We start from the raw sequence: 144,179 nt of genomic DNA, 5'->3' as shown, positions 1-144,179 counted from the left end.
ATTACATTTCAGGGTTCTGTGTGTCAGTTCGATGCCACCAACTGTGTACCTTTCAAAATCCCTCCAGAAAAACTAAAACTCAGTAAAAATCGTTCAAATACTTCAAAGCAAGCATGTATGTTTGGTCTGTACACCTTTGACAGAAATCCTTGTTATGGATGCTTTGCTACCCATGTACAAAGCAACAAAGGGGGCAAGAAACATTTTTTTAAAGCATGCAGTTTATCCAGAATGAGTGGATAATACATGCAAGCAAAATTGGCTAATCTGTATGTTAGGCTCACCGACACGATTTTCATTCAGAGCATTTTATAAGAGAACATACAGCTAAGTAAGGAAACTACTGCTTAGAAATTTAAGCAAAGGGTGTTTAAAAAAAAAAAAAAAAAAAAAACAGAGTGCAGGCAAAAATGTTCATTCTATTCCTTTGATCAACTGAGACAAAGAAGGAAGAAATGTGAGCATGCATTGTTTTCAGAGCTCGGCTGGTTGTTAAATACATTCTGCTCTCTGAAATGTAAAAAAAAAATTATATATATGTATATAGTCCTCCCTCACTTTCCTCATTGGAGCCTTGTATCCTTTATCGGCACACAAAGGACACAATTCTGCATTCTGTCAGCAGCTTGTTTGTTCGCAAACATCCTGTCATTCGAACTGATAAGTGACTGACAAAAGAAGGAATTTTCTCAGTGAGCAGACAGATTTGCAAGATTGTTCTGTTCAAAAACATAAAAAAAAAAAAAACTGGCAAAGGGCCAAGCAATACCACAGAGTGAAGGTGAATAGAAAATAGAGGAGAAGAATTAATGAGGTGTCATGTGAGAAGCTAATGTCTTGCTTAAAGTCACTCCAAGCAATTTTATGCACTAGCAGCTCTAACTGTGTGAGGTGAATGAAAAGAACCAATAAGGCAACAGTTTAATGCTAGCAAACTGCACACAGGTCAGTGTTTACTAGAGTCAACGGTCTCTTTATAGTCAAGCGCTCTGAGTGGAGAGGGAAAAAAGTTACAATATTGCAAAGGTCCCAGCAGAAATTTTAATTTGCCGTTTGCTCTTTGCTACGGAGCCCCTTAAGCCTCATTGGGTCCAATTACAGAAGCTTGTGGGAGGGTACTGAATATCAGAAGGGTAAATGTGACTAAAAGATAAAGAATTAGGGAGGAGGAAGAGAACGTGCGGCACATTTGTACTGTTGATTAATCAGGGTGTCCCAATCCTCTAAGTGGACACTGGCTTTAATGACCCACAGGCAGCTGTGGAGAAGTTATTGCTGGAGAGTGATTATTAAAGCTCAAATACAGCCAGAGTCACCTCAGTGTAATGAGGAAGCCCATTACAAGAACCCATTGGGTCTGTGCTGCCATACTTTGCTTTAACCCCTGATGTGTACATATGAAAATAGTCCGTCCATTGAAGTGTAGAAGAGCTGAGTCACCGAAATAAAAGTGAATTCAGTTGTTTCTTTAAGCTGGGGACTGATGTCGATTATGCAGGGTGTCACAGCCAAAGTTCTGCTTTCAATCTACAAAGCCAGACTTATATATTCACTTTGTTTTCCTAACAACGCCAACTAGGATATGAAACTACCAGTGGGGTAGAATTTACTGAAATGTATCCTTTAATTCATTTTAAAAAAAACAAACCAGTCATGGAGATTAAAAAGTCATTGCTGTTAAACAGATTCTGCATGTCACCCATAATTAAAATCCTAATTTCAATTGGCAGAGACTGACCCAAGAGTGTCTTTTCATCATTTACAAAGAAAAGCAAAAATGTGCTTCTCAGTTCTTCAGACAGCAGCTTATTTGGGGTAAAAATGGGATTACTGTGTTTCTATTCCAGCTTGAGAGGAGGTGGTTTGCAGTGAGCTGAAAACCTTTACTACCCCCGTGGCGTTCACTTCCTCAAAGAACTGCAGGGTAAAATTTTAAAATGTGTCTGTGTGAAGTGTTGATGTGTACATGTAACACAAGATAACTAGCCGGCCTTTTTCTCATGCCTCAAGGCTTCGCTTAAAGACTCACTGTGCATGTGTGTGAATTCCTCAACGTTCAACTTTGATGTCAAAATTTGCTTTTTTAATGCCAACATGCTGAGTTTGAAAGTTGTTTCTTGTCTTAAATATCATTAAATACACTAAGATGATGTACTCACTGAGTAAGGAAGGAGTTACTTGCTGAATGTTCTATTTTTATGTAGTTAGTTTCAGATAAAATGTGTTTTTATCTCAGTGGGGAAACATCCACACATCAAATTATTTTTAGAGTTTGCTATCCTTTTCTCCCTTTGATGTATTGACTGTAGAAGCAATGCAAACATCCAGTATCACCAAATTTCATCTTTCCAGCTCCACTCCTAGGCTCAAAGATCACGTCAGGATGTCCAGTATCCTTCGTGGTTGAGTAAATACAGAGTTGAAGGCTTTAAGATTGTGCTGTCATCAGTGTTTCCTGCCTAATCTGCTTTGTTAATCAGATTCAACGACAGCAGACAGAGTTCAGCAAAGTGAAATGTTGGAAAAGTTTAAGCTAAATGTGCATTACACTGAGCTCTTAAAGCTCCCTCAGCTCCTGACATTTAAAATACAAGGATAATCACAATGCTCCTTTATTGGGTCAGATGTATTCTTTATCTACCCACTTAAACTTAGATGGTGTTTCACAAAGGGCTTTAAGATTACAAATGAGCTGTAGTCTAGTTGGAAAGAACACACTCCTGCTCTGCTGTAAAGGCCTTTAAATGGTAAAGTGTATAATGAAGATAATGTTCCAAATTTGGTTTACTCCACAGATTCTTTTTAAACCTTAGAAGCATTCAAATGTCCTGTAATACGTCTAGAGCAAGGATTGATGACCTGGTCGATTCTTGTGGCCTATATTTGGCATTTTTCCCAATTATAGGTATCTTTAAATTATTGACCAATTATTGGTTCATTTAATGCGCTACTTCAGGTCTGATGCTGCTACTTCTCTCTCTGTAGTCACTCTGGACTGCAAAAACCGAACAAGAAACAAGTTGCTGCCACAAACCAGTAAAGTAGCTTTTCACAGTGGCTACGACTATGCTAACAGCTTGTGGCTAAGTTAGAAAGCGGCCACAGATTACAGTGAAACAGAGTCTGGAAAACCATAATTAATAATGCTCTAAGATTTGGACCATAGTGGGCACTAAAAGTAACAGAAGAGTGAAAAATTAAGAACAAAGAGGAAACACCAGACCTATCTGCAGGAGACAAATTGCTCAATCCCAGTCAAGAGCATCTTAACTTAATTACTCCTATTTCTATTTTACATATTCAGTTGTAGTTACCCTTAATGAAAAAGTCTAGTTGTGAATGACAGGTTCTTTGCTGTCACATGCCGTTAAAACATTACATTTAATGCATATTGGTTCCAAATGTCAATTATCCACCTTTCTTTATTCTTAATAAATGCAATCTGCCCCGAAAACCCAAATCGATTGATAAGTAAAGAAGGCAATATTGTGCTGTACATGAATTCTGATCATTCTTTGAATCTGTACATGAAGACACCTGGACCACAAGTCATATCATACAATAATTACACATTCAAATACCACCATACTTTATTCTCAGAATTAAAACGTACAAAGAGAAATGGAGGAACTTCCAGAGAGAATAATGCCTCCTAGTGGATCAGTAATTAAATATTAAAGACCTCAATTTGCTGAGAATTTGTAAACGCGTGTGATTTGTGAGCTTCTTTTTCCATTTTTCTGTTATCTGTTAATGTGTGACTAACTCAACTCCACCTTCCAAAATTCCCTTTTCGTAAAAGAAATCACAGCATATTCATTTCTTGAATAGAACAGCCACACACAAAAAAGACTGCTCTAATTAATATCACTTGTGCACTAAAGAACTATAGCATGTCTGTACAGGATGTTAACTCTTCACCTGATGTATTTGGCTTCTGTGTAGTGACCGCCAAAAGATAAATTTCATAGTCCTCGTTTCCTTCCTTGTGCTCAGTTTATTACTCAGTCACACAAATAATGCTTTTCAACCTTTCTGCTCTTGCTGAATATCTGACCAATGAAGCCTGACTTGCAGTCATAATTCTCACATGCTTCTCTGCCCTTGGGTCTATTCTTGGTTGGTACACTATTAATACCGTTAGTCATGAAATTTATATAATGGCTACATTAGGTCACCGTTGTTTCATTTCCCGGCAAAGATCTACAGTTTTGCTTTAAATGTATGAAATCTTAACACGATCACTGTTGATGTGTGCTATAGTAGAATGTTACTGTTTTAACGACACGCTGAACTAATGAAACGGAGCCGTTAACAGCTCAGGACACATTCATAATGGCCTGGACATATTTGAAAGGCACCAAGGGAGCTAACAATGCTGAATTCAGCATTGCTCCATGGAGGCGGTGGAGCCTGCCAGTCATTCAGTGTTATGCAGTCAAACATTATGCAAAAATCTCCAACACACGCTTGCCCACAGTACAGATGTGATCTCGCCAGCTGTGTGAATTTACTGGTCAAAAAATACATTGTTTTGTACTTTCAGTCTCACTCAGGGTATTTGTGTCGATATAAGCGCAAAATATTTCGTAAAGCACTCCATCCAGCACACTGATGTGATTACGACTCAGATAGGACAAATCTTTGTCTGAACGTAGCTCGTCTTTGTCGCAAAAACATAGGTGGTGGTTCACACATGTGGACTGTCCTGTAGGTATTTCATTAATTTATTGCACTAATAATTACACCAATGATAATTTACTAGCTCAGTTACTTACATTACTGGTTTAACCCAAAACCCATTGGTGGGTTTTGAAGGTCTGTGTCAAAAAAATAAAACAAATGAATCACCATTTGTCACAGCTACAAACTGTAAAAACTGAAGCATCAGATCGCCCATCTTTGAAATAACTGAATCGAAATTTTTCATCAAAACTGCATTATTCAACATGTCTCGTAAAAATTCACGCAACAACCATTACTTAAGACCAGATTTTGTTGAAAATAATAATTTGCAATTCGTAGTGCAACTACTAAGCCATGTGTGACTCAATTGCCATCCAGAGACTTTTTGACTGAACGGCAGGCCATGTTTACACAGAGCAGACAAGAGGCAAATAAGGATGTACTAAATTATCTCTAGTATGTACAGTCATTTTTTCCCCAGTCGAGCAGGTGCTGGTACTTGGATTGCAGTAAAAAGATGATCTTTCTTAATGACACTGACACTGACAAAAGCAGGGACTGAATTATCGAGCCTCAATAAAATAGGATATTCTCATTCCTATATTAACTCTTCCCGTTTGTCGTTAAATTGGACAAGACAAGGTGTAGGCGTTTTTTGGCAATATATATTTCACTCGACTATTTCAAAGAGTAAAATTGATATTGATTAAAGCTTTTCTACAATAGAATATTCTCTACAGATACAAGGTGGTTCTTCTGCTTGCCTTCCGCATCACCTTCATATCACATGATGTTGTAGTCAGCCCTCTACCTGTCTTAACAGCTAGCCTACTTACTCTCCAAGTGCCATGGATGGCTGATGGTATGGCTCATGGAGCCTGGGGACATGTAGATCTGCTCTACACTCCACAGCAATACTATGGGCAGCTCATCCAGGTTAAAGCATAAGTGTTTCAGTAGAAACACCCTGGAGCATTCAGGCTGTGTCAGACCTTCTTCTGTGGACCTGATGCTGGTTGCTGCTGTTGTGCGTTTGCTGAAGTTCCATCTCTACAGATGTTAACACACCGAGCACATGCAGCATTTCTCCAGAATGTCTCATGGGATAGAGCGTATGTGTGTGATAAATCAGTTACTCTCAAATCTTTATCCTGACTGCAACAAGGATGGGACGGTCTTTCTTTGGACTTATGCGGATAAGAATCTATCTGAGAGACAAGATACTCCCAAGGTGTAAGCTTAGATTATCTGGCAGGAGTTCTTTAGAAATCTGTGCTGGTGTGCATCAGTCTTCCAAGCACCATAAAATAAAGATCTTTTTTCCCCATGCTTTCTTCCTGAGGCTGTTAACCTCTTAAGCTCTGCCAACCACCAGAGGCTCCGTCTTCACAACTCACGCTCAGCAGCCAAATGTTCAAACCTGCAAATTATTTGAAATTCTAAACGAGAGCTCAGTAGTCCCACAGATACATGTACTGTTCTACATAAAACAGACAGGAAATAGTGGAGGGACATCAATATTTCAACCTGATGCCATAAATGCACGTGGTATGTTGGGTTGAAACAAGCAGATACAGAACATACTGCATGCCACAGAAAATCAATAGTCATCAACAATCTTTACATTACTAGTACTTTGTATCTGAGTTTTTTTTTTTGTTTTTTTTTTTAAAAACATGGTTCAGATTTCTATCAGTCACAGCTCTTGCCTCAAATCCAGAATCTATGAAAGCGTATATTTTATTTTTTATTTCAAAAATCACTACTGGACGAGCTTAACTAGATTAAGTTAGTTACCAACTTCACTTCTAATTACACGATGGCCTCTATTTCACTAAAAGACCATTTATAGTGTCTGTGTAATGCAGACCTCAAGTGTCCATTTGTGGAAGTTGTTTCGTGAATCAGGATTGGCTTTCAAACTAGTTGTGTTGCCACAAATTCTGCTCGTGAGTGAGTTCACAAGTCTTTCACTTTGAAGAATTTTGTGAGGTGTGTATTATTCTGTACAGTGAAGGTTAAGCATGCTACAAATAGTAAAAAGCCACATTTGAGTGTCAATAAACTGCATTTTTGCACCTTTTGCAAAACACAGCCAAATGAATTAAATGCTTTACTTGACTGCAAAATCTTAAAAACACAAAAATGTTGGTACAACACCAAGAGCAACAAATTCCAAACTGGATTTAGTTGAAAATGTGCAAGGTGATACTACGTCAGCCTTTTCCCCCTCCTGACAGTAAACAAACATATACAAGCTGTTACATGCAGGCACATTGAGCAGATATATTCCATCTTCACAATGTGGAGAAAACATGAAAACAGACAACGTGCGGGATTATTTCAACTTGAAAAACCACTTCAACACAAACTGCATCCACTGAATCATATCACAATAAAATGTATCATCAAGTTACCTGCTGTGAGAGGTGCCTAAAGTACCTCAAACCTCGAGTGTATCGGCACTTCTTGCCATATAATCAGTGCAACAATGACAACTGAAGCTTTCTGATATCCGCCTGCTTATTCTGATTATATGGTGTGCTGATGTTATGTTTCTACAAATGATACCACACCAAGCACATGCAGCATTTCTTTAGAATTCCTCCAAGCATGAATCAAACAGTAAAGCTATTATTCTCTGTGACATTTCACCCACTCGCCATCAATCAGGCCGCTTTCTCATAAGTTTGGTTGCTTGACGGAGGAATTTCCATCTTCCTGACATCAGTTTCATCACCATATCTCCGGCTCCCTTCTAATCTTGAGTTATTTCAACATTCAGTGCACAGCCACTCATCGCTTCCAATTGAAAAAAAAAAGGAGATCTAATTGGCCACTTTGTTCTTCTCTTCTCTGAAATAAAACAAGTGTGTGAACACAGCTCTGCAGAGCAATGTGACAGCATGATGTAAGACAGATTAAGTGAGAAAAAAAAATTACAAATGCAGGTAGATTTTTTTTTTTTTTATTTGTGATGTTTTACTTACAGACATTCCATCAAAACCAGTGGAAGGCTGAATGAAAGTTTTCCTACATTTCATGTTTTTTGATGTTACATATTTTAATTCAACAATATTTTCTCATGTATGTTCCTTCATCAAGCCCTGCCCTGCATCAAGGCTATTCTACTCCAGTGTGATGTTTTTTTTGTATTTATTTATTTTTGATCAGTCAAAGCCGTTTTATCTGATGTGTATCACCCGCGCATCAATATCAGCAGCTCTTTTTCTACATGACAGCCAACAAACATGACCGTGAAGAAAAGGTGTGTGTGAGCGTCAACACTTGGCATGCACATGTATATGCAGATGGCTTGATTTGCTTTGTCATGTTCAGAATATCAGCTTATGTTTCCTCTATAATACCAGAGTTTATATGATTGAGATGTTCACCTTGTGATTAAATACAAGCAAAACTCATTGAGCCGGTTTCATGTGCAGGACTTAAATAAAACCAGGACTAAACTATCCATCCATCAATTCTCTATACACCGCTTTATCCTCACTAGGGTCGTGGGGAGGACTTAACTAATCTGGTTTAAATTGATCCACATTAATCCAGTTGCTTTCTGAGCTGTTATTTAATTTCAGATAAACTAATTCCAGACTACAGAGTCTCAGACTAAGGTAATCAAGGACAACTCAGATCATGTTTTGGAAGCCGAATCAGATTGACAAAGTGCTCATGGTGCAAAGGTGAGGATGCTCTGAAAACCTGGGGTGGAATGTTCCAATATAAGTTTTAGTGTGTGTGTGTCTCACGGGGATTCGTGAAACTGTCACGTAAGTTTTAGTTTCGGTTTCGTGCGCACCAACACGATTTCGTCATGTTTTTCGTGCCGCTCACCACGAAATGTTTTTCGCTGTGGTAATCACATCTGAAAGTGGTTTATACTGGCGGATTCATGACGATCTAAGCTGTCCATCGGCGTATACTGCTTGTGTGATCGCGTTTGCGGCCGCCGGCCATTCTTGAAATTCCTATGCAAATTGGTAAGTGTACCACCGGCTTATGGTTAGGTTATGGTTAGGTTATGGTTAGGGTTATGTTTAGGGACGATGTCATGCAAAATATAGCGTTGGATTCGCCACGGTTTTACATTAAAAATATAATATACACATTCTTTTGAAATACGTTCTGAGTGGCACGAAAAGTCCGCCGTTTAAAATACATTGGTGCGCATTTCGTGGTGAGCGGCACGAAAAACATGACGAAATCGTGTTGGTGCGCACGAAACCGAAACTAAAACTTACGTGACAGTTTCACGAATCTTCGTGAGATCGGGCTGGCGTGTGGAGCTGAAATTTGACACCTGATCTACGGTTAGGAGAAAGAAAAAAGAAAGCTTTCAAAGAACTTCAGTGAAAGCAAGACAACACTTAAAAGGAAACCATTTCAAAGTACCCCATAATTGAAAAGAAACATGACTCAACCACAGAAATCCCCCCAAAAAGGAATGCTTAGACTGCAATTTTGAATGAACTCAAATGAAACGGTAACCAACAAGACCCGAGCGTCTCAAGAAAGGTGGGGGACCTGCTGTTAGACCACAGACAGATGACCTAGAACAGTGGTTGTCAACCCTGTTCCTCAGGACCCCATGTCCTGCATGTTTTAGATGCTTCCCTGCTCTAACACACCTGATTCAAATGATCAGCTCGTCATCAAGCCTCTGCAGAAGCCTGATGACGAGCTGATCATTTGAGTCAGGTGTGTTGGAAGAGGGAAACATCTAAAACATGCAGGACATGGGGTCCTGAGGAACAGGGTTGACAACCACTGACCTAGAAGACTTGTTAACTGGGGTGCTTGAAAGCCAGCAAGTATCCCAGATGATGATGATCTGGACAGTTCAGGTGGGGGAACACTCCAACACTCATTTTCTTTAGTGTATATACTGTTACACTATGAAAATCCTTCATGTTGAGTTGTCAAAGAGCCATCTTTATCTCTTCTCTTCATCTTCGCCATTTTCAAACCATGATACATTACGCAGACAACACAAAAAGTACGACAAAGCAAAATAGCACACGAGGTATAGGGGTCCTCTTCACTGAGTCACATTAAAACGTCTGAATCAAGCAAAACATTTCACATGTGTTGTGTTCGTACATATGAAAATGGTCACAATCTGCATCACCAATATCATTCTCACTTCTGCCTCTGAGCAATCTTCTTTTTGATCTTGGTGGTGGTCTTTCAGCATCATTGATGTAGTCAAGGTAATCCATTTTCACCATGCATTGTGAGGCATACAGCGTTTACTCTGAAGCTAAACCTGCCTCTGGCCAGGTTTTATTCAAGTCTTGATTTCGGCTTGGATTAGCTCTAGTATCCTTTCAAGAAAGGAGAGTATATAACCCAAGACTAGGACAAATCTGAGACTATTTTAATCCATATTTGAGAAAGAAATTTCAGTAAGTCCTGGTTTACAATGTGATTTAGTCTAGAACTAGCGCTTAAGCCCTATATGGGAAACCGGGCCATTATGTTTAGTGTGATTATCGGTGGTATCAGCGCCTCTGCTGTCAGAGGAAAAACAGACTGACTGCAGGAAACTAAATGATTAAATAGGGAGAAACCAGCAAGTGGTACGGCAAGCAGGGGGTATGTATGCCGACAAACACAAAGTAGAGCAAGACCATCACTAAAGAACACTTCACAGTAATTTGGATTTTACATATGAATAATTCATCGTTTTAGGTTTGTTTCATCAAATAGAAAAAGCTCAGCAATATAACAGGAGGATTACTAGCGGTGCCTGAGGAAACGCTCACACTTCGCAAATCTGTTTATCCTAAACATGCTGTGAAAAAACCATGTGAGATGCTTTGAAAAAAAAAAACAGTATGTGGGTCTTCTGTTATGTCAACCTGCTTACAGGATTAAGAACTTACTTTGACAGTTAAAGAAAACACAAAAAACAAACACTAAATCACAGAGTGCCATTCAGCTAGAAACCCTAAACATCAAACTTAACACAAACGAGGAAAAAAAAGAAAAAACTTTTACTTATCTCAATATTGCAAAAGAAAGAATAATGCTTTCTCAGTTTTAGATAATGACACCATTTTTATATGAATTTATTGCCCTCAACTAGAAAAAAAGAAGCTTGAAATTTGATGCCAACTTGATTAAAATGCGGTGGACACTTGAACCTGGATTTATATAATGGTTTTAAAAAGGAATTGTCTACTTTCTGTTTAGTTACAGGTCTTATGCTTGAGTTCACATACACAGAGAGACAAATTCCTGATAAACAGCTTTGCATTTCTGTGCTATTCTGAAACTTAATACTCAGAGGGCAAATTATAAAATTTGTTGCAGGGCTTTGTGATTTAGAGGAGCATTCAGCATTGGTGGAGATAAAATGCAGAGTGTACGCTTTGAGAAACGCTGAACAAGACTGAACTTGGTTGTTTCTATAAGCTGATAAACGGAAGTGATTTGAACACAGAGTGTTTGGTCGGCTGCATAAAACCACCACCTGTTTCCTGGGGTTTGCATCTGTGGCGTTTCATTCTCATTTACAAAAAAATAAAAAAATCAGTTTTTGGCATCATTTTTTTTGAACACCTCAAATAATCAAAAGTATGAGTGTCCAGAAAATGAGATGCAATACAGGTGTAAATTTATTTCTCTCTCCTCTCTTTTTGATCCACAAGTAATCAGATTAAGCAAGTATTCCACAAATTAACATATAGCATATATAAATATGTACTATTCTGTGCCCCAGTGTTGCTCTTTTGCAGGCATTTATCATTTATATATCAGATTTGTGCTAACTGGTGACTGTAAATGCACAGAAATAGGCACTCACAGTGGAATAGAATTCAGCTGGTGATTCATATTCATCTATATATTAAATTACTTTAAAATGAGTAGGTGTTGATTTTTGGTTGGGATATAACCTCAAAGCAAAAAGCCATGTTATGTACAATGGGAGTAGGACGCAGAGCAGAGATCAAGGTGTGTTAAATTAAACGCAAAAAGTGCACATAGACATCTGAAGCAAGCAATCATTCTGATGTGCAATGGTTCAGCCTTACAACTGGTAGTTAACTGCTCACAAATTTCCTGGAAAACATTTGTGCATCAGCTGGTAAAGTGAACTTTGGGAGTTTAGAAGGAATTATAATGTGGAAAAACAGTAAAGATAAAGAGACTGCTCTGAGTGGAGAAGCTCCTCTTGCTTATAATGATGTGTGGACAAAATGTGGATCTAACTGCTTTTGTAAAACACAATCAAAGTCACACCGAGTTTCCCATGAGGCTCCATTTACAGAGAAATAATAGTTTCATTTAATCTCCATTTTTCTTGTATTTCTGGCTACAAAAACTTTCCAACAATGACCATTACCAACTGTGGGCCCCACTCAGTTTAGACTGTTTCCCTGCTTTCCCCCACAGTGAGGACTAAAATGATACCAGCAAAGGCAGAGAATAGCAGCAGCAGATTCACATTCTTCATATATAATGGACAAACAAACAGGGAAAACAGCAGCAGCAGCAAAAACCTCCCACACTCAGTGCAACAGTCCAGAAGGAAATGTGTGCAAATTCAATGCAGATGTAAATCAATACCCAATCATTGTGCACATGCTAAACAGCAAGCACAGCAATCAGCACTGCTACTAACGTGACTATTTATGCTGCAAATACAGCAACATGAGCTGAACTAAGCACCAAACAAATCGCAAAAACAAACAGGAAATTGCAGTATCATAATTCAACCAGCAAAAAACACTGATAAGAGCCAAATCACATCAACTTTCACAAGCAGCTGTTACTCACAGTAGTTTTGAAGTGGAGTGACGTTCTCAGGTGTCTAAGAAGGGGAATCGATTCAGAAACGGTAACCAGGCTGCCCAAAATAATGCAGAAAGGCTCCTTTGATTTGGTATAGTGTGGTGTGAAGCAGCTCATACGTGAATGTAAACATTTCCTAAAGCAACATCCGACTGTAGACAGGTTAATTTGTTGATTAAACACGACAAGAGCCACGAAGGCCCGTTTTGCGCCACATGTACCAGAAACTGTGCGAGCAGTGCGCACGCAGCAGGCGTCTCACTAATCACTTAAACTGGCCCCAGGTGTGCTCAAAGGTGCGTTGGATTACGTCACAGGGAGCACCGGCTATTGGTCGTTATCAGCCCAGACAACAGCTGTTGTTAGTCTTATGTGAACGTGCACATCTGTGAAGTGGCCTTAAGCTCATCCATCCAATAAATTTATCAGAGTTTCTTATTGAAGGCTATTATTGGTCACATTTTGAACTGCTTTGCAATATTTCCTAATTAAAATATCAATTAAAATATAGTTTGGTCTGCATTTTATTCCCAAAACCAAATCTTAACAGCAATGTTGGCACTCAGTTTGTTCGTATGTGATTCTGCAAAAACATTTATGCAAATATATAGTAAAATATGAAGAAAATTGTACTGATACAATGGATTTGCTATGGTTTTGTACCAGATAAGACATCTTATTAAAAAGTTGACACCCTTAAAATTTTACATAGTATCAAATATTACCATGAAATATTTGTGTAAAAATCTTTTTTGGGTTTCAAAAGATGTGACTGAATTAGACAGACACAAACAAATACAAATGATATTTTTTGTTCATTGTTTACAAGAAGAACTAGCTCAACTAAATTCTATCAAAACAACCCAACACGCATCATTTCTTATTTTTGGAACCAATAAATTTTAGGTTTTTAAATGGCTGTTTTAAAAGGATTTGTTCAGTATTATGGCTGTGATGGTACTAAAAGATATTGCACTTGAATTGCACCTAAGAGTGAGTCTTAATAGGCTGGCTACCACCAGCCTGAATCTCAAGTGAGATACAGGCTGGGTACCTGCTATTCATTTTCTTGTAGGGGTGGAGCAGTTTAAAATTTTCCACAGCCGTTGATTGGGCGCTGCATATGTCAGTCAGTCTGGGGCAGTTGAAGCTCACAGCCAATCGTGTCACTGCTAGCCGCTGACGTAAATGCAGAGCGACGGCAGCACCACGAAAAAGAATCATTGCTGTGTTTGCTCATGTGTTTGCTTCTTTCGCCATGTCGCCGGACGATTCTTGCCGTTTATGTAAAGTAAACATGAGGGAAAGTGGACCCCGTGTTTATGCACACTCCACAGATATGTTTGTGTCAAAAACAACGCCGACCATATCAGATAGGTTAGCGATGATGGACCTGATAGTCACCCCGGAGCCGGAGCAGTCAAACAGATGCTGCCAGCGCTGCACCTCCACACTCGGTCGGCTTGAAAAAGACTTTCCTTTATTCAGGCAATGGGAAGAGAACGTCCGGTTAAGCAGCGTATCGAAAAGACAACGTGAACCCACCCCGTCCAAGACACCGAGGACTTTGAAAAAGACCTGCCCAAACCCACCGAGTCCACTAGCTTGTTCCTTCGGAAACACGACAACAAAGGTAACGCTTCTTCTCAAACAACCCATCATGCATTGCGCGTAGTCGCTTAGTGTGCGTCATCGTCTAACTGTCCCTCCCCGTCCTGTGATTGGATCCCTGACTCAGGGACAAATTCAACCCCAGGTCGCCAGACTGCCTAGTAAACGAAATGACAATGAGTGCACAGGCAGTCTGGGTATTCCCAGACTAGAGTCTTAATGCAATATACATACAAATGTATGGGGTGTCTGAAAACTTTATCCCACCATATATATATATATATATATATATATATATATATATATATATATATATATATATATATATATATATATATATATATATATATAACTTCTCCACCAACAGCTCTTTCCCAGCATCTTAACCCACATTTTTTTTGTTCCAGCAGTGGAATTTCATGGGCTATATGTGCAAAATGTCTGTAATTTCTGCAACCAACAATCTGATTTTCAGGCCTCTTCATGGAGCAATTAGCCTCCTGTGCAGAGATGATAAAGTATTCAATGTCTGCAGTTCTGCCAAGCTTTTCTCATTGTTTTAAAAACTGTTCCTGTCAATTTTTATGTGCACAAAGGAGTGCAACAGTGTGGGTGAAGAAAAACAGTCATCTGGGACTCATAAAGCAAGAAGCACATGGCATATTTACTCAAATGAGCAATTCCATTATAAGTAGGGCAATGTAATGCAAAATAAGTGATGAGCTTTCAAGCCTGTTGCATTTAAAGCACCATCATTTGTTTTGTGATATGTGTGATTAAGCATTTCCAAGTTTACCATGACTTAAACTAAGTTTGGATACAAGAAAGCAGCTTAAAGATCAATACAACCGGGACAGATATTCTCACTTTAAATGTAAAATTCTTGAAGTGTAATGAGATCTCTGGCAACAAATAACATTTTTGAAATTGAATATTCCAGGTGTACTCTGGAGCTCAGACTTCAGCCAGGTGGAGTCAATCACCTCTCCACGAGCCATCCAGACACAGATGCTTTACGAAATCCATTTCCCAAAACATGCGGTCACCACAGGGCATCACACCATCATAAACATGTGGCAAATTAGTACTGAACTCAAACTGATGTATCGAGGCTAAGAAAGAAACCTAGAACTTCCTAGACAGCCTAGCGGGCGGCACATGGTGATCTCATAAACCATCCGCATGCGTGACAACTGTCAGAGATGAAGAGCTCTATGGCCATGAGATAATCTGTCAATAGAAAAGTATCTCTTCTCTACTGTTTTTAAATCTTAATTTGTTTGACACTAGATGTTCTCTTTAGGTTCTTTGCAGTAAAGGTGTATGTTCACTCCTATTATATTTGTAGAATAAACTGTACATTTTACAGACCATTTGGTGTATTGTACTGCACTGCGTATCAGATTCTACTTGTTCCTATTTCAGGATACTGAAACCCTGACTGAAGCAGATGGTGCATGATGAACCGTACAGTCTCTCTTACACTCACCTGAGTCTGGGCTTCTATTTAAAGCCACCAGTGAGCACAGATGTCCACACAAGAACTCACAAATGCACGCCCATATTTTCACAATAATGCAAATATGCATGCATATATGCATCTATGTATGCCATGCCTGTTTAGGTGCAAACACATTCAAAGTAAACAGAGGAGTGTGCAACCATAGCATGTAGATGGTTAGCATCAAGAGAATATTGAAAATAATGTGACTCCTGTTTGATCAAGAGCGCCCAGCCAAGTTTGGGTACCTTCAGGTTTTGCTCAAATCTGTGCAATAATTCTTATTATAATAATCAATGTAAGACGTGTTGCGTTTAGATATTAACATCACTTATAAATGAATGCAATGGAAGTTAAGTTCATTGATTTGATAAAAAGCTTTACTATTATGAAAACTTACAAAGGCTGCTGTACAAAGCTGATCTAACTGTAAGTCCATGATTTATGCAGATTCACTGAACGTTCAAGGAGAAAAGCAAAAAGAATAACGAAACTGCAATTTGCAAAGTGCAAAACACTTCAACTGAGAGCTCATGATAATATGAGCCCTGTGCAACCTTGTTCAGTTTACAGTCACACTCTGCTGCTTACCTGTTATAGCTACTGTTTTTTGAAAGAGGTGTAATTACTCCTGGGCTTTGATTCATTTGAAATGTTTGGGTTGTTTTTTTCCCCCTACTGATTCACAAGATATATATTTATACTGCACAGAAGTCATACGGAGGTGGTCAAGCGGGATATAGAGATGCAAGACCTTCAAATCAAAGCATTCTGTGTTCTCTGTGTAATTAGATTTAGGCAGACATCCACCTGGAGGCAAGTTAGAGATCGTGGTTTGGGTTTAATGTTTTTAAAGTAAACATGTGCTGTTTCAGGCTTTAAGTCACTTTTCACCCTTTCAGCATTTATCCTTGAGCAAAATCTTTCCCAAACCAAAACCTAGTCAGAGAAAACAAGGTTGAGCTTTACATTGTGTCCTTAGTTTATGATCAGACGACAGTGTCTTTGCATTGTGTTGTTGTCTCATGTGATATATATTCAGTACGTTGTGTGAATTAATGTTTTATAGGTGAAAGTACACCAAACAAGCTAGTTCCCTTCTAGTCAGTTAATGAGGACATGAACAAATAAACATCTCATTTTTTCGTCGCCCCAATGGGGTTGATAGCCACCTTGTGTCCCTCCACCATACATGTCAGTTTGTAATGCTAATTTGAACTTTAAATTGCAGCGATAGAGGTGCAAGACGCGCAGATTGCTACTGGAGTGATTCTGTGAGATGTTAACCCTTTCCATCCTAGACGTCTCTGCAGCAGGGCTGGGCTGTTTCAGTCATAAACATGCAACCAGAGTCAATTTGCATGCATGGCACATTCAATGACGAGGGTCAATATATAATTGCAGGACTTTTTGTAACATAGTTGACAGGTGTCATAGTTGACACATTTTTGCTGTTTTCAGGCCTAAAATCATCATGGCCGCCTATAACCAAACACCACAGGACATTTTTAGAGAAAGATTCTTCTAAAATATTACATATACAAAAAAGTAAAACTGAAATGGAAAGTTATTTATAAAGATATTGTAGATAACCTGTTGACATGCAATAAGTCCACATTTGACTCACACACTACTTTATATTAAATAGCTAAGAAAGCCTTGGAGTCTTGCCAGTCTTTTCTTCAGGAGAAAATTACATCATGTGGAGCAGGTCATGTGATTTGGATTCAGCTTAGTTGAAAGTGATTTCTCAGACACAGATACATTTTGTTGTTTTTCAAATATTTATTTGATATATTCCCCAAAAAAGAAATATCTGTCATGTCAGTTATTCTCTTGTTTTTCCACTGTGAAGCACTTTGGTCACCCTTTAGAGAGTTGTAAAGGGCTACAGAAATAAACTTTGAAACTTTGATGATTATCTCAACTTAATTAAAAGAACACAATCCAAATTTTTTTGAATAAGCTCATTTTATTATTGTTTAGCTAATCAAAAGGTGTTTGTTGTTGTTGTTGTTAAATTTGGATTTTTAGTGATTATTTCCATCATAAATAATTATGGAATTTGTCAAGACACGATCATAATAAAAATAAAAAACACTAGATTTTTTTTTTTTACTTTTAATAAAAATGTCCACAGAGCCCAGCATGCTTCATTTTTAGCCTTACAGTTGTGCAGCTGCTCCAAACTAAATTACAGAAAGTGCTTTTAGTTGAAAATTCCCCCCAAAATAGCTTAGGGATTAGGGCTTTAAGGCAGCAGTCCCTCATACAAACAAAACAGGTAAACAGAAATTACTAACAGACATTACATATACAGCAAGATCAGAAAAAACACAATTTAAACAGATCTGATTCTAAGTTTACAGGGGAATAATATGGGCATACTGTTAAATAAACCTGTTTTGAAGTTGCAGTTCCACCACGTTAACAACATTGTATGCATATTTTAAGACTTGCTGGGCTCTTGTTTCTGCCCTAAGTTTGCATACATCACCTTTAACTACTTTGCTTTTGTTTCTGGAGTAAAGTAGACCTTCTTTTCTTTTCAAGTTAATACAGTAAAGAGGTTATATGTTTCAGTGGCAATGATGCATTTAAAGAACAGTAACAATCCTGGAATGTGTCCAGCTCCTGCTTAGAGGAAACGCACCAAATTTTCTTAAAATGTATCTGAGTTGCAGAGCTCAGGTTAAACCCACAAGATTGCTCATGGTCATTAGTAGATTTGGAAGCAAATAACTAAGCCAGACTACATTCCAGCTGAGATGCATGAGACGCTGAGATGATCTGAAAGTAAATTTAAATAGAAAAACATTCCTAATTGGTCTTCACAGTTTCAAACAGCATCAGAAAACCTATTTTTCCAGCTGCGTCTTTTATGGATTCCTGTCTGCTCCTCTAAATGTGTCCGAGCCATCTCTTTTGCTTTTTATCGACTTGTTAAACACTTTGTGGAAGTTGTTTTGAAAAGATGGTGCACAAATAACCAACCCTGACATTGCATTCATCATGAATCTAACTTCCTAGTTTTCAATGATGCCCAGTGGTAACTGATGTAAAAATAAAAAAAATAATGACCATCTGGTGTCTGAACTGAACTGGAAAAATAACATGAAATATAATTCCAAATACTCTTCACTCTAGGCGCCATCTCCAAAGGTTGTGAGCGTGTGCTTGACCTTCAGCTTAAAATACAAGAGTGTTATTTGTTGCTGATTCTCCTGATGGACCGTTTCTCTAACCACCCGGCTCTCGAGCCACCTGTGTCCTGTTTAAACCATCATTGTTAGAGGGGCACCAGATGTCCTGGAAGAGGAATAACACAAAGACACTGTTCACTGAAGGGAAGAATCAGACACAGACTGTTTATTTTGACTACACATTATAATGATTGCAATTATAAGATGTCCTTCTACATCTTCTCCATTATCTTTAAACAAATCTCTTAATCCATTTCTGCTAAATGTTTGCTTTAGTTATCTAATAAATCTCCCATGACCTGGACCAGACATGCTGTTAAACAACTTTAAGGGTGTTTTGACATTACAAACAGTGTGTTTGACTCCTATAATCTCCCCTTGGTGGATCAGATGTTGCTACTGATCCTCACCTATCAATGTGGTTAAATATTGCCAAACCCTGGGGAACAAGAGTAAAGGTGGAGGCAGTAGCTTTTAAAATGGGCCACTTTCACAGTTATGTGCCTGGACTTTATCAACAACACATTATATTTCTGCACAAAATACAATTACATCCTATAACATGTTCAAACCTCTGAATATGTTCATGTTTGACATGTTGCTGCACTGCTATCTTGCTTTTTTCCTCCTCCAGCTTCAGAAAGTTTCTGTTTGCTGCAGCTGCCTTTTAAGTTTATCTCAGGCCAAGAAGCTCAGAGCATGTTCTTGTTTAGCAGAATGCTACGCTAACCTTCCCTGCATGTCAGCACTGACATAGATAGGCAATTATAATGAAACACAAGCAGATTAAGAAGCTTTGTGATATTTTTCATGCTTCTTTAAAGCACCATATAGCGTAGCAACGCTATTGGAAACACATGCAGCTATAAATGAGAAATCATTTTCTTCATGCAACCATGGATGAGGGAATTTTTGCTATTCTTGCTGAGACTGAATAGAAGTTGGAAATTAACCTAAGCCACAGATTAAAATGTAGCAAAAATAGGATGAAAAGGAAGAGTTCAGTTACAAGCTCCCTGAATGTTTGAGGATGGAAACACAAAGGGAAGTGGATGCTTTTAATCCTCTTCACCTGCTACAAAGAAAGTGGATTAAATATCTGCGTAATTTGTGGGCAATAGACTGCCTCGTTCCAATAAACAACCCAAGCTGTGATGGTTTATTGCTAAAGCAGTATTTCTAAAAATCTTTGTTGCAAGTTCACTTGACATATTATTAGTATCAGCAGTTGTTGCATTCTGCCTCTAATTTAATCAGGTGGCTGTTTTGTTTTGCTGCAGACACAAGAGGTTTTGTGTTGTGAGTTGAAGCTTATCATATTGTTAGCATTAGCCCGCCCTGCTGTTAACTCCTGACTCGATACTGCAACTCTCAGATTCTTAGGTGCAAACGTGTAACACTACATTTCTATATTTTTTCGAACAATACATCAACAGGTTTGTGAACTAATAATGAAGCTGGTTCAAGAAAAATCGAGGACATATTCTTGGACTAGTTTGGACCGGATAGAAACTGGGACAGTCCTTTTATGTCACTCTCATGATCATTCAGTTCATCTTGCAGTCATATTGGACATACTGTCAGGCCGTTTCTTCACAGATGCTATACACATCTCCACAAGTTTGAATATTTATAATGCTTTTTCTTAAGATGCCTTTGAGTGTCCCTGTTTGCATTCTCTGTATTCCCTTAGATATTTATTGGCCTTATAATTCAGTTCAAAGGACTTCCTTTTATCACATTGTACACTGCATTTTAGTGTTTTATGCTCCAATGTATTTTATTCTTTATTGAATTTTTAGGCTTTGATCTATACTCTATTAGTTACTTATATGTATTTGCCTGGTTCCCACTGTGTTTCACACCTGCTTGCATTTGTTGCCTGTGAGACTTGATGAGCTTTGTACTTTCTTATCCCAGTGTGATTAACCACAGCCAGAAAGAAAGATATCATAACATTTTTTAAATCATTCCCCTTTGGCTTGCACCCAAGTGGTATCGTCTTGAGAGATGTAGATTCATATTCTAACTATCTACAACAATAACTGCTGTGATATGAGATTAAATTGGTAAACTTACTTCAGAATCAAATACATGTGTGGCTAAAAATGTTGATTCTTAAAGCTGCTAGGCAGAAATAAAAACCTTGCAAATCACATTTAAAAAAGAATGTGGTGCCACAGCCTCTGTCCAAGGTGCTGATTCTGGTGCTAGTGGCAGCTGATGGTCAGGAGGTCGTCTGGAATGATCACTGCTTCCTTGCCCTGTTTATCTGGATTTTCAGTAGCAGAAATGCCAAAAGTCTTGTTTCTCCACATATTAAATATTTTTGGTAAGTACAGTTACTAAATCCAATGTATAGTGGACTTTAACAGTCTCTCCATCCAACTTCTTATTGTGTTTAAATTCATCATTAATGTACATTGACTGAACTGAATTGAATTGAATTGAATTGTAAATATTTTTGGGTATATACGGTATTTCTGAGCCACTGGCAATGGAATTTTGCTCCGAAATGTGCATTTGCCCATGTTTATATTTCTGAATTACAATAAAAGCCTTTATATCTAAATGCCTGGAGGTAGTTTGAGTTAGTTACCTCTTACAATTCTGACTCACATTTCTATATCAATTCCAAACATAAACCTGTTTCTTTGCCTTTCAAAACAGCCTATATGGGTCTTCCCTGATTTAGAACCTCCATAGCAATAACATCATTTGTATGCCTTTTATGATACAAAAAATATTTAGGATTCATGATTTTTAAGCTGCCACCACTGTGGTTAAGATTAGAACAGGTATGGAGGGAAAACAAACCTTATCCAGGACCACAAAGGTTCTTCTTAGGGAAAATCATTTATAGTCATAGGCATTTGAACAAATGCTGTCAGAACACTGTGACTGTAATAATCTGTAACACTCTGTTCCACTGTCACACATGTGAACACCTGAAAGCTGTCCAGTACAATCCTCATTACACGATTATCTACAGGCGCTGTGCTGCTCCACAGGAGAGATTGACTGAACCCGACTGAAGAGAATATTTTATTATATAACGAACTGTTTGGTTTCCATTTGATTCCACTGTATCAGATGCAAAAAGCGTCACCAGAAAAATAAAGAAAACATCATCCTGAACCTCATCTACACTACAAAGATGTTTTAAGCTGCATCTCCTGTACTCTGTAATTCTTCCATGCTTTTGTGTTTGTAATAGTGACAATTAGCAATTAAAAAACAAAAACAAAACAACCTGAAGCTCTCTAGCAGGGAAGTTTATTTTAAATGGTCTATACAAGACGAGTTTGAAACATGCCATTCTTGGTTATGAGAACAAAAATACACCCATTTGTCAGTGACAGATCTTTCTTCTCAAAGGATGTTGTGGGAAACTTAAACAGGATGTTTACACGGGATGTGAACAAAGTTTGACAGATCTCATGTTGTGCTGTTTCCACAAACAAAGACTCTATTTAGATGTCATGAAACCACAGTTATAAAAATAATACTGTCTTTTTAAATATTTCAGAAGACGATCCTTATATTTAAAGATTTCTGTGCTGCTGGTCTCCTCAGATATTGAGTTAAGGTGACCAAAGAGGTCGACTGCAGAACTGCAGGCACATAATGTGTTAAAAACACAGGGCCATTGTGGTCACTGCAGCTTCAATAAACCGATGATTTCACATTGACATTCGGACTGGAAGTGTCAAATGCATGAATCATTCAAGTCAGAGAAAGCATGGTGTAATGTTATGATGTGTGCCTGTGTGGGTTAGAGTGTAGATTTAAATGTGTGGGAGAGTTTATCTCTAATTTGAGTGTGAATGCGCATTTATTTATATACAATATCTAGCAAATTACATGCATTGGTGTGTGCATTTTCACGGGTCTGTGTGCATGTCCCAATGTATATGTTGCAAAGCATCAGAGAAAACAGAAGAGGATAGAGCTTGTGCATGCATTTTGTATGACTCTCTTTCTCGCTGTCTCCCTCTTTCTGTCCCTCTGTCTCTGTGTGTGTGTGGTTCAGCCAACCAGGGCAGACTGTGCGACCAGCGACAGTGAGCTTTAACATGTGCTGACAGCTAATCAATAGCAGATAGTGTTTTTTGGCTTTTAGGGAGGACTATTTATAACAGACTGCACCATCACTCTCCAAACCAAATCAGATATTTCCATGGGATGGACCAAGTGCTGCACACTCATGCTTCACAGAAACGTGTGTGTGTATGTGTGTGTGTGTGTGTGTGTATACTCACTGCTTGTGTGTGTCTGACACGATTAAACATACATATCGAATAGTGTAATGTTGTTTGTCCATATTATTTATATTCATTTAATGCATTCTTTTTGGATGATGACCAAAGAGGTAACCAGTCTGGTGACGACATGCAGTGTAGGAATTTGCTATTTTTCTTATATCTAGCTACACATTTTACATTTGTTTCATTCCTGAGATTTCAAAGCACTGCCACCCACTTCAGGCAGTTCAGTAGCTGTACACCATCCAAGAAAACTCTGCTCTGTCCCAGCTTAAATTTAGATATGATGATAAGAAATTATGATAAAGCAAAGTCTGTAAAATTCATCATCCCACATCTACTCTGCTGCTTCATAATTTAGTTTTTTTCCATTTATGGAGTCTGCCAGGGTGCAGAGCACATGTTGAATTGCTCCTATTCCTCTGTAGATGTATGTGTGTGCGAGTGGTTGTGCCAGTGTGTGTGTGTGTGTGTGTGTGTGTGTGTGTGTGTGTGTGTGTGTGTGTGTGTGTGTGTGTGTGTGTGTGTGTGTGTGTGTGTGTGTGTGTGTGTGTGTGTGTGTGTGTGTAATAATGCTATGTTGATCTAAGAAGACAATCTGTTGATTGAGAGAGAGTGTGCTGGAGTGAGAAAGAGAAACTTCCTCTTTGCCTCATCTCTCTCCTTCTCTTTGACACACTTTTTGGCCCGATCTGTCCTGTCACTCCTCTTCCCCCCCTTGCTTCTCCGTCCTCTTCCTCCTCTCGACTTCTCACCCCCTCGCTTTTACCCCCTTTAAGTCCTTTCCACTCTGTTAATTTCCCACCCGCAGTCCTTGCCTTGCTCCCTCTTCGGCTGCACCGACAAGTGTTGTGGCAGCTGTCATGTCACCTCGTTTCACTAAACAAGTGACTCTCCATAATTACCAGGTGGACCAAGTCATAAATCTTACATGTGGTGACACAACTGCTTATGAGGAGCGATGTTTGTTCGCAGCACCAGCCTGCAAATCACTGAGCCGTCCAAAGAAGCAGTCCATTTGTTGATCAATAGGCCAGCCAGTCATTCAGGTTTCGGGACGAATGATGGAAAATGTTTGATTCCCCGCTCGGCCAGGCAGTTGGCTCCACAATTCGGACATCTGCCAGTCAGCCGGCAATTTAAACCCCCACTGTAATGCAGCAACTGTTGTCAGATTCAGTCAATTAGCCAGTAAACAGATAATCTCATTCCAAAAATCACACAGAAAATATGAAGCACACGCCAGCACTGCGTGTACACTGGGCTGCCAGCCATTCAGTCCAGAAGTGGAACAGCAATTTTTCTTAATCAATCAGACAAACCAACCTGCCATTATGGAGCAGCTCGAGAATCATTAATTAAAATCACAGTGAAATGATAAATTACTTTCGCTTCCCTGCTGCTGGTTAATGCGCTACATCACATCACATACGTAAACAGGGAGTTTCACACAATACAAACTGAGCAGGTTTTGTTGTAGTGGTCATGTGATAACCTCCTGGCAGTCATATAAAGCCTGAAATTAAAAAAACCATCAGTGGCAATAGCAGCGTTGTGTCAATCTTGACGTTCATGACAACAAATGATTCATGCATTTCAAAATATTCTCTGTACATCTGCCATCCTGAATTCAGCAAGGTGCTACTAAAACATGTTTTTCCTTAAGCAGCCAGCTGGTCCACACATTACACAAGAAATTTGTTACCCAGACATTCAGTCACCCAGTAGCAGCCAGTCAGTCAACAGGCCGGCCAAACGTCATCCAGCCATCCAGTCATCATCCCTGTTGCCTGAACATTAAATTGGGTCAGTATTAACAAGACCCATGCTGCTGCTGCGGGAGCTTCAGCCCCTGAAGCTGACTCTCTGTGACAGGACCTACGTTACATAAGGAAGCAGAGGAGACTGTGCAGCCAGCGAGGCATCTCTGATGGATTTGTTTGTTTTCAGAATGTCTGTGGTTTAAGATGCCTCCGCAGTTTAGGCTGCTCACCAGCACATATAAAAGGGCACACACAAACAGAACATGCATGGAGGGGAATGCTATCCTGTTATGTCAAGGGGAATATTAGGCAGCTTGCTTTGTAAAATTATAAATGCAGCACAATAGCTCCTACAGAATACAGAGGTTTATTGTGAAATTAAATTATTAGAAGAAATGCGACCAGTGTATGCCACTTAAAACTGGAACAGCTCACTGAGCAGATTGAGATGGAATCCTCTACAGGCATTCATGATCCCCAGAAGATGATGCCCAATTTTAACAGCTACTGTATGAACTCCTATTACGTTTGCTGCAGATATGCATGGTGCCCTGAGGATGAACCCCTGTAAAATTGGTGACCATAAAAACTTTTCTAAGTTAGATTGGCATATAATTTTATACGGTACTTACATTGCCCTCAAAGAATTCATTTTCATGATTTTGGTGATTCACCGAGCACCACCACAATGATAAAATTTGACGTTTTGAGTGAAATATAGCAATACCTACTGGAAAAATGGCTTTGCTATTCTCTGGCAAACAAAACTATCAATTGGAGGTGAAAATCACACAGACAGATTAATAAAAATAACCAGACTAATCACCATAAATAATAAAAATAGCAACAGGATGATCCATCAATTTTAAATCTAGTACCACCAGCAGGCCATAATATGTCCGATTCTTTGTTTATTGTATGACTAAAGAGCTAAAACTGTCATCATCCTCAAAAAAGGTAAGATTTGCTTACATTTATTTGTCCTTTTCTTACTTTCTTATCTCTATATCTGGATTTAATAAGTCAGCTTTACTAGAGCTTATTGGGTTTTCTACTACTAAGAAAGGGCATCAGAGTGAACAAACAGATTATTTATTTTTAAAATTTGTTTCTTCGATTTACGTACTTGTGTAAATGTGGCTGAATTAAATAACTAGCTGCAGAATAATGAATTTGATTGTATTCTGTGGATGTTGTATGTGTAGTAAAGAGCAGATTATGTAGCATATTGACAGTAAATGTCTGAACACATAATAACAGGGAAGTAAAACTTAACAAAAGCAACTGCAATCATCCAGTAAGTTTACAGTGGAATTGCGGGCTGACATGATTTCAAACTAGAACCTTTGAAGTGACATTTGCACATCTACTTGTATGTGTACAGGTGCAAAAGCTGGATCGAGGTTGAACTGCCACCTCGGTGTTTACTACCACTGTCAAGATTTTCACGTTAAATTCATGTCAGGCAGACACAAAGTGTAAGTTTTTAAATCTCTTGTGTGCACGATACTCAACGCCTGTGTTAAATTTTTAATTCCATAAGCAATCCTACAGAGAATTACTGCATACATGAAGTCATTAATAAGCCATATTCTGAATGTCCAGGTTTTCTTCACATCCTACAGTATATATTGAGCAGCTTTCCTTTTCTCCAAATAGAAAATAACTTCATACAGGAATACAGGATGTCAAATCATAATAAAACCCGATTGTGACATCTTTCCTGCTGCTCTATTTTTAGTTTCCCTTTTTTGTTTTTTACTGCTCGATCAGTCAGTCTACAAATAAGCTCATCTTTGTCATCACTGTACCTGTGTTTCAGAGGTCATCTAAATATAGCGGTTTGATTTGTTCTACCTGCACAGGGTTCTGAACTTACTGCTGAACCAGCACCTGAAAACTACCCCTGTCATTATTCCTTCTCAGCAGCACCTGTAATAGTGTCTGCCAGCTACTACAAAAGCACACGGCGGAGATGCAGCAGTCCAATCTAATCCCATCACAGCAGTCCCAAACAAATGATGCCTGTATCCAGCATACCTACAAGAATGGGCAATTTTTTACACTGTATAGAACTGATGCTGTCACAGCATGTTTGGTGTCGCTGCTGCAGTCGTTTGGACAACAGGATGGAGAGGCAATAAGGATGGAGAATAAGAAAAATAAAACATACAAAAAGACAAACACTATTTTAAAAAATGGGAATGAATTCAAACACTGGTCGAGATTTTTCAAAAATGGCCGTACAGTGGCTGTAAAAGGCCGAGACCTGAGAGAGGAAAATCAAACCCGTCCTAAATATAGCTCCTCTGATGGGTGGTGATGATGATGCCTGTGCTGCTGTGGCAGAGCCTCAGGCCTCTCCGCCTCCATGAACTCTCTCACTGGTTCTGAGACCTCTTCCATGAAAAAGGGTGGGGGGGAGTCTAAGCACACACACATCTGGACACACAGAGATACACGAATCTGCTCAAACATCTGCACTGTATCCAAAACATGTTTATTACTATATATGTGTTTTTGCTTATGTTAATTTCAAATATTGTTTTTTTTTCCCATTGTATTAATCATAAATCACAGAAGATGTAAGAATTATTTTAGATAGACACTGGACATTATTAAGAGCAACATTTTACATATCCTCCTGAGACCCAGGCCATCGTTTGATCATATCGTTTGACTCATTTAAGCTACCCTATTAAATCTCAATGTGTTTAATAGAGGACATCCTGACCTTTCTAACGATATCTCAAGTGATTGGGTGGGATGAGGGGAATGTTGTTTTCATGCTGAGACAAAATGGAGACAGCAGCAGCAAAATGTGGCCAAAAGGAAAAGAGAGAAGTTCAGTCAAAAATTGTTAAGATGTTTTTGTTTTTTACTGATGACAATCATATATTTTCTTGTTTATTTAGTTCAGTTAAACCTTTTGTCAGGAAAAATAATAGTCTCTTTATGAACGTCAGCTGTAATGGACATGAGAACCATTTACTGGGGTTAGCCAATAGCTAACTCACTGGCTAGTTCTTTGTTTACATCTAAATTCCTGCCCAAAAACACATTTCCTTGTGGGGTAATAAACGCATTGAATGCAACATAAATAATGTCAGAAACAAATATTTGTTTACTACTAAGTTTTATTCAACCTCTTAATTTTTTTTACACTATTGTTATTTAGTTTCTTAAAGTTTCATTCATAACATTCTTGTTTTCTTGTTGGCTTATTTTGATTTCAAAGTGTTGCTGGATTTTTTTTAATGGTAAAATTGTTCTGTTTTCTCTAAAATAAAAAATATCTTTATAAATTCGAAATTGTGAGTTGTTGTCTGAGCTCCAAAAAGGCAGGAAATCACAAAAAAAAAAAGGTTGAAAAATACTTTTTTCCCGTTTGGTTCTCAGGAGGATGAAGCTGCAGCATAATCACTGATTTAATTATGCTGAAGTTTCAAAAACATAATTGCATTTAATAATGGAATCCCACATTTCTGAACTACTCAGGAGGATTTGGTTGGGATGGATGGTCAGCATGCAAACTAATCATCTCATGTACAAAGGTCAGCTTGTGATCTGGGGTAAACATTAATGTACACATTGTGCCTCAAGTGACTGGACTATATCTACATTAAAATAGACCACTATATTCTTCAGACTTTAGCCACATATTGTGCTTAAATATGAAAAATAATATCATCAAATGACGTAGTTCTTACAGGTGGATACTGCAGTGCAATATCTGAGTGAATATATTACCAATACAGTCAGTGTCAACATATAGGAAACTTCATAAATACTTCATTTACTGTCATCTTATCCATTTCCTTCACATTTTTCTGTTGGGAATATATTGAGGAAAAACACAAAATCTAACACACATGGTTTCCAAAAGTGCACACCTCCTGAATGTCATCAGCATGTCTTGTTGATCTAACCACATCATGCTGATTAGTCAATGCAGCTCCTCTCGGGACACAGGTTGGAAACAGAGAGGGAAACAAAGACGAACTGAGCAGCGGGCACAAACTTTCATGGCTCAAGGAACACAGTGAAGGAACTCAAACCGACAACACAAGTGACGGCAGAAGGACGGGGAACGAACCAGGATAAATGAGGAAAACGATCGATACATAACAGCAAAGGAATGAATAACTGAACAAATCCATGAAGAAAAGTCAAACTGCATCTACATTTTACAAACTTCTCCATATTATCAAATATTTAATGATTCATAACTCTCTCCATATTAGTCTAAATTGTTAGCATATATAAGAAATATATAATATTATCCTGTTTATGCATGCCTTTGCTGTAAATTTTTGCTTATCACAATTGTCATTTTTTTGTATATATCAAAATATATATGTAGAGGAAAATTGGCTGTAATTAAAAAAATAAACATAAAGCTAAAAGAAAGTTGTGCTTTTTTCTGAGGTTAAGAGCAGCACAATGAATGTGTTGTGTACTCGCATGGTTTAATCAATACATCACTGGAAAACTCTCTGCATGTCTTACAGATGGATGCTGGCAGCTCACTCTCCAACAAGAACAAATCTGCACAGCGTGGAGCAAGGACAGTCAACAATCTACTCATCAGGCTATTTCACAGATGATTTCCTCTGATCAGGCTGAAGTTGTATTAATCGATGACACCGCATGCAGCAGATCTCAGCCACAACAACTTGTCATTACACGTACATCTCTGCAACAAAGAAACAACAGCAGACGTGTTGGTGTGACACATCTGATTCTAATTATCCTGTAATACATTATCCTCATTACCAACTTCTCCGTTTCCCACGTCTCTATAAATAAACGCCAGTACATTACCACGTATTTCTCTCTTCTAATTACATATATATTTATATTTTATTGATTGTGGCATATGCACACAGCTCTAGAGTTGTTGTTTTTAAACCGCGGGATTCACGATATGCCAAAATAGCAAACTGAGCTTCTGACAACAAACCTTCTTGTTCAAATGGCCTCTGACCTGATACTGGTGGACATTTCTAATCCTCTGCTGATCTCCATCACACCAGTGGGGCATAAAACAAATTCACTTTTACTTTGGAAAATTTTACTGGTCTGCTAAAGTGCAGGAATGCTGAAGAATCCTGTGGGATCCTGTGGCAATTTACTCTCAAAAATTGAAACTTACCTGTCAACCGGACATTGCAATGCTAGTTAATTATGTCATAAAGTCCTAGAAATTATGAGTGCTATAGACGTAGCACTGTGCTACGCAACTAAAACATTTATTCCCAGCAAATGATAAAATGAAATGTTCAAAAATGATCATCAACAGCTATGAAAGCCGCTATGACTCTCTGTAATGACCATATGTATTACACTGAAGTCTTCATTCACCGATTTGGCACCTATACGGATGCTACAGTGTGGATTATTTCAGTCTTGTAGGAAATACAAAGAAATGCTATCTGCCAAGGAAAACCACTGATAATACTAACTTTGTGTACATGACATTCACAGACAAATCTTCATGGATTATCAAACCACAAGTAAGAACAGACTGACTAAGGTCTTCCACTAAACAACCAAACCTGCATTTTCCCCCTCTAGATACACAGTGGTGAAAGACTTTTTCAGATTTTGTATTAAAGTAAAAGTAGCTATACCACAGTTTAGAAATCCTCGGTTTGATCTGAAACTTTCCTATTTGATTATAATTTATTTGTTGATAATATTGTGTATTCCTCAATGAAACCTGCAAAGCAGCTAGTTTATCTATCATATTTTGGGTGACAATATTACTAAACTGCACTCAGATCCTGCCAGATTTTGCAGTGTTCCTGCAATTTAGCAGACTGTTTCATGTGCCGTCTTTATTCCGTAGCCTTTAGATGAAGGCAAAAACATCAAGAACAAGAACTCAAACTGAGAAAGCAACATGCATCTGATATTGTTCTGACCTGCTGCATCACTCAGCTTCACTGCTATTTTTCTTATTTGGGATTTGGAGAGATTAAGTTTTGTCAAGCGGCTAAAATAAAAAATATATAACACACATTGCAGCTTTTATGGGACACTAGGAGATAAGACAGGCTGAAAGATTTAAGTAATAAGCATATCTCAAAGAGGGGAAAGAGAAAAATCTCTCAGTAGGACTACTCTGGTGAGAACCCACTGGGCTGTTTCCCCTGAACGGTTTCGATGTGTTTCGGTGGATGACTGCCAAGCTGAAAGATAACCGCTGTTGAACCAAACAAACTCCCGCTCATGTGTGACAGGAGAGGCTGAGTGGAAACAAACAACGCATCGAGTGCAGAGTTCTGACTTAAAAATAACTCACTTGGACTTATTTTTTCTGTTCCGCCCACTTAAAAAAAGGCAAACCCAGCTATTTAAGCAGAGTAATAAATCCGTTATTGAACCATGCTCAAAGGAAGGAGGCGTAATATGAAAGAAAAAAGAAAAAAAAAGGAGAAATACCATGAGTTATTTTAAACTCAAGTGGTCTCCATCTGCAAACACTTCTATTTAATTAACTGCTGTGTATTCCTCCTCAAAAATGACCAAATGCTCTCACATAGCAGTGTGTGTTACATTGTGACTTCCTCCTTTCCACCAAATGAATGTCAACACACATTTCTGTCAGATGTTTCAAAAAGAAACAGAGGGAAAAAATTAGATCCAGTGCAGCATTTCCGTTCTGTGCTGTTGTGGATAGCAGCGAGCTTATGACGGCCCATCACTTGAGGCAGGGCTGATCAGCCAATCAGATTACAACCTGAGTGATCCTGTTACGGTGTATGCATCTGCTCATGTGCATGAGCAGCTGTGGTGTAACCCTGTGTGCACTGTGCGTTGACCTTGAAGTCTTCCTATGCTGGCACTCAGGATGTGACTCCACAAATAACCAGCGCCAAACATTGATTACCGCTAGCACACAACGCCGCACAGTGCAGTGTAGAAAAAGGACAGGGACAGAGGTATTGGCTGCACAGTTAACAGTTATTTCCCCGTCTCTGTCTGACTGACTGTCTTTCCCTCTGTGGCCATGCGCTTTGCTGCACTTTCCATTACTCGCAGGCATAGCAAATACAATATCGGTTGGTCAGTCAGTCGTGCACCATCAGCAGCTCAGTCTAAAGGTATTTCAAAGCCACTCTCGGACCTGTGAATTTAAACAAAAGATGACAGAAAAGCTTCTTTTCAGTTAGCTGCCCTTTTCTGCCTTTAAGATGGAGAGTAGCATATGCAGATAAACACTTTTGCAGTTCGACTAATTTCATTACTGTCTGGAATCTGGACCTGCTCCCTTTTTGTGCTGATGTGAGGCCAAGATAGATGAATAGGGAGCAACCAGCCAAACTTTTAACTTAATAATTTTCTCTCACTACTAACCTGCAATCCTGAGATTTAAAGTTAAGCTCTTGTTGGCAGTCATTCCAAGGTCCCCTGTAATGTTTACAGACGCGTCCTCCCTAATTTTAGGAAGGCAGGCAAGGCGGTAATGGAAAGTGACACTATCTAGCCAGCACTCTTACTTGCTGGAGGGCATTTCAAAGCTGCGGCAGTGGCAGTAGCCACCCAGATGAATGTCCCCGCCACCAAAACGCCTGATTATTTCCACATGTGCACAAGGAGCAGCATGATTACCAGCATACTCAAGTGTTCTTTTTGTTTTCAGCAGCAGGGGATATGGTGGCTGCAGGCAGTGTTAGCACTTAAGAGAAGGAGCTTGATGCTATGTTAGCACTAGTAGTAGTGGTGTCACAACGGGTCTGGAAGCACTGAAAGGTCACAGCTCTCTGATCATCGAGGTCTGCGGGGAATTCCACACATCAATCTGCGAAATAATGAGTCTCTGCCACCGTCCTCCAGTCGAACCTCCTCTGTTGGTGCAGAAATTTTAATATTACTGATTTGAAAATTAATGTTCATGTATGCAGCCATCTGTTTTCCCTGGATGTCAGACGTCAGAGCTGAGAATGATGCCACACTTCCTGTTCAGCAAGTGGGAAATCCAAGATGGGCGTCTTTGTTTAACACAAGTAACCAATATGCATAGAGGTGTAGAAACCTGGTCTTTGTGTGGCACAGAAATACACCCACGACAACTCAGATCTGTTACCTTTTCTTTACAGATGGGCATTTATATCTGAACTCGATTAAGTTGTCACACATTCCTATTTCAATTCAGGTTACAGTGGAGGTTGAAGCCGACTGATATCCAACAACAAGCTGGAGGTCAAGAACAGGACCAAGACATTAAAAAAGACATTTCAGCTGATGGGAAAATAAAAATTTCTATTCAGCTCAGCTTGATATTTAGCACTGTGAGGGGGGAAAAACACTGTGTACCTAATGGAAACTAAATGGAATACAGTCAAAGCAAAGGAAAAACAAACGTCATTATGATGTGGTATTTTCTTTGGAGGTCAAATTCTATCTTCTCTTTCCTGCTCCTTGAAAACCATTTACTGTGTGGGTTTTTTTTCTGTTTGGTGTTAGCTGATGGACCGTAACAATGTCTTGGACAGTAATGGAAATAAGTTCAGGATTTTAGAGCAAATGTGTATGTGTTTTATACACTTAAATAAACACACAAAACACAATCAAAACCAAACTCCACACTTTGGAGATCACTTTTTGTTTAACTGTCAGTTTCCTCTCTATTTTCAGTAGGGTGAACAGAGTATAGTAAGACTGCGGTCAAGAGGAGCTCCACTGTAGACAAATACAGTTAAAATTGAAGTTATGATCATGCATTTGGAAAGCTTAATGCATGTGATTGCAGAGAGTCAATAGCGTGGTTCTGTCAGGTTAAATGACATCAATATACATTCGATTTAGCTTAAGTTAAACATATATTTAGCCAAGAGCTATTTGTCATACTATCGCCCCATGAAGGGCCTTAAAAACACACAAGGGTCAGAGAAAAGACAGATTTATTCAGTGAAAGGAAACAGAAGTAAGAGAAGAGGAAGAGCTGATAGTGTGAAATGAAAGCCCCAACGGCTATGATAGAAACAGACAGAAATGCAGAGTTGGTTGTCCCAAACTGTTGTCATTTTCAAAACAGGAGAGCTTTCCACCATGAGATATGCCATTAGGTTGTGGTTCTCAGCAGAGACAGAATGGAGAGACAGATTGTCTGCCCCGGCGTGCTGGAAAGCCCTCAAGAAAGGACTGAAACAAACAAAAAAAAGTTTCAAGTTGTGGAACATTTTACCCCCATAGCGGTAATCCTGCCCTGTCCTCATGCTCAACTTAACAGCTACCCTGAGGTAAACTCTACCAAATGACCAGCCTTTTTCTTTCTTTTTTTTGTTTATTTAAAGAATGCACTAAAAACATAATTTTTTAAAAACTAAAATGTCTGTTTCTGCTATGACTCTGGTGACTCTCGTTGTTGCTGTAGCTATATAAAAATTCTCTGATTTGTGATGATGAAGCCAGAAGAAACAAAAATCTGTTGTTTGCTAGTAGGAAACTGCTTTAACCTGTAAATGGAGACAGGCTGCTGTGTCAGTCAGACATTTTACACTAACCTTGCTATCTGCACTCAAAAGATAATCGGCACAGAAGTGCACAACACAGCTGCCGTTGAAAAATCGCAAAACTCTTTGAGAACAAAGCAGGAAGCTCAGCAGGCAGCCTGCTACTTTTCTTTACTCGTGTTTAAACGTAAGAAACAATGAGACAAAGATGGTAAAGTTTTGCAAAAAGCCGGCATCCATCCAAAATAAGACATCTTTTATTGATATTCATGCTAATGTGCTCATACAGCTGAGGGGAAGAAGCAGAGGCAATGTAGTGGAAACTGTCATACATAGGGGATTGCTGATTTAAAGCATTAATACCAACCCTGTGATGGTAACTGCTGAAAGAAATGACACACATGTGACCCTCTGGTAAGCTGGAATGAGCAGATAATTGAGGTGTCACATCACAGCCACTCTGTTCCCCGGGGCAAGACATGAGAAATGCCAGAAAAATACTAAAAGGACAATGCAACCAAACGGTTCCATGTTCCATAGCAAGAACAGTGTTTTATTCCTGTGTCTATCTTCAAATAGTGTATCAGTTTGGTTTTACAATATCACCTAATGAACAGAGCAAGATAACCACGCCTTGAAAAACTCCCAGTGTAAATCAAAAGTACTGAGATAGCCAGCAAAGAAAGAAGAACACAGTTTATAATGTGGAAGCCCCGCTGTTATCACCAGTATTCTATTTTAAAGCAAGGTCCCCTTGGGGATAAGACAAGAATAGGAGCAACTACAATAGATAAGGTAAAAAACCCTAACCAGATCAGACGGGGGAGACTTGTATGCTTTTAAAATGTATGAGGGAGGACCAGGATTCACTGTATGTCGAAATGCAAAGAAGGAAAGCTTGTGGAGAGAGAGATTGTGAAAACAAATTCAAACATATGTAGAAAACAGGACGGAACATTTGAGAGGAAATGAGAAGGTAAACACCTCAACGCTTTCAAGGACTAAGGAAAGTGTGAAACTCACCATATGGAGCTTAGAATATTGTAGCAACAGCGTGCCAACAAAGTGCAGTCAATTTAAACAAAAAAAAACCATACACACACCTATTTCCGAGTACTTAACAGGTATTTTGTTGCGTACCTCTTTCAGAACATGCAGCAGTTCTTCTGAAAACGGCAGAATTGCCTCGAGCATGTGGTTCCAGACCGACGGTTCATATCAAGGCTCTGTGGGGGTCATGCCATCATCTTCTGCTGCTGAAGATGGTCCTTTGGGACTCTGGCTGTTTGTTCATGGTCATTTTTGGTCTGTAGAATGAATCGAGCGCAGACCTGACATTTCCCTGATGGTATTGCGTTGTCATGTTGAGCCTTCAACACCTCCCCCTTTCAAAATACCACCTGCATCTCTCAATTGGCTCAGCATCAGGGCTCACACTCCATCATCGCCTTTTTCTTCTTCTCACCTACTGTAAATCATCTCACCTTCTGCCCCCCTACCTTTTTTCCCTATTGTACAGCGCTGTATGTTCAGTTAGAGACAACAGCTGGGACGTCAAGTTTCTTGGAGCTTTTGAGGATTTCGAGCAGTGAAATGCTCATATTTGATACAAAAAGTAAGACATTATTTTCTATATCATGCTGTTAAAGCTTTCTCTGTGTGCTCTTGAAAGTGAAACCAATAATAGGCAACAGCGGGGGGAAACACACCAGAGCAACAGCTATTAAGTTGCTGCATCATATATATCACAATCGACAACACCTCTGCAGATGCTGTGATGTGGCAAAACAAACAAACAAACTTAAAGATGCAGCTGTTTTAGATAATGTTGTCATGGAAATAAGAATTCATAGATCGGACCGAATAGGAAAGTTAATCTGTTGCCATGGAGAGTCACTTCAAATGACCTTCCTATAAAAAGTATGTTTATTCATTTAAGTTTTCTCAGAAGCTTCTCATGCACCGGCTTTAGATCCTTGCAGCAAATCTGTATGAAAATAATTTTGATGCAGTTCTGTCAGTCTTAGATGCTGTGTTTCTTCAACCTTATGTTATAAGTCATTTGTTTTCAGAATATATATTGAATTGCTGGCTTAAGAAACTCTTAATTGGCAAGTAATGTGCTCCCACATGTTTCACTTTCCTTAGGTGAAATGCTAGATTCTTGGGACAAATTCAGGGCAAGATTGTAATGTCATAGTACAAACCCTGGTGTTTCTCAGTCCTTTTAGTGTTTTTCCTTTAATGCAAAGCAATTTGTGCTGCAACAACTCATCTCAAGCTGCCTCCCTATGAGCAGTGAGGACAGTCCGAATGTTGATTCTATCTGTTCAAACTGTTTTATCTGAATATTCGCAAGAAAAAGGTATAGTTAAAAAAGAATGAAAAATAAATACTGTATCTCCCATTTCACCTTGTGAGAGAAAAAAAACTCAAAAGCAACACTGCCATATATCAATACATAACAAAGCAAATAATACAGCAAAATGACAAAAAAAAACAAACATCTAAAATACATGGCTTGTTTGTGAAAGTTTGTTTCAACAGATGAAGAGGAGCATCCAAACTGAGTCAAACCAAGAGTCAGAAAAGTTTCGATAATTTTTTTAAAAAATGCAAAATGAAAGTCTGAAAGGCTGGTGGGAAGGTAAGCACGCAGACAGCAGAAAATAAAACAAGTATCAAAATGACATGAAACAAGAGCAAATGTGTGAGAGCATGCGAGATGAACTTAAAAGCAAGAAAGGCAAGACAGTCAGATAAATGAGTGGGGCTGATTGGAGAATTTGGAACAGGGGAAGTAGGTGTGGCGAACAGGTGACTCGGAGCAGAATGAAAATCCAAGGACGTCTGATGGATAAATGGAGTGATACAGAGGACACAAGTGAAACTTCACAGTGGGTTTCGCTGTGGTACTTTATTGTGTGAAATAGACTTGCAAACTGAGGTTTTCACTGATGCATTCTGTAGCATGTGGTCACCCAAGTCTGGCTTGTCGAATCCCCTTGATCCACCGCTATATCTAGCTTTTCCGCTGATTCCGAAGGCTGGTATCTTCCACATGCATATGTTTCTTATTCTAGGCTCTGGTACTGCTCAAGCACTCTGTCTTAAAGAGAGATTCTCCTGGAAACCCCCACGACTGCCTTCATACATTACACTAAATGGCCACGTGTTCTTTGGAGATGACAGCTTGCAAAAAAAGCCAGCCAGTGGGCTCATCATCTAGATAAAGTGTTGCTGAGCTGCATGCTAATGAACCTAGAAAAGCAATTTATCTATGTGAGTTTTGTTTCAGAACTTCAGATGTTGCTCTGACATCAGACCATTAGCACGCTGGAGCACTTAAAAGTACCCTGTAAAGAAAAATCCATCTATCCATTCATCTAGAGCTTAGTAGTGGGTGAGAAAAGGGTTACATATGAAAAACCAACTTCCATGATAACAAGAGGCAGCATTCAACCCTTTAAACCCACAGATTCACAAGTTACCAACTTGATGGATGTTTAGTGTCTCTCCTGTGAGACACAAGGCTCATGTGATTTACTAAGCAACATACATAATTGATGCTATGTTAAGTGTGTAGAGCCCGTGAGGACTGGAGCATCCTAATTTGCTTTTATATTAATAGCAGGAGCTCAATCACTACAGAGGTTTACCATTACTAAGAAATTTTAAAAAGAAATAAAAAGATAAGGTAGTCCATGGTTCTTTTCTAATTACGCCGTTTGGGAACAGATTGTTGCCGGCTACTGCACAGACTACATTAAAATGTATTTACATTTGCCCTTTATGGACCTTGCAGCATATACCTTTATCCTTACATAGGCAGTGTTGGGCAGTAACGTCACTACAAATAGCGTCGTTAGTAGTTTAACTACATTTTTCTGTAACGACGTGGTAGCGTCGTTGTTTACAAAATCAAAAAACGTTTCAACAGCTTAGCTAATCTTTTGGTCATGTAGCGCGGTAGCGAACGCAAAAAGCTACATTAAAAATGATTAATGTTGAACTGCTTGAAGCGGAGCTTTCTGCTCTGCTGCAGTCTCATCTCACACTTTTAAGGATCAGACAGTGACATCCTCTCCAAACGCCGACATGTCTGTGTCGACCAATAGAAGCGGAGGAACTGTTGATGTCGTCATTCAACAATCCCTTCCACTGGATCCACACACACACACACAGACAGACGCTCGCTTCAGTTTTTGAGTTTTTGTGAAAAAACGGAGAAAAGTTGTTTTCAGATACCTACTGTGCCAACCCAGTGCGAAGTTTCTGTCAACTTCAAAGACGTCAAATACAAATCTGAGAACCCATATACAGGTGACTACCGAATATGCACAACCAGCAGCAGTTAGCTAACCACCACATGTCAACCGCAGTATAAGATGCACACACAAACGAGCTACTTTTCAACATCTAAAATTCGCGTGGCAGTAAATTAATTAAATTAAGCGTAAGGTTGTGGTGGCAGTGTGTGAATGTGTATAAATTGGGGGATTAAATAATTAAACTGATACATATCAGTTTAATTATGGGAGGTATGGGAGAAAACGAGGTAACAGTAAAACCAAAATCTGTCTTCTTCAGTATTACTGTTAACACTAATGAGCAAATGGCTGAAAAAAATAACAGAAAGGGTAACAAAAGTGATGGCATAAATGATTAAATATCTTAATCTTACACTCAAGACCAAAATTGAGTTAAGTAGTAGTGGATACAGCACTTTGGGAAAGCATTGAATGATTTTACATAGATATTAGACTTAAGAAATAAAACTTGATTTAATACCCAACGTGAATACCCAAATTATGTATAAAATTGTCTTACTATAATATTGCTTACTTTATATGGAAATGATATCAAATGTAACCTGTTATACCCTCCAATGTAAGTGGTGTGTTAATATAAGCTACTGCAACTTAATTATCAGATACATTATGTCTGCAATACAAACTAAAAAGAAAATCAGAACAATGATTTCTAATGTAAAAAGGTTGATTCATTTTAAATATAGCTCCACATATTCCTCAGTGTATCAACTTACTAACTTTGGAGCACTGAGAACAAAAATGATGGTTTAATAATAAATAAGTCAGCATTTTCTTGTCTCCGTTTGACTGACTTCATTAGTCCCTGAAATTTTTTGGTAAGAAAAAAAAGTAACTTGAATGTATTAAGCTACTTTGGCCATATTGCTGTAGCTTAGCTTGCTACATTTCTGTGGGTCATAGCTTCAGTGTAGTGAAGCTTGATTTAACACTGAGTAGCTGGTAGCTTAGCTCATTACAGTTTCCATGTAGCTTGCCCAACACTGTACATAGGGCCCTTCATAATGTGTACTTTTTCCCACAGAGACCAGAGGTGCAAACGGGCCTCTAGTGTTCCTTCAGTTTTGATTTGACAGCTGATCCCCGTGGCTGCATTAAACATATATTTCACAACATCCGCATCCCACACACTGTCAAGAATTGTTTAGCCTGAGCAACTTAAGAAAACACAAGCATACATATGTGCATAAATAAGAAAAAAGAAAAAAACATCTTCACCAGTTTGACTGCACATATGACACATTGAGAAGAAAACAACTCCATATGTTGTAGCTCTCGTTTAAATGGCTTCCTGTGTAAAACATGTCCAAATTCCCATGAGTACACACAGAAGTGGCCAGAATTGCAGCAACATATTCATTTTCCACTCTCAGATTTGAATCTCTGCTCTTCACCTTCATGGAAGAATAGATAAGAAAGAAAAAAACAAATGTTTTTACTTGCGTTCGCCTATCTGGCAAGTTTAATTTTATTTCCAGCTCCTACCTCTGTTTCAGAGCGACTCTCTTTATCTTCTTGGCTTTGGCTGGCCCGAGTGTGTGTGAGTGTGTGCGAGTGTGTCTGTCTATGTGGAGCAGAGCAAACGCGGCTCATTTATCATCCCCGTTACCCGTTCAGCTAATGAATCTAACCCTGGCTACACCTCAGGGACAAGAGATGGGGTCAGATATTGTACCTCCAAGATGCACCAAACCCCTGAGAAGCCACACATGTAGCAGACCACAGGCTTAAGTATTGCAACAGATTACTAACTGGCTTAATACATCCCATATCAAATACAGACAGAAATCTCCAGCTGTGCTCGCTTTCACTGTAATTTCACCCACCATATTTCTTGAAGTAAGTACTTCAGTCAGTGTGGAGTCTTTAATTGCGTTTCTCTTATGCAACATTGAAATTTTGAGAGGCTGAATTTGAATACTGTGGTTCAGAGATAAGACTGAGCCTACGTGTTTTTCTTTTTTAAAAAAAAATTTGTTCTTGCCCATCCTCTCTCATTGCCCGATCCAATTTATTCTCGTTCTCCATCCCTTCTCTTGCTCGTATCTCAAGCACAAAGTCACTACTCTGAGACCTACATACATACCAAAAATCACTCAAAGCCACGTTGATCCAGCTGCCACTGTCGACCTGGTTCAGTTTCAAGTGCAGCAAAGTCAGTTGGATTGACATTTATGCATTACACTTATCTTGGTCAAAATGAAAGTGGAATACCATGAATGAATGCAGAGATCAATCAGCTGCCCCTATGAGAATCTATCACCAACATAATCTCTTGTATTCTTCAGCCTTCTGAATTTTGAAATGCAAATTACATCACATGCAGATCCCCTATTCCATGCCTCATCTGTAGGATTGCCAAACCTTGTTAAGGGAGATCTATCCAGTCTCACATTGCGGTGGGCTATTTTGGTCAGTGACCTTGATGTGGAGCCACCTAGATGACTTATATCACAGTTCTCCAGCCTCAACCTGCAGGTACTTGCTGTTAAACCTGTTCTATCTATTCACTGTTTAAACCAGCTTATGCTTTACAAGGATGCAGGAGGCTGAAGCCTATTTTGGATCAAGGTACACAAAAGGAAGACGACATTTTGGAAGCGTTGCCAATCTATCACAAAGGTGAGTATATTCTGAAAGATAACCAGTCACTCTATTCACACCTGCATTCAGTTTAAAGTCACCATTTCACTGAACCTAGTGAGAGTTTCCCTCTTTTCATTGAGGGTTTTACTTTGCACTTCATGAACTTTCCCTAAAAGCACACTGACTGAGGTGGCTTAAAAGAGATGTCATGTGCTGTTATGTCAAACTACAAGTCTCCTTTTTTTCCCCTCTCCCCCCATGTCTGTAAGCATGCATCCCTTTAATATATTCAGAGACAACCCAGCTAAGGTGCTGCAGCTGGCACGGCAGAGAGAACCAAGTACCTCATCCATCCCCAAGCAGCTCCCATTTCAAACATTTCCTGTGCCTCAGTGTTGCTCTACAACTGAAACAGTCTCTAGTTTCTTTTTCTTTTAACTCCTGGCACACATAGATGAGATACTGAGGGTTCTTTTAATGGTTGCTTCTCAGAGTTTAAACACCGCTATCATCCCAGATGTCATTTATGCAGACTGTTCAAGGCAATGCCCATTCTGTTATTCTAATCTGGTGTTTTTCTGTGGCAAAAATGCCTTACACTTAGTCATAGCTGCAGCTTTGTGGTCAAGGACGCTGTAGACTGCCTACAGCATGGTAATGGCCAAAACACACTATTAACAGGAGCTGATTTCAGATTTCTCTATGAAGAAACTGGGCCAAGGTAGGTAGAACTGCTTGATGTAGATGTAAAAGAAGTTCAGCTTCATATTTCTCCTTGCCCGGAGACATCTCTACCAGTTGGATAGTACTTCTTAAGATTCATAGATTGAAAAAATACTTCATGTTAACAATGTGCTTTGTCGGAGTGGGTTGTCTACATTGGCTAGGTTAATGGAAATACACAGCTATCCAACCACATCGTCCCCATCGTTCCCTTGACCTACTTCTCGCTTCCGAGCACCATCTCCCAACAAGAACCTTACCAGGATAATGAGCGAGGTTATACACCAGGTGGTGGGAGGTGACACATGACAAATTGATCACATGTACTTTTGCTTAAAATAGAGTTGAATGGAATAGTTATAACCTTGTGGGATTTATACTGCAGGGACTCGCTGGACCTCTCATGTTTCTCCCATCTGTTGTCTAAGATACGGGCCAGTAACATGCTCACCAGCGCTCGCCAAATAGCCATACAGTATCCTGCATTTTAATCAGGCTTGGGTGAATGGGCAACAGCGTGACATTGGTGTAAAAATATCCTGAAAGGTTGCACAGAACTGGTCCCTCTGACTTGCTCTTTGACAGTGGGCAAGCATATGAATTAATGAGGTTAATTGCCTTCAAAGATCAAGTTTAGAGAATCATCATCATCATCTGTGCATATCAGATACAGAAAATAGCTTCACATATGTAGCAGAGAGAAGTGAAGTGGGAATCATGAGAGTTGCTTAACCTCTACTGGAAGGAGGTTCAGGAGACCCAGATGTAGCAAAGCACATGCATTTTGAAGCTCGAAATCAAGGAGAAAATCAGTGCAAAGTCACTCCAATTCTGAAAGTGTTCCTCCCTTTGGGGCGTACTTACACAAACACAAGCCTATATCTCATTTATAAGCAACTGGGAAAACAGCACTTAAAGAAGGCAAAATTCCTTCACAATAAAGATAGCTTCTCTCTCTTCTTGTTCTTTTTATGGTATCATTAAATTATGATAAAGCCTCATATACTAGCCCACTTCTTTGGTCATTGCATATCGTTACCTAGCATCAGAATTGCAGGTCTGTTGAATGTATGAACTAAAGAAGAAAAATAAGTCTTTACAATGGACCTCCAGAAAATGTTCTGTCTTTGCTTAAAGTTTTTTTGTTGATAATAAAAAGACAATCTTGCCAAACTGGTAGATTATTCAGCCACTGACATTTTCATCACCTTGAAGTAACCTTCCTCATTCATCATTTTCAAGTTAGGTCAGTGTATGGTGTGTATATTTTCAGGAACAGAGCTAAAAATATAAAACATGTAACCATAATCCTAACTGGAGCAAAGAGGTCTGTGTCCTATGATAGATGGGTCATTGGAGGCTCAGAGTCAACATGGTGCCAGCAGGGAGAGCACGAACAGCAAAGAAATCTGTCATAAAGGCCACGTACACACTCATTATGAATAAATAAGAATAATTTAGTGTTTTTTTCTCATTTAGATGACGCTCTGGAGAAAAAAATAACATTCTGATTGACTATTTGAGGCAAACATAATGGCAGGAGGAACTTCTTGCTCTTCCATCCTCCTGTGCACACCACAGGAAAGAGCTGGCATCTCATACTTCCAGATCCTACACAACGGATGTCAGTCCTGGAATTGCAGCTAAGTTAGAAAGGGATATGGAGGAAGACAGCAAAAGGTGCAGAAAGGTCAGAGAGGGAAATGAGAAAGTGATGAAAAGACTTAATGAACCTTTCTGTTCAAGACAGAAGATCTACATTTCAAACAAAGACAATCAGAGAACGAAGAGAAGGTTATCTTTCTTAATTGAAAGACCTTTAACTATTGTGCAAATTAGTGATGCCTCTACAAAAAGAAACAGGAAAACCTTTCCAGACTTCAGCTTCCCATTAGTTCCTGTTGCTTCACTGCTTTCTGGATGTATTCAAAAATCTTATTATTTCAGTAAAGCATATTTATTTCCTGTTTTCATAGATATGCCTCGAGGTCTGGCACATTTGCAGGTGCATATTCATCTCTGCAGGTTTGCTGAAGCTAACTCAAACTAGAGGTAATACCCATGAACAGCTGCTCTTAAGTCATTCTATTGATCTCTAATGACGATCAGAGGCAGCTGTGAACTCCAGCTTTTGTTGATCCCAAACAATTCCACTCTTCATTGAGTTGTACGTCTGAGATCATTAAATGTTTACATCATTCCCCTTATCCAAACATCCTAAATTTTCCATTGCCTTTTGCTGGGAAACACTGACATGATACTGCCGCCACCATGCTGCAAAAGCAAACGCTTTAGTCTGTGATTAGCTATGCCCTATGTTGCTGCTGGTGAACCTTTTAAACGTACCGGTTTTTGAAATGTCACAGTGTAAATTATACATTTTAGTTGCTTCAGTTTTTAGGGTTGCAGTTTTGTTGTTGGCTCTCTATCGTGGGTTACTGGGAGAACTGAATATGATAGATTTACAGTAAAAAGCAACTACCTTCTCCCAATACAACCGTGAAGCTCATTTTAAGTACCATTCATTAAAGTAATTGCACACTATAGCATCCACCAAGTTACACTGCCTTATTCTAGGATATTCAAGGACATTTTTACCATGTATTGAAAGTTTAGGAGCATTACTTGTCTGGTTAATTTGTGTTTTTAAGGCATGCATGACTCTGTGAAGGTAATGTCAGCCAGTTTGTCAGTCCACCACTGTGTTCCAGAGTGAAATATTTTGACATCTGCATAGAGTGCCTTGATATTCTCTACAGACATTCATGTTCCAACAGGATAAGTCTTCCTAAGCTCTACACTTTTCCAAATCTCCCACCAACAGGTTGCAATTTATAGCTCAGAGTGTTGACAACTGTGGAATTAATTGCAATGCAATGTGGTGCCGACAGTGTTTGTCTTTAGGGCCTTTTTCATGCAGAATAATCATGGTTATGCTAGTGCATAATTATTTATGACTATAAATTGTTGTCTACACATAAAATCTACATCCGACATGTGGCTTTTTTTCCATGAGTCCACCATACAATAGCCCAAGACAGTCAAATCAACCACTGGTTCCAGAGAAATCCCTTCACATTTTTGCTTTCAGGTAAAAGCGCTGTAGATTTTCCGACACACTTGAAAAGCAGCTAGATGTCACTAAATCCTACACATGGGTATTGTAAAGTATTACAGCCTCATGGAAAAGTAGTGTGATGGTAGACTCCTCATCTTGTCAGGTTTATGTTTCTGGTTCAGTTCAAATTTTGGTGAGTTTGGATGGAAATGCAAAAATTAATCAATCACTTTATTTTTTTTCATTCCAAAATAGAAAATGGAATTCAGTTCTTAATGTTTCTGCCAAGGGACACAGTCGATTCTTTGTTATTTAATTGGTTGGTACTGCTGGCGCTGGAATGCAAAGTTGGATTTTCTACTATATTTCCTCATTATTTAACTCTGCAAGCCTTCAAAATGTCATGCAATGTCATGCAATGCTGAAAACTGTTCTCATTATTATTGTTGTTATCATTACTTCACAGTCACCATGTTTCCAGTTCATTGCATATGTGTTTGCATATAATAAGATGTAATACTGGGCTGTAGTACAAGTTTTAAAACAAATGTAAGATGTGTGTTTGTTTCTTCTAAAGCAGACAGTACTAATGCTGTTTTATGATAAGGGAGGAATAAAAATCTGGTCCTTTAAAAGATCCTTCCTTTTTACTGGAGCAGATGAGACTGGTGTGTCTTTGTCAAAAGAACAGGAGGCAAAAGTCAAGACAGAAAAACAGTCAGTGAGACTGACCACAGGGCAGAGATAGAGTCTCTGTCTAGAACATCTAAGCAGGGCTCTAATTTCCCAGAGGGGCCTTGCAGAGATCTTGTGGTCCCCAGGACACCATTCTTGGTTGAAGAGAACTCAGTATGATCAAATGAAACCAAATGGAAACCCTACCATAAGAGACAGGCCAATTAAAGCGTGACCAATGCCCAGAGTCTCAGATGACCACTGGCAGGTCAGACTGTCTGTGAGGAGGGAGATAAACCATGTTCAGTGCTACCACTGACTCTGAAACCTACCAACTATGTGTTTATGTGGATGTGTCTTCTGTCCTAGCTAAATCTGATTTATATTTGGCTGATATCTCCCTAAAAGCAGTCTTCTTGGGCAGTGATGCTGTTCTCCTGTCACATTTGGAACGCTCCTATACTGTATTTGCTCTGGATCTCTTCACTATGTCAAAATGGCTGATCCTTTAACCTGAATGTCATTTTGGGGAAGAGGAAGAACCAACTTTGGGAGCAGAGCGACAACTATCTTGGCATGTAAAATTAAACTGCCATTTGTGCTGAATGCACTCAGCACTGACTGCCTTACCCTGGGAGACAATGCTACAGTACACCATCCTGACAATGTCAACCAATACAAAAAGCAAAGTCTTGGTCTTGTGTCTTGACCAAACAACTTCTTCAGTCTTGGAGGCTGTGAGCTCTCAAACTGGAGACTCAGCTCTTGTTTCCAGGTTCTGTTTGATCCCATTCCAAGTGGTCAGAATGGGACTTCCAGAGATAAGGCAGGTGCAGAGCTGGATCCTCTGGGGTGGCATTTAGAAGATGTCTTGCCACCCTGACAGCCAGTCCAGTTCTGAATGCTCTAATTCAGAAATATGTATATGAAAGCTTGTGGCCAGCTGGAAAGAGCAAAAGTCAGGCTAGGACTAAAAACAAGCAAAACTGTCCATGTGAATACACCATGAAGACATAACGGTTCTACTATACAAGCTATGCTACTACAGATACGAGGTGATATAACCCTCCTATGCCACCTCTTTGCCACCCCATTAATGTTTCTATAGATTTATCCCTGGACAGGTGCACTTGGAACATTGTATGGCTGCACAAGCATAATGCTTAACAGTGGACAGTGGCCAGATTTGCATTTTATAGGCACCATCCTTGCTATCATGGTTGCAAATCATATGCGGACATATACCTTTTATAGGAGGTCACACAATTACAGTTTTACACACTCAAAGTGCAAATGCCATGTGGATTCCAAGTGCTTTGCGCTCAACTCAAAAGAAAAGACTAAATCAATTTAGCTAGGAGGTATAATTTAGGTTAATTGTATAGCCATTTATAGTTTTATTTTAGATTAGGATACGCCAGTTTGAATTGTTTAACAGCAATGGCAAAGAGAAATAAAACTTGACCTGGTCTCAGCATGCAATCATAGGACTGTGCTTCTTTTATTCTAAATACAGCATTAAGGCGTCATGAGGGGAACAACATTAGCAGAACTACAGGGAAACTCATGAGTCACACATTTGTTAAGACGTTCTCAGCTACATTCATGAGTACATCATTATACATTCTTTAAATGTTCAGGATTTTTATTTGGGGAACATGTCATATGGGTTAAGGAGGCCGGGGTTCGATTCCAGGTGTGAGAGAGATAGGCATAGGGTGATATAGCTAAGTGGGTAGAGTGAGTGAAATAGGCATAGGGTGGTATAGCTCAGTGGGCAGAGTGGCAGTCTGGCACCCAGGAGGCCGGGGTTCCATTCCAGGTGTGAGTGAGATAGGCATAGGGTGGTTTAGCTCAGTGGGTAAAGTGAGTGAGATAGGCATAGGGTGGTATAGCTCAGTGGGAAGAGCGGCGGTCTGGTACCCAGGAGGCCGGGGTTCCATTCCAGGTGTGAGTGAGATAGGCATAGGGAGTATAGGATTGAGTGAGATGGGAATAGGGAGTATAGGAGTGAGTGAGATAGGCATAGGGAGGATAGCTCAGTGGGTAGAGTGGCTGGCTGGCACCCGGGAGGCTGGGGTTCAATTCCAGGTGTGAGTGAGTGAGATGGGCAAAGGGAGTATAGCTCAGTGGGTAGAGTGGCTGGTTGGCACCCAGGAGGCCGGGGTTCCATTCCAGGTGTGAGTGAGATAGGCATAGGGAGTATAGGAGTGAGTGAGTGAGTGAGTGAGATAGTCAAAGGGAGTATAGCTCAGTGGGTAGAGTGGCTGGTTGGCACCCGGGAGGCCGGGGTTCCATTCCAGGTGTGAGTGAGATAGGCAAAGGGAGTATAGCTCAGTGAGTGGGTGAGATAGGCATAGGGAGTATAGCTCAGTGGGTAGAGTGGCTGGCTGGCAACCGGGAGGCCAGGGTTTGATTCCAGTTGTGAGTGAGATAGGCATAGGGAGTATAGCTCAGTGAGTGGGTGAGATAGGCATAGGGAGTATAGCTCAGTGGGTAGAGTGGGTGAGATAGGCATAGGAAGTACAGGAGTGAGTGAGTGAGATAGGCATAGGGTGGCAAAGCTCAGTGGGTAGAATCAGTGAGATATGCATACGGTGGTATAGCTCAGTGCGTAGAGTGGCGGTCTGGCACCCAGGAGGCTGGGGTTCAATTCCAGGTGTGACTGAGATAGGCATAGGGTGGTATATCTCAGTGGGTAGAATGAGTGAGATAGGCATAGGGTGGTATCGCTCGGTGGGAAGAGTGGCGGTCTGGCACCCAGGAGGCCGGGGTTTGATTCCAGGTGTGACTGAGATAGGCATAGGGTGGTATCGCTCAGTGGGTAGAATGAGTGAGATAGGCATAGGGTGGTATTGCTCAGTGGGAAGAGTGGTGGTCTGGCACCCAGGAGGCTGGGGTTCGATTCCAGGTGTGAGTGACTGAGATAGGCATAGGGTGGTATCGCTCAGTGGGTAGAATGAGTGAGATAGGCATAGGGTGGTATAGCTCAGTGGGTAGAGTGGCGGTCTGGCACCCAGGAGGCCGGGGTTCGATTCCAGGTGTGAGTGAGTGACTCAGACGCAATGCCCTGTGAATAGCTAATTTAATGCTTCGTGTTAAACCCAAACAACTGTTGGAGATTGATATTAATAACTTCTCTAACATATTGCTGAAAGTAATCAGTTTCCGTGTGATGGGTGTCATTTATTACCCTGTTCCATTATACCACAAGACTCCTGCCAATTTGCATTGATCTTGGCTTCTTTCCAAACCACAGAGGAATAACAAGCACTCAGCTTCTGAATAAACATAAGTAGCAGCATGAATAAAAATGAAAATCAGGAGGTAATGCCAATCCATTAAACTGCATTTCCATAGAGAACATTATAAGCTGACTATGGATTAGAACTACACTTGTCTTGGTACTGGAAAGATGCGTTTTATCTTTTCAGCAACAGTCTAGTTCCACTGAAATCTATGTATGTACATGAATTGCTTTGGTTTCACTATACAAATGACATCAAGATAACAACAAAAACATTACCTGTGAACACACACCAGCCAAAAACGACATTTGTCACCACAACATAACTGGGACAACAGAATATTTAAATGGCATTTAATGAAGACAAGGTGGCTTATAAACACATGGCAGTATGAAGTCATGCTTTGGATCATATCTTGTTACTGACTGTGAATGTTTTTAAAGAAAAACTAAAGATTAAAAAATAGATATGCCAACTTTTAACAACTTTAAGCCACCTGAGCTTGACTTTGCAACAGTTCTGCTGTTTTCTAAAATTAACTACAAGCAAAAAACTGTGAAGCCACCCCATGAGACTCACTGTGTCAGCTAGAAGTGACCTGCTCTTTAATGAGCATTTTATTGAAGGCACTAAAAGGAAGTTCAGTGAGAAGCACATTTATTTAGACTACTTTAAATTTCCCCAGTACCTAAATCAAATGACAATGCTGAACCAGGTATGGCTGTCAGATACATGTATTTTATCTCTTTTTGCTTTAGAAATTGACAGTGATTTACACAGTACGTTAATGTGCCAAATTGTTTTAGCAATTGCATTTCTGAATAAATGACACAATTGAAAATATCTATGTGACATCAGGTTGCTACAATAAAGTAGCTGGTGAAGAATGTGATCGGTCCAGGTCCCACAAGACGAACCCCTGCTTAGTTTGTTTTTAGTTGACTGGTTTTGAATTCTGTCTAAAATGAAATTTTTTTTGTTATCGCAGTGTAAGATCTCGTGGCTCCACTGCAAATGAGCTCAATCAATTTTACAAATATTTATTATAAATATAAATATACAGAAAAATGTCCAGTATAAATAGAAAACAACGTGCAGGTTCTGACTGTACTGCCCACAAATCAATAACCTGCCTTACAGAAGAAACCTTTCTGGGGGGATCTCAGTCTTCCAATCCAATATGTGCCCATCCATGATTATAAAATGAATGGATGAACTTTACAACGAAAAACTTAATTGAATTTGTGCCACTGAATTCTGACCGCCTGCGGTGAGAGCTTAATAATATTCATGAGTACAGCATTCATGACATATTTATGTGTTTATATCATCAGCCACAACATTAAAACCCTCTGGCTAATATTGTGTAGATTGCTTTCATACCACCAAACAGCTCTGATCTGTCAAAATATAGACTCCATATTACCTGAGAAGGTGTCCTGTGGTATCAGGCACACAGATGTTAACAGCAGCTCTCTCAGGTCCTGTACAATGTGAGGCGCTTCAACTGAAGGGACTTTTTCTAGCACAACCCACAGATGTCTGATCGGACAGAGATATGGGCAATTTAGAGGTCAAATCAACACGAATGATATCTTTGTCATGTTCCTCGAGCCATTTCTAAACATTTTTTGCAGTGCATTGTTATGCAGAAAGAGTCCACTGCATTCAGAGAGTAGAGTGGTGTACAAATCTGCTGCAATCTTTAGGTAGGTGCATGTCATTAACATCCACATGAATGCCAGGACCCGAGGTGTGTCAGGAGAACATTGCTCAGAGCATCACACTGTCTCAACTGACTTGTCTTCTGTCCATAAGTGCATCTTGCTGTTATCTCATTACCAAGTAAACAACACACACAGACTTAGCTGTCCACATGATGTGACAGGAAATGTGATTCATCAGACCAGGTCGCTGTTCCATTGCTCTATAGTCCCATTGTAGGTGACTTCAGAGGTGGACACAAGTCAGCATGGCCACTCTGACTGGTCCTCAGCTATGTAGCCCCATATACAGAAATCTGTAATGCACTGTGTGTTTCTGACTCCTTTGTATCCTGGCCAGCATTAAGGTTTTCAGCAGTATGTGTGACAGTAGCTCTTGTGTTGGGTTTGTACATCAATGGACCTTGGGTGTCCCCACTCTGTCACCGGTTCACCAGTTGTCCTTCCATAGACCACTTATGGTCTAACTACTGCAAACTGAGAACACCCCACAATATGTTCTGATGCATTCTTCTGGATGTCACATCTTGGCCCAGTAAGAGTAAAATTGTCCTTATCCTAACTTCCAAAAGCCAATTTCAGGAACTATTCACTTGCTGCCTAAGATTTACCACCTCTTGACAGGCGCCAGTGCAGTAAAATAATTAACATACATGAAATGCATTTGCATTAACCTCATTGGGATGCCTACAAATATACAAATATTTATTATGCATAGAAGTTTCTCAGACTCTCTACTCCTTGTAGAAGGAGTTTTGCATGTGTGAGCATCGTTGTGTGTGTGTTACTTTCAAATGCCTAACCAGGACAAAAAAAGACTATTACTGCTGTATTACATTCATGTTTTACCACAGCAATCCATATTATTACATCTGGAGTAATAGAAATGCAGAGGGTGGTGAAAGATTTTAATAATTATGTGTGTGTTAGGCAGGATAGATGGGGAGTATATAAGAGAGAAAATGAGGGACGGTGATGAAGGTGGAGAGGGGAAAATTATAAGCTTTATATGTTATACTTCATGCACACAGATGCTAGTTGACTTTAGAATGATTTGATTAAAAAATAAGTTACTATTTGATTTGCATTCCTGTTCAGAAATAAGAACAAATAAGTATAAACTGACCTGATTAAGGAATAATATACCTTTCCCTCCAAACTATGATAACAGAAGGGTGAAATCCAGCTATTTGAGATATTTGAATATGAGATCAAAACAACAGTGAGACAAAAGTACAGACTGCCTCTTATTTCACACTCTTCCTATGAAATGACCATACTGTGTGGCTTCTGCTCACAAACCCTACCTACAGAAGAAACCTGTCAGTGTAAAATACAGCAGCTACTCATTTATGATTTTGCTGCCAAAAGAAGTAAATGAATTCAAGAATATGATTATTATTGTAAGATAATGACACACAAACACGAAGGCAGCTTTAACGAGTGATCTTCATATCTTCTGAAAGGCCAACACTTTCCTAACCTTTGAGATATGAATTGCCCTTTAAAGCAGACCACCAAACCGAGGAAGATTCATTTTATGATCCCACAGGGCCAGAGGCGCCAGTCCTCACAAGTGTCAGTGATTTAAACATGCAAGAGAAGGGAGTGCAGCCACTGAAGACTGATGTCTGGCCTGCAGGACCTCCTGTAGTGCACACAGAAGGATGAAAGGAACAGCTTTAAATCTGACATTAAATCTATCTAACATCACCGAAGTGAGATTAACAGCAGCAAGAGCTAAATGTCTTCGTAGGAGCAAAAAATGCTCTTATGTGCTAATTTATTGACTTGTTTGAATGTACATACTATTTCAATATCAGATCAGATGTTTACGTTAATTTATGGCAAAAGGGCATAGTCTATGCTATGCAAAAGTCATTTAATATTTTTCTAATAACCATGAGGCATTAATATGTCTTCCTTGGTTTCTTTGTCTGTTGTAATCACAGGAATAAATTTTTAATAAATACAAATCCTTTACTATTGTGTTCTGTTGTTTAATTCAAACCATTATAAATGCTTTGCTACATAGTTAAAGTTGAATTCCATCCTTAAATGACTTCGTACAAAAAGAAACTCAGAAATACCGCTTTTTCCTCTTATTAAGATGACTTTTATTGCACTGGATGAATAGCATAATAAATTATGCTTCATGATGCTAATCAATGCTGTAGTTGCTCACAGTCAAGCGAATTTCTAGATGTATTCATAGTTAAATATTTAGTTCTTTTAACTTACCATTGGTGCTGTTCTATACACAGAGCACTACATCTAATTCAACACAGACTGCTTACAAATTATATGGACCAACATATATGTGACCAGAGTCTCATTTTTAGTCATTGTTTTCATTCATTTCAAGGAAGGTACAAAAGATGAGCACTTTCTGAACACACAAAACGTCACAATAGGCAAATGGCACTACACACCTAAACAAACTCTTTGCTCACAGAGCAAAGACCTCTCAAACAAAGCGCACATACACACACATGCACGTAATATATAATTCAAACTGTGTGCTTAACTGGAAAACCCTCCCCTGAGGCCTGAGCTCAAGATGCTGTCCAGCTCCCAGAGGAAAATGGCTTGGTTGCCTCAGTGAGCCATCAGTGTCATGGAGCACAGCAGGAGGCAATGCAGGGACTGGAGTCAGCATAACATTTAATAGCCCCATTTTAAATCTGCAGCAGGCGGAAACCGTAGTGATACTGTGGTTGCTTTCACACCTGTGGTTTGTGTTATATGGCCCAGACCAAGGGAATAAAAACATTTAGTGCTGGCTTTCAGCTCTGGTCTAGTTTGCCCTCATGCTGTGTTTTTACCAGCAAACCTAGAGCAGTAATAATGAAGTCATTTGGACTGACGGGTCAGTAATTGCATCAGCAGCTCTATGAAAACCTGCATAGGGAAATCTAATTCAGATAACTGACAGCAGGTGTTCCTGCACTTCAAATCAGCTTTATCTTTTTTTTTAATGATGACAACCAGGTAGAAACAGGATGACAAGAAGGGTTCTTGTACTGTGACATTATGCAGTGGGAATAAGCAAGTGCACTTCACTATAACAATGCAAAGAGTTGGATACAACAACACAACTCTGTTGGACTCTTTCTTACTTTGATCAGGGAAATCACCTACATGCTGATGCCCTGTATGCATGGTCATTTCCATAATATCTAATCATATGCATGATGTCTCCCCTGACAGATGAGAAGACGTATTCGTTGCACAGTAATTTTGCTTTTGAATACATGGCAAAAACCATGTATTCATAGTCAGGAAGTCTTGTGTTTGGTACATTTGGTCTCCTAAGAAAACAGCACCGAGTCTCAGTGAACTGAAGATAAACTTTAAAAAAATATTAGCCAACCTGCAATCTGTTACCTCTCACGAGTGATGAGGAGCATTTGCTCAAGATAAACATGAGCAAGACAAAGAAGCTCCTCCTGGACTTTTCAGAGGAAGGTTGAGACTATTCCACAGATGAAAGGCTGGACAGCTTTAGCAGCTGAAAGTGCCTCAGGACCACCGTGGACAGAGCACTGATTCTCAACGGCTGACATCTTCAAACAGTGCCAGCAGCAGATCTACCTCCTACGCAAGCTGAGGCGTCAGGATGAAGCCCCCTCATCCTCCGCAGGTTTAACATCTGCATCACAGTCTTCTCATGTTTTCTTTTTCTTCTCTGGATTGGTTTAGGCGGCTTTCTGAGAGGTCAAACTGCAGAGTGCTCGTTTTGGGGTCCAAAGTCCAGGAGAGGACAGTGACGAGGGCAAGATTGCAAGGGACTCAGCTCATTACTTCAACACCTACTTTCATATCCTGCCCTCTTGTAGGAGAAGTGCTGCCTCTGCATCGAACATAAACAGGAGAGCATGCACAGCCAGATCCCCTCTTCTGTTTGGCTTCCAAACAAACATAACCCCCAAGAGACCCTCAAGAGTTGGACCTGTTATGTTAACACCCTCATGCAGACACACACAGAATTGGTAGAAAGAACTGCTTTTCTTTTTTAAAAAAATTACACGTCTTTTAGAATCGGGTTATGTGCAGCGGCGTTTGGCATGTTATGACGACACAACACTGACCACCACAAGGCAACACATGCAAGAACCAACATATAGAAGCTAATGCCAAATCCTAATCAATTATATTAGAGATTGAAGGCCTGCCAGAAAGACTAAAAGGATGAAGGGAGTCAAAGAGCTGAAAGACTCTGAGATTGCCACTTCTAACCAAACAAGACAGCCTACAAACAAAACTAACAAATACAATCAGAGAAAACTAGACTACTAGAGTTCAAAATACCGCAAAATGAAAAACAACAGGAAGACAAACAGGGGAGTAGGACTGCAGGAGGGCTGCTTCATCTGTGAGGGAGCTTCCTTTCTCTGAGCTTTCCTTAAATAGGCCTATGGGTCAGAACTAGGGGGAAAAAATAGGAGCACTTGAGCGAACAAGAGGGGAAAGGAAAGAAGGAAGAAAACACAAAGAAATGGGGAGCAAGCAGCAGTATTGACACAAGCAGCACATTAATTTTGTGTATTCATTTCTTGCTATATGAAAGATGGCTGCAGTAAAACCTACAGATACAAGACACACTTTATCTTCAGGACCTTCTTTAGTACATAGAGGTCAAAGAATGATACTTAGCGAAAACCTTCCCTGTCCAGTTGTCATGGTAACAGGTGTATTTACATTATCACTTAAACAAGCACAGATGTTTGGTATTTTTTGTTCATTTGTAGCACGATCAGTTGGCTGAGGAAGACGGGGAGGAGGGACTGTCAGAGTGGAGGGTTTGAGCCTTAATTATTCTCTGCTGGATGTGTAGTTGTTGGTATGACACAACTTTACTAGTCTGCTGGAGTGCACTTGGAGGTATGGGCACAGCGGATCGGCATTTAGATATTCAGCTCATGCATCCATAAGTGCATGAAGGTCCACCGTACACAAATTTCGGGCCAAATTTTGAACCCCTCCGTTGAAAATTTGTGTCTACGTTGGATGCTTGGTGGCACATTTTAATGGAGTTTTAAGCTCATCTAAGAACATTTTTAGGTGCTTATTAATGTAATGTGAAATTTCTGTTTTGCACTATTGCAGCTGCGCTTTACTATGTATCATCTTTTTCCACAACACATTGTTTGTAAAGTTGTCCTTATATTCTACAATTTCATTAGGCAGACACTTTTATCCAAAGCAACATATATCTAAGAGTAGATACAACACAAGCAATGATCTAGTCTGGAGAAAACAACCTGGATAAATGCCATAAAATATATCTGCATGCATCTACAATACGGTTTGTTTTGCAGCCATGTTTATGAATGTTGACTAGCCATCTGACTAATCATCTTCTATATGGAGTCGCCAGCACATAGACCTTCATGGTCTATATACCTTACTCCTGCTCTAATTTTAAGATGAGAGCAGTTGTGTCTATGTTGGACATAAATTTTGGGTGACTCCACTATAAGGGCAGTACTTCACATTCTGTCAGTAGTGCTGAGCGGCACAATATATAGATATTATAAAGTTATAAAGGTGAGAAATTCTGATAATCCACCCTTTTTCTCCTTCTTTCCATCTCCTTCTCTTTCTTCTCCTATTCTTTTTAGCTGCTCTTCATCATTCTTCTCACTTTCCTTTCCCTCTTTCTCCTCTCTCTTGCTCCCCTTCTTCTCTTTCCTGTCCTCCTTTATTCTCTTATCTAAATCCTTGTTCGGTTTCCTCTCCCCTCAATCATTCTTGCCTTTTCCGAATCAGTTTTTAAGGTGAGCTCCTGTAAAGACTGAGAGCAGATATTTCACTATTTTCTCCTCTAAAGGCTCAATCTGTAACAAACTGTTGCAAACCAACTATGTTCATCTAAAGATCAGCTGATCAGGAGCTTGATCTCCTCCTACAGCTTCTTCTCCTGGTTGTACCATTCCTCCTCCTTGGCAAGTCACATCTCCTCCGTGTCTTTGCTCTATTTCTGCAGCTCCTCTGTTTTCTTGAAGATGTTTTTTAGCTGCAAAGTCGGAGCTGAGGCGATCCTCCAGAGCTTTGTACTTCTGTTCCCAGTTTGGTCTCTCTCTGGTGGTTCTCCGTCTGCATCGTTTTTAGTTTGGCCAAATTCTCACCCACCACTGAGGCCATTTCTCTTCTCACACTGGTAACTGCATCCCCTTTCTTTGGTGATGTTGCTCAGCTTTGTCTTATATGAAGCGAGATGTTGCATGATTTGGTAATGTGATTATCTGTACCATAAAACCAGATCTTTTTAATTTACACCAAACCAGCAGTCGTTTGGATTTGATGTCCATGTGTGGATTTGCACAACAAATAGACTTGTCTTGTGACAGTATAATGCTTTTTCTTGATGTCCTGGTTACATATTTCATTTCAAATGTGTTCTGTGTTGGGAATAAATGCTGATCGGCAAAACATAAAGGTGCGAAGTGGGTGCAAAAATTGTTTGTTGGATAGATGCTACACCTTTACTCTACAAAAAAGAAAAACTTTTCGGTTATTGAAAGAATCTTGCCTGCAAACATTTTTTTAACAAAGACCCACTAGGAAAGTCATTCCGTAGGAACCATAAATGGTAATCCAAAGAATGCCAGCATCAATAGATTCTTGAATACACCATTTTTAGTGTATAATAATTAGCACAAACCTTTAATCAAAGTAAAATGTCCCATTCCAGAATAATATATAGTATACAATAGCATTATTGTTACAATTCTAAACTATTTATACCGATGTGTAACTTCATGTATCATAATATGAGGTACGCTTTTGATATTTCACAGTGATTTCACTTCTGTCTGTAGGACTTGAACAATAAAGAACCTTATATGTCTATTTATCACAGTTTGATAACCTGAAGGCATCAAGGCAGGTGTGATTTCAAGAGAACACACACACACACACACACACACACACTCACAAACACTTGGAAAAGGAGGCAACAGAACCATACAATGGTACATAAATTAGTTGACAGGAAAATATCATGGTTTTCTCTTTCATCTTTTAATGACAAACTAACTCTTGATGTGTAAGAAGGTTAACAACAACAACAAGCATTAAATTTGTGAAGACTGAATATGTAGCTATCAATGATGGACAGGACTTTGTTGAGTCTTTCAGCTTCAACTCTTATAAGTGACACAATAAATGAGAAAATTAACATGAACAGGAATCGGAAGCAGTATTTTTTCAATATGCTTAGGGCAATTCAAATGCCAATGTAACTAATTAGTTTGACTATACTGAGCAGATTTTAAAAGGAAACACTAATTAAATGCTCATCAGCCAGCACCAAACTAGACACACAAAAAGTGTCAACTTCCAGACTTAACAATTAACGAGGAGACATGTTTTCAGAGACTTCCCTCCTGCTTTGCCTATTTTCACATTCTCCTCAGGGCATGCTGTGATGTAAAATTGCAGGAAATTAACATTCTGTCAGAGAGAAACTCCGCTAAGAGCTCTCACGTAACATAAGAAGATCTTCACCAGACCAGAAAACACACGGAGACCAGTAGTTTCACTTGCAAGGGGTAACAGCACAGTGTAACAAGACACATTAGTGCAAGCTACAGAGGACTGCTCCTAAACATGGTTTATTTATACAGAAGCAGGTGTGGGTACATGGCTGCACAAGATAAGAAGTAGCTCAAGTTACACTAACATTTGAAGAGCTGCTGAGAGAGTGGAAAAGTACTAAGATGTGGAAGCTAGGGAAGCGAGAAGTGTGTGCGGGTATTTTATACAAATTATCATGTAAAAACACTATGTTAATGCCCAAGGGCTTGATTATGATAAATGTATTTACAAGTTCAGCTCTAACACATTCCAAGTTCAAGATACCTGACCTCTCCCCCCTGGACAGGTGTCACTTTTGATAGTCTCAATAAAACCATTCAAGCTGTTTTGATGAGGCAACACTGGAAGGAAATGTAATTGAGCCGAATCTTTACAACTGGATAATCTCCTCACACAGCTCGTGCTCTGCGGGGAATTGGATCAAGCACAGCAAGAGCACTTCTGGCCTAATTCAGCCACCCACCACCTTCTCCCCTGGCTCACAGCCTCATCAATCAGGCTTAATCACTTTCACTTAAAAATGCACCCCCTTTGTTATCTGGATGTGTCATAGCTCTATAAAGCCAGGAGCAACAGAATTTACACTGATGATACTTTTCTTTTCTGTTCCCTGTTTGCTTGATATCTGTAGGACTTACTGACAAATTTGATCTGTTATCTATAGTCTGGGATAGAACATCCTGGTGCAAGAAATCCATGAAAGCGATTGAAGGTGCATTTGTAGTCAGCTATGCAGAGGCACGGAGTGGAGGCAAATATATGCAGGCTGATGTTAAATCATTCAACGAGGAGGACATGTGTTAGCTTAGCTGAACACACAGAAATGCTTCAAAATTAACAAGGTGGATAAAACAGAAACTCAGTCACCTCAAAAATTCAGATCGACTAAGTCTGCTGATGTAGGAGGTGGGTATTGCAGTGGCGTTGACTATTTCTTACGTAATTACATGGCTGACTTATTGCTCTGTGTTTTTACTGTTTTTACTATTGGGTCCTCCATTTTCTCACCTCACTTAAAAGAAACTCATTTGAAAAGTTTGAAGATGTTACATGCATTTATTCGCATGAATTCAAGAAGTCACCGATGTCTAAAAAAAACATTGAACTTTTGTTTAACCATTTAGAAGTAACTGACTAATTTTGGCCGGTAAAGGTGTTTTTTTCCCCCAATTGAACTGGGCAGTTCAAACAACTGTAATCGAGGATTGTGGAAAAGTAACATAATGTGTCCTATAACTTTTCCTTCAGTTAATGGATATCCCCAAATATGAAGGATTTTTGAGGTTTCCCTTTGACAAGTTCTCTTCCTTTCTCTCATTATTGACTGTCGCACCAAAGCAACCTCTGTAAACACAGAGAAAGAACAGAGAAAAGGTGGCAGCTTCGGGAAGGGAAGATACAGTCAAAGACAAGGATGCAAAGACGAGACAAATCCTAATATTTTATGTCATGCAAACTTGTTAATTTATGTACAAAGAGTCGAGACCCTTTAAGACTTCAAATCATTGTATAAAGCACAATTAGTGACTGAACTGACTTGTAAACGAGGTGAGAAAACAGATATCTAAAAGCAGCATGCAGCCACTTTGCTTGGTAATAAATGAATATATTATAGTTGTTGAGAGACTGATTTTATTGGAACAGAACCTCGAACCATCCGTTAGCGTCCTATGATGGATCGATGGTACATTTGTGGTTGTCAGTGATTAAACCACACCACACAGTACTGTGTATGATGAATCTGAGCAACAAAAGCTTATAGAGAGAACAACAACCCTCTCGATGGGTCAGAGGTAGATGTTTTGACAGGAGAGATGGATGTTTTAAAGAAAGCACCACACAACTAGCCTCATGAAGTCCTGGCATGATGTCGATATCACTCATGTGTCAGAGAGCCTAGTCTACCTTCTTCTTATTTCTTGGGCCTGTCATTCCCCTGTAATTCTTGTCTCATCCGTCATCCTGACATGTTTACATTGATCTACTTGGCTCCTCTTTTTCTTTTATGTATTCTTCCTTATATTCTCTGGATGTCTCTCATCTTACGTCATTTTGTGGGGAGTATATGAGTCTGTCTGTCTTAAAATGATAGCTAAATTGCCTAGGGCAGCAAGACAACAAAGTAAATGGGAAAAAACTTGGTCTGTAATGACTACTACCCCTGCAATAGCTGGCTGTTTGATATCCCTCTTATAATTGTCACCCAACTATAGTTGGCTGTTTGATATCCCTGTTATAATTGTCACCCAACTAAATCAAAAGCCAAAGCTGTGTGTAACTACTCAGAAGACAGCTTGTGTTAGATCTTAAAAGCAATTTTATCTTGAGAGGCTGGAGATGGAAATACGCTCTGGGAATGAAGTGGAGTTCCCAGGAAGATATTCTATTTTTGCTATTCCCTGGTGACTAAACTGCAAATTTCAGTGGAAAGCTCTGCAGAGATTAATGGGCCAGAAACAATCAAATCTCCAAATTTAGCAAGAAAATATGACACTTGTTTAGGCATGTTAAATGACACGCAAAAACATTTTCCACTCTCACAGAAAACTTGTCTGTTGGTTCCAATATAAGCTAAAAAAGAAAAACAGTGCGATTATTGTAAAAATAAGCTTTTTTATGATGTGGCCGTGCTTTGGTTGAAGTTTGTAAGGTTTAGGCACATTTACTGCACCTGCAACTAAAATTTAAAGTAATGTGTTTTCTGGTCTCTGTAAATGCACCTACAATCGTCTTCTCACAGTCCATGAGGGCTTTTTAAACTTCTGGAGCAATCCGCCACAACTGCAAGAGCCAGTGAACGTCTGACTCAAACACCAGGGGGTATAGTGGCAAACAAAAAGAAAAGTCTCACCATGAATGAGCAGCACTGTTGTGTATGTATGTATGTGCTTGTAACTGAGGGAGACTCAGTGTGCATCATTCACAAAGTCAACCTCATGCAGGGTTGTAAACACAGCATGCAAAATAAACAAGTCATTGAGCAAAAAGGCGTGATTCGCTACATTTTTCCCTCATCTGTCATTCCTCTTCCTTTCGTGCATCCTTTCAACCCTGCTTCATCTCCTTTAATCACCTCCTGTGTCAGTCACCCTACAATGCTTGGTTTCTTTATTCTGCGAATCCCTTCTCAGTGTGTTTATCTCCTGTTTTAATTGCTTCCCTTTTTTCTTCCCCGGTGCATGCCTCCTGTCTCCTTTTTTCTTCCCCCTGCAGTGGTCAGCTGCTAAGTGATTCATGCCTCCCCCACCCCACCCCACCACCCCACCCCACCACCCCTCCATGACTGTGGCAACTCCTTGACCATGTCTGCATGTCTAATTAGTCATTCAACCTCGCACAAACACACAAAAACATAAAAGAAACAATTCAGAAAGAGGAGACAGAGACAGATGACAGCTAGACAAACATGCCATTAGTCACTGGCGTATGTCCTTGTGGGCTTTCGTGCCCTTTTTAAGAGTTGTGTCTTGCTCTGATTAACATTCCAAACCAGCTTCTCTGAGCTTTTTACCGTTGTGGAAAATGGACAATCTGCACTTGTCAGGCATTATTTGTACGTTTTACAGAGACAGATATGGCGTTGGCACAGGGGAGAGTGTCCCTGACTGGATTCTTGGCCAGCGCACGTTGTCGGATTTCCAAAACCAGTTTCCCATTTCTAAATTACACCTCTTAGAGTCGAGACATGTCAATACACTACTGATATATTCGCCTTAATTCCACATATATTTCGTGTGTGTTGTCCTATCTGTATACCAACAATCTATAACCTCTTTTGAAAACACCACATAGTCTCTAGCTGTGGATACTGATGTTACTAACCACATTCTGTCTGCCTCAGCTTCTGTCCACAATAAACACAGACCACATGAGGAATCTGTGTTTGTTTTGTAATGATTGCCATTCTTTGTGAGTCTGGCTTTCCATTAAGCCATCCTTCTGTACCGTCGATATCAGTGCGGCCGGCTGTTGAGCCAGAAAGGAAATCCCATGACAGGGTAGACATAGAGCTGATGTATTGGCTCACTTGATAGGCTGAAGCTACAAATCAACAAAGCTCATTGTACCTTGGGACTCAAAGGTCTACTGCATAGGTGAAGTCACTGTAAGTAGGTTAAGGACAGCTGGGAGGAAAAGTCGGGAGATGTCAGAATTCCTTCCAGTTTCTTTCAAAAATATTGAAAAGTATTTAAAATTCTACATGTACAACAATCAGAAATAACCAGTACATATGAAGTTACAGTAAAGGTCTAGTCTGTTTTCATTTGTTCAAATCAGGAAGTAGTGTGTAATACCCTGCCTCACGAAAAACTAAATAAAAATGGCAGCTGGACCAACGTGGCATCAGATTTCATTTTAAAAGCAGCTGATAAAATCAAGTATCAAGTAATTAAGATCTGAAAGTAAATTGACCTGTCATTAGCTCATCATTAAGTAGCACTTGAGATTGTTTCCCGTGCATTGAGAGAGTTATTGGCGCCAAAAGGTAATGATGTCATAAAGCATAATGCAAGATTGATGTCTTGCACAGCTTTGGGAAGCCACATTACTGGTATAAGACTTCAGAAGCTTGTAAATGTAGGCCGTTCCCTCTGCAGAGAATATAGGTCTCCGAGATAATAAATCATCACACAAAGAAAAGGTGCTCTGACAGCAATGTGAAGAGCATGGCTGGTCTGTGCATCCAAGCGCAAAATGTACAGCACGTCTTGGGTTACCGTTTTAGTTGTGTGGCCACAGTCAAAGCACTTTCAGAAAACTGGCCACCTGAGACAAGAAGTAAAAATAGTGCAAATGACATTTAAGCAAAACACTTACTGAAGGCCATAGTGTGATAATAGATAAATGACATAGGCCCACATATGAATAAAAGCTCGTTCTTAGAAACGAACCAGTTAAAATGAAGCAGTGGATACTGGAACAAACAGAAAAAGGGTTAGGCAATCCTGTCTTCCAAAACAAGTGTATTCTCAGTTACATTTACAGCTTTTCTCCAGGTAAGTCACAGTATAATATAGGAGTAAACTGCCAAAGAACCATGAAGCTCACTTCAGATTAAAGGAAGGTTGGTTGCATAAACCGAAACCGGACTTGTGGGGGTTATGTTCTATGTAGGACTATTATTGTCAGACTTCCATCTAATTTTTATTAGTTGTTTATTTTCATTTTCAACTGAACCATGGTTAGCTATGTTTAGACACCAAAATTGCTTGGTAGGCTTACGAACATATCATGATTTGGGTTAAAATTGCCTTGAAACTTCTCCTTCATTTTCTCGGTTGCCAGAATGATGAGTCCATCTAGAACATGATGGATTAATGAAGCAGTAGTTGGAAAGCATTGCTATAAACAGCAGGATGTTTTAAAGGTATTATTAATTATTTTGATGCTATGAAATTACTACACCCTGACGCATATATTGTTTGATAAGACAAGAATAGTATGCAGGCATGCACGTTAGTTTTAACATCAACACCACCTCAGGGTCTCTCTTTACTTTAGAAGTAAGGGGAAAAAGCCCCATGGATCTTTTACATTTACTCAGCATTTTCTGCTTGCGTTTTCAAAGAATCTAGCACTAATGCTCAGACTTGCAAGCCCAGAGTAAAGGTCAAGTGTGTGTCACAAAGAGCAAAGGCTCTTCAAGCCTCTTCAATTATTCAGATGAGAGTCATGTTCATCACCTTGTAAAACAGTCCACAGTGAGTGGCCACACACACTGCGCATAGGAAAAGATCAAGGGCCACTTTGTGTTACTCTGTGCCTTCTGTCTCTGTAGAAGAGTTCACAGGTCTTTTTCATATAGAAGTCATAGCTTTATGTCACTCCTCTTAGGTTTCATACTGTCAATATCACCACACATGATCACTGTTTCCAGAATGATGAACTGAGGATTTAAAAACACACAAAAAGACTTTCTTCCCATGGATTGTTTCTGTTTAATTTAATTTATATTGAATGCTCGGTTGTCAGACTAATATTGAAGGTGGTACATGCTGTCTTTACACTAATATATCAATGTTTCATTTAGAATCTTTTGACCAAGAATACAAAAAATTGTGACAGGAACAAACAAAATTGACAGGAAATGGGATATGAGACACAAAGCTTCATGACCACATTAACCAAACGAACTCAAAGTCTCCTGTCAACTTTAACATAAAGCTGAAAATAAAACTCTTATATCTTACCTTCCTCTTTAAGATGCTACATAGAAAGTCTTAGACTCAGACTTTCAAATATTCAAACTAAAAGAAGTAGATGACAGATGACTGCATATTTTTATGTAAATGAAATGCAGAGACAAGAACTTCCATTTTTGAGAGCAAAAACTTCAGTGAAATTGCTGAATGGATGTCTTTTCCCTGCTGAGACAGAGGGTTTTGATAAAGGTAGCTGCCATAATAGATGCTTAGTGAGATTTACTTGGGCAGAGAAACCTGTCCTGTCACAGCAATTAAGCATGGCCTTTTGCTGTGTCCCTGCCAAGATTTTTTAAATGATGTGGAACCTTTGTCTCAAAAACAAGGCAAAAAATATGTCCTGAAGACAGCAGATCTTGCAGATCCAGTGACTGTTAATGGATGGCAGCATCTAGAGAAACCATTAACACTGCAGGATGCTTCATTTTCACCCACTGCTTTCAGGATAATGGTATTAAGGTAATATCAAACTCTGTTATCTTCCTATTGTGAAGCAGATGATTTTGTTGCAATGTTGTGAATGGGCTTTGACAATATGGTAGGCTTAACCCACTTGATGAATTTTAATGAGATAAAAAGATACTGGTTGTCTGTTTTGGGGATTTATTGAATTTTATGGCTTCTATTTTTTATTGATGATTTGCTAACCAATTTGTCATGACTAGCAGGATATAAAGGTACAGTGGCCTCATCAATAAGATCACACTGACCGTGTGGAAGCACAGGGAGTTTTCCCTGGTGGCCATCTGATCCTGCAGGTCAGCAGTTGGTCAAGGAAAATCAATACGAGATTAAAACAAGCATTATTTATTCTTGAGTAAGATTTTAGAGATAGACCAGTCGGTTGTCCCCTTGCTTGTGCGACTTGAGGTTAAATATATTTGGCTATCAACTGCACTTATATTTCTGCTTTTGCTACTTGTAATGTGTCAGCCTAACACTATACTGCCAGTGGGTGTCAGAAATACAATAAGAGAATAAAAACCCTCCCTTAAAGTTCAGCAGGAAGACAGAGGGATTCGAATTCCCAATTAAGGAAAAAATAACCTCTGTATTAATGATGGTAAGCAGTGATAAGAACATGTTGGAAAAACATGTCAGCTGGGAGAGGCTCCAGCACCCCGCAGCCCTCTACATGAAAACAGTGTATAGAAAAATAGATGTTTGGATGGATAAATGTTGAAAACTTCAATTCAGGCACACAAGCGGAGGATTTGTTTGGTGACCTTGCCTAAAGGTGCCAGCGCGCTGAGTGGAACATAAGGAGAAACTCCATCCATGTTTCCCTGTGTGATGTTCGTGCCAGTGTTATTTATAGGTTTCTGTTTTCATTTCCTGGCTTGCATTGCCCACAACAACCATTGCTCCTCTCACCCCCTTTAGGAGTCAGGATCAGAGTCCAGGCCCTTTCTGGGAAAAAACATGTCTGGGAGGCACAATATAATATAAATAACCACCATTTGCTTTGATTACTGCTTTGCTTCAGCTTCATGTGGCGGTCACTTGGAATGGTTTTCACTTCACAGGGGTGCCTTGTCAAGGTTAATTTGTGGAATTTCTTGCCTTCTTAATGGGGTTGTTGTTACTCCCTCTTGAAGCTCATGGAGAGAATGTCAAGAGTGTGGAAAACAGTAATCATTGCTATATTGATGAATCTAATATATAAAACATATTTATTTCACATTTTTTGTTTACTACATAATTCCATATGTGTTCATTCATAGTTATGATGCCTTCAATGAGAATCTACAATGTAAATTGTCATGGAAATAAAGAAAAGCCATTAAATGAGAAGGTGTGTCCAACATTTTGACTGGTAGTGTATGATTTCAAGGAATACTGAAACACATGTCAGAATGTATACTTTTACATCAGAAAAGAATTAAGGCTACATCTGAAAATGTGTAATATTTTGAATAGACAGTGAAGATCGAGTTCAGAATAATTCATTTTGAGACCGAGTGAAACTGTATTTTGACTAATTATTTGCATATTCTCTGAGAAAAATAAATGTAAGTAACATGATGTACGTGGTGTCATCGAGGCAAAAGGCTTGCGAGTATAGGGATTCATTTGAGTGTACGATAAAATGCTCTGAATTTTTATTTGCTTCCTCGGGACATCCTAGTGCAGTCTAAAATAGGGCACACCGGCGATGCCTCAGGAGAGTCGGGCAAAAATCATTACATTACAAATAAAAGGAAGCAAAGAGGAGACAGGTGCTCAGTGCAGCACAGAACATAGCAGACACAGCACTGTTCAGGGCCAGATAAATGCAGCAGCTGCACACAGTCACAGACATATAACACTCCCATAGCAATAGATAGATGCATCCAGTACATCTGCACATACATATATGATCACTTCATCATCCTGCTTTTGGTAACTAACCTTGACCTACTGAGGTGAGGTGATACTGGAAGGAATATTTGTAGCGTTTGCTTGAATGTAACATAGGAGTATAAATGTGCCTTTTCCAGATCACTGATCCACTATTTTTGCCTACAAAGTGTAACTTAAAAAGAACCATAATGAACCCAGAACATGATACTATAGAAGATTACAGCTTACCGAAGAATCAGAGTTCAGCTTTACCAGCAAAAAGGGCTTTTGAAGGGGTGCAAACAGGCAGGCAACTAAAACTAGAGAAAAGGATGTAATGGGCTCTCATCAGCCGCTATACCTGTCAAAATGGCGATATTCTGACCAATGAGTACCCTGTAGTCATTGCTACATTATTATTACTAAGCAAGTACTCATAAACCATGGGTTGGACCACACGCATCTTTGAAGTTGGGTTTCATTTTGATCTCAGCTTCACACCTGAAAAGTTTAGTGACTGCAGAATGCATGGTTGTGATTCCATCACATTACAGAATCTGTCCATAGACCGATGTATAAACACATGTCAAAGCCATGTTTGTGGTACTTTCTGCTGCTGAAGGTTTTTCCATGTTTACAAACATAGACTCAAACGATGAAAACATGACCAGCTATGCTCTTGTGACTGGAAAGGGAGCAGTCAAGGCCAAAAAAACAGTCAAGAATAGATAAACGGACAGCTGTGTCACTGGTCCCAAAGACAAGCTGGTGATTAAGTAGTGGCGAGCTGAGGGTATAAACACTGTGCAGACTGGTCAGTAAAGTGGAATCAAGCGTCTGGAAGTTAAGCTAATGGACCTGTGAGGAGATCGTGGACATAACAATAAGCGACTGTTTGAATGAAAAACAAAAACCTTGAAACTGTGACAGAAAGTCTTGCAAGTGAAGACACTAAAGGCACTCCTAACATTCATTTTTAAATGTCTTGATGGTCTCAAACCCAGCCTCTCTCACTGAGAATAAATGAAACGAATGTCAAGGGTTTAAATGTGTTCCTCTTGAGTATGTTTTAACCTTCCAGCTACAGTACATACAGAATAATCATTTCAGTCTTTTCACTTTGGTCGCAACTAATGCTCTGCTGCCCCGCTGCAAATCTTAGCATTAAAAAACAGACAGTCTCGCTCCACGTCACCAGTCTCCTTCACAGTCAGACACAAAATGTGATTGAACTTTTACTTTCTTCTTCATATGGAATTTTAAAAGCAACATTCTATGAATCTGATAGACTGAAACTTATGGCCATGACAGCCAGCCATATATTCCCGCAAGGAGAGCCAAGATGTGTAGAGAGCCACATCAATTAATTCAGAGTGAAACAGGCCTCATCTTTAATTCAACTGGGGGGCACTTCACCACACATGAATATGAGATCTGGAGATCTTGACAGAGCACTCTGCAGGAGGCCTTCTGCTCTTCCCAAACCCTGTGGTGGAGGCTGTAACGAAGGTGGAAGTCAGTGCCACCATGAGTGGAAAAAATGGAGAACAAGAGACAGTCAGCTTATTTGTGTGAGGAGACAAAACTGAAGATTTAACGCATGCATGAACAGGATGAAGGATGGAAAAGGAGAGCCTCGATCAGAATGACTGGCTTGAAAGGGTTTAGCACAGTTTTGTTGTCCTCTAATAGTCCAACTGCAAACAAACAGAGACAATGGTGCCTTCTTAGTTGGTTTGTCAAATGTCTTAAAGATGACGGCAAGAAGTCTCCAAATCTTGGCTAAACAACAAAATCCTCAAATTTACAAGACAAATTGGGAACTGTAAATTATTATTCCTGTGAAAACATGCAGGTTCTTTTGACCACCTGAAGAATTTTGCCCAGTTTTAAATCTCTTTTAGACTCTGTATTGGTCTTGTTCAACCACTGAGGGGAAAGTCTGGCCCTGGTAAAAACCTTCTGACTGGCTTATTTTGTGGATACCTCAGTGACAAACACCCCGAATTTTGGAGATGGGTGGTTCAAATCCTGGTCAGGATGCAGTTGTCCACAGAGGACCCTTAGGCAAGGTTCTTAGTGCTACCCCGTTTACCTACCATGTCTTGTATCTACTCTCAGACGTTTTGGATAAAAGCGTCTGATAAATGACACTGTAAACTTACACACACACACACACACACACACACACACACACACACACACACACGCTCTACGTTCTTCTGCTGCTTTGTGTGAGACCAGCTTGGTCTCTGTTGACACATTTGAAAGCACAGTGAGCCCTTTAGTGTCAAGTCCAAGGTGGTTTAACAGACCCATGTGATCCATTCTGAAGAGAGAAATATCAATTTTACATCCCGAGGACTAGAGGATGAGGGGAGTAACAAATATGAAAAAGAAACCAGGTAAAAGACGCTGAAGACTGATCATGCGGCAGAGAAATACCTTTATTTACAATGGGAGTTAAAAACGAGATCCACACAAGGGAATCAAGTTCCCTAACCACAATAGAATGTTCCAACAATGAGTTGCGGCACAACAGCCGAGTCCAGGTTCCACACCAAGTCACCAACACACTCCAGCTGCCGGTCTGGCCAAAAGGCGATGCTGATTCGGGTGGCTGAGCTTTTCATCTTCCCCTGATTGCCAATGAGCCACAGGTGCCCCTGGCCATTCCCACTAAGCGTAATCTAAAGGAAGAGAAAACACACTCTACCTTATCCACACACACACACCCAAGAATGTAACAATCAATTGTAACTGATTCAAATAGTGAAGTTGTATGTTTTATAATTAGATTCATAGTTTATGTAATAACCTAGCAGCAACCTCTGGATGGAAATTGGGCTAAGCTGAACCTAACTGCATGCTGGTAAGTTGAACCTACAAATACTTCCTGCTCTACATTGCCTGTTTGACAGAGTTTCATTTTTGCTTCCGTTCTTCTATTTTCTGAAGTTTGAGACGACAACTCACTGTCACAGATGTACAGTGGGGGACACTAGTACATGTTGACTATTTCAAAACTGATAGCAGAGAGAAACTGACCCGAATCTGATATCAGTAGAATGATTGTGCAGAATCAGAGCATCTGAATAAACAGGTGGTGATCAGGCCCATGAATTACAATATTAGCTCATGAAATGCACTGTCTCAACATTCCATTCATAAGAATTGTACCTATATGTTTAAATAATATAATATATTTAATTTGTTTTTTCACTGGGCTGCTCAGTGGTATAGTGGTTAGCACTTTTGCCTTGCAGCAAAAAGATCCCTGGTTCGAATCCTGGGGTGGGCCTGGGATCTTTCTGCATGGAGTTTGCATGTTCTCCCTGTGCATGCGTGGGTTTTCTCCGGGCACTCCGGCTTCCTCCCACAGTCCAAAAAATATGCTGAGGTTAATTGATTATTCTAAAATGCCCGTAGATGTGAATGCGAGTGTGATTGTTCGTCTGTATATGTAGCCCTGCGACAGACTGGCGACATGTCCAGGGTGTCAGCTGCCTTCGCCCGAGTCAGCTGAGATAGGCTCCAGCACCCACCGCGACCCTAGTGAGGATAAAGCGGTGTATAGAGGATGGATGGATGGATGTTTTTTCACTTCATGGCCTACGAGAGAGCAACAGCCTTGACATCTAAGTTTCTGGATTGTCAAGTGAAATGTTCTGCCAAAACTTTCGGTAAAAGTCTGCATGAGCAGTTTTGTTTTTTCTAGGTTAGGCTGTATAATTATGCAGTGTCATAGAAAATAAACCACTGTCCATAGAGGAAACACACACACACACACACACACACACACACACACACACACACACACACACACACACACACACACACACACACACACACTCTTGCACACAGTTATTTTTCAGTGACAATGCAATAAAAGATTCCACCAAAACAAAAGGTTGGTACGAACTGGGAGGGAAAGTGGCTTGCTTGATATGACTTGAAGGACCATAAATTAGCATTATGATAATGGAAAACGGAAAAGAACCTGGCTTTGCATGCAAGCCAGGCCCCAGAGTGGAGGGTACAACCTAGAAGTGGCAGAGGAAGGAGAAGAATGTCTTTATGAATAAAACATGATGTGAGAAGACAAGAGGAAACTTTTGCTACTGAGTTTACTGACACTTATTGAGTGTAGAGACATTCATGACATAATGTCCTGAAATTGAATAGGAAAATGCCTGAAAATGGATCTGCACTCAGCCAGATCGAAAATGGAATAAAACTCAATGATGTAATAGTCTGACTAATGATGTCGCAAAATGTTCTTTCTGATACTGTTATAATAATAACTCTTTTTGAAAACAATGTTTGTACAAGTATATTGGATTTGGAATGGAAGAATGAAGCACATTTTGAGCACCGTGCAGCCATATGCACATGGGCAGGAATATTCAGGTCTTATTGAGTGGAAGATAAACTGACTCTTTTTGAGACCACCTTGTAAAAAAAGATCTAAAATACCTTATCAGAGAAGCATCTGAGCAGCACTATAAACTTTCCCCTTCGTGCTTTATACCACAAACTATCAACAAAAAACTGCCTCATGAAAACAGCCACAATCCAATGAAACTAGTTATGGTAACCTGCATTTAAAAGAGGTGTACATTATCGTTCATACGTTCCGTTAGAGAAATTAATATTTTACCTTGTCCTAAATGTTCAGAATGTCACGTTTAATGTCAAATTGACATCAACTTCTTTGTCAAGTGACACGACACTATTTTGACATACTGACATGTTATGACACTTTCTGCGTCAAAGTGACATGCTTTATCACAGCTGATGTTCTGCGTGTCTCTAATTAAGCAACAATAATACAACAAACGGCCAATTATTTTGGGCTAAAGCGAAAACAAGCCCAAGACTACACTCTGCATGCAAGTTTTCTCCCTATAAGATATGATTTTTTGGCAAAGTATAAAGTTCCATAGAAGCTATCCCTGCCAATTTCTGTAGAATGTCAGAAAAAAAGTTGATGGAATACAAGATTGTAGTAGCATTGACAACTTACATGCCAGTTTGAAGTTGTTGCTTGTGATGCCCACTTTTTTATCACCTCAGTAAAGATAAAGCTCCCTTTTTAAATAGATTTCTATCAGGGCAATCACAACCAAACAATAAGTTTAGCTTCTTTTACTCAACATCATATATTCATGGATTCTATGTCTTCCACATGATACTAAAAAACAAACTTTGTTTTATAGTGTCACACTTTTAACATCCAAACATTTATCATATTTATACATTATCCATTATATTATTACAACAGTTTGGAAAATGTTATTTAATCATATGTACAAATATTATTACATCAGTCAAGTCACTTTATTGTTGGTCAAGCTGTTACATTATCTGATTTTATTACATTTTTTAAGTGCATTTTCAGAAATTATTACTCTATTGGACGTTACACTGAATTCTAAAGATAAAGGTAAATAAAGAAAATATCAGTAAGCAGTTGCCACTCACACATTATGTTACACTACATCAACCTCAATGCTTATTCATATGATTTTAATTCTCTAGGTTTACTATAACTACTGTAAGTCTTTATATAGCACCTCTTCAGTCATCTGCTCATTAACGCTCCAGAATGTACTTGGGCAACATGACAAGATTTATTGCTGTTTTCATATTTATTATGGCATTAATAGTCTGGAAAAACTCCTTTTTTAAAAACGTTGTTTGTTCTTTATTAAAATCTAACAAATATGCGAATTAACTTTAATTAGGGAACATGTTAATGAGATGAAGCACTCCACAGCAGAGGGAGTGTGAGTCACTCCAGCGGTTTCAGAGAGGAGAGGAAAGAAGAGAATATGTGTGGATAAGGAAGATGAGAGTATGTTCAGTAAGGAGAGAAAAGTAGAGGAGACAAGAGAGGAGCGGATGAGAGGGGAAATGCTATTAAGGCTTTTCAAATGAGCACAAAGCAATAAAATGGAATTTAGCCTTTAAATGTGATGGCACTGACATGGTATTCAAACTCAGTGTGAGGAAAAAGTTGAAACAAGGATTAAGACAATTATCTCCACCTTCACAGAGTTGAGTGAGCGTAAAGCTAATGAGCTATTTTTAGTGACAGTTCTGTGATCTTGTTTGGTTACTTTTGATTATCTTGACAGTTTGATCCTGGTTGTATTTGAAGTTGTTCTGTGCAGTACATGTGATGCTACATGTCATCTCAATCATATTACAGTCGACTTCAACAGGAAACATCCGAAAATGCACTGTAGAATTAGATGTAGCCAGTAAAAATTTAAAACAAAGAAAGCAAGACGATATGTAACTTAAACATCTAATATAGAAACAGCAAGTAGGGGGCAGATGGAGGTCTTCAAAACAGCCCTCTCAGCCAAACTGTAGCAGTGACAGATAGGGTCCTGTCAGAGGCAGAGCGTTCTTTGTTGACGCCTTCAAAACAGAGTCACTGAATCAATAGCACCGAAAACAAGGTTATAATGGCTTCTCACAGTGAGGTCAGAGTCACGCTCAGAGCCTTGACAATTTATGATATTTCCATGTGGCAACTTTTACAGCACTGTAAATGCTGTCATCTAAACCGCAGCAAATTCTTCCATTTTTTATTCTGCAAGGGAGCCGGAAAGTCAAGCAGATGCTATAAAAGTGATCAAATTACCCGGCCCCTTAGTGCTGAGCAGGGGCACTTGAGTAATGATGGAAGTAGCTGTCAAAAAGGCCTCGGAGAGTTTGCTGGCAGAGACTGAGGTAAAGAAGGTGGTTCAAGGACATGTTCCTTTAAATGAATACCAGACTACGCTGAATTAAATGAAAAGATGCAATGAGATGAAGGAAAGTCCCACGGGCAACGGGTGGCAGACAAGGCTGTTACAAATATCAGGGATCTTTAGCATAATCAAGAACAGCAGTTCACAGAGGCCTTGCATGTCTCTCAGGGACAACAGTGGAGAAGCATCTCACCCTCGAGAAACAAACATGGCAGAGTTAAAGGACGTGGGAGGCTGTTTGAAAACAGTTCTGTGGATCATCACCAGCCTACTCCACCATTACCATCCAAACTAGGTGTTTTTTTTGGCCATTTGCATTGTGGAAGCCAGAAATATCTTAGCATAAAACTCTGGATTCCAGCAGATATCAGGGATCAGTTATTTGCTAACTTGTGCATAGTAATTCTGCCCTTAAAATAATAATTTTTGCACCTCATACTGTCGCAGAGGGACATAATGTTCAAACTAATCAAACTGAGTTGGGCGCCAGATGGGAAACAAAGGCTTTTATTCGTCTGCCACTTTAAATATATTTTCATAACTACCTAAGAAGACAGAAGAGAACCATAGTTATCAATTTCATTTAAAAAATAATTTTAAAAAATTAGGCCAAATACCACTCCAGTCTAAATTAAACAAGGAAATGCCTCAGAATAAGGTCATTCAATCAACAGAACACCATCTAAAAATCCCAAAACAACAGAAAATGCTATTTTAGTATCCTGATAAAGAAAAGCAAAAGCTTCTAAGTAGTCAAAAAATGTAATTTCAGTTCAAGAAAGGAACATTTTAGTTAATTTTAGAGCTGAAATGAGATACGAGAGGGTTGCGAGCGGCGAAGGAGCTAAGGAAAGTAGCGAGGCTAGTCAAAGTGATGATGAAGGCTGAGCAGAGGCAAGAGAAAAGAGGAGAAGCTTGTAGGTTTAGTAAGAAATAAAGGAGGCTTATCTTAACCTCAGTCCAACAAGGCACAGACATCCATGTAGCTGTCCAAACAGGTCATAGAGGTGGCTGAATGAGGTGCATTCAGTCCTGCTTCAGGGATCAGTTCAGAGTCACTGCTTTCTTTTTGATCACGTATCACATATAAAGCTGGTTCTGGGTTCCACAGCCACTTTATTGATTTTAATACATCCAATTTGGATTAGCCTTTCTGAAATCTCCCGTCCCCACCTTCATTCTATTGCTCCCCATGCCTCGTTTGTTTGCCATGCTCAGCTAACAGGTGTTCCTCCTTTAACACCTCACTTCCTCTCTACACTTCCTGCAAGGAGGGGGGAAAAAAGGTTGTGCTGTTTGATTATAATCTTCTTTTCTGCTACAATACAATATGTTAGCACAGAAAATATGTTTAAAATGCTTCTCCACTGGACTCACTGTGGAAAGATATTTCAAGTATCAAATTCATCTAAATAAGTCACCTGTCTCATCCCATTGAATTCCTCTTGCTTGACAAAATGTACTTCCTGCATTACCCACAATGCAAGTCACGTTCTTTTTTAGCAAAAGCAACATTAACATTCAAGTGTCGTATCACACTTTATGCTGTGATGCAAGTTATGATGTGAGATGCAACAGAAATACAACTGGCGTAGATCTGATGGACTGTGGTCACATAAATTTCTATCATCATTGTATAAGTTAAATAAAAACCCACACCAGCTGCCTCTGGCTGCAGATTTGAGGTGTTGAGTGTTTGGGTAATGGCAGCATTCAGACAGTAACACAATTTCCCCTCAGAAACTCATCCTGTTTGTTCGAACTGGTGTTATGAGTCTCTGAGACTGGCACAGTGTGATGGGAACAACCAAGAGTGAATTTAATAACCATTACACCTTCGGCCACTTCAGGATGCCCTTTTGCACTTTGTGTTGCTGTCACCGACACCCAAAACTTTCTACTTTTTACTCGTCTTTGAGCTTGCATAGTTCAGATAGGGTCTGCTGATTGAAACTACATAACTGAAAACAATTTACATGCGTCAGATTTTAAGCTTTTTCACATATGGAGTAACATGCTCTTAGACCAGTAAACAGACATTTGTGTAGCCCTTCAACGGTTTCCAAAGAAAACACAACTCTGATCACAAGCCTGTCTGTTACAGGCAGCATCGTGTGTTTCCACCTATCAGCCAAACGAGTCATCCTGAAATAAGGTCAGGAGTGGCAACAAAATTATATGAGCAAGTGAACCTTGAGGGGAAGGAACAAACTGAATGACTGTGTTTATTCCTCTGTTAATCCTCCGGGTTCTCTATGTGACTAAAGCAATAACAGTGTTGCACTTGCAAATAAAATAGCAGTTTTAATATTTATTTTCAGTTGATTTATTTTGTATTTAGTGAACTAGAATTATTCATTGGAAGCAGGGAGGATGGTGTTTTGATTTGTGAACATGTTTTAAACATTTGCTTGATGAACTCTGTATACACTAATGTCTATTAAGACCCAGAAATTCAAAGGAAATGTTGCTCTTTATTTTGGAAAGGATAGTGCCTGCTGTTTCTGTTAAGTTGGGACTGAGCAAAGGAGCTGAATGAATGCTGGTGCAGTTACATAAGCACATAACAGCACAGTGCATGGATGCACACACTCACACACACACACACCATGTTGCATTTTGCTGCCTGCAGTCTATCATTAACCTTGACTGTATTTCCACTGTGACCTGACTCCTGCCACTCGCTCCCTCTCAGGCTGGATCAGGATAGGTTAAATATCAATAGTAAAGGCTGATATGGGAAGTGCCAGCATGTCAGTAGTGCTGAAATTTAAAGTTAGTCATTTTTTTTCCCACTTAAAGCATATTAATGTGTCGTTTCCCATCCTATGTGCACACAATGCAACATAATCTGATGGCTTTGGTTCTCAGAAATGTACCTCTCTGCTGCTCCCAGACTCTCACTGGCCTTAAAAACATTTCAGTGGGAAACCGCTAAAGCCTTCAAACACCGTGATAAATCTCCTTTTCGAGCCGTCAGGCATGTCTCTATATGTTCTAACAACTCACATTAACACAAAGCTGCTTTTTCAGGTTTCAGGTTTTGCTGATTTTATGTTTCTTATCTACACCTCCACCAGGGGTTGTGAAAAATAAAGCCAATTACATTACACAATGTCTAGCAACCATATTTAAAGAACATTGTGCTTTCTTGTTGTCAGAAGGAGATTTATCTCTGTGTTTGAAAGTTAAGCGATCGCCCCCATCTGTGTTAAATGGATCTTGCGCTTGTTCTTTAAATACCAAGTGGTGCTTCACTGTCAAATTAGGCTCTCAGGATAAGGTATGACTGTTTGAATCCTCTGATAGTGGTACTTTAACCATTATTTCAGCAAATGCATTGTGACTAAGAGCTAGCAGGGGCTGTGTAAACACTGTAAAGGGCTCCAGCTCACATTAGCAGGGAAGTGTATGTGTTGACAGTGTGTTCAATATAGCCAGAAAATTGAATTTAGAAGTTATTTGCAAGAAAAAGTAAACAGAAAACAATGCAACCAATCTGAATGGAATTTCTGAAGAAAGGCTACCAGGGCTGTGTTAGGCAGCTGCAAAAGGACTGTGGAGAAGATTATTTAATTAGCTTAAGAGTGTAAATCAGATCAGTGAACTTGTATAGCAAGTGCAATCCATATATTAACTCACAGGAGAATCAAGCTGGTTGATGAAAAAGAAAATATTTGCATGGCAGATGTGTATGTAATAGAATGAGATTGATGTTGTTGCGCTATATGAATTTGTATTTATTTTTGTTTATATTTGTATTTATTGTTTTTATGGTTTTTTTAAATAATATGTTGAATATTGGTCACATCCTGTGGGGAGACTAGTTAACTACGGTTATGGTTATGAGTTTCTTAGTATGTCCGTTAGGGAGGAGGATTAATAATCACCGGAAGTGTGGTCAGTATTTTATTTTGAAAAGCGGTGTATTGCTTCCTCTTTTTATGGCGACTCCTCATGGGAAGGTATGTGTTTTTGTCACTCTTTGTGTTTTCTTGTTTTTTTCTTCCTTAATGGAACGTTTTGTTTAGTTAATATAGTCTGTGTTTTTGTCAAACTGTTTATAACATTGGGTGTTTTGTTCTTTTTGCTTCCTCTTTTTATGGCGACTCCTCATGGGAAGGAAAATAAATGTCCCGTTCGAAGCTACCATCCTCGTGTTATTTAATACAAAATTCAAACACAACGCAGAACACGATTCACTACATGTACACTGCACAAACTTTGAGTTTCTTTTTTTTATTCCAGTGCAATCAACAGGCTTATTTAACTCAGCAAACTAACAAACACTGACTTCAGTCCTGAGCTGTACAAGCTCTGCTGTGATCCAGTTTTATTTAAAAATACCTCTGTATCATTTCTTTTTTCTGACAATATCAATCACATTGTAGGTGGTCAAAAAATGTTTTCTCTCTTGCAGATCAGACTCATCTCTAAGCACATTTCCCAGTTTTAATATATTCATCCGTACAGAGCTACAGTAGACTAATCTACTCATAGTTGATTCTTACCTTGCTTAATTCACCACAGATATGCAAAGCAGTGCTTTGAAGAATAATTCGCTCAGACAGTTTAACTCTGAGGTCATGGGGTTTGTCAAGTCTTAGTAAAGAAATCGTACAGATTTATATTTATTTTTCCCTTCAGGTTAAATGGTGATGAAACAAGTTCTAACCAAGCAACTGAAAAGAGATTATTGATGTTCACTCACACTCTATAGGCATAAAAATGAAAAGGCTAGGTCCTCATAGCTGTCCACACTTCTACACACTACAAAACCAAGAGACCGATCAGTGAGGAAAACATCTAAAAGTGCCACAATTCTTTTCTGTTAAGGGATGTATTTTTCCTTTCAGCAGTAACTAGCAAACAAAAATCTATTGTTTTCTTCATTGTAGGGGGTTAAAGCCCTTCAAATGAGCAACTGTGTGTCTGCATGTGTTTACACCCACATTTAAGTTAGCAAATGAGGCGGGAGAAAGAAAAGAGGAGGACATGTCAACTGTCAAGGGGCTGTCAGGTTATGTAAATGCAGGGCGAAGGCAGGAACACAGCGAGGACACCACGCTCAGGGAGCTGGAAAAAAAATATGCGTCATTGTCCAAAATCAATCCCCATCGATCCCCTGCAGTGACATGATCTTCCAATAGCCACAGTGTCAAAGGTAACACACCACTCACATCCAGGCAGAGAGCCCTCTCCAATAAAACACAATGCGCTGATGAAAAAAAATACATACATGTTTATTTTACAAGAAGGGCACATTTTTTAAATACTTTTTCATACAAACTGTAAACTAAATACTGTAATAATTCTGAAGGGTTATAATCTTTGACATCACTTTCATGAATGGACACCAGAAACATGTAAAATAAATAAATATATGAATAGTCAGTGACCGTTGCATCTTGTAAATTATAATCCCACACCGGAGGGGGAGAAAAAAACATACAGCATGTAAGTTTGCTACACACATTAAGGATTTTTTTTGAAGATAAAAAGCACTTGTGTTCATCACGACTACATTTTGAACATCATTGTACAATACTCTGTACAATACTAGTATATATCCCTGCACTCCACAACCCTAAATACTGCCATTTAATGTTTTATTTTTTTGGTTTTGTTTTTTCATGAAGCTCTGTCACTGAATTGAGGTTGAGGTAGGGACTCCGTCCTTATTACAGACAGTTAAATAAACTGAAACGTCACTATTAAAATGGCTCCACATTCCTAGGGCCTGGGAATGTTGTTCAGCTCTATGTCTGCTGCTTCCCTTTGCCAGTCATCGGAGGAAGAAGAGGAGGAGGGAGAGATTCTGCACTGTCAGATTTGCTTAAGTTGTCATACCTCATGTAAGTACACTGATTGAGAGACCTTGTACTGTCACTACGGTGCCCCAAAGCAACTTGTAGGGCAGCCGGAGGGAAATGCTTCAGATCAAACAAAACATTTTGCTTGTGGGACTATTGCCTGACATCGCCCCTTCTCCAAAATCAAAGCAGTGGCAGCTGGAAAGATGACTCACCGAGTTGACAAGGTGAAGGCTCAGGGTTTTTTTTTTTCTTTTCTGTTTGCTTGTTGTTTTTTTACATGGAGCCACAATGCAGCAAGATATCCTTTCCGCTCTCAGCCGGAGGTATGTTTCTATAAATGTATACATACATCATATACGAAAGAACATCTGGTAAACCTGTGAATGCCAATGATGTCACAAGAAATGGCAGATTAATCTCAATATCATGACGAGTACCCATACCTACCCCCCATCTCAGTTTATAAAACACTGGTTCAAATCACAGCATATGCTACAGTACAGCCACATTCAGCCAGAAATAGAAGGAATTTCGTCCAAAAAAATTAAAAAACCCCAAAACAAAACACATCGATAGGATAATAAAGAAATTGCCAGGTGGGGCTTTGATTCAGCTCTTTGACTTAAATTACAGAAAGAAACAGGCTCTGTCTGTTTAATAATAAATTCAATCTCTGTTAACATCGGGTGCGCTCATCAAGTCGACAGAGGCAGCCAAGAGAGAAAAGAAAGAGATGGAGGGGGAAAAAAAGAGGTGTGTGGCAGTGGGGGGAGTGAAAGGGGAGGAGGAGGCAGTCTTTCCCCCAAGGCGGTTTCCTTCCATGTCCAATCCTGACAAATTAGATGCAGTTCATGTTTTATTGCATGTTTGAGCAGGCTTGTGTTTGGAAATAATTAGGGAATAAATATAAAGGAACTGGTGAGGAGTGAAAGGGGAGGTCTGAGCCGAGCTGATACGGCTGATGGGACAAGAGCGTAGAGTGAGGAGTTACGGTATGTTGTGGCACTTAAAAATAGCTCGAGCACGTGTAGAATTAATTCATAATTCAACACGGCTAATCCAAATTGCACTTGATTTAAAAAATTTAAACTGCTGGAGCAGCAAGTGGCTGAGGACAGAGAAGGCAGAGAGGACAATGAGTCGCTTTTGTGTCACAAGCCGAGCCACATATTGAGCTAAAAGCTTCACCCCCCCCCCAATCCTACCCCGCTTTGTTGCCATCCAGACAGCATTGGATTTTCCAGAGCAGGAAAATCAAATGCTTCATTCAAGACCAATTGCCATCTATTGGATCAGCTCTTCCTTTCTCTGATGTGCAACAGTTTCACGCCTTCATGGACACAAACAGCACGAGGTGGACGCTGAGTACAGAATGTCAGAAAGCATGTTGCAGAGAATTCTTTCCCTGGCAACACTGAGCAGAGCAGAAGGAAGTGCAGCAGAGATTTTGACCAGAGAGCTACATATGTCTGACTCTCACAGGTTTTCAAAAAAATTCTATTTCATTCAACCAGTATGAATTTGATTTCTGTTTTATATTGTTAAACTGTAGATCATGAAAAGGGTTTTCTCCCTCCTCCCTATATTCTTATTTCCTTGATTCTATATTTATTTTTTAACAAACACAACGATATAACTTCAGTTACAGAAATAACACAATCTTCTTGAATCTAATAATAAAACACATCATTGCTCCATTGGTCAGTTAAATACACTCAGGAGTTTTGCTGGTGAAGCCTTACTTTGTTAGTGCTGTCACTCGAGTTTAATATTAGCAAATTTTACATTGTGCTAGCCTTGAAATTATCATTGTGAAATCAATTTAATCAGTGCAAACAGTGGGTTTGTTTGCAACTATGAGATTGTGAAAATGCATGTTTAAAGACACATTTCACTTCTCTGTGAAACAGATTTCAGAGCAAACATGTGCAATGAAAACCTTTCATAATTCAACTTTCTTAAAATGACCTTTTTTAAAAAAAAAAAATAGAATAATTCTGACTGATCTCAATACTTGTAAACTGCATATCTTAGTAAGGAGTCCTGATTTTTAAAATGCATCTGTGCAAAGAAAGAAAGCACGTCTGATATCTTCAAAGTAATCCCCAACATGGTGTTTTCTCTTTGACTCCACCTCTGCAAAGCGAGCGACTGTCACACTGCATGCTCCACATCGCCACTACAGCACAGTATGGCTCCCAGCATGAACAATTTACAAAATCGGATATCTGCAAGTTTGCAAAAGGTCACTAAGTGTCATTTGCATTCTGGCTGAGTGAACTCTGCTGCTGCTGCTGCTCTGCCTCCCCTGTCAAAGTGCCAGAGTTTTAGATTACACATTTATATATTTTTTTAATTGTCTACTGACGGCATTTGCCAAAATAGATTCATTAGCACCACTAAGTGGGCAGAGAACGGACTTAAATGGAGGGCTGCCAAAGGAGATAGTGTGGAAGATGCGCGTGAAGGAGAAAAAAACATAAAAGGAAGGTATGATGCAGGTGTAAAAGGTCCCTGCACACAGAGAGAACGGTGGAGCCAAGGAGAAAGGAGGAGAGAGGTTGGCAAATACAGGCAGCATGAAGGAGGAGGGGGATTTGCTGACTGACGAAAAGAGAGCAGGAAAATGGAGAGCAGAGGACTCTAGAGAGGGTTTGCTGGAAAGCGACAGAAGGGGAGACAAAGCTAATGAAAACAGGGAGAAAGGGGAAGAAATGGAGGAAACTTCAGGTGAGCCGGTCTGTTCAGTCCCAGGACACAAGGGAAGAAAACTGTAGCAATGATTTTCTCCATTTCCATCCCTTTCTTTTTCTCACATACATCAGCTGGATCTGTGAACATTTAAAATTTAGTACGAATACCGTAATACAGTAGAAAAATGCACAAGTAAAACTAAAAGAAAATTAACAACTTGGCTTACAGTATCGAACTCCATTATCGTCCCCATTTGCTTAAGCTTGAATGAGAACATTGTTACTTTGGTGTCTGAGGAAATCAAAATAAATTATCACTAATAGAAGTGTTTGGAGATCGCAATAAAACTGCTGTGTACCGAAGAGAGAGCATTGCAATAAACAACTAATTAGACTGTACCAAAACCAGTTTAACCACATTGTTCTCTCTTTCATGAAACACATACAAAGCACCTAGCTACAAGATATTTTACTAATACTACATGTTCCTCCACTGTATATACTGTGTTGAAGTCCTTCCAGAAGAGTGTCAGTACTGTACAGTATACACATGCACATGTATACATCTTTGGAAATACTTTTTTTTAAATGTATACATGTGCATTTAGCTAGTGTTCTGCTTTAATATTCACATTATCAACATTTATCATCAAATGTGTTAATTTCATTAATAAATGCTGAAAGTATTTTGCAGATAGTTTTATCCAGGATAAAGTGCCTTTACTTTAAAACATTCTGTAGGTTTTTTTTCTATGTAGGTTTTTGTTGACAGTCTTATGGTCCCATAAATCCCACTCACTGGTTCCCTGTCAGGCATGTCCTTAGAGATGTTTGTCTCTAATGTTTCTTCAGCTGTCCTCCTGTGTGAGCTTTCCTTCCCCTATATGTGTACATACATGTTATTTCGATCCACCTTTGCCTTTTCTCAACATTACACGGCTTTATGCTGGCCATTCTGTGTTATGGGATTGATCTTTTCCAGTGTGACCTCCGTATCGCTGTCTAAATTCCCAGAGATGGCTGGGGAGTGTTTCTCCAGGGCATTGTTTACCACTCCCACCTCGATCTCCCCTCCACATCCGTCTTTCTTCTGTAACTCCTCGTCCTGACAAAGGATGCTGTGGGGAATCACATAGCCGGCCGAGTTGTTGCCCTCCTTCGGGATGTGGCTCTTGGGCTGATACTGGCAGTTGGGATTTGAGGTAGGAGCGCCCATGTTGTTGTTAATACTGACGATCTCGATGGCGTTGCTCCCCGGGCAGAGCCGGTGGCAGCCCAGGAGGATGGAGAAGGCCTTGCGGAAGTCGGCGTTGAAGGCATAGATGATGGGGTTGAGCGAAGAGTTTGCCCAGCCAAACCACACAAACACATCAAAAGTGGTGGAGCTGATGCAGGGGAACTCCGTGGACCCGTCCGGCAAGCTCGCCTCACAGAACGGAACCATGCAGTTGAGGATGAAGAAGGGCAACCAGCAACACACAAACACACCCATGATGACCGAGAGCGTCTTTAAGACTTTGGTTTCTCGTTTGAATGACATTTTGAATGAGCTCTCACTCTCCATGTTCGAAGTATTCCCCATGCTGCTGTGGCGGTTTTTGGCACTCTCTGCTGCCCGCTCCAGGGCAGATATTCTCCTTATCTGCTTCTGGGCGATGCGGTAGATCCGGGTGTAGGTGACGAGCATAATCGCCACTGGGATGTAGAAACTGATAAGGGAGGACGAGATGGCGTAGGTCCTGTTAAGGCTGGAGTCACAGTTGTCGTCAGGGGGCAGCTCGCCAGGGTACGTTCCATTTAGCTCTGAGTAGCCGGTGGTCTGAGCTCTGTGCCAGTTGAGCTGGACAGGAATGAAGGAGATAAGTACAGACAGAGTCCACGCCACACTGATCATTAGACACGCCACTTTCGGGGTCATCTTGCGTTCATAGCGGAATGGGCTAGAGATGGCCCAGTAACGGTCGACACTAATCACACACAGGTTCAAGATGGAGGCAGTGGAGCACATTATGTCAAACGCCACCCAGACGTTGCAGAACGCCCCGAATGGCCAAAAGCCCATGATCTCTGTCGCTGCCTTCCACGGCATGACCAGAATAGCCACCAGAAGGTCAGAGATGGCCAACGAGATGACAAAGAAGTTGGTGACCTTCGACCTCAGGTGTCGGAACTTGGTGACGGCGACACACACAAGGGTGTTGCCTAGCAGCGTGGTGAAGATGAGCAGGGAGAGGAAGCATCCTGTCAGGACACGTTTGGATGAGTCCCTCTCGGAGGTGAGCTGCTTGCCATCTCGAACCGTTGAGAAATTCTGATCCATTGTTTATGTTGCAGTGCTACTAAAGCGAGAGAGGGGGTGGGTGAGGGGGGTGTCAACAGTCACCCCATCACATCCCCAGCCTGCAGCAGCTGTGCCTCCCCGGGGCAGAGTTTCAGACGGACGGCGTAGCTGGTGGAGAGGTAAACCGTCTCGGCACCAGCTCTCCCACAGACTGGGTCATCCATAGGCTCCTTGTCACAACCACCATTCTCGTACAAGAGCTGCTATAAATATTTCAAAAATCTCTCTGAGGAAATTTGCCCTCCAAAAATGCCTGGTTCACAGATTCCTGCAGCAGCAGTGCAGGCAGCAGACATTCTAGTTGGTAGGGGAAAAGGAATATTCCAGCTGTTTGCAGTTGTTGTTTTTCTAACAAGCACTGTCCTCATGAAATAATCTGAATGCAGCAGTGAAAGTTCTTGTTCCTTTTGCTCCTCTCATTGCACACCTCTGCTGTCAAGCCCTCAGCAAAAGTTTCACAACATGCTGTTGCCGAGCTTTTGAGTAAACGGAGGCTTGGTCAGTCATTAGCCTTATATACCACCTCATCAATAACTTCTATTGATGATTTTGGGACTGCGCTTAATGATCTTCGAGGCGTGTCCCTGTGCTTATTGGTCCCTGTATTGACGCTGATCCACCCCGGCCGCTAGGTGTTGCCTTTTTTATATTTCTTTTTTTATTTATATCTCTTTGAATGCCGATCTCTAGTCGTAACTGGCACAGTTTTCAGTCAGCATCTCCACCTGAGGTCCCGTCCCCCCAAAAATGAACAGAATTCAAAAGTCCAATTTGAAAGTAAAGGAATTAAATGCCCAATTTTTTAGGGAAATACACCTCTCGTTTTATGCAGACATGCTGCTTTAATCCAGATTCCGTAGTCTTTTGGTTTAGTTTGGCTGCGTGTGAACACAGCAGAGCGACCTCCCTTTCAAAAAGAAAAAAGAAAAAACATTCGAGTCATTCTGGTCACCCACCTAAATCATCTCTGGTTGTATAACCTCTGGTTCTTTGAAAAAGAGGAGTAGATTCTCTTTTTGTAATATCGGGCTTTTTGGACACCGTGCGCTTCGCTCTGTGGATGTGGAAAGCTTCGGAGCACTCTGCGCGTCTTAGTTAAAAAATGTAATCCAAAAATCAGTGTGACAAACTAATAATGATAATAATAAACTAATAAAATCAGTCCCAAATCAACATCTCTTCGGCGTACATCCAACTTGTATCTTGGTACCAAGTGAAGGAGCTCACCCTCTCTGCGTTCTCCTCCATGGGGAATCAGTCACGCTCTCTCTGCTGCGACGGTCCTCAGGTGTTTTTTTTTCCCCTCTTTTTTTAATCAGTCCTTATGCTTTTCTTTTTGGGTCATCCTTTTTGTCATACAACATTCGGCTCATACGTGTCTGCGGTCCTGACTGGCCCGGCGAAGAGTACTGGGAATGACTCTGGTCTTTCCAAGAGCGTTTTTTCGTGCGCGCTCCTCTCTCTCCGCTCAGCTGCTGCCTGCTGCTGCTGCTGCTGCTGTGTGCCACGGTCTCTGCCACAACTGCTCCATCTATCCAATGAGAAAAGGAAGGGTAAAGCCATATAAATTCACTTTATAGAGCGCACGGATTGTTTGTCAAAGAGTTTCCCTCGCATTGGCAACCTGTGCGTCTTGGATTTATGGCAAAGGGATGGAAGCTTTATTATAGGAAAGAGGAAAAAACTTTTCTCTTCCTCAAATGATGTGAAATCTGATTTGAGTTTCACGACTCTCATTTACCACTTTTAAAGCCTACATTATAATCTTCCTCTTTGCAACAAAAATACAGGCATCTGCTTTATTTGCTTGCACCTCACAGACAAAAATCTCGAATATCCCTGCCATAAAGTGGTAAAAGAGAGAAGAAGAGCTAAAAATGAAGGTGGCGTGATATCCTGAGATGAACCTGTAGCCAGCGGGCAAGCACACAGAGGCACAATGAGGCCATCTACTGGATGCAGGGCTGCAGGAAGGGTTATGTGAGAGTGGGAGATGACAGGCTGAGCCGCAGCGTTGTTGCATTAACGTCACCTCAGTAAACATGACTGACCAACACTGAATTACGGAGTCCCAGGAGCCAAGCTGCAGCGGGAAGACCCATGAATTAACAGAGATGCTGAATGCTGAGACATGACTTTGTACGTGTGTGTGTGTGTGTGTGTGCATAACTGTGCTGCTCATGTTGTGGGGACACATCTGTTTGCAGATTTTTGGGACACAAAGCAAATCTCAGTTAATTTTAGTGGGAAGCTTTGGTTTAGGGTTAGGTGGCTAGAATACAGGAGAAAGCTCCAGGAAATGAATCTAAGTCAATGCAATGTCCTCTGAAATGATGGCAAAAACTGCTGTGTGCATGTGAGTCAGTGACAGAGAGAGAGAGAGAGAGAGAGAGAGAGAGAGAGAGAGAGAGAGAGAGAGAGAGGTAGATGTGAGTTACAGCAGCTAATGCTATCATGCCACTGGCTGCCTGGCAGGCCTGGCCAGTTTGAATATTAACTATTTAGCAAGATGAAATCCTCAATGGACTCTGCCTGTGTGTGTCACTTTTGTTTTTGTTTTTCTGCGCATGTATGACTGTGCATGTTTCTGTGTTGTGCTGATGTTGTAGGCGGCGTTTGTGTGTGTGTTTGTGTGTGTGTGAGTAATGCATGTAGACAAGCCAAGTGTAAGAGGCCTGGCAGACACAACGCCCACATTTCCCTGTAGCACAGAGCCAGGGTGTGCGTGCGGCCGACAAAGTTCAAACCGAGACCACGTCACACACAAACACACACGGTCTCGCTCATTCACTCGCACACACTCACACACAACCAGTCATGCAGGGTAATTTATGTCTGCTCCAAAAAGCAAACAAAACAGAATAGAACAGAATAAAATAGAATAGAATAGAATAAAATAGAATAGAATAGAATAGGGCTCAGAATCAACTGTTAGGTTTGACTTTACGCATTTTATGCAGGACAAAAGATATATGCATATAATATTAATCTTTAAATAAGATGTTTCATTTAATTTCTCTTTGAATTTACATAAGCATGGCTTTACATTTGATTTCCCAGCACAACCTTTTTGTTCTATAAAAGTGCAAATCAATTTTTAAACCAATATTTGTCCCAATGAATGTCCTTTGATTTTAGAAGCGGCCATCAAAAGTATTCCAGCGCAGGTTTAGTTGAAATTACACGAAACCAAAACATAAGTGTAAAATGATAAATCATATTTCTATTTCTATGTTTGTAAAAGAGTTGAAGCCAGCTCTGGACAAAAAGCTTTTAAGCTGTTCAGCGGGTGACAGATTCTCGACCTTCGAGTTCATTCACATCCTGGTCAGGTGCAGCTTTAAAGGACAATGATCAGCTAGTGTGACCAGAACACAGTGACCATAAAAGGTCGCTGTAAAATGCAGCTTTAGTCAAATGACTCGATGTCACAGACAACAAGAGGACAATGAGAATGGGCTGATGCCAGGACGCCAGTTAGGGTACTTGAATGTCCACAACTCCAATATTTGTTGTGTAAGAAATCATTTCAGACAGGTTGATAGGATGGATAATCTGACACATGATGCTCTGGTGTCTGTCAATGTGACAAAGTGTCCAAAAATGTCTGTCAGCTTCACCAAGTAGACAACACTCCAGATTGTTGATGTATGACTCTTAGCTAATTTGTGATTTCTGGGCTATGACCCCACTTTCAATCTGCACATTATCATTTCCAGTATAGTGCACACTTGGTTGTTTCATGACATCCATTCTGTTGTGGACATGATGTGTTTCTATTTTCACTCAGTACTGTGTTGTAAGTTTGCTAATGAACTTGAGTTGGAAAGTTTGCATAACTTTCATGATACCAGTAAACGAGGCAGCTCGACTCCCCACGGGAACTTAATCAAGTGGCACAATTTGCCATTCTGCTGCTCCTCAGTTATTCCTAACGGCGATGAATTGGAGGAGATGATCTAAAAGCTCTCCAGAAAGTCTTCTCGCGTTACTCTACGGTCCATTCTCATCTCCGAGGGCAGTAAAATTGCTATCCTTTAATTTTCGAGGATTCATCCTGAACCCAGTCCAATTACGCAAGCAGGTACTCATCTATTCAAGGAAATGCCAAAGACGTAAAGGTTGTTGGGGGGTCAAAGTCTGCAGAGGATGATTCTGATATTAATTTCCAACACTAAGAACAAGTTTCATAAAACATTTGAATATTGAATAAGACTCAGACAGCAATGATATACACAGACAGACACATACATTTGTATTAATGCTATCCTAATAGATAACTACTGTCAGAAGGGATGTGTGAAGCCAAGCTGCATCCTCACCACAGCACAGATGATTTGTATATGAAAACTGGCATTCATGCTGTCAAGCAAGTTCCTCTAATTAAAACAAAGCTGCCTTTGCATAACAACTCATTTGGGAGAATTTCCTGAGTTTTCTACCAAATGTTCTGCCCTAATTTGAAATTCAAAGCTGGCGCAGCAAATTTAGAGAAGTTAATGTAGAATCCAATTAAAATTATTGCTTTTTTAAATAATATTTACTAGAGGCAGCATTCATTTCTTATTAGCGGAAGCCAAGACAGTTTCTTCTACAGTAAGTTGGGCAATTACTTCAAAACACTCTGAACGCTGTGATGCAGATCTGTCTTGAAAGAGTGTGCAATTATTCTTCAAGGAAATGAAAATGCTCTTAGATTCTTTCACAAAATGTAATATTTGAGTGAGATCAGAAATGACACAGTAAATGTTTAGAGAAAATGTAAATATGGAGCCAGCTGTGCTGATGATCCTGTATGGTTTTTTTTGCTTTGTTTTGTTTTTTTGCACAGTTTTCTGTTTGAAATTCTTGATTCCTCCCTCTTCAACAAAAATATAGAGACCAAACTGTCAAAAGCATTTTGGAAACCACCATCTGTCAACAAAGTAGCTTAAAAAAAATAACATCAACAGTAGCTGTCAATGTCAGACGTGATTTCTTTTTAAACATATTTTTTTAGGAGAGCAAGAAATCCCATTTTAAAAAGTGATAATAAAACATCATAGGAAATTGATGAGACTTGTATCAAGGTTTTCAGTGTGTCAAGTCTGTCAAGAGCATTAGATAATTCTCTGTGAGATGCCGGAAAATAGAATTTAAAAACAAAAACTGTCAGATGTAACTGAGCCACGCATTTGCAGTCTTTTACTGATAAGTTGCAGATCACAGAAGGGCTTCTGTGTGTGTGTGTGTGTTCATATGTTAGAGGTGAGAGAAAAGAAGGGGTCAGGAAGACTATGGCACTAATCCTTCAACATAAAAAAGCCACCCCAGCTTGCAGACTTAGGCGTCCTTCTCTCTCTCTCTGTCACACACAGTCTCACTCTTTCTTTTTCCTTCTCTGTGCTCTTTTAAATCCTCTTTGTCAGTGTAGCATCCATCAGGTCTCTCTGGTTGTTGTTGTAGCCTCTAACCTCCCGACACTCAGCGTGAAGAAAATGCGCTGCGCTAATCTCACCTCTGAGATTCACCAACTGATAACATTTCTCCCTGCATTCAACAACGTAATTACACTCACTTAAGAAATCTGAGGCAATGCAATCAGTGTATAGTGTTTGTGCATTCTAACATGTATAGGGCTGATAGGGCTGCTTTCTACAGTGCGTGACAGCATTTTACGCAAAGGGGAGTCTAGAAAGACCTTTTAAAGTGATCTCACTGAGCCATTAGGTCTTTAATTGTCGCTTTGCTTGAATACCCTCAGAGCTATTTATTTCCGCTACATGAGATAATGTGGGCAGAGGTGAAAGCATGTAAAAGTAAAGAGATGACAGGCCTGATTGAGGATAAAAAGACACTTTTATCATCAGTTGCAGCCATAGAAAAGCTCCGTGGGGTCAGGTTCAAAAGAGTATTTCATAAAATACAAATTCAGAAACAAACATTCAAGTTTCACAGCCTTTTAAAAAGACGTCTTTACTCTGGTGGAACCGTTTCATTGGGTACCTCTGTAATCTTGCAGGGAATTTCCAGTGGTGCACATACACTGAAACCCGTTGTGATTTTATCTCTCTGACTTCCTCTCAGTCTCCGTTGTCTCTTCCTTTGCATGAGGGGATAAAAGATTCGCTGCAGTTGATATGTTTGACCATCTGTCTGCAGTTTCATTTTTTAAAGTAGGTTGGTAAAGAAGTGGAGGCATCGGTCACACGAAAGGTTAATCTCTAAGTATATTACGCACATGTCCATGGTATTTCTATCTTTCAGAGGACACTCATTGATCTAATGCATTCCCCAGTTCTTTACCTAAATAATCACATCTAAATGCCTGATCTGAGGTCTTAAATTGAGCCAGGGCTGTCTGGTTTGGCACATTCATTCATCACTGCTCCACCTTACTACATCTATCTTCAATCATGTGCATGTTTTTGCAGTGTCTGTCTTAATACATCAGACAGTATGAACTAAAAAGCACCTTCAGTCATCCCATTTTGCCTGAGAACTCCAACCTAAGACTGTAACAAGATTCAAATATCAGGGTCCCTCTTCATACTGGAACAAGTTCTCCCAGAAAAATCAGCTTGCAGGTCAAACCTCTCCTCTGCCACTCAGATACTGCAGATGGTATGGATGGAAAGATGGGAGGAAAATAGGGGGAGAAAAATACGGCAGAAACTCACACAGACACCATTTTTTGATTTGTAACTAAATGAAAATTGGTTTGGCTATTCTGCCTAAAAACAACACAGTAATTGATTTCACTAAATGCTGTTTAACACGACGTAGGCTGACCTGAGATAAGTGAGCTAACCGATACATTAGCTTGCCAGCTCCACTTCAAGTTGAACTGTTGCTGAATTTCAAAGCAACTCCAATTACAACATGGCTCATTAATGTAAGCGAGTTTGATAATATCTAGCAGCAACATCAATCATGCCGGCATTATTTGAATATTTCAGAATGTAAATAAATTCCACATTATTGCATTTTAATTAATTGTCATCAACCTAATTTTTGTCTTTTTTATTTGTGGTTCAGCAGCTATGGCTCTGGGCCATCTGTAGGTTGAAGGTTTAAGCCCCAGTGCCACAAAGCTGCCACTGATGAACCCTTAACCGGATCTACTCTAGGGTTGCTGTAGTGCGTCTTACTTTGTCCTCAGTCCCACAGCTTCCTAACAAGCTGGAATATGTGTGCAATGACAGTAACTTTGAATCTTCTTTTTTTTACATTGCCACATTCAGAGCAGTGGGTTGCCCATGAACATCAGACCTTGTAGTTTAAGTGCTGTCTGTCAGACGATATCAGTAACAAATCTGCTCTTAATCATCTATGAATTGGTTTAGGTCTTTGTATGTAAAAATATTTAGTCATTGTTGCTGAAACCACAAAGCCCTGCCCCATATTAGAAATTCCAATTTAGCCCTTGCCTTACCCCAACCCTTACTGTAACTCTAACCAAATTCTTAGCACAACATGCTAAGTGATGTTTTCTTTTTTTAAAAAAATATTATTTCTTTTTAGGTGTAGATTCGGGATACTATAACAAATTGCAGTCAAATTTGTTCAAATTTTGTCTTATGTTTCTTTTGGAAGTAAATGTAACGGTTCATACAGAAGTATGCAAACAAGTGCGAAATCTATTTTGTGTCAAAGCAGTAAAAAGCAAGTGACAGTCTATTCCTTGCTGATTTCTGTCCTCCTGACTTTGTGAAGACTAAGTTTGTCTTACAGATTTCCTAAGGCGTCCCATATGCTGGTAGAGTTCACCAACGGATTAGGCTGCCAGGGAAACACATTTTTTATCTTGGCATTACTGTGTGCTAAGTGTTAAGACACAAGCATCTGTTTGCAGACTATTTCATGACTTTCTTAAGAATTTTAATTTAAAGCTGCATTTTATCTTCTATCTTTGTCTTTCTCTTGTCTCTATGCCATACTCTGCACGCCTTTCCACCAGATTCTTCACAACGTATTGCAGTCTTCATTTACAAGGAAGCTTTGTAGCTCAGCTTAAAAGCACACAGCCTTAAATCCAAGTCAGCTGCTGTAGAATTAAGCACAAGAAGTGTTCTGGACTCCCAGCGATGGATGTTTAGGTGTTGATTTGCTATAGCAGCACTAATGAAAGAGACAAGCATGGAGCAGTGTGAAACAAGGCATTACACAGAAAACAATAATGAATGAAGCATCTTAACACCCCTTTCTGATGAAACCTTTGCCTTTTACGGGCTTAATGGGATTCTTTCAAAAGAGGATCTCGCAGTGTGGCCTCTGGCTATATAAACTCGAGTATGAGTCTTTGTGTCTCAGTTGGGTGGCTGTGGAGAAGCAGCCACGGGGTATAATCAGCAATGAGCGATGAAAAGAGAAAAGGCAACACTGGGCAGTCATTTCATGGAAAATGCTGAATTGAAAATGGCACACAGTGAGGATAACTTTCCGAAAGATGATTTTTCTGGATGATAGTTCGATACAATGGCAAAAATTGGTGTGCCATTAGTTGCTGTACAGATATCAGGGAAAGTCAATCACAGTTCTATTTTTTCGTCTTAGCTGGTAGTTGGATACGCAAATCAGCTTCAATTACAAGCTATGACCAACTGTTGCAGGACCACGACACACATCTGTACGCTGTCATTACACACAGTCAAACACACAGCAATAGGCACAGTTAGACAAATACATACACATGTGCACAAATAAGGAAGAATTTGCGCTCGTATTTTGTACAGTTTTGTGCAAATTTGTTCCCTGTGTGGTAAAAATGATATTTTAAGTCATGTTGAATTTCAGTTTAATACTCATTCGAGTTTTTAATTACATAAATGGGTCAATATATAATTGCAGGACTTTATGTAACATAGTTGACAGGTATCATAGTTGACAATTTTGCTGTTTTCAGGCCTAAAATCAACATGGCCGCCTATAACCAAACACCACGACATTTTTAGAGAAAGATTCTTTTAAAATATAATATCTACAATTGAGTAAAAGTGAAATTGAAAGTTGTTTATGAAGATGTTGATATGAGATAAATCCACACTTGACTCACGAACTAGTACTTTATATTAAATAACTCAGAAAGCCTTGGAGTCTTGCGAGTCTTTCCTTCAGGAGGAAATGACATCATGTGGAGCAGGTCACGTGATCTGGAATTAACACACTTCATTGAGAGGTGCTTTTGTGATGGGTCACTTAGTTGAAAGTGATTTCTCGGACACAGATACAATTTGTTGTTTTTCCATATAAAATTTGATATATTGCCAAAAAAGAAATATCTGCCATGATTATTTCAACTTCATAAAAAGAACACAATAAGCTCATTTTATTATTGTTTAGCTAATTAGAAGGTGGTTGCTATTGAATTTGGACAGCTATTTAGTTGACATTTAGTGATGTCCAGTCATTTTGTATTAATAAGTGATTGCTTCCATCATAAATAATTCTGGAATTTGTAAAGACGAGATCATAATGAACACAAAAATATATATATTTTTATTTTCAATAAAAATGTATGCAAGATGTATCCCATGGACTTCGAAAGTCTCTCAGTTATATGTTGGCCCAAATATAGATTTCTTGCAGCTCATACGGAACTTTATAGTCCTACAGTGTTTAATGAGATAAGATAAATGTTAATTAGCTCATTCAGGGAAATTAACGGCAAACTCTTGGAGCTTATGCAAAGTCCATCCATTTCACAGTAAGTGGGCTTGTCATTCCTATGCATTCACTGACCACAGTGGAAGTATTGTTTCTTATCTGGTGGTAACCGGCTCAAGAGAAGGGACTGAACCTGGCTGGGCTCTGAAGATCAAAACATCCCTCAGAAAAACATCAATTTGGCTGTTTTCATCTGCTGCTGCGAAAGCAAGACTTTCATCAATGCTGTTGTCACTAGACCAGCCATCAAAGAATGTCCTGGAGTCTTGTCTTTAATAAAGCTTCAGAGCAACTGTCAACACCTGTGTGCTCAATAAAGACTGATAGGAATAGCATTAAAATCACTGAAAAGTTGTCAATAATGTGAACTGTGTGTAGAGTGCAAGGAGTGACGTCATACTATCAAATGAGTGAAGTATAGAATAGAATAGGTCTTTTATTGTCACTTTTCTAAAAATACTACGAACATTCGTACTAAATTGTGGAGAGCACCGGGCCGCTGCATCCACACACGTCACTATATAGATAAATATCAATATATATCATATTATATTACATGTTAGCATCACAAATTAATTTAACCATAATGCCCAGTAGCTGTAGCATTCAGTTCAATAAGTGTAGTTAAATTAAATAGAAATAGCATGCTCAACACCGGAAACATGAGAGAAATGTATTACCCAACCATGAAGTAATTAATACATGCAAGAGAAATTATGAGAAACAGACAGCAATTTAATGCCTCAGTGGAAAACAAGAAGTGTAAGGAAACTTGGCAAATGAACGTGGACATTTATCTCTGATGCTCAGTGAGAGTCACCTCAAAGCTACATCTTCTGTTGTTGGTGAAATTCATTTATACTCTTTTATTTTTTTCAGTGCTAGTTTGGCAATTCACCAGAGGCAAAACTTAGATCAAGTAAAAGTTAACATACCGAACATTGTTAATTTAACACGATACTTGATAGGAATTACTCGTGAAATTAATTTTGAAATAATGCCACACTCCTCAGGCACGCAAGTTGTAAAACATAGCTAAATATTAAATAATCTGCATCTGCGGCTGCACAGTATATTGTTGAATATAAAATATAGAGTTTGCTCTGTCTCTGACCCCAAACACATGTAAATACTACAATAAATAAATATTAATAAATCAATATTAAATAATACAATTAAATCTGAATATTAATATAATTAAATAATAATAATAATAATAATTTATATTATTATTGTTATTATTTTTATTATTAAGAAGCAGATTAAGAAAAATAAAATATATACCAAATAAATACAAAAATATATTTGGTATTTATTCTTATAATTTATACTACTATCTGTTATTATTATATTTACCTTAATATAAATATTATAATATTATAATTAATGTATTATTTCTAAAAAATATATATATTATTATTGCATATTACAGTGCATCATGGTATTTCTATAATATGACTCCTTGTGTGTGGATTACGACTTGAATATTTTTGTAATAAAGCAAAAGAGAAGAAAAAGGCATTTAAAGAAAAAAATCAGCAGTTTTGGATAATTAAATGAAAGAAATCCAGTGTCAACAGAACACAGCAGTTAAATAGCATTGTCTGAATGTCTGAAAAATAATTACTGATGGGAGGTAAATCAACTTATTCCTGTGAAATCTTTATCATATATAATTTAAAAAAACACCAAGAGTAACAGAAAGAGTACATCTGCAACAGTAAGAGGCATAAAAGCAGACATCATTACACCTTTCTTGTTCATAATAATTGCTCTCTTTCAGGCTGGCTATCTTGGGTGAAGTCACTTGGCTTTACCTCTCCTGATTCCACACACCGGCTCATTCTTCATCATAAAAGTTGCACCAAAGCGGAGCGTACAGAGCTCGCAGCTGAGATGAGATGGAAGGAACAAGCAATACAGCGAGAGATTCTGACAATGTGTGGGCCCTGGAGCAGCTGCTACAACACAGCCATATCTCTGTTCCTCAAAACAGGTTGACAACCCTTCTCTTTTGCTGGAGGATTTGAAATTCAACACTGTAGTAGAAAGTATGAAGAAACCTATGCAGCATCAGCTCATCTGTTGTACAGATTCATGTTGTCACACTGCCATGGGGGTTGTGCTCGATCTGGTGGGTGGTATGTGTCAAAGTAGCATCCACATGAATGCAGGGACTCAACTTTCCCCAGCAGGATACTGCATTATATGGAGATGATCAATGCTCTTTACTCTCCCTGTCAGTGTTTTTGGGCTGATCGGTGTATATCTCCTCATCTAACCCTCCTCCAAGCATGTAAATATCAGTGCCCTGAGCATATTTTCTAAATGTCAAATTCTCCTTTTGGAGGAAAAGCTATAAATAATTTATGACTTCACAAGTTTCTAAGAACAACAATTGTGGCACAGCTGTTGACACGGGCTCACACAGTGGAAACGAGACTAATGGCTACGGTTGTGAAGCTAACAGCTTTGGCATCAGGGTTAAATTAAAAACTCTATGTGTGAGGCACGGAATGGTTTATAGAAAGACCCTTTTCACACAAGTGTCATAGTGAGACAACAGAGCTGAAGCTGTGATAAATAATGATTTTGTCTGACTCAGGAGGGCCTGTGTGAGTCAACTGTATACTGCTAAGCAAGTATTGATAATTGGCTCACCTAAATCAAGCATGCATATTACAAATTTTATTAGCTGTATCTGCAAATCATGTGTATAAAAATAGATTATCAATGTGACCGTAATTCTACAAGAATAAAAAGCCAACTGGATGTACAGAAGCCCACTGAGGACACTTCAGTGACCCTTTTCCTGTCATTTACAATATGTTTTCATTCTTACCCACTTCACTTGCTTATATCCAGCAAACTCACCGTTTTTCCACCTTCTCATAATTACTTGGTTCAAAATTGATGAAATCCACTTGTCCTCATGATTAGAGTCACCAGGAGTGGAAACACACCCATGGGCATAGAGGCAACCGTGCAGATAAGCAGTTGCTTAGTAATAAGAGTGTAATTGCCGAGCAAAAACAAATGCTCTAGCACGAACTGTTCGCTGTTGAATTATGGATTCGACTTCATTAGATGCAAAGGACATTTTTGACGCACATGAATGGGATCAAAGCACTTAGATATGCCAAGTGGGAACACATTAGTTGCATGTGCGACGTGTTTAGTACACAAAAGCTCTGTGTATGAACTTTTCATGATATGAGTCTTCTCTTCTATCACTATTTTATTATGGTTCTCTTTTCATCTAGCGTCACAGTCCACCTTCTCTTCCAACACAATTTGCATTTCATTTCCTGTGCACTTTAAGTGTACATGATTTCTTACATAATTATATAAAAAAAAAAACACTGCCTGGTCCTAAAAAAAAATGCACAAAACAAACTCACGTGGAATGTGGAATTGCCTCATGTAGTTGCCCCTACACAAAGAAAGACTATACAAATTAATAAATAGAATTCATACAATGTGCCTAATGGTGTCTAAAGGAAAAGAATAGCTTTTTCCAATGTCCAGTCATAGGCAAGTTGAAAAGCAAGTTTGAAAGAGAGGGAGGAGGTGCAATAATAATTTAGGTATGACTAATGGTCTACATTTAGCAATTTTTAGCCTGAGGTTTCTCATTCACCTAGACACAAATGGTGGAAAAGCTCCTGCAACTGGGAGCAACTTGGGGTTTGGCATCTTGCCCAAGAACACTTCAGCATGGTGAGCAGCCAAAGATTGAATCGCCAACTTTACAACCAACGTTCTGTTTTTGGGTGGTCTGTTTGTCCATATATGCATCGATCTGTGCAGCCCATTCTTTTTAAAATTCTCAAGGATGAAATGGTTCGATTTAGCGGTCAAAGGTCAAATGCTGAAGGGATGTCATTTTATATCCAAAAGGTCAAAAGCCAAGTCTGGACAGACATGAATATAAACTGGTAGGTGGAGGCATACATTGTGAATTGGTAACTGTAGTTTTTCAAGCTTGCCTTTTAAACAATACTTGAAAGCCCCTATGACCACTAAAGCAAGTTTTGCCAGATGGAACACGATGAAACTGCAACTGAGGTTCAGTGCAGAACAGCCTGTTCTTTGACATTTCAGTGTTCGGCATGGCAAATGAAGACACACCTGAGGTTAGGAGGAATTAGTTTGCATGCCATTCTTGAATGAAATCATTTAAAAGAAGAATGTTTTGATTTTGTCCTGATTCAGGAGAGTCTAAGCTGAAAAAAGCTCCTCTTGACAAAAACAGCAGAGTTGTCACATCTGTCTGCTCGAGCGCAAAACAGCGGAGTGGTGCGCTCTTTACACAATAACCACAACCATGTGATGGTGATTAATGACTACTGTGCTGACTAATTAGGATTTGTGATGGTGTGAAATGCTACAGCGGTCTGTATGCAAGACAAGACTGAATGAACATGAAATATGTCAGTCTAGACTAGAATTATAAAACACTGTCCTGACAAGTATAGATTTGCCAAAAACAGACTGTTTTTTGTGGCAATTTTGCAATTATTTAACAGCACACAATGGACATAGAGCTTAAGGACAGAATTATATTTAATAAAGATCCGGCTGGCTGGGAGTCAAACCAGGGGACTCAGCTGCTGAGGGCATTTCAGCCCATGTGGTATGTGCCCTTACCATTCCATCTGTTCACCCTGTCTGTTTTTTATTGTTAATATTACACCGTAATGTGGTTACAAGCAATGTGATTTTAATACAAAGTGCAATCTGAATTATATGACTGCCCCAAGGCGTGTAACTAAAAAGCAAATAAATAAAAAGTGCCTTACAATGCCTACTGACACACCCATGTGTGAATGACAAATTGGTAGATAATTACAGAAGTTGACAAATGTTGGATAATGCTGCGAGAAGATGCAATAAGAATTATTTTTAGCTCACATTCGCCACCGACACCTTACACCCTCAAACAAGCCATGAAACAGCGAAAATACAGCTGTGCCAAAGTGAGGAAGGAGACGAGGTTTGAATTTCCACTTTAAGTTCTCTTTTTTGTTCTTTACACTCGAATTTTTCTACTTTTTGTACATGAAACACCATCTAAAAAGTATGAGAAAGACTGTGTCACTATCCGTCTTTCTGTGATCCATCACGTCTAGCTGTTATCTGTCACTACAGGCTTTGCACCCTACATTCAATTGTGGCCATTTGGAGCAGATGTAAACACTTCAGAGGTGCTGGACTGACATTCTCAAAGTCATCTCTGAAAAAAGTGTTTCTGATTTTTTTTTTTCAAGGAATAGTCTGGATCACTGATGCTCAACTTATGCATGGATATGGTGAGGACTTGCCCACTGACCCTTTTGTAATTTACAAGGAGAATAAATCGATCTGCACTGGTATTTTTTGCTTGTTTACAGAGCAAATATTCAATACCGCCCCTTGGCTGTTACACAGAAAATCAGAAAATAAGAACAAGTTGAAGAAAATGGCTTAATGAATCTTCATTTTATCTGATAAAAACTATTGTTTGTTTATTAAATGGCCCCTGACTTCCTGTCATTCTGCCAAAGTGGCCTCTGGGCAAAGCGAGTCGAGTGTCCCTGGTCTGGATGTATCCTGTCTTTAGCTTACATAATATTTAATCCTGTCATCAGTCATGTCCTTTGGAGCCTTTTTGACCCAAACTCAGTGAATATATGTGTAGCCACGCATGAAGACAAAGAGCAGAGTCTTTACTGAAGGACACACTAAAAGTACGGTAGCTAAAAAAAAATGCCCATCCCACTATGCCAAGGGAATATTTTTGTTCATATTAGCTAATGGGAGTAAAGTGAGGTCCTCCAAAAAGTGTACACAGGAGAGAGCGAGAGATGCAATGCAAACTTTCAAAAGAGTGTCTTGCTGTAAACCTCTCAGTGACTGAGTATTCTTTATCATTAAAAAAAAGTCATTTTGTTTGTTTAATATTAGGCTGTAATAGAAAACGTAAAAGAGAAAATTTCATTCTTAGTGCTATTTAATCTCTCTTTGTGCAAAGGAAAATACATTTGTTCTTGTTCTATTTTTATTTCTTTCCCTTGACCTGAAACCTATCAAGAGCTTTTTGGAAGAGACAGCCTCCTCCACTGAAACTCAAACTCCTTTTGACAAATCCTGACTGCGTGGGAGGGGCTGTGCTAGATACGCACAAACAGCAGGACTTTAAAATCAAAAAGAAGGAAAAAATGTTCTCAGACATTCCAGTGCTTACACCATGAAGCCCTGAGCACATCATAAATGTGAAGTCAAACAGCCAAAAATGTTTCTCTGGCGAGAGTGTACTATAGATGGCTTGGTGAAAGAGAATTTCTATACAACTGTATGTGTTTCATTTAAGCAGTGTGATTTATTTGGTTCTTACATTACATACTGAAAGGGATTTCAGGCTACATTTAAGTGAAAATGTGTGTGAAAAAGAAAGTGGAGAAAGCAGAGCTGAGGGTGGTACTAGAAGAAGTCACTATTCATTGGATGCTGGTGAGATGAGGGTGAAATGTGGATTTTCAGAGCTTGGTCCGTCGTTGGTTTTCAGTTCCCTCTGGCCAAAATTGACCCTCCTCAGAGCGCTCAATATAGGAGAAACTAAGTCCAGTGGTTCACTCAATGAGATTGTTGTGGAAAAAAAATGTAAAATAAAAATGTTGCAGACGCTTTGAACAGTCCTTGTCCGCAACTTTGCTAAAGTAATTTATAATTCGCACGAAATGTGTAATTTCAATCCATCACACAGCATTTGCACCGAGAGAGCACTCTGATGTGCCGAGAAATCAATGAGCTTTTCATCTTTTCATATCAACCTGCTCTCGCTCAAGATGCTTTCCAATGAGTGGGCAGCACAGAGGCTGATTTGCCGTCCAAACAGCCCCTCGGGACTTAATAAAATATTGGCGCAGCAATTTCTGTGAAAGGACTTTTAAAAAAGTGTCAAAAAACAGACAGTTCAGTGAAAGGTAAGTCTGTCAGTCTGGCTTCTGCGTCTACGACGGATGACTGGCAGTAAAAAAACCCATTTGATTTATTTATATGTAGAGGAAAAATATAGCGGCCGTTATTTTGTACTATATACCTACATTGTTTTCCCTTTTATTTCTTTTTGCCCTCTCTCCTTCATCACATCTTTTCTCTCATCGGTTCCTGCTTGCTTTCCAACCATATTTTCACAGTAAGTAGAAAACCAGCTGGTTCACTGGTGTGACTATCAGAAAATGCAATGTAAACCAATCCCATTAGCCATTTAGTCGAGGGTGGAATGGGGGTTGACCATGGGCATGTGGGATTAAGCTTTCACACCAACACATGCACATAATCAAACACACATACATACATACCTCCAGTAGTCCAACACAAGACACAAGGTCATGGCATTTTCATGTCAGAACAGGATGAAAATAGAAAGAGGGCCATGAGCTGGACAGACTGAGGCACAATGAGTCAGTGGGCTGATAACACAGACAGACTGAATCAGTGGGCTGAAAGCAGAAGGCAGTTTGTGAGTGTGTGTGTGTGTGTGTGTGTGTGTGTGTGTGTGTGTGTGTGTGTGTGTGTGTGTGTGTGTGTGTGTGTGTGTGTGTGTGTGTGTGTGTGTGTGTGTGTGTGTGTGTGTGTTGTCGTGTTTCAAGGGGGAAGACAGAAGAGAGGACATCAGAGAGACGATGTTCTTGGGTTTTTAGGGGTTTAGCTGCAGGTGGGGAACACCAGACCTGCAGGTCCCTGTGGATGTGTGCAAACAGTTCAACCCCAAACACAGGCTCAAAATAACTCCTGCCCCCTTCATTCCAATTATATCCATTCTCTCCCTCCTTTTCATTCACACACATATTCACAAATACATATTTCTCTGCTGTCTTGCAGGTAATATGCTGCTTTTATACCAAATTATACTCCTACATATAGTGCAGTTTTTACACCTGGGCTACTGCAGAGTAGTGTTTTAGCTATGGAAATATATGATAAAAATATTCAGATTTCTGCTGAAGTGAACAGAATATGATTCTTATCTGACCTAGCTGGCTCAGATACAGCAGCAGCCAACAGCCTTACTAAAACTGTCACAGCAATACTCCAATAAATGGGTGCTAAGCAATGAGAGGAGAGGAGAGGAGAGGAGAGGAGAGGAGAGGAGAGGAGAGGAGAGGAGAGGAGAGGAGAGGAGAGGAGAGGAGAGGAGAGGAGAGGAGAGGAGAGGAGAGGAGAGGAAGGACTGTGGTGTGATCTGATCTGAGAGTTGGCAGTTGTGGCTTTTCCACAGGGAAACACTGTCCTCTTGTGGTAGAGATGATAAGATGAGAGATTGTCAAAAACCTGAATGGTAAGACATTCTCTACTAGAATAGCATCAGTCAGGATTAGTCATTTATGCAAATATGCTTTATGTGTCAAGATAAAGACAATTTTCCAAAACTTAAACAAACTGCATGTAGCGTGGCATTCAAATCCACAATCACATTGACAGTGACAAGCACCTTCAAACAAAAAATCAGCCACTGTCTATACACCGCTTAATCTTCGTTAGGGTCGCAGGGGGCTGGAGTCTATCCCAGCTGACTTGAAGTGAAGGCAGGGGACACCCTGGACAGGTCACCAGTCTATCATCAAGGCTACACAGAGAGACAAAACAAGTATACTCACATTCACACCTACGGACAATTTAGAATCACCAATTAACCTCAGCATGTTTTTAGACTGTGGGAGGAAGTCAGAGAACCCACACATAGAATAGAATAGAATAGAATAGAATAGAATAGAATAGAATAGAATAGAATAGAATAGAATGCCTTTTATTGTCACTATACACAAGTACAATGAGATTTAGAGCATCTCCATCAGTGCAAGATACATGTAATAAAAATCACAAAAAAGGATAAGTCTCCAAAGAAAGATCCCAGGTCCAGGCTGGCATATGAACCGGGGATCTTCTAGCTGCAAGGCTAACCACCAAGCCACTGTGAAGCCCTTTCAATAAATATGAGGTGAAAAAAATATTCAAAAAGTATATACTGCCATGGTAACCACAGACCAGAAATTTATTGCCCCAGAGCCAAATATACCTGCAGAAAGGACACAACTAAAACTACTGAAAATAAGAGACATAAAGTTATCGAGATGCAATGATGGCATATAAATATATGGAGAGAGAAAGGGAGAAGAGATGCCCAGTTCTTCTCTGTATGTCCCCCTAGCAGCCTGGGCCTACAGCAGCATAACTACAGGATGGCTCAGAGTCACTTGAGACAGCCCTGACTATAAGCCTTATCAAAAAGGAAAGTTTTCAGCCTAATTGCTTTCTAAACCCAAACTGGGAGCTGGTCCCGCAGGAGAGGAGACTGATGGCAGAAGGCTTCCATTGTACTTTAGGAAACTCTAGGAACTACAACTAAGTTTGCACTCTGAAAGCAAAGTGCTCTGTTGGGGTAATATGGTACAATAAGGAGATCCTTAAGATATTATGGAGATTGGTCATTAAGGACTTGTCACGTGAGGAAAAATTTTTAACTTCCATTCAGTATATAGATTTCTGTTTATCAGCTTGAGATGATAAATAGTGCCTTGAATTTTCTAAGAAAGAACGAATGCATGCACAAATGATACTACCATGAAAGAGCAAACCGAAGCGTTTCGTCCACCACACCATGTCGGAAGAATTTTGGAAAACTTGTCTTATTTCTACACAAAGAGTTATTTCAATCAGAGAGCATGTGAGGATGTAGTATCCAAGTGTTGCAGTAAAGAAATGTAAATAGAGCCCGACCGATACAGAATTTATGGGGCTGATGCTGAAACACAGTAAAAAAATCCCCATATAATTCGTCTAAGTTGTCATTGCAGAGGTTACTAGTACTAAGGCAACAAAATGCACCTAATCAGAAATGCAAAAGTTGCAGGAGGGTGCAGTAAATGTAGTATGGGTGTCTACAATATGTTGCAATATGAACAGAATTAACTATGTGAATGGAGCGCCATGAATATATAGCTGCAGATACAATGAATATAATAAAACAGCTCAGCTAAATGTACAGGTAGAGATAAATAGTGATGACAGCAGTATCAGCAGTATGGATAGCATAAACTGTATCAACAGTGTACCCAGTATGGATAGTACAAACAGTATACACAGTAAAATAAGAAACTACCAATTTCTTAAGTCTAATTTTGACACAGATGTCAACAACTCTATATATTCTGAAAACATATTAGAATTTCCACAACGCAAGGTATGGCTTTTGGCTTTAGTCTAGACTTTCAATGACAACATTTGCCCTTCCCATATATACAGAAAAAAAACCTCCTAAAAATCGCTGGAAACATTGAAATCGAAGCAAAGGGAACCACTAAAGTCTTACCAAAACAGAAGAAAAGTTATCGCTGGTCAAAGTTTGTCAGCCACCACAGAAGACTGAGTTCAACTGAGGTGGCCATTGGGTATAGATTTAGTTTAAACAGAAGAGCTTCCTTTATGTAGTTCATTTTGTGCTTTTAAAATAGCTTCCGTTCCATGACTGGTGAAGTAATTGTGTAAATGAATAATCGTATCGTCTGTGTACGAAACAAGAACCTCAGCAAGAATCATTCGTTGCATGGAATTGCATATCTATGCTTTTGTCATCTATGTCCCACTCCCGGAAGTCAGCCACTACCTCTGCAGTCACATTTTAAACAGCGCGAAAACTGTAGTTGCACGTCTGAAGACCACAAGGATATCTACTTTCTCGGGTGGGCAGTTTTTATGGTCTTAGAAAACATATATGTGACATTTCTACCAGCGAAGACCGTTCTTGTGTTTCTCTGAGGTGGTGGATTCTGCCAAACAGTCGCTAACTGCAGTGTAGCATGATAGCCAAAGTTCGTCGTTAGCTAACCTGCTGTGCTAACAAGTACGTTTCGCCTCCAGGCGCACCAAACAAACTGGCCATAATGGGGTTTAAAATGCATTAGTTTAACATGTATGGGCTTCCTCTGTAACCCACGAAAAAGCATATTAATTCACTACACTTACAGTGAAACGTAGTAGTACGGAGTAATACCTCTACATTACATTATTAGCATTTCAAAGTCGGCATGCATATCTTTTCACGCCCCTTTCAAGAATTTGGCTAGCTAAACGTGGAGAGTGATCTGTATTGTTTGTTCCTATGATCCTCGAACAGTTTTAATGACACATAACTTATTGTAACACAGGGGTTTGTTGTTTGTGCATGTAAGGGTTGAACGATTTGTGGAAATCATCTAAAATATTCAGCTCAGTTGAATAGATGGTGTGTCACTGGTTGCTATCATGACATTTTGAAAACCCTTAAATCACTGCTTAAACCGTGGTGTGCAGCCTCATGATTATCCAGAATATGAGTCTTATGATTTCCTACTTGCTTTGTTCTGAACTGTGATTCTGATTTAGAAAATTGCTTAATTGTTTAGCACTAGTTAATATTGTTACTGTGGCGCAGCTGTTTGAAATGTTGCATGTAATCTTTTGGACACATTCACTTTAGAAACTACTGCCACTACTTTATTAAAGCAAAATAACACCCTCCTGGGCTGGGTCGATATAAAGACGGCTTGTTTGAAGAAACTACACAATGCAAATCGTGTACTGGATAAGCTCTGCATTCAAATTGGTCGGTTTTTATAGTTTTACTACACGTTGTGAGATGAAAAACATCTTCAAAGCAGTTGGTGTCCCCAAAGTTGGCTATTTTGTAATTTTAAATACAACAGCTCAAACATATCTTTTTGATGACACCCCAATCAATAGTTTTGTTCACTTTTGCTAAACAGATATATTATTATAGCCAACTTGCTATGTCTGCTAAAAGATTTGGCAGCTTAGGTTAGTAGTATGCATAAGTTTGTGTGATGCAAACTTGCCGCACCCAGCAGATCATCGGATGCTATCGGTTACTACCACATAATCTTGCTAAGTGGGACTGCAGCTAAATTTTAAGGTGATAATACTAATCAGAAGCCAGTAATCCTTCACTGTTTTATATAGTATGTAGCTGATGTCCCAGTGAAATGAATTGGTAGGGTGTGTTCCATTTTTAAAACTGCTGCTGATTGAACTTGTGTATTTTTCTTCTCTTTCAGAGAGCAAAAATGTCAAAGATAGACAAGATGAGCATCCTGGGGGTGAGGAGCTTTGGGATTGAGGATAAAGACAAGCAAGTCATCTCTTTCTTCACTCCTCTGACAGTTCTGGTTGGACCTAATGGAGCAGGAAAAACGGTATGAGAACATTCAGACAAGAGCAGATGGTAACTGTGAAGCTTGACCACGAACGACACAGCTGACATTATGCATGTGAAATGACTTGACATTTCTATATTTTGAAATTAGTCACTGCAAAAGTTGTAGAAAATGTTTCAAATGGCATTTTTCATGTGTTCACTCTTGTGCAATATGACCCTCCCTTTCTTTCTTATGTTTTTAGACTATTATTGAATGCCTTAGGTATGCGACATCAGGAGAACTTCCCCCAGGATCTAAAGGAGGTGCTTTTGTTCATGATCCAAGAGTAAGTTTGTCTGCTTGTCAGATTAATTATTTGTCTGTAAATTCCTCTCCTTTAGCAACATTCGGCATGACTAAGGCTGAATACAGAAATTAGAATTAAAGACAAATTTAAGTCACTTATAATGACGATAGCGGAAGTCATAACCACTTTACATCCGTGCTAGTGATCTTTATCAGCACAAGTTTTAATGAAGTACAAAATAAATACTGTCTTTTTGGATTAGTCTTTTCACTTTTCTCTATGTAAAAGTAATGCTCTACAATTGCAGGATGCCCACGAGACAGATGTGCGAGCACAGATTCGACTCTTATTCACAGATGTCAATGGAGGGAAAGTATGCATCCATCGCTCCATGTCCTGCACTCAGAAAGCAAAGAACTACACCTTCAAAACCTTAGAGCAGGTCATTACGAGAATGAAGTAAGCCACAATCTCATGGGTTTTTTTTTTTTTTTGAAGGTGTGGTTTAATGCTAACAAACATAATTTGGGGGACTGTATTTTAAGGCTACATGGTTTCTTTTTTCATATGCGACTCCTGTCGCAATTCATCCAGAGATGGTGAGAAAGTGAGCTTGTCCGCTAAGTGTGGTGAGCTGGACCAGGAGATGATTTCTGCATTGGGCGTATCGAAGCCTGTGTTGAATCACGTCATCTTCTGTCACCAAGAAGAGTCTAACTGGCCACTTAGCGAGGGCAAGGCGCTCAAAGACAAGTTCGACTCCATATTCGCTACAACCAAGTAAGTGCATTCCTTTATGTTTGACTGTTTCTTGAATGCCAGCGCATTACATTACCTAACATTTATCTAAAGCAAACATATACCTCAGTAAACATATTAACCTCTGTATGCTATTGTAATATTGCCAGAATAGGGAACCTCTGTAATTATCTCCTTGTCTTTGTACCAGGTATATCAAAGCTCTGGAAACGATGCGTCAGCTGCGTCTCAAACATGCTCAGACAGTCAAAGAGTGTCAGGTGGAGCTGCGCTACCTGAAGCAGAACAAAGACAAAGCCCAACAGATTAGAGACACCTTGGCCACCAAGGAGGCTCAGCTGATGGCCTCAAAAGACAGCATCCAGCAGATAGAGAGACAGATCGATCCACTTGAGGTAGGACAGTTTGTTAGCATGTTAATATAAATACACTCAACAAAAAACTGCACATTTCAGAGTGGCCTTTTATTGTGGGCAGTCTAAGGCACACCTGTGCACCAATCATGGTGTCTAATCAGCATCTTGATATGGAACACCTGTGAGGTGGGATGGATTATCTCAGCAAAGGAGAAGTGCTCACTGTCACAGATTTAGACAGATTTGTGAACAATATTTGAGAGAAATGGTGATATTGTGTATGTGGAAAAAGTTTTAGATCTTTGAGTTAATCTCATAAAAAATGGGAGCAAAAACAACAGTGTTGCATTTATATTTTTGTTGAGTGTATACATTTAAAAGCAAAGCCAATGTACACTGGTTTTGGAGAAAGATATTTCACATAGTTGTGATTTAGTGCCTTTTGGAGAACATGCAGCTTTTTTCTAATACTTTATCTCCAAATACAGTGGTTTTGTAGGAACCATGTCTGAACCGCCCCTATGTTGTTGAATTTTCATGTTTTTTTTTGTCAGAATGGGCTGATGGATATTGACACAAAACTTGGGAAAGTAATGAAACTGGACAATGATATCAAGGCTTTAGACAGCAGGAAAAAACAGATGGAAGAGGACAACAGAGAGCTGGAGGAAACAATGGAACAGGTAACTCAACTATATACAATGAACGCTTGTGTAAATAAAGAAAAGTGTTTATTTCATAATGAAAATACTAAATCAGGACGGAAAGAAACGCTGCTTAAAGCATCAGAATCACCCCCTAGTCAACGTAAATATCACTGATACTGGAGGCAACAAATCGACTGAAATACTTTAGAACTCGACATGAAGCTTCACACATAAATAAAGACAGTTCAAAAAAGAATGGCATCTAAATTGAAATGCATGAGCAAAGATGATGAAAATATAAAGAGGAAAATAAATCAAGTCTTCCGATTTGTCTCTCTGCCGGAGGGTTTGTTGAGCAAAACACCTGCTTCAGAGGACTCTGGACTCTACTTTGTGTGAAGTGTCATTATCCTAAATGAGAAAGTAACAGAACGACTACAGATGGTGAATGACATTGTTGAAATTGTGCCATGACAAGCCAATTCATCAGTAGCTTGTATTGATATAGATGTCTTTTATGACTGCTGGGCCTTTCTGCTTCTCTGTCTGTCAGATGTTTGGCCTTTCTCTGCTGTTTTCCTCTCAGTTTGAACAGTGTTTGATGTTGTGTGAAACTGAGTGTCCCTTGATGTATGTGTTGCTTGTTTTTGGGAGTGTCAGACGCAAATGTTTGGGTTCAAAATTGTGAAAATTATGACTGCTCTCTTCCCCATTTTGTTGCCATTGATGTTATTTGTGTCCTGTGGTTGCACTCGTGCCTCAAAATGTAGCATAGTGGGGAAGTAATGCTGTCACTGTATAAATGCATGCATGATGTGTGTTTTATCCAGATGAAATTTTTATTGGTGAACGTATTTTTATGCTAGAAGCCGCCCCACTGAAGTGAAACATGTCACCCTGACACTTCGCTGAGCTGTACTCATTGCAATCACTGAGCTTTAGAGCCACTCTGAGCCAGTGAACTGTGTATGTGGCAGGTGTTCCAGGGTTCAGATGAAGAGCTACAAGAGATTTATCAGAACCACCAGAGAACAGTGAGGGACAAGGAGAGGCGGCTGACAGACTGCCAGAAGGAGCTGGAGAGAGCTGGACGAGAGTGTCAGAGACTCAACAGAGTCAAGGCTGACCTCCTGGTTGAACAAGGTACTCACACAGGCATCAGTCTGTAGGGTAGCTAAACATCTCTGAACAAAAAGCTGTTTTTACCTGAATTAGAAAGGACGACATACAGCCAGATATACAACTGAGTATGTTTTGATGTTTTTGTTGCAGCATTGCTTCATAGCACAACAGAAACTAATTAAGACGAGAAATATTCCAGCCGTAGATGATGTTGTTTTCTCTTCAATATGTAGCTTTATTTCCTCATTTCAAAAGCAGCTGCTAAAACACCCCTATTTTTTCCCCAGGCCGTCTACAGCTGGAAGCTGACCACCACACTGAAAACATCAAGAACCGTGATGGTCTGGTGAGACATAAAAGCCCTGCTCTCTAACAGTGCAGCACTGAATGTGTTCGTAGTTTTGTTTTATAGAGGTTCACTTTGTTTTTACATCGAGCTGTTGTTCCCATGGAGGCTTTAAATCATTATAATTTATTGTATTCATTTCATTCCTGCACAGTAGCTATACATATGGATAAGTACTTTCCACATACACATAAACAAACTTCACATAATTCTTTTTCCCTCTCTTGCAGGTTCGCTCTTTGTCATCCTATCTGGAGATGGAAGGTTACGACCGGACACCTTTCAGCACTCTTCAGCTTGAGAGTTTTCATCGCCACGTCACACAGAGACTGGAGCAGGAAAAAGAGACCGTCAGTCAGGTTATGGTAAGAAATGCTCAGTTGGATCCTAAACATCGATCCTTAAGTACTGATATTTGAAAAGATAGTGGAAAGATAATATGTTAATAGATAATTATGTAGTTACTTTGCTTTCCTGGCTAATCCTATTAAACTGTAGCAGCGGCTACAAGTCAATAAGTTGTGTCTGATTAGTCTTTAGTACAAAAAGTTCAATATCCTTGAGGCAAACTGTTAATTTGAGGTCTAATTTTTATTTTAAAATCCGTAACCTGTTATTATTTTCCATGCCAAAAATTTAAATGTTCTACTTCCGTGATAAATCCATTGAATGAATACGTTACTGTGAACACACTTGTGTTTGTTGGATTAGAGCCAGCAGTAAAATTGAAGATAAGCACAGATACATGAGAAAAGACAGTACAAGTGTTAAACTTTGATTTTTCGTCACACTTAAGCCCAGACATTTATTTGAATTAAAACTAACAAGCACATTATTTAGTGTAGGAGAATTTGAAAGTGAATTTTCGGTCAGTCTTCTGAAACCATTAATAAATGTGCTATCCATTTTCAGAACAAGTTATTGTTAATCTTTTTGTTTTGTCCAATCAGGCGGACCTGCAGGAAAAGGAGCGACAGAAGCAGCAGTCAATTGATGAAATGAGAGATAAGAAGAGTGGCCTGGAGAGAACAGTGGAGTTGAAGAGAGACCTGCAGGGAAAGAAGCAACAAGAACTGAGGAACGTCAGGGCGGACCTGCAGAGGCTCGAGGGTTCTTCTAATAGACTGCAACAACTAGAAAATGAATTGGCTAAAGCGGTGAGAATGAAGCTATCGACTGTGACAAGTTTTCTTAGGCTTTGTGAATTTCAATAAGTCATAGAGGTTTATGACATAACTTATGGCTCTTTTTCTCTGGATTAATTTGTAAAATCCAACATTAAAGATCAGCTATTTGGACGTCATGACTGTCAACTTATGTGAATTTCTTACGTTTCTTGCATTTCTTTTATGCAATTTACTGCATAAAAGACAGGTTATTTGTGTTAAGTTACATATATATTTGTAATTGTCTCTCACAATATACCACTGGCCCCATGCATAAAGCAAAGTTTCTTTTTATGTGTTCTGGTCTCACTACATTTTGTGCTTGTTTTCCTCTTCAGGAGCGCGAGCTTCAGAGCGCCGTTCAGAGCTCCAACATGGATGAGCTGAAGGCTGAGGTTGTGGAGCTCCAGAGAGAAAAGACCGAACTCGACCGCACACAGAGGCAACTCGATCAAGAGATGGAGACGCTCAACACACACACAACTGCACGCACACAGATGGATATGCTGAAAAAGGACAAGGTAATGTGTAACCTACAGTCACTGAGGCAGGGTTGATGTTAAATATTCGCCCCTGTTCCTTTTGAGAATAGAGCCCCCATCAGAAACTGAAACTATTTTACTACACAATTTGTTTCTCTGGCTTCTTCAACTCCTGAAGCTAAACCAACTATCCCTTGGTGTTCATCCAACCTTGTTTGATAATCTCTTCTCTCTGTTTTCTTACTTCCCTTCTTCGTCTTTCCTCATTTGTTCTTCCAGACAGAGAAAGAAGAGCAAGTACGGAAGATCAAGTCTCGTCACAGCGAGGATCTGGTCTCCCTGCTGGGCCACTTTCCCAACAAGAGACAGCTGGAGGACTGGATCTATGCCAAGTCCAAGGAAATCAACGGCACCAGGGACAGACTAGCAAAACTCAAGTTAGTTAGACTTAATTACACACGTGATGAAAGAAGATGTTTTGCAAATATATTTCTCTGTGGCGTTGACCAGTGTAACTTGATTTTTTTTTTTTTATAAATGTCAGTAAGGACTTGGCATCAGGTGAGCAGAATAAAAGCCACATCGCTGCTGAGCTGCGTAAGAAGGAGCAGCAGTTAGCCGGTGATGAAGAAAAGTTCTTCAATGTGTGCGGCAGTCAGGATCTGGAGCAGGACCTGGGCAAACTGCAAGAGGATCTGGAGAAGATATCCAAACAAAGAGGTAAATGGTCTGGAATGGAAAGTAAAATGAGCTTCTTAGGACTTGACACGGTCAGTAATTGTTGTTTAGGCCTCTAAGCTGAGAGGTAAGATGACATGGGGGCTAATGGATACCACACCAAGTTAGGCAAGGCACCTACTAAATGGCAAGGCTAGTCCTAAAGAAATTCAGGAACTTTATAATGTTACTGCCCTGACTTGAGAAGGTCAGTAGGCATGGATTTAAATTATGCTTCTACATTACTGTCCCCATTGTGGATAACTGTAATAATAATCTTTACTGTGTCACAGACTGAGCTTTCAATTTGAGCAAAATCATCTAAATGTAACTCAAGTTTGTCCTAAGTGGTACATTTCTGCAACAAAATTAACAGACGAAGGAACAGATTACTAGATTGTGTAAGCCCTCACAAGTAGTAGTTGAAGTTGTGCATGTCTGAAGTAGTCAAATCACTGTAGTAGATAGTACTGTATGATTCCTTTTTCTCCTTTTCCACTTGTCCTGCCATAGCTATGCTGGCTGGAGCCACAGCGGTGTACACTCAGTTCATCAGTCAGCTGACAGAGGAGAGGGAGCCCTGCTGCCCTGTATGCCAGCGAACGTTCCCCTCCGAGTCTGACCTGCAGGAAGTTATCAGCGACATGCAGTCTAAACTACGCCTGGTGCCGGACAAACTGAAAAACACAGAGCAGGACCTGAAGAGGAAAGAGAGGAAGAGAGATGAGATGATATCTCTCAGACCTGTAAGGTACAGTGTGCCAGTGTTGACAGTTACTAAAAAATAGATTCAGATTCCACGACTGTGAGGCTGTAAAGAAAGACGTCACAATGCTTTGGACAGAAATGCTTGTAGGATCATCCAACAGTGTTAACAATTTTCATGACTCTCCAAAACCTGTTTAACACGTCTTAATTTTAGTCTAATATTGCAACACTAGTTTTGGCTACAGAGTAGAAAAAACATGGCAACTTGCCAATCTTTCACAGGGTTTTCTTCGTTCCTGTTACGAGTTTGTCAAACATAATCACCCTGAAGATCAACCCCATTTTCAGTCAGTCAGATTGGATGGATCGATAGAAACTTGATTTTCTTTGCTAAATGAATGCAAACTGGTCTGATTATCTGCTTCATGCCTGCCAAATTTTACTAAATGTTATTTAAGAAGACAAACATCTGCTTGAGATAAGCTACCTGTTACATGAGGCTAGGCTGAGTGCTCAAGTTCAAATTAAATTTTAGAGCTAGTTAGCTGGTTTGAGCAGAATATCAGAGCCGCTTAAATTACACCACAGTTAGGTAATTCAAGCTAGTCTGGTCATTGACCAGCTCTATCATCAGTAACATCTTGGTATATTTTAATACTGCAGAATGTATAATCATTCCCTTTTTAATGTAATTATGATTTTCTGATCCATCCATATTAATTCGATTACATTGATATTGTCTCCTCCTTCAGTGGTAACCTAACACCATTATGTTTCATACTAATATACAGGACAGTGTACTTACATAAATGATTGTGTTTGCAGAAATGTTTTGCCTATCATTGTTGCTGATGCACACACACACACAGGTGCACCTATGGCAACTGTGAAACAGATTTCCACACATTACAAATCACAATTTAACACTGGTTATTTCAACATTTAAATGATTAGTCTGTAAAATGTTACAAAATAATTAAAAGTTTAACAGACTTTTAAATTAGTTGGTGCTAACAAAGATGACATCCTCTGATTCATTGTTTTTTTTACACTTCAAAATAATTGAAATGATAGGTTCACTTATATTACTTTAAGGTAATGATTATGTAAATATGTTCATCTCCCTTCCTCTGCAGTTTATTTGTGAGCAGGTTTTATGAAGAATGCTCCACTAGAGGGAGCCAGATTCTCATATTATCTCACATTATCTAGAGAGTTGTCATGTCTGTTCATGAGCTAGAAAGAAACCCATAGTTGTGCTGTGATCTACCAGCCACAGTTTTTATTTAAGACAACACTTTACATCAAAACCTATTTAGCAACTAAGGTGATGTCAAGAAATAATCTTATTACAGTGTCCAGCTTGGTTTTCCCCCGCATCTTATTGATGTTTTTAGTAGTTAAGAGTTTACTCTTCTGAATAGACATGGTTTAGTTTTATCACGTGAGTTTTATTGTTAAACTGGCATCATTTGAAGGTTTAAGATGGACCTTAAATTGTTGAAATCATTTCGTTTATTAAATCAAAGAAGGGCTAACAAACCAACCAAGTAGATTAAAATCTGTTAACCAGCTGTAGGGGGGTTTTAGTAGTAAGTGGTTATTGCTGACGCCTCCAGTGGGAGGGAAATGGCTGCTGCCATGGTTTGCCATACGGCCATAATAACCACAATAGACAGGCGTCACAGAAGCTGATTTTACGGGTATTGAGCTGTCTGAATGATACGTGTTCTTGCTAACAGAAATTAGACATGTCAGTGATGGGAAATTATACTAGAGAACCATCTGGGATTACTATACTGAGAAAGACGTTTTATATTAATTGGGTCATGCTGCTAAATATTAACCCTGTTTTAAGCTACAACTTACTCTACTAAGCTCTGTGATGAAAGTATCCAAGGTGGATAGTAGCAGCCTCTACAAGATGAGATGAGAGATAGTCAGAAGCTTTTAGGCTGCATAGTAGGCCCTCTTATTCCTGAATAAGAAAACGACTTATTCCGAGTGTATTACCATAACAATTCATCATAGCCAGTGGTTTTCAAGTGGAGACACAGTTTGATGTACACTTTAAATATATGTAACAGGCCCCTTTACCCTCCACTCAGTGTTTTTCTTTTCTCTGTCATGTTTCCCAGGCAGTCCATTGTGCAATTTCAGGAGAAGGAGTTGCCTGAGTTGAGAAACCGTCTCCAGGCTGTGAATAGAGAAATTGAGAGGCTGAAGAATGATGTAGAGGAGCAGGAAACTCTGCTTGGTACCCAGATGTCTGAGGAGGAAACAGCTAAGGCCTGCCTGCAAGACATATCTCTGATGGACAGATATCTGGTACTAACCCATTGTCTGTCTCCATCTTTCTGATCACCGTAGAGTCTACCATGTACAGACAGTTTAATAAAGACAGTCAGTCCCTGCATGTACTCTTCCCTTTTTCTCCAGATATACCTCTGAGACCATTTCTTGTCACATTCTTTCCTCTATTAATCTAATATGCAATTTACAAATAACAGAGGCATCAAAGAATAGTGATTATATTTCTGTAGTAGTTGCGTCACAATGAGACCATTCCTGATAAAACATATACATTACCCTTTTTACCCATGTCTTTTTTTGTTCCTAGATGGATCTTAAAGAGGTGGAGAGGAAAATCGCTCAGCAGTCAGCCAAACTCCAGGGAGTAGACTTGACCAGAACCGTCCAGCAAGTCAGTCAGGAGAAACAAGAAACTCAGCACAAGCTAGATACCAGTAAGATGACACTATACACCCATTTAGAGGAAAAATGTTATTTTATTATATTGAGCTTATAGTTTTTTTCTGCCATTGTTTTTTCAAGCACCTTCAATTAAAAAAATATGTATGCCCACAGGTATCAGTCAACTTAACAACTGAATGGTTTCAAACATGTATTTGCTCTTTGAGACTCTGAACACTAACATTGACTAGACTGAAAGCAAAGATATTCAGGGTGGTAAAATCAGACAAACTGGACATACTTCAGATCTCTGTATTGACCTCTGTTTGAGCAAGCTGCTGGAAAGCCGAGATCACAGTCAATAGCTCCACTGAATAAAAGATTGATGAGGAAAAATGTCCAAAAACTAGAACAATATCTTGTGATTATTTGTGAAATTGTCATTTTAAGCTAATATATTATGGTATTCCTTTGTTGTAGTTAGTGTCTAAAGAGGGTTTATGTTTTGTACCTTTCAATAAATAAGTCATCAAAAGTATTAACATCCAAAACATGGAGTTGCGTACATTTTCCCCCCAAATAATAATCAAAAACACATGTATGACTGATGAGACGTAGGTTTCCATATATATATAAATAGACTGGATTGATTCTGTTTGTGTCCTTGTCCACGAAACAACAACTTATGGAGTTTTCATGTGAGCTACCATGTGCAGCAGTTTGAATATCATCTAAAGGTATACTCTAAAAACATGCACTGTTATTCTGCTGTACAGTAAGTTGCTGCTACACATTGTTGACCTCACATGAGACGTTGCATGGGAGGCAGAACGATGCTGGAGCAGTTGTACAAATGCGTTTTCCCTGCCTTTGCTTGTTCGTCTTCTTTCAGCTTCCAGCAAGATGGAGCTGAAACGTAAGCTGATCCAGGACCAGCAGGAGCAGATTCAAATGCTGAAAAGTACAGTGAACGAGACAAAAGCAGAGAAGCTTCAGCTGAGCAGTGACATGCAGAAACAGCAGCAGCTGGAGGAGCAGTGTGTCGAGTTCACCACAGAGATACAGGCCTTAACCAGGGACATCAGGGTACGTCGCACATTTCCATAAGCAGAATAAATCACAAGTCCTGAAACACAAGCAGCATCACATTCTGGTATATTGGCATTATATATGGCTTGAAGTGATTAAGTCTCATCTTGGTGAGGAGTTGTATTTTTAATTACATATTTTTTTCGCATAACTTTTTTTTTTTTTAACTAATTTCAGTATTTCTAGTTGCATGTTAAACAGTTGCAACCTGTTATCAGCTTGTTTTTTCTCTCACTTTCTTGTAAACCAGGAGGCAAAGGAACAGCTGTCCCCTCTGTCTGCTGCTCTGGAGAAGCTGCAGCAGGAGAAAGAAGAGCTGGTGGAGCGCAAGAGGCAGAGGCAGGAAGAAGGGCAGGAGAAGGTGGGCGCATTGTGATGTTTTCACTGTACTCTTTCTCTGTTCAGAAAACTTATCACAGTTGGACATCAGACTGTTTACGTCACACTGAAGTCGAAAGTTAGATTTCGTTTTTTTTTTTATCTCTTTCTGCTCTGAACTGTTCGTTTTTAGTATTAAGATGGACTTTCCCATTTATTCTGTTACGTTTACACATTCTGTTTTCCCTTATTTCATAATCAGTGGGTTTAGCAAGAGTGAGATCTTAATGTTCAACAGTGACTCAGTGTTATTTTTTTATAAAGGTCAGTTACAAAAAAACACTATACATTTGGCCCCACATTTAATCACAACTTAGCAATTAGTGTCAGTGAAATTACACTTCCTATTATTGACTGCTTTAAGAGCATTTTACTTTTCGGCTTTTATTTCCTTCACAAATTACTCCTGAATATCTCCTCATCTTAATGTCATCACTCTTGTGACTCTGTTACTGACAGATCAATTCCATCAAAGAGAGAATAAAGGGGATCAACATCTTGGAAAGAAACATCACTAAATATGTGGATGAAGGAAAAGACGAATACAAAGAGGTAACAAGTTTTCTACACTCATATATGATACATCAGTTTTTGTCATCTCCATGGTTCATTTGCTAATTGTTTTGTGTAAAAGGTAAAAAACAAAACAAATTACATTTCTATTTACCTTTAAAACAAAAAAAAAAACTTTCATTCTTTCTTTGGTGTTGCCCATGGAAGCTTGGCTATAATCACGCCGAATTGTTCATTTTTCTGTGTGAAACAAATGTTTTGACACTGTCTGCTGTTGTTGCAGCAAAAAGAGTCCGAACTTCAAGAAACCAACACTCAGCTACATGAGGCTGAGAAGCATAAAGAGAAAATTAACAAGGAGATGGGAACCATCCGTCAGGACATTGACACTCAAAAGGTACAAGCTCCTCTATCGTTATTTTAATGATCATTTTCTGTACATTTTTGAAATAAAACTTACTTAAAGGAAGCTTTAACTTCAATCGACTTTTATAATATTTGGTGTCTGTAAAACTTTAGTTACTTACTGAACCTGTCAAATGTTCAGCTAACATTTAAGTTTTATGTGAGAAACTACATGAGTGGAGCTGCAAAATGCTTTTGATAACAATCAAAACCTCTTCAATTTTTTATTAATTCTCAGGTCCAGGAGCGCTGGTTACAGGACAACCTGACTTTGAGGAAGCGTGTGGAGGAGTTAAAGGATGTTGTGGCCAAACGTGAGGCTCTTATGAAAGACATGGGCAACATGCAGGTCTTGCAGCTACGCCAGTAAGAACACCACACTGATATCTATCATCATTCAGCTCACTGCATTTAATAGAGGTGTGCCAAGCTGTACTGTAGCAAACAACTCTGGTCTCTTTAACCTTAATATGGTCACACCTGAATGTGTGAAGGTAGTTTATGGCCAAGCTGTCAGGTGTATTTGAAGTGAGACACAATGTTTTCACTTTGTTTTTCTGTGGTTGTCCAGAGAACGTCGTGAAGCAGAACGTAAGCTGGAAGACTTGAAAAAGAACCGCAGCATCGCACTGGGACGCCAGAAAGGCTTTGAGGAGCAGATAATGGAGCACAGGTGATAAATGCACAGACTGTATGTTTACATACACACAGCTGAACCAACATCAGCTAAGATGTTCATTATCATGGCGTCCTATTATCTAAGGCTGAAGGTGTTTCAACTTTATTTGGGTTTACATAGTCATGAAAAATGCTGAAAAGTCATTGAGTTTGAAAATCCCTCAAGATTGTGGAAAAGTCATTAAAAAAAGATCAATCTGAAACATTTTTATGTGGTTTAGCGAATATCAGTTTTATTGTTTTATTTTAGAGTAGGAAGACAGTTTTTAATCCTACACTCAAAACATTGTTATATTGCCTGGAAAGACGTCCATTCTAGGTAACGGGCACGTCATGAACATTATATTCCTTCTTGTAAAGATTTATTCCATGGCTCTGGTGTTAACTGAAGGAGTTGAAGAAGCAAGAAGTCTTGAATTAGTCTGTGCTTCAGCAGATGGTCAATGGTCTACAAAGAATTAGCCCATAAACCAATGGCTAGATAATTATCTCATCTGTATGAATACATGTTCATTGATCAGACTGCTGCTGCAAAGCAATCACTCTTCACAGCTGTCACTACATAAACTTCACTTTAAAGTACTATAACCAATACTATAGTACTACATTTATTTGCGTAATGCAGGGCACACTGTATACTTGGTCAATATATTCTGTCTAAATATGTACAAATAAATGTTTATTGTGCAAATGGATGTAAAATAATCTTTCAAATCCTCTGAACAAAATGTATGTGAACCCTGGATAGTGCTGAGAAAATAGGATTTTTCTGCATATTGCCATTAACAGAAGCAGAGGTTATTTCACTTTCATCCATATTATTGTCTATAAATTTATTTTTTTTTCTTTGAATTGATTGATTGCAGAAAAGAGCTGCGAGAAGATCAGTACAGCAAAGCTGATAAACTCTACACAAACAAGATGATTACAATGAGGACCACAGAGCTGGTCATCAAAGACCTGGATCTCTACTACAAGGCTCTAGATCAGTAAGTTTGAACTTATCGTGTACTATATACACACATTCTGTATGTGGTAATCACAAAATATTTCTCACTTTAGTAAATTAGGGATTATGTAGGTAATGTTAATAGTGATGTCTTTCTGTTAGTATTCAACAAACCAGTTATGTGAACTACTAAGACTGCTTTCTCCAAGAATTGTAATACCTGACAATGGGAGCTAGAAACTACTGTTTAAGTTGATATGACGTATATTAACATCATCTGAATTTTTTTCCCCACAAATATGAGATGGTGACACTAGTAGAAACAAGTGTCAAACATGTTTACTGAGTCACATACTCAGCCTGGGAACATTGTTAGTGACATAAACTGAAAGTGATTGATTGATTACAGGGTGAAACTGCAGATAAATGAAAAAATCCAGGTATGAGCATTGCAGATTTGCTTAGTAGATAGTGTTAATTAGAAGTGGTTTACTATGGTTGTAACTGGTGTAAAACCAAGAAGAATTTGTAAAGTGTCAAAGTTGAAAAGCAAAGACAGAGAAAATGATAGCGAAGTGTTATTTACCAGGCTTTAAAATGAGCTCTAAAGTCACTTTCTCCAACTGCAATGAGAACTCTGTGTGAGAAAAAATTAAAAACACATCAATAAAACATCACTAATTTACAGTAGTAAATAAACAAATTGCTTATGTACTGTATATGTCACTTTTAAATATATTGTAGGAGTCTCAGTGACTGTTATTTAGGATGAAGCCTAAATCGACTCTGGAGGACACCTCCACTAAGGGATAAATGAATGAAGCTTTGTGTTCACATGTAGGACGTGGTCTTGGAAAGGTTTAGTTTGCACATTCAGTGTCATCTTTAGTAGTTTTCTTGTAATGACACATCTGCCTGTTGTTCTCATTATCAGACTCTTTGAAGTTACACCATCAGATCCACTGTTAAATTTTTAGGTTGTCGTCAAGGGGAAGTGATGTCAGTCCTCTCATAATTGTCCCACACTGTGGCAGTTGAGGCTGAAAGCTGATGCCCTCTGAGAAGTGTTTCTGTTACTTAGCCCACTATTTTTTTTTTAAATAAATGAGGTTGAAAATGGTTAGAATGCCCCAGCCACCTCCTTGCTGACAACACAGACCTGTCAGAAGTGGGTCACATTTACAAATCCTCCAGAAAACCGGCAGTCTCAACCATACAGTGTAGCACAGCATTTATTTGTGAATGAAACAGCTCCCGTCCTAGTCTCCATGTATTTCCGAGCTCATGACAAACGTTTTTCTTTGTGAACAGCCAGAGTCTTGAGGATCAAGCATGAAGAAATTCTTTAGACTCTTGAAAGCTGAGCACTTAAATACCTGTTTGCTGCTCAACACTGATTTCTTTTTTCATCGCTGGCATTTTAATACAATTCATTTGTCTTGGGGAAACTTTGCTGAATAGGCCTTTATCTGACCAAATTCATCTATGCCCTGAATTACTCACAAACCTCATTGCAGTGCCAGGGTCTTTTTTCAGTTTTTGCAAAATATCAGTGCCTCTTGCAAGACATTGCGCTATTCCATGCATTTTATCTTCAGAACGATCTTTCTTGCTTCTCATACAGCAAAGAGCTACAACTTGCTTCATAGCGTGGAAGAACCTCTTTTATTGCAATCTCCTGGCAAACTAATTAACAACCCTGCCTGAGACTGCTGCCACTAAACTGAAATCATGTTAAAATGTCAAGTACATAGTAACTGGCAAGTCAGTGTAGATGTTGCTATTCAGTTTCATGGCAATTAAAGGCATTAGAGCAGATTTAATTTCCTACGACTTTGAACGTAGCATGCGCACATACAACCTCTGCCTCACCCCCCTCTAACCTCCCCCTCTTAAATATTTACGAAGAAACGCCCCCCTCCAGAAACTTGCGTAGCACTCGTAAAGTTGCCTACAGCCGCAGTATAATACAATAATACATTTTACCTGTCCAGAAGGAATTTAGCAACCAAAGCATCTGTGTTTAGGTCCGTTTGTTGCTTGAGCTGACGCCATCGCCCAAATGACCCGCCAATAATCACTTTTGTTTTTGCATTCTCGCGATCCAGTTGTCTTTTATTTTCTCTGACATCAAAAAATGCCTTTCTTTTACGGCTGGGTCCCCCTGGATCTTCATCTGCCATCATGTAAAAAAAGATGAGCAAAACGAGTCGCCAGCTAACTACGAAGCTATACCAGAGCAACACATACACAAAACACGTAAGTCCAAGGCGTACGTAATCTACGTAACTAGGCCTGAGCCGGAAGATTTTTGATTGACAGGAAAGGGAGCAAACTAAATGCTTTGGTCCGAGCACATTGATTGGCTGATGTTTTTCAGGTCCTGCCATGTCCACAGTTATTTTTTTTTTTAATTTTTTATTTTTTTAGAAACCATACATACAAGTCCACTAAAGGTCAGTATATTCATTTTATGTGAATCAGACAAACAAAACAAAAAAACATCCTCCATAATGCCTTTAAGTGAAAGTGAAAAAGAATTGGAGTTTGACTAATTTTGTGCGACCTTCTACATTTGATTGTGTGCTCCTTAGAGTCATAATCAAGTGCGAAATGGGGCGCTATGTTGTGTGTAAAATTTATCAGAAATTGTTTAATTTCATGTAGTGCAGTCAGGAGATTGAATAATTGTGTACATTTGCACTCACAAGCACTGTTCAAACCGGTATATTATAGCATGAATACAGCCTTTTAGATTGTTGCAGATACAGCTAGTTTCAAGATAGGTTTGGTTAAAAAAAAAAACTGTACAGTACTATAGTATTGTCCTCAAGTAAAGACGATGACTATTCTGGTTCATTTAATTGAGATGAGCTACCAGGACACTCAGTCTCCAACTTGTAGACACTCCCACTAACAAACCACACATCCCCAGCATGCAAAACAATGATTAGATCTATGGCAATGGGATTAAAGGTTTTTACTGACCTCGAGTTAGCTTTGTGTAGGTGGATAAAGTCTAGGCAAAATGTATGCGGTGACGTTGAAGTTTCCCTTATCTTCATCATAACACTTCATCATAACACATTAGAAAGTCTTACGAGTGTGAGTTGCACTATGAAACTAGGTCCAGTATATTATTCGAACATCTTCATTGTATACAAACATCTCCCAAGGTTGCCACACTTATCTATTCTACTGTATTCTAATTCATTTTTAAAATTAATTAATTAAATTCAGTCCAATTCAGTTTTTTTTAAATATAGTGCCAATTCACAACATAAACCAAACCTCAAATAATTGCCACTCAAGTAAATATGCTTTTCCAGTGTAAAGATTTTTTGCTTTTCTTTTTCATATATAAACATAGCACTAAAAGTAAGGATATTTGGTTTTGGTAGATCATTTTCGTTATAACAATGTTCCTTGGAAAAAAGTCTTATACTGTTGGGAAATTTGTTAATGTCCCTTTTAAATGGTGCCACATTTGTTAGGAACCTGCAATTGTGAGATGTATGTTGTGCCCATGAAAGATTTGCCAAATCTTCACTGCAGATGCCAAGCAGCCTATTCTGCTATTGACTCATGTTTGATGCTGTTTGGTAGCCTAGCTGCGCTAGACAACCCACGGCAACGAATTTAATTCTCTGCCAGGGTGGGTCAAGTTACCCTCCATAAGGCTCGAGGCTGGATGCTCCTAAAACTGGCCGGACCAATCACCATGAAGTGTAGTCAGAAGGCGGGCGTAACGAAGTGACGACAGAGGCGCGACGATTCTGACAGAAACAACCGGCGCACAATAAGCAGTTATCTTTTGACTCGGCTTTGGCCACAGCCCTTAAAGATTTGAAGCTAAAATTCAACTTGAAAGATAAACAAAGGACGGCACTGAAGTGTTTCATTGAGAAGAAAGACGTATTGGGACTTATGCCGACGGGATATAGCAAATCCTTAATATACCAGTTGGCTCCGCGGCTCCGCTGGTTGGGAAGCTAATGGGACTTAGCCACAATCCGCCGGTGCTCTAGGAACCACGTCAGCCTATTCGTTGCGTTGATTGGTTGTATACCTACCCAGTTGCTGCAGAGGGATTTGATAGACAACCTTTTAGCCCGCCTCCCTCCCTGTCGAGCTTCCCTAGACCCTTGTGCCGTTAGAAACATGGGTGTAGCGTGGCTAGGCTAGCTGTTTGGTGGATTGGATGATTGAAGTCTGAAGAAACAAGACCTGTCAATAGCAACAGCAAAATACGCTGCATGTTCCATATAAATGTGGCACCATTTAAAGGGGAGCTAAACAGGCTTTCCAACGGTAAAAGGAAGAATTGCAACAGCACAGAAAGGATCTACCAAACACAAATTGCCTTACGTTTTTCCTTGAATCCTTTTTGTGCTGTATTTATAATTGTATATGATTTTGAATTGCAGGTAAGGTCAAACAAGACAGTTTAAAAGAGCCATTGGGCTTTTGAAAGAGACTTCACAAAAGCATCTGCTGTGCTTTTCTTAAAAAAAACGAATGAGAACAAGAATTGTTGATTGCATAAAGTTGACTTACAAAGTAATCTCAAAGACTTTCTTTTAACTTATCAGTTCACTGACAAGCTGTTAGAAATGCAGACCAATTGATGCTAGAAGTGTACTGCGATGGCACAACACAGAATAATTAGCGAGGTAAAAAAAAAGAGCCTTTTCTATTTATTAATCTACCATATGCAAGCCACTGAACAGGCATAGTATCCATGAAAGCACACCTCGTAGATGGTTGCTATCATCAGTTGCCCAGCAGTATGAGGAAAATATTTTATAGGCTGAAACTTAGGTTAATTTGTTTAGAACCATACCTAGGGGTATGATTAAAAAGACGGTGTATACCAACATGAAAACCACATGCGTCACTAAAGGGAACATGAACTCCTGACTTTATCGAGGTAACTTCCAGGATGATGTCATGCTGCTGTGTGCCAGGCGAAATTCGTAGAAATTGGCTGGTGTACCCTGATAATGAACCTCAACGTGAAAGAAAATGTGAGATGGACTGGTTTCAATGAAAATCCACCTGCTGCAGTTGCAAACATTAGAGATGCTCTTTAAGGCTGTGTTTCTTGGTTCTGCAACTACCAAAGGACATATCAGATGCTAGCATTGTGTTTGTTAATGCGTGTGACATATTTAATGATTGCATATTTTATCACCAATTAATATGTAGAAAACCAGGCAGTTGGAGAGGGTTCACATACCTTTTCCTGCTGCTGTCTTCTCAACAATGGCTTTGATTATGGGGGGAAAATGACAAATAAATCCATAGTAAAAATATTTGTTAGCCTATTCTTATAATACATTTGATATATTACCCAGAATGTCCAAAATAACATTTATTTCTTATATTCAGCAATAACACTGTTTCTAGTGATGAGGGCATTTTCACAAATGAGAATCAGGAATGTAGTCAGTGAAACACCACCGCTAAAATGAATTAAATTCCTGTAGAAATAGTCCAAGAAATAATCCAATCTCTCTCACATGCGTGTTCTATGCACTGAATTTATCACAGAATATGAAGTTTGTTTTGTTGATATATGACCACATCACTGTCAGTGGCATTGTTTTAATGTGGCTGCAGGTTGCTGTGTTGATTGTCCTGATAAATTGTGCAAATACTGTGCAAAATTGAAAGCATGATAACGCATGTCTTCAAATGCTGAGGAACTGGGTTTGAGTTTTGATTTAATTGCAACATTCTGATTGCAAATAAACCACTAATAGAATACTATTGTACAAGGTCATGCACTAGGCCTTTTCTTTTTCTGTGGCTTTCTTTCCCCTAATTCTTACTTTCCATTTAATCAGCATGAAAACATTTAGAAATCTACCAAAATCAAAATGTATACCAATGGCAACCAGGCATTTATGATTTATTTCTTGGACATATGGATTTCTCTGACAGAGACGATAGAATGAAAAGCCTCAGTAAGGAAGTGTGAGCTCATGTCACAGATTCTATCTGAGACAAAAACGAAAGACATTTACCCATATGTGTGGGTTCAAGCATCACTGTTAGACTGCAGTGTTATCAAGATCAAATGGCGACAATATATCCAGGTCACAGTTTCTGTCTGAATACACAGAAAACCGTCTCATGGTAAGACGTTTTGATTTAGGAGTGAAAAAAATGTGAAAATGACTTACTTTGCAAAAATTTGTGGGTGCAAATCGTAGGTGACAATGATGTCAATGTGACAAAATTTGTGTGTAACTAGTTTAAGTATAATTAATGTACATCGTCGCTATTGTGCTGACTGCTCAGAAAGAGTGATACGAATATGATTTTGTAATTCATAAAAAGCAACAAAAAGAAGCATCTGGGGGTCTCTTTTATTCCATTAAAACCAAAAGAAATATTTTAGTGGAAGGTGTTTTTTTTAATATACACAGTGTGCAGCTTTTAGTGCATTACATGTGATGATTAAGAACATTTGGAAAAATTAAAGTATCTTGAAATAAGGTTTTTATGTCTCTGTGCCATGAGATTTCTGGCCAGAGGCATTGTGGGTTTGGGTTTTCCGTCGTGCTGTACATATGTCCATCCCATTCTCACGTACATGATGATCTGATCTCTTACCTCACTGTGGTCTCACAAAGCACTTTTTCTTTTGGCCACAAATCAATAATTCATTCTCTACTTATTACCAGATAACACTCAAATATCTTATTGGATAAATTAATAAAATAATGACACTGTGTATCCAAAAGGTCAGCAGTAGTCTGATCGCAATGTTCTGTAAAGAACACTCTTCCGACTGTTACTGAGCACTGGAGCAGAGGAGGAGATTGTTTCACATTTGATCAGATACTGATGTGGTGACACTACTTTTGAGGTCCCACATATTAAATTCATTTAAAGCCTTCGTCACTGTGTCGTCAGTAAATCTGGAAATGTGTTGAGACCGAAAACAACCCTTCCTTAGAATGCATTTTCCTTCAGCTATGACTGAGATGTCACTTCAATCCAGGAAGTCCAACAAGACTCTTAGCTCCACAAATTAGAAGGCCAGTCGAAATAGTAAAACACCACACAGCATTTTATAATATCCAGAGACAATATTTTATAACTCAAGAAAGGTTATTGCATGCAAATATTTTCAGTGGGAAGATAGACATTAGAAATGCAGCATTCACATGAGAGTAATCTATCAGTAAGAGCTATGCATTTTGATTTAATTTGACTTAATACGATTTAAGATTATTAGGATATATTAAAAGATAGCAATGCTTTTTATTGGCACAGATATGAAATCACCCTGTTCTTCTGATTATGAACAAGTCCTGTTGTAAGTCATGAATATATGGAAGCCATCAGAAATGCCTTTCCTCTGTTGAATAGGCCTGTTATGTTAATAAACTGCAGTAGGTCAGATGAATGATAAGGATTGCTCGGCTTCCTCTGCCTGTTTTTTTTTTTTTCTTGTGCTTTTCATCATGGTTCCGCATGAACTATATAAGGCTATGAGAAAAGCACCGCTTGTTATACTGCTATCATCCTGGTGTTTTCAGACCACATTAGAGTTTCTCATCAGTTTGCTAGATTATAAACCAAATGCTTCTTGGTATACAGAAAAACAACATCCCATTGACCTCATATGTGGTATGTACATTTGTATAGTGACATTTTTTCAATATTAAATGGATTTGGTGGGGAAGAAATGAACAAAAAAAACTTTGCCGCTGTTATCGTTTTCACACCAAGCGAACTGGAAGTATCTTCTGGTACAAAGCCCGTCAGACCACACATGCAGCAAACCAATTAAACCTGCATTAAACTTTGTGATGGATATCTATTTGTGTCAGTTTTAGATTAATTACATGCCCTTTTTGCACACATGCTTGAGTGTGATCTTCATATGTTGATTGTTGAACCAGCTGTTTAATGTACAATGTGCAGCACGAGGTCATGTCTCTTGTGTTCCCGTGGTAACTAGAGCTTGTTGTTTCATTGAACAGTCACTTTCCCAGCAAATGCAGACACTAAAACTAATTATTTATGGCAGAGCGTGATGTGACTTCAGACTTTTTTTATCCGATTAAATTTTTCTATGACAATTTGAAATCTGGAAATCACACTTCTGTCTTCACCTTGTCACTTGATTGTCAAATGAAATTGGGATGTCCTGCAAAACGCTGTGTCGTAACAGTGGCTTTCTGAAAAGGTCAGCACAGTATCTTGCCCTCAGTTGGGTTCATACCTTTGTTTTCTTATTGTTTTGCACAGATCCATCATGAAATTCCACAGCATGAAGATGGATGAGATCAATAAGATCATCAGAGATCTGTGGCGCAGCACCTACAGGGGTCAAGGTGCATCTCACTCAAACAATGTTCTTCATAGTTTTTGTATGCAGAGAGTTTTCTGCTCTCGTTCCTCCCTTGCTCACTGTTCTGCCTTTGCCTCTTGCTCCTCTCCAGATATCGAGTATGTGGAGATCAGGTCCGATGTGGACGAGAATGCTTCTGCTGGAGTGAAGCGAAGGGTTTACAACTACAGAGTAGTGATGGTGAAAGGAGACACGGCTTTAGATATGAGAGGACGTTGCAGTGCCGGTCAGAAGGTGCCACAAAAATGTTTTCTGTATTAGCACCTATGCCACATAAAAGTCTTGCGTGTGTGTGATAACATTGCAGTATGGGATTACAAAACCTCAGCAACAGGTGGTAGGTATCCAAAGTTGTTTTGTTTGATCATTTCATTTTTTTTTTTTTTTCTCCCCTCTTTGCGTCTAGGTGTTGGCGTCTCTCATCATCCGTCTAGCTCTGGCAGAAACATTCTGTCTGAACTGTGGCATCCTGGCCCTGGATGAGCCCACCACAAACTTGGACCGGGAGAACATTGAGTCACTGGCACACGCCCTTGTAGAGTCAGTATACACCCATGCAGTGTTTTTACCGAACATCATTAACTGACCGCCGGATCATGCTTCCAAATCTTACCTGCACCCTGAAACTCATTTTAGCCTCTTCACAACTGAGTACAGACAATTTAAGAAGTACAGGTTGATGTAAATGTTTGTCAATTTATCCCGAGCTCACTGAGCTCGACACACCGTTAGAAATACAAAAATGCTCGAAGGCTGTTACTGGACTGACGATATCCCTGCACCACCAAAAGGCTGCTTTGATGCGGACACGTTGCTATAGATACTGGTTAGAAGATAGAACACAAAACAGACAAGTATAAAGGCAGTGCAGATATGTGCATGCTCCTTTGAACATTTCTGAAAAGTTATCTCATCAATAAGATCATAAAATTTGAGTAGTGTGATGCAGCAAAGCACTGGCCAGTATGCTGTCACTAATTGGTATTTGTCAAGTTGCTCTAAAAGTTGAAGAAAGTGCTTTTCTTGCCATACAACTCTTCATTTTTTATTGTACCTTTTGCAACAGCCCCCACTGTCCCTGAAAAAGTGTCAAAGCGGATGTTTTGTACAGAATGCTGTCCTCAGCCAACACATCCTAATTACTTTATGGCTTTTACTACAGTAGCCAATGTTAGGCAGTGCTGGTAGAAGCGTATTGGTACAAATTCACAATATTTAGCATATTGGTTTAAAAATGCAAAATTATTTACAGCAAAATTCGGATATCCTGACATGACAGACAATAAAAACATACATTTTATAGTCCCAGAACTGATGGAGTTGGAATTTGTGTGTTAACAGTTGCATCACTCAGCTGATAATGTCTACTTTGACTTCCTCTATTCTGAAGTGTATGAATTTTATGCACTAACTGATCTCTTTCCTCTCCAGAATCATCAAGAGTCGCTCTCGGCAGCGTAACTTCCAGCTGCTGGTCATCACCCACGACGAGGATTTTGTGGAGCTGCTGGGGCGCTCAAGCTACATTGAACACTTCTACCGTATCCGTAAGAACCAGGACCAGAACTCTGAAATCTCCAAGTGCAGCATCAACTCACTCTCATCCTATCTCCACTGAGCAGACAAGTCACTCTATGGACTCCTTTTGAATGCACAGTAATGCTTTATCTTTTTGCTCTCGTGTTTAGTTTAGTTTTCAGACAGCATGAAGAAAATCCCCGTTCTGATCAATCTACTAACTGTCTACAAAGTTCACTGATATGAACATTACTTAGCAGTCCCAACCAAAGAGACGTGCGTTCTCTACGTTCTGCTGTTATGGTATGGCACTAAAATGTTGGAGTTAAACAAGTGTGATTGCATTTATAGATATGAAACTAAAGAATCTTCGGCATTGTCATTTTTTGGATGGTATTGGTGTTTGTAGTCTTCACAAAGTGGTTATCAGGTGGTTCTGTTATTAAATTTCTTTTTGAAACACTGAGGCTGTCGTTTTCACTGGACTAAGTCATTTCTTGCTACAAATGAGTTTTTACTTCTTTTTTTCCGAACAACTCAGCAACCAACTCTATTGATCTATTTCAGAGAAACAGAGCTCCTTTTTTGTGAAGTTGCTCATCAACCACAACTTAATCGCAAGTCTTATCTGATATATACACTGCAGACTGCGCTTCTTTTTTGTCATGGGGAAATGTTGCAAAGGCGTGGGCAAAGCAAGTATAAATCTGGTGCTTGCCAGCAAGACCTCAGAGCAAACTGTAAGCTGACAGTTGAGCAATCCGGTGCGTCGAAGTCTTCTTGAAAATAGCTTCTTCCAGAGATTTTCAAGCATCAAGCATGGAGATGACAGTGTTTCTGCTGGTGTCTGTTGTGACTCTGCTGGGCGGTTCGGCTGTTGCCACTCCTGTCCCATCATCCCATCATCCCAACCTGAACCGTATAATTGACCTGGCTGAAAAATTCAATGAATCTCTGCATGAGGTAAGACAACAATTTAACAATTTGTCTATCCAGTTAAAACCTTTCATGTGAAAACGGGTGTTCAAAATAATAACCTAACTTTCCTATTCCGTACGCTAGGGCTACTTTGTGGAGGATCTGAAGCCTTTGATGGATGCTGGGTGTAAGGTGAGAAGACTGTTTGTTCTTTAGTCCATTACATTGGCAAAACTATTCTGTTACAGTTTGATAGAAGCTCTAGTATTTTATCGAATTATATTTACAATGCTCTTAATTCTACTAGATGCCAAAAGGCAAGCTGCAATAAAGATATGAATGATTGCTTTTTGTATTTCTACGTGTGTGTGTGGTTTGTTTCCAAAAGCTAATATACTTATGCTCCCTACAGGATGTGTTCTACTGCAAAGCGCATCACATCCTGCGCTCGCATGACATATTTGGGAAAAACACGGAGGAAAAGGAGCTACTGAGAAACCTGAAAGAATTTCTCAACAGCACAAATGTGAGAATTCCTTTCAAGATTATATTTCATAAGTGAGATGATCAAGTCTGTATTAAATACATTTATAGGATTTATGTGGAGCTCTGCACACGCCGACCACAGATGGACGGACAAATGCAGCTGCAGTGGAGAGTAACAGTTCAGGAACGTTAATCAAGGATAGTGCACTGATCCGTCTTGATTTCTTGTGTTTCAGGTGAAATGTGAAGCAATACTAAAGGAGGTGAAGAAATCGGTCGTCACCAAGCCAATTCCATATTTGCTGACATACCTCACCAGATGCATTCAGTGGAGAAACCTGAACAGAAGCACGACCTCTGGAAGCACGACCTCTGGAAGCAAGTGACCTGACAATCCCTGTGTTTTTTTTCGCTCAAAGTTGACATTTATGATGGCACAGAAATGTATTGGGTGATATTTTTATTCTACTGAATTTTTTTTTAGCGTTTTCTTTTTGTAAGTTTCGGTCAAAGTCTTGTTTTTCTCCTTACGCTATTGATTGTTTCTTTAATTTAATAGCAAACAATATAGAGTGCAGTCAAAAGATTTATCTGAATGATCTTTAAGGTGTAGCAAACATTTTTTCTGTCCTGTTTTATCTGTCAGCTTAACGGTCTTCATTTAGCGGAGCAGTTGCTGTAGCAAAATGACATTGTTGTGACATTACTGTAACTGCACCGGCATATTTATTTTTTTGTTTTTTTTATTTAACATAATTTAATAAGTTAAAGGATGCTTTTATAAATTTGAATAATGTATTTATCATAATTCTCTCACACAGCATTGAAGTAAGTGTTTACAGAACAATAAATGCTTTTGCCAGTGAGTAGAGCCTGTATGGAATTGCTTTGTACTGGATAGCATGTTAATCTGCAATAGCAGAAAAAGCATTTTATTGTGTTACTTTTTATTATTTATTTTAACTGATGTTGATGATGCTGTATTTTGGACAAGTCGTATTGCTTTATTTAGTCCAAACGACTTGAAATTTTGCAGTATAAAAAGTTTTAAAATTGATTTTCAACATCTTTAAACCCCACAGTAGCTTAGATTAGCCTCTGTCCTTAGACATAATTCAGATCTTTCTTTTTCTTTTTTTTTTGTGCATGGGAGAATTGACCCATATTTTTCTTGGTTGATATTTGTAACATTGACCTCGTGCGCTAGAATGTATTTGATATTCTCAATTTAACCAGATATGCTGAGCTGAAGATGTATAATACTGAGATATTTTTGTAATCACTTCAAAAAGTTTCATGCAAAATAAAACTACGGAAAAAAAAAAAAAAAGTACAAATCTGATGACTCAGCCCTACTGACTCTGCACTAATCCAGCTGGTTTGATCATTCGCTTTTGCTGTTGGTTTAGCGGGGAGCCACAAAATATAATACTATTGGGGTCCAAAAGTCTGACACCACTAGTGAGGATACGTCTTTTTTGCATCGTTTTGAATTTAATACGAAATATTTCACATATCAAAGCCTGTTGTGTCAGGAACGCTTGGGTGCCACCACAAATGTTCCATAGTCATCCATTGAAATACTTCCATATCCAACCCATGTTTGAGTTTGTTTCCTCTTGTGGGAAGTACTTCAGAGATGGTACTTCTCTTGGACAGCAACTAGACAGCCTGGCTGCTTCTTTCATTCTTTATTTAGCATAATTTGTTACCGTCCTAAAATAATGGCCGTCATTTGTTATTTTTTGGATTTTTTTTTTCCTTGCCTAAACCATCTCCTCATGATGCTGACCACCTCTGGTAAAATGGCCTACATCTTCAGTTGAACAGATCGTGTGATTCTACTCCTGTATTATAGCAGCTTAGCTTAATGTTCAGTCTGGTGTGGTTAATTTTTCTGTTTTCTGAAAAGCCTGAAAAAATGACGTAGGCCAGTATTTTAAGAGGGTGTCGAAATGCTTTATCTGTGATCAAGTTGCATTGTTTCTGCAAAGTGCTTTACGGTCATGAGCCAAAGTTTATATGCACTTGTAAAGACTGTGTATCTTGGGAGTCTTGACGTTCCAGTGGCTCCTGTAGCTCTTGCATATAGATCGTTGTCACAAAAAAAATCATGCATTTTGGCTATTTTAGGTCTCATGGAAATATGGCAAAATCAGCCCCAGAGCATAATGCTACCACCACCATTCTTGAATGTAAGGGGAGGCAGCTTTGTTTGTATAGCACATTTCTCACATGAGCGCAACTCAATGTGGTTTGCATTAAAACGTTAAAAGCACTGGAATCATTCAGACAAGCATAAAAGAGCACAATCAAAATGACAAATGTAACAAAAGATAGTAAAGGAAAATTAAAAATATATTACAAAATAAATTGCTATTTGCATTTAAAGCAAGTTAAAATACGCTATAATAGGAAAACAATGACAAATGAAAAAGTCTTGAGCTTTGATTTAAAAGAAGTGAGAGTTGGAGCAGACCTACAGCTTTCAGGGAGTTTGTTCCAGATATGTGGAGCATAATGAGCAAACGCTGCTTCACCATGTTTGGTTCTAACTCTAGGGACTGAAAGCAGACTGATGACCTCAGATAGTCGAGATGGTTCCAAAAGTGACAGAAATCAGCTGTGTATTTTGGGCTCATACCATTCAGTGCTTTATAAACCGTCAGCAGGATTTTAAAATCTGTTCTCTGGCAGACAGGAAACCAGTGTAGAGATCAAAGAACTGGAATGATGTGATCGACTTTTTTGGGTCCTTGTTAGGACTGGAGCAGCAGCATTCTGTATGAGCTGCAGTGTCAGATGGACTCTTTAGGGAGTCATGTAAAGACACCGTTGCAGTAGTCTAATCTGCTAAAGATAAATGCATGGACCTTTTTTTTTTTTTTCTAAGTCCTGCTGAGACATTAGTCCTTTAATCCTTCACGTATTCTTGAGGTGAGAGCAGACTGTTTTTGTGATTGTCTTGATGCTGCTGCTGAAACTGAGGTCTGAGTTGATGGCTACACCTAGCTTGGTTTGTACATTTCACTGTAACAGATTGAAGCTGAGCAGCAACCTTTAACCTTACTTTCTTAGTTTTCTTAGGTAGTTTTGGTGATTATGGGACTCATCTTCTGTCCTCCAAACATATTTCTTGTCATTGTGGTCAAATAGAGTCATTTTTGTTTCATCTGGCCATAAGCCAAGACTTTTTTGCTACCTATTAAAACTATATAAAAATACAGGAGTTTGTCTTTTTTTAGTCTTAGCCATTAATCAGCAGTGCACAGTGTGGGCATCAGTACATGCTCTATTGGTTAAACTGTTATCAGTCTTCAAGCCACATAGCAGTTTCTTGGCATTAGGCGAGATTATAGACAAAATGCTTCTCAGTATTCAGGAAAACACGCGTTCAGCTCAAAGTATCTTATCAATGTATGTGTGAGTAAGAATTAATATCAGATTGTCGCTCTCATTGTATTGCAGAATTCATGAAGGGTAAATGTGCTGGCATGCTATGTTTCACTCACACATGGTAGGCACCTCGAGTGGGAAGACTGGGGGTTCAGGCAGCCGTCTGTTCGCTTCATCTATCCATTAAGTTCACAAGACCAAACCTGTGTTCTGCAGTACGCCTGGTGTCATGGAAGCGGTGGCTACGCAGTTAAATTCTGTTCTGGTTCCTCTTTTTTTTTTCCTTTTCTTTTTGCGATTGATGCCGTCCTCCGTTAAAAAGTGAACTTGTCTGCAGTAAAAAATAAAATGGCCTTTATTTCTATGCCATGTAAGGTGATCATGGTGACTAAACCGTCAAACCAGTTCTTTGTTCTTGCACAAGTTGTAAAACATTGCTGACTGTAAGAAGAGTGAACATTTTAATGACAAATTTGTATTTGTTGGATTTAAATGATTCACTTCTGTTTGTTTCTTTGTGTGTTGTTGGGTTGTTTACAATGGTACAATGATTGGATTGGCCCTATTTTCATCCCGAGAGCTTAGAATCCTTGCTTAACAGGAGAATATGATGATTCTATGTGGTGCATAAAGACTTCATCTGCATGTATTGATACTTTGTAAATTAGGCAAATTGCATAGTGCTGTTTTGTGCCTTGGTTTAGATAAGTGACATAGAAAGAGTGAATGAATGTTTACCCATGAAATTTCAAAATCTAGACCTCAAAACCACAACAAATTTGTATTTTAAGACCCCCTACAATGAAAATCTAGTTCTTTTATTGTTTTTTTACTTGGTTAGCATTTCCATGTGATCGTATGGCGTTTTTTAGTTGTTATACAGCATGTAATCAATTATAAGACACTGAGGGGTTATTTTCATTGCAAACAAGATAAAAGGTGTGTTATATATTCGTGTCTTGCCACTCTGTGAAATCCATGCACTATTTGATGTTGTCTGTCATTTTTCATTAGAACTACCTCAACTTTTCCAGAGATGATTAATGATCACAGCCTTTCCTTTAATCTGATCTTTTCTGTTTTCTGCTCTCTTTGTTTGTTTGTTTGTTTGGGGTTTTTCGAGTTGCTCTGTGTAAAAATTGCTGCTTTGGGGCCAAAAGTAAAAATGGTTGGGTGTTTTATGCAGAAAAAAACTAAGCAAATATGTGATACTATAGTCTGTCAAGTTGCATTTATTTTCTTGTGATCAAAATTGGCATCGCTTGATATCTCTTCGCCATCTCATAATTCTGTTTCATTGTAAGACAGTCTCATGTGACTGCCAGTAAGTGATTGCATGTTGGAAGGTTTTTTTTTCTCTCTGGTATAGTTACCACTCTATAGACCAGAAAGCTTACTTCAGTTTTCGTGAAGTTGCCACTCAACCACACCACCAACAGCCAGATCTTATTTTAGACAAATGGCATCTTCTTTGTAACTAGTGAGTCAAAACCGAAGACCTGGCTGAGTCATCTACTTCTAGTTTCTTCTAGGTTCAGACAGCCAACAAGGAAGCATCATGAAGACGAGGATGCTTCTGCCGGTGAGTGCTGTGACTCTGCTGGTCAGCTGTTGTCAGTCCTACTCATACTTGCACATCAGAGACTGAGGGGGAAAAAACAGCAATGTGTCTACCATAAAGAACTCGCCTAACTGTTTTTTTCCCCCTTTATTGTCTCTAATTTTGGAACTGTTTCACTTATAATGTAGCATGACAACTTCAAGTTTTTATGATGGCAGATACTGAAACATTTTTTTAAATGATTGCTTTGTTCAATTTCTGATTGGCAAATAAGAATTGTACCAAAAACAATAATAAAAATGCCAATGTAATAACATCTCTTACAAAATTGCTCATACAGTTGATATAAATAGCTAACCATGACTGTGAAAATGTTAAACCTTTTGCAGTAATAGCATGAACACAAAAGCAAAACTATCTACTTGAGCAATAAGACAGACTTTCTTTATCTTTCTTATAGGCAATAAACCCTAAGACCAGAAAAAACAATGATCAAGAATTGTTTGTCAAAGTTCAATTCAAGCACATTCATGGAGGGCTGACCTGATTTCTTCTCTTCCAGGTAAGAGACACCACAAAAACTGACAAGTACACTTTATGAGATTGTATTATTATTTTTTGGAAAGGGAAACTTCAGTGAGTCTAAAAACATCAGTCCCTGAACACCGCCCACATTCAACAAAAATATGAATTATAACGAAACTGTCAGCCAAAAGCAACATCTGAGTGCTGTTGTGTTCCACTACAAATGCAGTCAAATACGCATATTCATTATATTACCTTGATGCATTATAACCCAAGTTGTAGTTGTTGAATACCTGATTTCAAAAAAAAAATTCTGTCCTCTATAAATATGACTATATGGTGTTGAAAAATAAATGTGTTAATCACAAATATAGTCAATGTAAATGTAAATACTCTTCTCATTCAGGACCTTTTTAACAGCTGATTGACTTCAGTGGGGGTTTTTCTTTCGTTTTTGTGCTTGAAACTAATTGTAAAACGTGCTCTTTCACCCCTCGAAGGCCTAATGCAGAATTTACTGCACTACTTCTCTTGCATTTTAATCTATAATATTTACTTCAATATTAAAATGGCAAAATCATAGGCGTTTCTAGCACCCCTAAAATTTGAGAGATTTTTTTTCGTATTACATGTCCTTTTTTTAACAAACCAGAAAAATGTAAAAATAAATAAATAAATAAATAAAAAACATACAGTACTTGGTTGATACGTAATGTTTTAACAACAAAAATACAGCACACCCACCCCCTATCTTGCCTCAAAAATGGTTTGATCCCGCCCAACTTTCCCAACTCGGGCTCGGAGCCTCTACCTGCTGAGCGCTGCCTCCCAGGAGAAGCTAATGTGCCGTAGTGATGTAAGTACCTGGTTTAAACCAGGATATGTGGCACAATTCTTAACTTCTACCACTCAGTACCAACACATTATCATCATTTCAAGTCCTAATTTTTTGCTGCATTTAATCATAGGTTACTGTTTATGTTGTTAGGTAGGAGTTAGCTGGCGGTTTTTCTAGCTAGCAAACGTTACAGGTGGTCGGTGTCTGTTTGAACTGGACTGAGAGAAGCTAGCTGTTGTGTCAAGTGCATGTGTTAATATTAAAGCCAAGGTGCTACTGATTGTTCTTTCGAAAAAAAGAGCCGTGTTCAGGAGTGTAAGATCAAATGGTCTATCTATCAAGGGTAATGTAAGTTGGATCAATGTATCAAGGTTTATATCTCTTATAAGATATATAACGCATTGTTTAGTTATTTGTCTTTAGGTTGACAGTACAAAGAGAGAGAGAGGACATTGTTTATTCATATTATTATTGGTATTTTTTCTTATTTATATAATTTTTCATCTCGTTTAATACAATCTATTTGTGTATGATTGTCAGTCCAAAGGGGAAGAGAGGAGAGAATACAAGGTCGGGAAGAACCAGGTAAGAAAACAAACAGAACAGTGGCCAGCAAAACAGCAACTGTTAAGCTGACAAAGAAAAACATTCCATTCACAATATAATTTTACAAGGTCCATGTTTGGAGTTTTTGGTGCTCATATAGGGGGCTGGTTTACTCCAGAAACATACATGCTGTTAATGTGTATGTTGAGGAGCTGCTGTATCGAAATGAGTCGTCTTTTTCCAGAAATTAGGGTTACAATGTGTTTCTTTTAAGATGCCAGTGCATTCCTCCTTTGCTGTGACTCAGCGTTTAAATAACCATTATCAGATTGGACGGTTTAGTCACAGACTTTTTCAGAAAGTCTAATGCTTTTGTTTCACAAATGTGGGAATGAAATGTACAAAACAGTGAAATTTATCTTCCCTGGCCAGGCACCTCTGGGTGCTCAGCACACCTAAACCTCTGATCCTAGAATCGCCCCTGGGCAAAACAGTCTCAGATTTTATTCAATTCAAATGGATTCAACCAAGATGATCATAAAATATATTTAAAATAAGAAAAAACAATGGATTATGCCTCGGTTTGTAGATGCACATCTGTTGATTGTTTCCTTTTCAACCAGACCCCAGGGTCCTGTGATTGTTATTTATGTGTGTGTGTGTGCAGAAGCAGTGATGGGTATTGAATATAGCAATGCGAAAACGTTTAGAAGTTCAAATGATTGTTGAAATATTAATGGTTCTGTAAATCATTCAGCCCACAAAGAACTTCTGGAGAACCCTGTTTTCGTGGAGTGCACTCAGCTAATCGGGGCGCCCCAGAAATACATTTGTGTAGCTGCTCTGCTGGGCTGTGGCGAGCCGGTTGCCTCTCTCAGAGAAACATGTTTCACCACTCTTTTCCCCCATGCCTCGGACAATGTACCCGTCAGTCAGTGACTTGATGCAATGTGAGAGCTATGGGGAGGCTTGCTCTTGGTGGTGCTTGGGTCTTTGTGTGACGCTGAGCTGTGTGTATGTGCGCTACTGAACCGTGGCTCCCTCATTACTTAATAAAGAGAATCACTCTCCTTTTCAACAGTGCTTTTTATAGCACTGTTGGAATATTCCCAATACTTTGTGTAACCTTCTTTTCTGTGTTTTTTTTCTTTCTCTTGAAGGACTTCAAAGGACAAATAAACTCTCAGATCAATTTAGCTATATGCTCAGTGGGTCATGACAGTGCATGATCATTTTCTTGTAGACCAAACAAATTTGTTTAAAAGTACACCATTGCAAGTAAAAGCCCCGTATTCACAGTCTAGTTAACATTATAGATGCATTATCAGCAAGATATAATTCAAACTACTCATTGGAAGATGTTATATCATATAATTTTACTTATTTAATACTATTCCAGATCAAAAAGAAGCTAGTTTTCACAGCAGAATAGTATAGAATAGAATGCTTTTACCTGCCATTATGCACACACCATGTACAACAAAATTTAAGATGAGTCTTGTGGTGCAAAGTACAAATAAGACCAAATAGATAAAAGTAAAAATATAGATGCAAAAGGAGTCGATAAGACAGTGAGAAGAACAAGCATGACAATAACATGCTACGTGGCTTAAGTACCCTTGAGCAAGACACTGAATTGAACTGCTTAAAAGCTCCTTTCAACAATTATGCCACATCTGAATTCATATGGATTTGTACTTCTTGTATATATGCACATTATATTGAGATTAAATACCCCCTCCAGTGAAAATCTTTTTTTTTTTTTTTGTGTTGGAAGACATGCCATGAGTGAAATAAGCAGCCAACATACCATTGTGTAGTGTAAAGTATTTTACTGTAATTAAACACTTGTTGGTGAGCTGGTATGCTGGAGCTGCCATGACTAGGAGGGATGCATTGAGAGAGAGGCAGGGACTTCATAGATTCATAGATGAACTAGTTTATTCTACAACTAGTTCATTTTAAGACATGAGAGAATGATTTTCTTGGAGAAAATTTCTACATGTGTAACTCTGATATGTAGAGGTGAGTTTAACGGGGTTAAAGCAACAACTGGGGAGGGACCTAAAAATATATTTGGCCACGGACAGCTGAGATTTGATCAAATATTTTTGATTAAAGCTGCTTTATCAAAAAGAAATGAAAAATAAGTTGACTTCAGAGGCTTCAAATCCCGCTCAAGTGAGTGAAAGTCCTTTGTTCAGCCCACTGTAAAACTACATTCTACTCCTATCTTGGACTCTGTTGCTCTTTATAGTGTTTCACCTGCTCTGAGTAAAAAGAGCTGTGATTGGCTGAAGTCTTCTGTCATGGGTTACGTTTGTCCTTACGTCTGTCTGTCTGTCTGTCTGTCTGTCTGTGAGCAACATTACCCAAAATCAGACTCATGAATTTGGGTGAAATTTTCAGGAAAGGTCAGAAATGACACAAGGACCACTTGATTAGATTTTGGCAGTGATGTGGCTTATAGTATGGATTCACAGATTTGTTGAAGATTTCTGTATCATTGCGAGATAGCAGCACGGCATCACTGTAACTACAACAACAAGTGAACACTACGTCAGCTGCCTGCTGACGATCACATGATTGCTGTCCTACTACAAATCCACAGCTGCAGACTTGTAGGGACTTACCAGTTGCAAATCATACAATGACTGAGCAGAATTGGAGTACTGCGCTCTGAGTGCTTTTCTTGTTTACTATGCAAACGGTGTTTTTTACAAACTCTGATTATTATCCATAAAATCAGCCATCTTTGGTATTTATTTTTACTGTGAATGAAGGATACACCCTGTCTGGTAGATTTAGAGTAAAAGAAAATGGCTCAAGTTTTTAAGATCCGTTGCAAACTCAAAAAATTCAACAAGGATGTTTTGGAAAATCAACAATTAAAACACATGTGCCTTTTTCAAAAAAAAAAAAATTAGGCCTACTACTAATTTGGATAATAGAAAACATCATCATGGCTCCCAATTAAATCTCCATGTGGAAATGCTTGCAAGTATGCAAATATGCCTGATCCCCCCTAAGGCAATATCCTGTTGTTCCACCGATATACACACCAGCTTTGTTTCTCTACCTGATGGGAACTACGAGACATTATGCTGTCATTCAAAGAATCCTCTGAGTCAAAGGCCTCGCAACAAGAGTTAAAGTCTTTTGTTCGTTGACTCGGGTCCTGGAAGCATAAATCTCTTTAAGTGTGTGAAAGCTGATTCTGGGTCATTACTTGTATATAAAGCAGCTTGATAAATATCATTTTGTTATGTTCTTCCCCCTTGATCTGTAGGCTCAGAGACTTACACGCCCAGCACTCGTTGCCTCTGCCGCTTTCTTTATTGTGTTCCTGGTCGATTAGCCTCGGGGCTGTCTTCGGGGCCTGGGGCCAGTGGGAGCAGACGGGGGGAGGGCGGGTGGCTGCATCTGCTAGGGGACCTCCTTCAGGGGCCCCGCTGTGGCCCGGCTCGGTTTTCATGTCTGTCTTCAAAGGCACAGCCCCGTGGAGGGAGTGAGTGGAGAAGACAGTGGCACTGCCATTGTTATTTTCCCATGTGCCCTCCATCAGTATACAGTATGCGGGGTGATAGAGCATGTCAACACTGAGCTGCTTTCCACTTGCCTGTTTACTCGTTTCCTGCCCTCAAGACCATCATGAATACAGAATGCATAGACTCTAATATGATACTGTGGTGCGTCAAGGATTCCATTATTCTATCCTTTTATTTATTTGCTGGCAAACTCTGGCTTGTATACTGTATTGGATAACAAGTAACTGTCAGAATAGAACAGGCAAATCTCAATCAAAACACCTATGTGTTGTACGTTACCATGGCCTTTTCTAATGTGAGTTAATCTTTTTTTTTTAACTCTGTCAATTTTGCATTTACGCTGCAGTAGTGGCCCTTTATTGTGGGCAGTCTGAGGCACGTCTGTGCACTAATCATGGTGTCTAATCAGCATCTTGATATGGCACACCTGTGAGGTGGGATGGATTATCTCAGCAAAGGAGAAGTGCTCACTGTCACAGATTTAGACAGATTTGTGAACAATATTTGAGAGAAATGGTGATATTTTGTATGTGGAAAAAGTTTTAGATCTTTGAGTTCATCTCATAAAAAATGGGAGCAAAAACAAAAGTGTTGCGTTTATATGTTTGTTGAGTGTACCTTTAGTGGTACCATACATTAAAATGAACAAGAAATTGAAGAAAAAAAGGGTGATGTACTAATTTTTTCCATGACTGTATATACATTACTATATTCTGAGCTTTGGCAGCAGAACACTTTGAGTTGCTCAGATTTCAGCGAGCTAGCACAAATCAAAATTGAAACTATGAAAATGCAGAGTTAATTGATAGGCCTTGAGATTCCAAATGGGTAAGAACTTTGGGTCGGATGATGTCTCTGCTCTGCAGGATGGTGTATTTTACTCGCGCCTCCTGTCCTCCTGGTAGAGGGTCCTCTGGGTGCTCCTGCTGTCATAGAGAGTTAGTGTCAGACTGTCCGAGCCAACAGGGACGCACTCACCTTGACGTGATCAACTTGGAAATGAAAAGAACTAAATCCAGACAGTCAGGATAACCGACATATCAGCCATTAGAGATTCTTTCTTGTTTGTCTTACTTATTGTTCTTTCTTTTGTCTTCCTTGCTAGCCTTTCACATGTCATCTTTATTCTTTTGCATCCATGTTTTCTTTATTCCTTCCTACCTCACTTACCCCTCTCAAATATCCTGTCTTAGTTTATTTTCTTCATTCCTTCCTACATCTTTTTCCTCTCTGTTTTCCAACTTACACCTCTCCCTCTAACAATTCCTTCCCCTCCTTTCCTCTTCGCTTTCTTCTATCTCTGCACTTGCGTTTTCTTGGAGAGGATTATTCTGTTAAGCAGACTGCGTGGTGATTATATGTTCATATACTCTAATCTGAGTTTGTGTGCAGGCCTGCACCTGACCAGCTAAGTGCTTTGTAGGAAGAAAAAATCACGCCACAGTGAGTTATTTCTGGCTGGGTTAGTCTTATTTCTCTGGGCACTTTGATAATGGAGAGGACTTGAATAATGAATGGGGTGTATAATACTGTTCTTCAGACCCACTGAATGAATTAAGCAAGTGCATTTAAGTGAGTTTCTGTGAGTGTCTCTAATATACTCCCCTCCTTTGTCCCTCCCACGCTCTTATTTTGTATTTTTAGAATTGGGATATTGACTTCAGCAGAGCTCAGTAGAAGGATTATTGGAGTTGATTTGCTAGAACATTTTTAATGCATACTGAAATATAACCAATTATCTCTCATCTATTATCACTGACGGATCTCTTTCTCTTCTTGTGTGTTCACATCTCAATAGTCTCTGCATAATGCATACATACAAAAATGCATGCATTTATTGTTAAATGCATAAACTGTTGGGCTGATAATGGAAAAATGCTGTCATTTTTAAAATAGGTTACACCAACTTAATTTTTTTTATGCGGTATTTTCATGTAAATTTTCAAGTTTTTCAAGGTTAAAACTTTTTTTTTTACAATAAAATATGGAATGAAACACATTTTTAACATAAAATCAACAGTGTCAATGCATTTCTTTACCGTAAATGAAGAAAATATTTTACTGCAGAAAGCACAGCTGCTGGAATTTTATTGTTAAAATAGTATATTTTTTTACAGTGTATACTTTTTCTAAAACGCTATCCACAAGTCGATTTCAGCTGTGGCACATTTTATTTTCATGCCATTATATACTGATTATTTATTTAACTGAGTGTGAATAATGAAAAATGCCCAGCACAGGCCCATCCAGACCAAAATGATGACCTTATAGTGTCTGACCAGCAGTCCAAAACCTAAAATATTCAAGGCACAATGATCAAAATTAAAAAAAAAAAAATCAATTATCAAATTTGACACTAAATAATTTAAAGTTTTTGTTCATCAGTTAACTTTGTACAAAGTGTAATAAATGGAGAAAGCTGGTCCAAATATCTTGGAGAAGCGGCTAAAGTTCATGTAGGTTTAGTTTGTTTCAGTGTCTTCTGTCTCTTCATGTTATCTAATATTGACTCCATAATGTTGAGATCCAGGCGCTGTGGGGGTCATATCATGTGTTGCAGGACTCCTTCTTGCTCTTCTTCTTGCTCAGAATAGCTCCAAAATGCACGATGGATAAGAATCTAAACATTTAAATTGCCTGAAAGTGCCACACGTTGCTGCAGATGGTTGAGTAGCGGAATTTACTGCATAACATTATGTGTTGTATGTGATCAGTGAATATCTCCAAGACCTTCATCTGTAAAATAAGTTAAAAATAGGTAATTTTGCACAGCAAAAATAAATAGACTGTACTATTGGTGTTTTTCAAATATTAAATCACTGAACAGAAAAACACAAATAATGTAGAGTCACACACTGTAGAGAAAGGAGAAGGCAACAGGAGCTACTGATGAAGCTAAAAAGGACACCCTTTACCTTGGCCTCAAGTTTCTGGACAGTAACACAAT

The 144,179-nt window shown here is 39.2% G+C and overlaps 2 protein-coding genes and 1 long non-coding RNA gene across 4 annotated transcripts; 1 reads left to right on the top strand and 2 right to left on the bottom strand.

Moving 5' to 3' along the window:
• Positions 1-69,200: 69,200 nt before the first annotated feature.
• On the bottom strand, positions 69,201-86,313 carry LOC127530529 (uncharacterized). The gene is made up of 2 exons (XR_007937111.1): positions 85,616-86,313; positions 69,201-69,464 (listed from the first exon to the last, which is right to left on the bottom strand). It is a non-coding gene; the product is annotated as an uncharacterized LOC127530529 (long non-coding RNA).
• Positions 78,758-85,616, bottom strand: drd1b (dopamine receptor D1b). Its single transcript, XM_022207449.2, has one exon. It carries the CDS (start codon positions 84,365-84,367, stop codon positions 82,979-82,981), a length of 1,389 nt encoding a protein of 462 aa, XP_022063141.1. The 5' UTR covers positions 84,368-85,616; the 3' UTR covers positions 78,758-82,978.
• Positions 86,314-104,650: 18,337 nt separating the features above from the next.
• On the top strand, positions 104,651-129,880 carry rad50 (RAD50 homolog, double strand break repair protein). 2 transcript variants are annotated; one of them, XM_051937624.1, is made up of 28 exons: positions 104,651-104,757; positions 106,129-106,266; positions 106,472-106,555; positions 106,824-106,975; positions 107,111-107,296; positions 107,466-107,670; positions 108,186-108,314; positions 109,256-109,421; positions 109,688-109,746; positions 109,977-110,111; positions 110,697-110,903; positions 111,251-111,433; positions 111,674-111,831; positions 111,939-112,114; positions 112,625-112,862; positions 114,958-115,147; positions 115,440-115,566; positions 116,406-116,599; positions 116,853-116,963; positions 117,440-117,532; positions 117,777-117,890; positions 118,137-118,264; positions 118,470-118,571; positions 119,443-119,565; positions 127,794-127,879; positions 127,988-128,130; positions 128,303-128,436; positions 129,328-129,880. In XM_051937624.1, exons 2-28 carry the CDS (start codon positions 106,138-106,140, stop codon positions 129,512-129,514), a joined length of 3,939 nt encoding a protein of 1,312 aa, XP_051793584.1. In that variant the 5' UTR covers positions 104,651-104,757; positions 106,129-106,137; the 3' UTR covers positions 129,515-129,880. The 2 variants fall into 2 exon arrangements, with proteins under 2 accessions (XP_051793584.1, XP_051793583.1); XM_051937623.1 differs by lacking the exon at positions 104,651-104,757 and adding an exon at positions 104,791-104,918.
• The last annotated feature ends 14,299 nt before the right edge of the window (positions 129,881-144,179 follow it).

Source organism: Acanthochromis polyacanthus, chromosome 17 (genome assembly GCF_021347895.1).
Source record: "Acanthochromis polyacanthus isolate Apoly-LR-REF ecotype Palm Island chromosome 17, KAUST_Apoly_ChrSc, whole genome shotgun sequence".
Classification (NCBI taxonomy): domain Eukaryota; kingdom Metazoa; phylum Chordata; class Actinopteri; family Pomacentridae; genus Acanthochromis; species Acanthochromis polyacanthus.
The sequence above is the reverse complement of the archived record's forward strand: the minus strand, read 5'-3'. Positions and strand labels throughout refer to the sequence as shown.

Bases quoted from the DNA above. Each gene is read 5' to 3' on its own strand.
- rad50 (XM_051937624.1), top strand. From the start codon at position 106,138: ATGTCAAAGATAGACAAGATGAGCATCCTGGGGGTGAGGAGCTTTGGG. The intron at 111,832-111,938 runs GTTAGTTAGACT...TATAAATGTCAG, and splicing joins GACAGACTAGCAAAACTCAA to TAAGGACTTGGCATCAGGTG. The intron at 112,863-114,957 runs GTACAGTGTGCC...CATGTTTCCCAG, and splicing joins ATATCTCTCAGACCTGTAAG to GCAGTCCATTGTGCAATTTC.
- drd1b (XM_022207449.2), bottom strand. From the start codon at position 84,367: ATGGATCAGAATTTCTCAACGGTTCGAGATGGCAAGCAGCTCACCTCC.